General features: G+C 39.7%; 4 protein-coding genes and 1 long non-coding RNA gene across 7 annotated transcripts; 4 read left to right on the top strand and 1 right to left on the bottom strand.

The window, feature by feature from the left end:
- Positions 1-29,371: 29,371 nt before the first annotated feature.
- LOC131251217 (PH, RCC1 and FYVE domains-containing protein 1-like) lies at positions 29,372-105,582 on the bottom strand. 3 transcript variants are annotated; one of them, XM_058251814.1, is made up of 9 exons: positions 105,149-105,576; positions 86,526-86,612; positions 54,604-54,693; positions 50,726-50,806; positions 50,359-50,553; positions 48,121-50,259; positions 40,539-40,685; positions 33,252-33,637; positions 29,372-29,857 (listed from the first exon to the last, which is right to left on the bottom strand). In XM_058251814.1, the coding sequence occupies exons 1-9, from the start codon at positions 105,215-105,217 to the stop codon at positions 29,704-29,706; spliced, it is 3,348 nt and encodes a 1,115-aa protein (XP_058107797.1). In that variant the 5' UTR covers positions 105,218-105,576; the 3' UTR covers positions 29,372-29,703. The 3 variants fall into 3 exon arrangements, with proteins under 3 accessions (XP_058107797.1, XP_058107798.1, XP_058107799.1); XM_058251815.1 differs by lacking the exon at positions 29,372-29,857 and having other exon boundaries at positions 33,498-33,637; positions 40,523-40,685; positions 105,149-105,580; XM_058251816.1 differs by lacking the exons at positions 29,372-29,857; positions 33,252-33,637 and adding an exon at positions 43,190-43,311 and having other exon boundaries at positions 40,535-40,685; positions 105,149-105,582.
- LOC131251221 (uncharacterized) lies at positions 71,017-76,568 on the top strand. The gene is made up of 2 exons (XR_009173669.1): positions 71,017-71,487; positions 76,440-76,568. It is a non-coding gene; the product is annotated as an uncharacterized LOC131251221 (long non-coding RNA).
- On the top strand, positions 73,720-74,372 carry LOC131251219 (uncharacterized). Its single transcript, XM_058251818.1, has 2 exons — positions 73,720-74,062; positions 74,170-74,372. The coding sequence occupies exons 1-2, from the start codon at positions 73,771-73,773 to the stop codon at positions 74,355-74,357; spliced, it is 480 nt and encodes a 159-aa protein (XP_058107801.1). The 5' UTR covers positions 73,720-73,770; the 3' UTR covers positions 74,358-74,372.
- Positions 77,815-78,624, top strand: LOC131251218 (uncharacterized). Its single transcript, XM_058251817.1, has 2 exons — positions 77,815-78,401; positions 78,508-78,624. Exons 1-2 carry the CDS (start codon positions 77,876-77,878, stop codon positions 78,564-78,566), a joined length of 585 nt encoding a protein of 194 aa, XP_058107800.1. The 5' UTR covers positions 77,815-77,875; the 3' UTR covers positions 78,567-78,624.
- On the top strand, positions 78,740-79,433 carry LOC131251220 (uncharacterized). Its single transcript, XM_058251819.1, has 2 exons — positions 78,740-79,077; positions 79,182-79,433. The coding sequence occupies exons 1-2, from the start codon at positions 78,786-78,788 to the stop codon at positions 79,367-79,369; spliced, it is 480 nt and encodes a 159-aa protein (XP_058107802.1). The 5' UTR covers positions 78,740-78,785; the 3' UTR covers positions 79,370-79,433.
- Positions 105,583-144,179: the final 38,597 nt, after the last annotated feature.

Here is a 144,179-nt window from a genome sequence, read left to right as displayed (position 1 = left end):
TAATGAATATTACCCATTCGCATGTGAGCAACTAGCAGACTTATGAGATAGTGACCACACCATCGACCTATCAGGTCCATTTTAGAAGATACTTTGGAAGATTGTATTTTTAAGTTTCTTTCATATTTTTCTTTCCAAAGTTTTCTTTTTAACCATGCATGGTGTTTTACAAAGAAGAATTCCTGATATGATGGGAATCCCAACATAAAATCCTATTTTGAAATGCATGTTGGGTTGATATTTATTGTACAGGGATGTTGAGATCAGTGTATATCCTACTCAGTATGGTGCAACAATTTGATTTATTTTCATGTGAAGTTTACGTTTGGCTCAAGCTATGAGAAAATAAATTACAAATTTTGACATAAAAAAATGCTCAATGTCATATCATGATTTTGAGAAAATCTACTAAACGCAGGCTTTCTTTCGAGTACATAGGGCCCGACATTATCCAAGAGGTAAGTACTATAGATTTCTTGGATTTTACATGTGTGTGATAGAATGACATGTCTTTGGGACATAAAAACCATACGTAGGTTATAGCTCTAATACCCAAGATAGCCTTAGCCTGACCCATCTAACAACTTGAGGATCATACTTTGTGCTAACGAAGGTTACAACGAAACCTGCCAATTGTTCAAGAATCCAGGCCTCTTATGTGTTTGATCATAGTCTAATCATTCTCATTTATAGATATCAAGATCTAAAGTACTCTAACCATTCTCAGTCGGTGCATACGTTTACTTTTGTACATGTGGTCTAAAGAACTTACATAATAAGTATCTACAAGATCTTGACCATTAGGTGAGATATGACAACTCTAGATTATATGGGTCATGACTCACAAATCGGGTTGGTGTGGTTTCATTTTGGGCTATTCCAACTAGATAGATGCAATCGTAATTCTTAAGTAGTTTTTTAAATAAATTCAATTTCAAGATTGTTGGGATATGGAGTTTGAAAAACTATTTAAATAAAATAAATTTAAATTGAAAAAAAAACTTATTGGTTTATAGAAGTCGAGGCGTGACATGAGTCACTTGGCTTGAAATCAAATTTGCTCCCCTTGGACAGCGTCCCAAGTGCAATAGGTTTCCAGAGCAATCGACCTCCAGGATACAACGACTATGACCCCGTCCCAGTGGTGTACTCACTGTACACGGGCTCAAACCACTTGTAGCCTTAACCCGAACTAGAAAATATTTGAACACATTTTTAAGAGGAAACCTGATTTTCTAATCCATACTAAAAATCAAAAAGTAGAAGTCTATTTATAGACTTTGAGAAGACACCCTTAAGGGTGTAGAGACACCCTTTCACAAAGGGTTGTGACTATTGGGTTTAAACCCAATTGGTGTGACCCTTAGGCTTCAAAACATGCAACTTTTCAAAATAAAATATAAAATGATGCAACCTTTCAGACTTAAATGAAATGACACATCCATAGGGCACCTATGGCCACAGCCATAGCTCGTCCCAATGGATATTTTGAAACACTAAATTATTTTAAAATAATTTAAAATACAACATTGATAATCGATCTTTGCGTGATATACAACATAGTGGGACGCATGGTTTTAGTAATCCATGCAAATCTTTGAAGATAAATCAGAAGCACCAATCTTAAGACATTTTTCTAATAGAATATGGATTACTACTATTCCTTTTCAAGGATAAGAAGCACTTTAATAAAGGGAAAATTTTGATTAGAAAAACTATTTAGCACTAGTTTAACGATGCATATGACTATCACACCAACTTCCCGAAGAATATATTTGGATACAACCCATAAGCAACTAAGCTACTTTTTAAATAGAAATTAGTTTGGTAATCATATTTATAAAAGTAGCATATTTAGGGGTGTACATGAACCGAGCTAGCTCGGTTAGCTTGCTCGACTCGACTCGAAAAAGCTCGATTCAACTCAGTTCGAAGCTGAGTTTGATCCGAGTCGAGCTGATTTTTTGTTGAAAATGAGTTCGAGTAGGCCCTAGCTCGACTCGACTCAGATCGAATCCAGCTCGAATCTAGCTCGAATCAAACTCGGATCGATTCAGTTCTGTGACTCGGTTACTTTGCCATTGATGTTGCTCACCAAGTGTTTAATAAAACAACTCAGTGAAGTGTGGCTGGTGACAGTGCCATTAATATGGGCCATCAAGTACTTTCATGTATGTTGGCTAGTGACAGTGCCATCAACGAAGGTGTGGTCATTATCTCCACCTTCCTTTCATGTATGTTGCTCACCAAGTACTTTACATATGCTGACAGTGCCATCAACGAAGGTGTGGTCATATCTCCACCTTCCTTTCATGTATGTTGCTCACCAAGTACTTTACATATGCTGACAATGCCATCAATATGGGCCCTAAGAAGGTATGTGCATGAAACAAATACCATTTTTTTCTTGGTTTTTATGTTGCTTAGAAGGTGTTTGATAAAATATCTGTAAAACCATTGCTTCTGTTTCACATTAAGATGGGCTTTGAAGGTGCAGTGCAGGTGTTTGTGGAAATGCCTAAATGACGAACTCGACCCAAGCTGGCTTGAGCTGAGCCAAGCTAGCCAGTCGGGCTCAAGGACCGAGTCGAGCCGAGTTCGAGTTAAGGTCAGCCAATGGCTGAGCCGAGTCGAACAGAGGCCAGCTCGACTCGGTTTGACTCGATGTACACCCCTAAGCATATTAGCTTAAACTCAAGTTAAAAATTCTTCCTTTTTAACATTTTGTTTTAATACCTTTTTCCTCTTTCTTATCTCTTCACTTAAGAGATAGTACTTATCAAAGGTAACTTTACATGATGGGTGGTTAACATTAAAGGTGGGACCCATATGATAAATAACCCAGATCAAGGTAATCTAAAGTAATAAATGATCTACATCAAAGGCCGACACTTAATGGTGAATGACGAGGATGACCCACTTTGAAGATGGGGCAAGATGATATATAGTATGCATGAAAGATGAGCTCCACATGATCCGCAGCACCAGCTATATAGCTGGTGTAGATACGTGTCATGCCAAGACTAACTCCGATGGTCCTTGAGCTCCGAGCTGTAGGAATCGTTTAAAGGAGATCAAAGTAATTACATGGGGCCTGATGTATTTATTATATCCACACCGTTCATCCATTTTTCGAGATAATTTTAGAGCGTTAGATGAAAAATGAATCATATCCAAAGCTCAAATGGACCACACCAAAAATAGAAGCGAGGATAATGATTTTTACCGTTAAAAAATTCATAGGCCCACCATAACGTTTATTTTCCATCCAATTCGTTAATAAGGTCACAAATACATGGATGAAGAGGAAAAACAAATTTCATATTGATTTGAAACTTCATCGACCTGAAAGGATTTCAATGGTATACATTCAATCCCCCGCTGCTTTTTGCAGTGTGGTCCAATTGATTTTTAGATCTGTCTTATTTTTCAGCTCAAGCCTTAATACGAGATCACCGAATGGATGAACGGTTTAGATATAACACATACCTTATGATGGGACCCACAGTACTCGATGACGTTAATACCACTAGAGGGTGTGGCACACCAGCCAATCCGCTTCCATAGGCAGTGGACGTCGAAAGGTGGGAGTAATGATAAAAGTTACGCATCAAAATGTCAGCCCTTCAAATTGAATGAGTTTGAAATTTATTTTTTTACGAATTTCTGATTTTTCATTCCCTGTACCCCACTAATTATAGAATGAAGTAATCATATAGTCAGAAAGCAGGAGGAAACAAATATCCCTATCTGCAGACAAAGATCTGCAAAGCTCATCCGCACGCATATGTTAATTAATGCACACACGAGCACCTATGGGAGCATGGCAAACACGTGCAATATCCAAGCCATCCATCGGAAAGGTATCACTACGAAGATTCCCTGACACAAAAAGGGTTCCGTCCACTATTCAGGTGGGCCCCAATTGAATGAACAAATGTACGGTTGCAAAAAAAATCAGCTGAAGTGTTCCGGTCCGTCCAACTATTTATGATATCATGGAAAAATTACTGAGTAACCTTTATATTTTGGTATTAGCATCTACATGGTCAGATCCAAGTGATGGATGGCTTGGATATTTCACCCGTGTGGAATACTAGCACATGTTGCGGCGTGTGCATTAGCTGACTGTACATGCGTCCGAACTTAGCAAGGCGTCTCCCTTTAAATTGGCGGACAAAAAGTACACTGTCAAGAAAGCACCCATATGTACGGTGAAGATTGGGCGCATGTTTCTAGTTCAACGGATTACCGTATATGTACTTCACTGTACGGTCGGTTAAAATCATTATCTCGGTTGCTATTTGTGGTGTGATCCATTTGATCTTTGAATATGATTGATTTTTTGAATATTACTCTAAAATGATTTCAAAAAATGGATGAACTGTGTGGATATAATAAACACATCATTGTGGGGCCATGTAACTTTAATCTCCTTGGAACCGTTCGTACAACTCGGAGCGGAGGAAGCGTCAGCGCTCGTCTTCGCAGTTCGCACGTCACGTACCTGTACCAGCTATATAGCTGATGTGTAGTACACCTGCCAATCCACTTCCTGAAAAATATCGGTGTACGGTAGCCGATCCACTTCTTGATAAATATCGGTGTACGGTCGCCTCGTCAGGCACTTTAATGGCTTGACAGCGATTGCCAATATACGTGTGGCCACTTTTGGATGGACACCAGCCCAACACTTTTGGGGTGGGGAGTGGATTGGGTCTGACCGTCACCGTGGGACCCTCGCAATCCGTCCGTTTTGGCAGCTCATTTCATGGCATGGATAAAATAAATATATCCAAATCTCAAATCTCAAGTTGACCCCACAATAAAAATAATAATTAAAAAAAAACAATGGTGATCGAATGCAACCGTTAGAAACTTCTCGTCGGCACCTTATCAAGAGGTTGGATGCAAATAAATATTGTGGTGGGCCTTGAAATGTTTTTAAAGGTATGCATTCAGTTATTACTGTTCTCGTTGTGTGGTTCACCTGAGACTTAGATTTACTTTATTTTTGGTCCCATGCCTTAAAATAAGCTGAAAAAAACTAATGGAAAGAAAGGTATGGATATACAAAACGTGCATTAAGATGGTCCCATTGTCACGGCCTGATCGAATCCGCTCCCTCTAGGGCTGTTGAATGTGGACCGTTGTCCTTAATACTTTTAAACCTTAAATGAATGTATATTGTGAACTCTAATGGTGGCCCCCGCTTCTGAATCATATCATATGGAATGAAAGGTCCAGTTCACATAACCCCTCACCAATCTCAACCATGGCCACCTTAACTAAAACCAGAGAGAGAGAGAGAGAGATTCTCATCCCACTAGGCACCCGTCCGCTCAATCTCCACCATCTATGGCGGGATCCAAGCCGCTTGTTAAACAAGAACGACTGCATGGACGCTTTGCGTTGAACATAAGGCTGATATGATAATCAGATGGGCCGTATATACCCTAGTCCAACGGCTAAAGTGCCAACGTATCTCAATTGCAATACGTCGCGATGTATTCTAACGAGAAACCTCCTTTTACGAAATGCCAACGCACACTTCAACTAACTATTAGGAAATGATTCAGTGGAGTCGCCTTTACCAAGATACGATGCAATCAACGTCCCTGTACACGTGGCAGTTGGACGAGGGTTCATGATCGTAATCACAATTTGTAAAGTAAAAATGATCAGATAATCCTGGCCATCCATCGCCATTTTTTTCCCGTATGGTGTATTACGTTTTAGTTCGGGAAAATCAGAACCACTAAATCAGTGGGACCCGACCGCCCCAGGTGGCCCACGAACTTAATCTGCCCAAGGACCTTCAAAGCATGTCCAAGTCCAACCCATGAGAGACCAGGCCCACCCAAGTCCGTGATGGGTGAAGAGACCGGCTCGGGACGGGCCCACCCAATGTTAAACAAGTCAGGTCGAAGTGGGCTTACTCCAATAGCCTTGAGCTCGATGCAAAAAAACAAAAGTCAGCCCAATTAATCATCAGATCTAAACCATCCGTACAGCCATTTAAGCCTTAACGGTCAGATCAAACCCATCCAAAGTGATCTGGATTAGGGCACGCCATCCAGCCTGGCCCAGTTCCCATCCTGGGTTGGAACTGCTTGATAGACGGTCAGGATCCTCCATCACCCTGTGCGTGTACACGTTGGAGGATAGTTTATATGGGTGTCGACACTCAAGTTTCTACATGTGTCCACCACTCAGAAGGGCCCACATGCCGAGTGGTCTTGCGATCTGAACCGTCCATTTTGTAAAATCCATGCTATAGGAACGATTGTAATAAAATTACAGTAAAACAATGATCTTGACCATCATTATCTGTAGATGAATCTAAAACAATGAAATAAAAATATTCAACGACTCGCATTCAACTCTGAATATCAAAGGTTAGAATTATCATTGAGGGATAGTTATACGAAAATAGCTTATTTATGCTAGTAAGGAGAATATGGACGGCTCAAATAATCGTATCATCTCATCACGTGGGCCCCAGTGGGTGGCGACACATTCCCACAGAGGCAAAACCAACTCCTAGTAAATCACTCCGCTTCCAATTATCGTCTGCCACGTGTGCTATCCATCGCGAACGTAGGAAGGCACCTCTTCTTATCAAAGTGTTAGAATATATCTATGCATGCGGGGTCCACCAAATAAATATCGACCTCTAGGGAGGGGCAGCCCTCACCGTTTGATCATCGCAACATCATGATCTAATGGTGATCAAACCACTACACATCGGATCCGACTATGGTTCATTGAGCTAATCAAGTTGCCTGTCGTAGGGCCCACACTTGGGGATTTCAAGTGGCGGTTTGATTTTTAATTTACCTTGGTAAATACATGTACACAGGTAATGTTGCAAAATATTGATTTTAAATAAAAAATTATTATATAATATATAAAAAGTTTGAAAAAGTGCTTTTTGTGGGTTTTTGGGAATAGTCCCACATTGGAAAGAGACGAGAAAAATTGTGTATATATGAGAATCGTGGAGTAGATTTATATTTACCCACCTAGTCCAAAGAGAATCGGGCTTACCTGTTCCAGTGCTACCCTGCGTTCGAGCACGGGCTCAATGCAAGGGCATGGGCACGTGAGGCAGTATGGCGCTATAGGCGTTAGTACCGCACTTCGCACGTCCGCATCGTATTGCTCCTTCGCGATAGCATGCAGCAGCAGTAATGGCTCATGCACAACAGCTAGAAACAACCAATAACGGCTAGTTTTCTCCAACAGCTAGAAAACGATCAATGAGATTTATTTCCCTGGACAATAACCCCCCAGCCACCAATGCCTATATAAGAGAGTCTGAATGGGTTTCCAAACCATCTCAACATATTCCAGCAAAACCCATACGAACCAGAGCCACTCCTCTCCTACAGACCAAAATTTCAACAATTTCAACAATACAGCAAGGTTTATTAGAACAATTGCCTGAAGATTAGACCAGTGGTGTGGTCTAAGAATGGTTCAACTAAACCAGTAGCTGAAGAATAGATCAGTGCAGTGGTCTAATTCACAAAAATCTTCTTCTCTCTTTTTTGGGATTTCCTTTTTTTTTTTTCTTTATTTCTGCTAGATTGTGTAACAGAGTTCCATTGGTGAGCCTTCGTGTTTCCTGAACGCAGACCCACACCAAGCTCATCGTATCCTAGAAGCGATTTACCTGTAACCTTTCAGCATACTCAATTCACTTGAGTAGGGGCAAATAACGCTTTAAGGACAGCGTCCCATACGTGCTTTAGCTTGTCCTAATTTCAATATTAACTTGGATTTTTTCAGTTTTCATATTTTACAGAAAATATAATTATATAAATTTTCCAACAATCTTAAAGCATGATTAGATGGAAGCCGATAGTGTATCATCCATCAAGTTGATGAATCAGGACTTGATTTGTCTTGACCAGTTCGATGGAACTAACTTTACTAGATGACAAGACAAGCTCAAATTTCTTCTGACGAGCTGAAGATCTATTACATTTTAGATCCAACTCTGCAACTACTACCTGAAGCATCCGACAAAGACACACCTGAACAGGTGGCTACTCGCACCAAACGAGCTGAAGATGAACTATTCTGTCATGGACACATTCTGAATACGCTCTTCAATAGACTGTATGATCTGTACACATAAACTTTATCAGGAAAAGAAATCTGTACCACTCTAGAGTTCAAGTACAAGGCTGAAGAAGAAGGTACAAATAAGTTTCTGATTATCAGGTATTTCGACTTTAACATGGTAGATAACAAATTGCTGCTGCCCCAAATCTAAGAACTGCAGCTAATAGTAAACAAAATCAAAGTCATAAAGATTGATCTTCCTAAATCATTCCAAGTCGAGGCTATAATCACTAAACTGCCACCGATATGAAAAGATTATAGAAAGAAGTTGCTGCATAAGACTAAGGATTACACACTGGAACAAATTCAGAAACATCTCAGAATTGAGGAAGAATCTCGCAATCGTGATAAAAAGAATGACAATAGAAATTCCTCATCCAAGGTACATGTAATTGAAAATACTAATAACAATAATCCCGAGAAGGACGATTCCCTGAAACTCAACAAAGGAAAATTTAAGAAAAATGTCCAAAAGAATAACAGAAAGTTCAAAGGCCCATGCCATGTCTGTGGGAAAACCAAGCATTATGCTCAAGTATGCCGCTATTGCAAATCTAAAAAAGAAGCAAGTGCAGTAGAAAATAGTGATATTATGGTTATGATCAATAAGATGAATAGTATCCAAGGAAAGGTTCTTGGTTGGTGGTGTGATACTGCTGCTACCATACATGTGCTACGACAGATCAGCCTTCGAAACTTACGAGGAATTGATTAATGGTCAAAAAGTCCAAATGGGTAATGAAGTCTGATCGAAGGTTGTCAGCAAATGAACCGTTGAACTAATATTCATCTCTAGAAAGAAAGTGATTCTAACAAATATCCTGCACGTCCCAAACATGAGCCGAAACTTAGTTTCTGGGGATCTTTTGGGTAAATCAAGAATAAGGGTAGTGTATAAGTCAGGAAAACTAATTCTGTCTAAGAATGAGAACTTTGTCGGAAAGGAATATGCTTGTAATGGTATGATTAAGTTTTCTCTGACTGAAAATAGCACTTCTGCGTATATGGTTGAATCCATTGGACTGTGGCATGATAGACTAGCCCATATAGGGTATAGTACCATGAAGTTTATGGCTAAGAATGGTTTAATCTCATACATAGAAAATGAAACCGATAAGTGTGAAGTGTGCATACGATCCAAAATGACGACGAAACCTTTTTAAAGTGTTGAGAGATCGTCTCATGTATTGGATCTTATGCACAATGATATCTGTGAGTTAAACGACATTCTTACTCGTGGAGGTAAAAGGTATTTCATAACATTTATTGATAATTGCTCTAGATATGTATATGTGTACCTATTAAAGATAAAGATGAAGCATTGAACATGTTTAAAATATATAGAGCAGAAGTAGAAAATCAACTAAACAAGAAGATAAAAATTCTCCGTAGTGATAGAGGAGGAGAATGTTACGCCCCAAACCTGAAAATCGGATTCATAGAAATCTCAATCGTCGAATCCGGTACCGATAGCCTCCATAAGACCCCATTCTTGGCTCCTAGCGTCCATACGCCAGATTCCGATCCTAGGATCCTACAAGGAGGATTTTTTTTGTACATTTAACTAGTAATAAGCATAACCACAAGATTACCCAATTCACAAAGGCAACATCATCATCACCTATCCACTAATATAATCATTTGAGTATAATGCTGAAAGGAAAATATATGAATCGAAAATCAGGTTTCAGAAGACCGCTGCACGCTCCAAGCTCAACACTGCTGCAACCTAACATCACCTGCACGCAGCTATCGTGCATAAGCTTATAGAAAGCTTAGAGGGTGGTGTAAGTGTGTGCACAAGGTAAGTGCGCACTATTCAATACAATGTCATCATTATACAATACCGGAAATACTGGTAATCCATAATCGTATAATATCGAAATAAGCAGAAATGCTGACAAGATCATGAATTATACGATAATAGAGTAAGCGAAAATATAGAGAAGTTCATGAGTCAATCAATATCAGAATACGCAATATATGACAACTATGCAAATGATGAGTCATAAAGAGCTAAATATCAGATGTCGAGGATGCGATGTAATATGCAAATCCTAATGAGTTCATGAATAGCTTCAGCCGTATTTAGACCATATAAATGCAAAAACACAGTAATCCAAAATGTCATATGCCTCGGACGTAATGCAATATGTGGTGTGACTGGAATGACCATGCTGGAGTGTGAAGTCGGGATGATAGTACATAGTATCGCAGGCTATGGGGTCCATCACAAGGGACTTCTATCCAAACCAGTCCCATACCTAAATTTGGATAGTCAGACTCAATGTGGTAAACTCTTGATCTCAGGTTAGTCGCGTGTCCCAACCGAAATTCTATTGCGAAAGTACGCATAACAAATAGTTGCGCACCACCAGCCCGAGTGGATACTGAATGAATGAATGAATGAGTATGCAACTTCTGCTCAATAAGTCCACATATCAGTATTGTTCATCTCTGGGATCATTACTGGGGTTTAGTGCACTCTAAATGACATTGCCGCTCTCCTAGACGTACAGTCCAAGTGAGCGTAAGAAACCTCACTATCCGCCTGGCCAATAGTCTGTCAATACCTATTTGGCACGTCGATAGCGGACCCATTCACGAGCTGGTCAAACTCAGCTTAGTTATGCCCCCTACGCTCGGGTGGGTAAGGCTACACCCCCTCCCAACCGATTATGACACAGTGGGAGACATGACTTCCTGGTTTTCGGCACTCGGGCACTCATGTATCCACTCGGTCTCGACATTGGGGCATCCTCTGGTACCAAGAGGGTTTAGAGATTTTCACCCAGGGCCATCTATGACAGCCCGATGCTAGAATAAATTTTCGGTGTCCCGTCTGGCCAACCATGATATGCTTGTGGAGGCTACGGCCCTGATATCGCTAGGGCATAATAATAATGCAAGATGCATGAGTCATACGAACCAGCCATGCATCAATCCTGTGCATACCATGCGCTCATGTGAGATAACCTCCACCTATCAGGGAGTCTCATAATAACATACTCAATGGCATATGCAATAATTAACCACATCTCATAACAAGTATGCAGATGATGGTATGGGCATGTATCATGATGCTATGCTGTCACATACTCATAATCGATATCAATAACTGGCATAAAAAATTGACCTTGATAATGTGGACATTTAACCAACATTGCCCTCAAGGAATGACCCACATAGAGCCTAACATATAGTGGACCCATGGCCTCACAGAAGAGCCGAATATACAACACCATGGGCCTTACTCAAGAGTTTAATACACATCACGATGGGCCTTTTACATGGGCCTAACATACATCACAATGGGTTCCATCGCGTAGCCCTCAAATGCATCACAATGGGCCTCATCACATAGGCCTCGATACTCGGCCTCGACAATCAGAATTGGCCTATACAATCGGCCTTGACAAATCGGAATCAACAATTGGAATCGGCCTATACAATCGACCTCGGCAAATTGGAATCGGCCTCAATACTTGGCCTCGACAATCGGAATCGATCGATAATCAAAATCAGCAATCGGTCACAATAATCGAAATTGATTGATAATCAGAATCGGCAAATCAGTCATGTCAATCAGAATCAGCAATCGGTCACGACAATCGGGATCGATCGATAGTCAGAATCGGCAAATCGGTCACGTCAATTGACAATCAGTCATGACAATCGAAATCAATCAATAATCAGAATCAACAAATCGGTCTCATCAATCGGAATCGACAATCGGTCACGACAATCGGAATCGATCGATAATCAGAATCGATAAATTGGTCACACAATCAAAATTGACAATCAGTCACGACAATCGGGATCGATCGATAATCAAAATTGGTAAATCGGTCACGTCAATTGGAATCGCCAATCAGTCATGACAATCGGAATCGATCGATAATCAGAATTGGTAAATCGGTCACGTCAATTGGAATAGCCAATTGGTCATGACAATCGAAATCGATCGATAATTATAATTGGTAAATCAGTCACGTCAATCGGGATCGGCGATTGGTCACGACAATCGGAATCGATTGATAATCAGAATTGACAAATCAGTCACGTCAATCAGAATCGATAATCGACAACCAGAATTAGCCTCAACATTTGACTCTGTCTCGACAAATCAGCCTCGATAATCGAATTCGACGATCGAAATTGACAATCGAAATCCGCCTTGTCACTCGGCCTCACTAACGGAATCGGCCTCGTCAATCGGACTCGGCCTCGACAATCGGAATCGGCCTATAAAATCGACCTAAGGGAAGGTCACAATGAGGACTTTCAAGCATCATTAACCATCAATGTGGTCTTTTAACCAACATCGCTCCCAAGGAGTGGCCCATGCAAGGGATTCATACACAATGTAACGAGCCATACATACATCGCATTGGGCCTTAACCATGGGCCTCGTATACATCACAATGGGCCTCGCCCATGGGCCTCATATATAACACATCATGCCTTACCCATGGGCCTCGAAAACACCATAATGGATCACAACCCATGGGCTTCGAATATATAATAGGTGGGTCCCACTCAAGGGCCTAATATACATCACAGGTGGGCCTTGCACATGGGCCTCATACACATTAAGTGGGTTGCATCAATGGACGACATAGATATACAATACATTCATCATGGCGGGCCGCACAAATAGATGGTGTAGATATGCAATACATGCAGCAATGGTGGGCCCTTGGACGGTGCGAATATAGAATACATACACTAAGGTGGGCCCCATCACATGGGCCTAATTTATATAACAGGTGGGCCACGTATACGCAACGGATGGCCCCCACCAGATGGGCAACGCGGAATGAAACACATACATGGCAGGCCCACCGTCCCATGCTGGACGGTGCAGCAGATACATCACCAAGGTGGGCCCCATGTCTAGGGATGGGCGATGTGGATACATTAAATACATCAAGGTGTGGCTCACATGACACTACTGGACGGTGCCGGAGAAACACGTACATCACAGTGGTGTCCCACCGTCCCACGTCCAGATGGACGATGTGGGATCAAAACATGCATCATAGTAGGGCCCGTAGTCCAGATAAATGGACGGTGCCGATATAATACATATAACAAGGTGGTCCACCATCCTACTGGACGTTGAATTTATGCATGACAATATAGAAATCCTCAAATGGGCAATTGATTATCTTATATTACAATAAAAAAAAATCTATTTGAATAAACAACAACAAATTAATAATAACAATAACATCAATTAAATATTAACATTAATATTAATTTAACAATGTAACATTAATAATTTAACATTTAAAATCAAATAATTCATAACCAATAATAACATTATAACAATATATCAATAACAATTTAAATTCTAACATTAACATTCATGTGAGACTCGTATCCTAGCCTGTACCGTTCCATAAGCTCCCACGGTCCTCCTGGTTGAATTCCGACGACCTGCGACACGTAGATAGCATTTGTGCGCGACCTTGAGTATCATCCTGTAATTCTGAGTTGGCTTGACCTAAGACCTATGTCATTGCGACCACATCGTCGCTGTGGTTCCAACGTCGCGTCTTGTATGACAATCCGAGTTTTACATCAAAAGATGTAGCCACGCTTTATTTGGACCTTGATCGCATTTGTGGGACCCACCTATGGCATGGCACGCCACCCTATGCATACATGACATCATCATCTTCACAATTTTCTAGCCACTTATAGCTAGTCTAGACCCCTAGCCCCTCCCTTATATTCATTATGACATGCATTTATTATATCTTTTTCTCTTTCTTATCTCTCTCCCTCTCTCTTTCTTTCTTATTTCCTAGCAAGAGAGAGCTCCCAACGTCCATTAGAGCTCTCTATTTTCAACCCTTTTGTAAGCTCTCCACCCCTAAATCCAACCCTCCAAAATCAATCCCAACCATTAAATCTTGTTCCCTTGGAGCTCTAGATCACATTGGTGGAAGAAGAAGTTCAAGATCTAAGGTGGGTGATTTTCTCTCTCTCTCTCTTTTTCATTTTTGTGTGATGTGTGGCCCACTTGGATGGACCCCACCTTGATATATGTCTTATCCAAACCATTCAAGTCATGTGAACCCTACCTTATGGATGATGAGAAAACACTAGCAGACCCATTAGGTGGGCCACGTTCATGGAGAACCCACCTTGATAAAGGGTGGGCCACATACATGTGGGACCCACCATGATATTGTGTTTATCCATGCCAGGGACGTTGGACGTGAAGCTGGCTAACATGGAGTGCATGTACTGACATGGGTGTGTACTAACAAGCTAACCAAAAATATATAAATATAATATATATACATAACGTCAGCGGGATTTTAGACTTTTGGGTGGGTCACTTATACAGGCCCCACCTTGATGTATTAATTTAATCCATGCCGTCTATTCTACTCCCTAGCTTATTTTAAGCGTTGAGCCGAAAAATGAAGTAAATCCGATTATTTGGCGGGCCATAGCATAGAAAACAGTATTTTCTACCCTTGAAATCTCCCCTGATGTTTCTATACACCCAAAATATCTCGAACATTAGGCTCATTTAGCCTGTCATGGGCCCTAAAATCCAATGGCTGGGTTGGATTCTCCGGACGCAGGCCTTACCATAGAAAATCCTCAGAAATTCTTGTTTTTAAAAAAATAAATTGCAGCAGCAGGCGCTGCTGTTGTTAGCAGCGTGCGTAGCAGATGGTGAAAAGGGGCAGGGACCATGGGTCCTAGCCACGGGCTTCATCGTGATGTGTGCCGATCATCCACACCGTGCATTAAGTGGACCCCCTGCTGGCGGTGGGCCACCCCAAAGATCAGCCGTACCTAGAACTCAGGTGGCCCACATTACAGGGAATAGTGAGATTAAACGGCTGCCATTGAAACTCTTTTTGGGTATCATAGAAGTTTTGGGTTAATGCGAAATTTGTTTTTCCTCTTGATTTAAGTCTTTGTGAACTTATCAACAGATGGGATGGAAAGTAAATGTTATGGTGGGCCCCATGTGGGACCCACTTGCTATAAACAAATTGGCTTGTGTACCGCACACAGCCATATAGCTGCTGGGGATGTCAGTAATGCCCTTGGGTCTAATCTGAGAACCGTCCATTCATCGAGCACGGGGGGGCCACCATGATATACATTTCATATCCACACATGTGGAGCCCAAATTGATTTTGTGCGTTAGATCAGTACCGTCCAGAGCATCCAGGGGTCTCTGGACGATGGCTCTTCTTATGTACCCCTATAATAGTGTACAGTAATGCACATTTACACCTACAACTGTTGAAATGATTTTGTTGTGGTCCAAGCCCACTTGTGGCCCATTTAGTGAGGCCCGTGTAATGTATTTAAGGCCCATGTGCAGGGTCCACCTATTGTGTATTTATGGCCCATTTGGCGAGGCCCATCAGTATATATATTTATGGCCCATTTGATGAGGCCCACTGGTGCAGCCCATTGATGCGGCCCACTTGATGTATACGAGGCCCACCTTGGTATATTTGTAGCCCATCCATGAGGCTCACCTCGATGTATTTGTGGCCCATCCATGAGGCCCAACGTGTTGCATATGAGGCCCATGTAATGCAACCCACTTAATGTATCTGAGGCCTATGGGTCGTGGCCCATTGAGATGTATCTTCGGCCCATATGTCATAGCTCACTGGGATGTATTCGAGTCTCATAGTGATGGGTATGTAGCCCTTGTATGAGGCCCATTGTGATGTATATTAGGCCTTTGTCTAAGGCAATGGGCCCACTATATGTTTAGCCCTATGTGGGCCACTCGTTGGGAGCAATGTTGGTTAGATGTCCACATTGATGGGCAATGATGATTAGATGTCCTTATTATGACCTTCCCTTATGTCACGCCCCGAACTCGGAAACCGGGCTCACAAAATTTTTGATCACCGAACCCGGTGCCGACAGCCTCCGTAGAACCCCATTCTCGGCTCCCGGCACCCATTCACTATGTTCCGATCCTGGGATACTACAAGGAGGATTTATAATCATCAGTCTGATTCATAATGAGCATAACAAAAGTATAACCTACGAACAATAAACACAAGAACACCACCACAAAATCCACTATGATCAAAAACTTTTTAGTACAATGCGACAGAAGGAAAAATACAATGTAATGCAAAAGATAGAAACTCCAAAGCTCGACTGCACGCTCCAACTCTGACAAGGCTACAACTGCGTCCTGGCGTCACCTGCACGCATCAATCGTGCATAAGCTTATAGGAAGCTTAGAGGGTGGTGTAAGTGTGTGCACAATATAAGCGTGCTCAGAACGCAAGGTCAGAGTAATGCGGAATCATGGTGATGAGTACATGAATGCAATCAGCCGTATCAAGCCTATGCGGTGCAAGATATGAATGTCATTGGCCATAACACGGTCATGCGATGCGAGATGTAACTCAAGCATTCCAATCCTCATCATATATCAGTACAGTTCTCATTCTGGATAATCACCGGGGTTCAATACACTCCAAATGACACTGTCGCTCTCCTAGCCGCACAGTCCAAGTGAGCGTAAGAAACCTCACTATCAGCCTGGCCAATAATTTGCCAATACCTATCCGGCACGTCAATAGCAGACCCATTCACGAGCTGGTCAAACTCAGCCTAGTATTGCCCCATACCCTCGGGCGAGTAAGGCCACACCCCTTTTCAACCGACCACGACACAGTGGAAGACGCGGTCTCCTGGTATTCGGCCCTCGTGCGCTCATATATCCACTCGGTCTCGACGTTGGAGTCATCCTCTGGTACCATCGGGTTTAGGAATTTTCACCCAGGGACATCTATGGCGCCCGTATGCTAGAACCAAACATTTTCGGTATCCAACCCAGCCACCCACAATGAGTCTGTGGAGGCTATGGCCCTGATGTTGCTAGGACATACAATAATTATGATCACACAAATGCAAGTGCATGAATCACCCTACAAAACATGCAACAATCCTGCGCGTACCGAGCGCTCATGTGGGGCTACTCCGCTTATCAGGGAGCCCATAACGATCTGTCCGAAGGCATATGCTATGATCAGTCACTTCTCATATCAGGCATACATATGATGCGTATGATCATGAATCATGGATCTATGCTATACATGTTATGTAGTGATGGGCTCTGGTCAAAATGAAGATGGGCCTTAGGGAGAGTGACAATGCAGACATTTAACCAACATTGTACTTACCATGTGGACGTCAAACCAACATTATTCCCAAGGCATGGCCCACTACAACAATCAACAGATGAACCATGATAGAATCACGTTGTAATGGGCCTTATAATATGGGCCCTCTACAAATCAAGGTGGGCCTCAACAAGGACCACCAATACATCAAGATGGGCCTCCACAATGGGCCTTAAATTATCTCTAAAATGGTTGGACAGTTGGATGAAACACATGCATCATGATGGAGCCCACACTAATGGAGGGTGTGGTTTACAATACATACATATGTGGGGCCCACCATAATGCTTATTTTCCACCCAGCCTAGGGCCCAATATAATGTTTATTTTCCACCCAACTTAGGGCCCAACATAATGTTTATTTTCCACCCAACTGTTCATAAAGCCACGTGGACCCAGGTAGGGCCCACTGTGATGTTTATTTGCCATCCAAACAGTTCACGTGGACCATGGGCCACGGTAGCGTTTATTGCCATCCAATCTATTCATAAAATCATGTGGACTAGGGGAGGGCCCACTGGACTGGGGCCCACTGCCATCTAACCGTTCGTAAGGTCACGTGGACCAGGGCAGGGCCCACCGTGATTTTTATTCGTCATCCAATCTGTTGCAAGGTCCCGTGGACCAGGGCCCACGGTATTGTTTATTTGCCATTCAACCGTTGAGGAGCCCCCAAATCTAGGGCCCACCGTGATGTGGTCCACGATCCAGCCCACCCATTTTGTGTGTCCCACTGGACTAACGGTCCATACCGAATTTTAGTAACATCCAAAACTCAGGTAGGCCCCACCAAGTGATTTTATATGTTTTGGCATGTCTTCACATGATTTTAAATGGTATGGCCCACATGAGTTCCGTATAAGGCTGATTTTTGGGGTGGACGGTTGGTCCGTGGGGACCCATCAAATGCACGGTTCTGATGGTCGAAACGCATCAAAGTGGGGCCCACAGCTGGGGCCGTGAGGGCCCAGCCCGTCCGTCCGTCAGCGGCCAGCGCAGCCGCAGGCGCTGCCTGCGTCCTCTGACAGCAGCAGCGCTGCTGCTGCTGCTTTCTATTTTTTTTTAAAAAATGGATTTCCTGTGGTTTTTCACAGGTGGGGCCCACATCGAGGAAATCTACTCCGCCCATTGCATTCCCCGGCTCGATACAGTCAAACAGAGTCCAATATGCGGCCTGTTTCTGGTGAATAAAATGATCCAGGTGGTTTTCAACGGTAAACACTACTGTTTCCTATGGTATGGCCCACTAAGAAAAGGGATCGGTTTCATTTTATCGGCTCAACGCCTAAAATGATCTGGGGAACGAAATGGACGGCTTGGATTATGTATGTACATCAGGTGGGGCCTGCACGAGTGGCCCACCTCTCCCTTCTCTTTGGTTAGCTTGGTGGTACCTTCCCATGTCAGTTAACACTTCACTATTTGCCAACGTCCAGCATCCAGGGACGCTGGACGGCATACATAAACACATTGTTGTGGTGGGTCCCACATAGATGTGGCCCACCAACATATATGCATATAATATATATATTATATTATATATATAATACATATTATATTATATATATTATATAAAATATAACATATATATATATATATATTTAAAAATGCATTGGGCCATCCAAACAATGGATGGTGTGGATCATCACCTGCAATAGAGTGGGCCACACCGTCTGGTGTAGATGGACGGGGTAGATATAACATATATTGGTGGGATCCACACCATCACAACAAGAGAGAGAGAGAGAGAGAGAAATATACAGTGAGATAGAGAGGAGGGACCTCGCCACTATGGGCCCTCCATTGATACAACTCATACATCAAAATGGGTCCCACAACAAGTGGGCCTTAAAGATCTAGATTTCAACGATGGATCACTCACCTTATCTTCCTTCTTCTTGGTCCCTTAGACTCCAATGCTCCTTAGCTTGCCTTTGGATGGAGGTTGATGGGGTTTAGATGGTTGAGATGGAAGATGAGAAGGTGGACCACACTTGGGAGGGAGAGGAAAGCTTGGACGTGAGAGGCTTGAGTTGCTTGGAGATTTGAGAAATGAGAGAGAGAGAGAGAGAGGTGATATGGATGGGTGAGGTGTGATGGGTGATGGGTTGGGTTGAAAATTTTGAAAAAGGGGTATGATTGTTGTTGAAAATGGGAAAAAGAGGAGTGGTGAGGTGGAAAGAGGGTAGACTTTTGAAAAAGGAGGGAATGGGTTGTTGTACTTGAGGTAAGGCTTACATTAATGGCTGATTGATGTGACTAATTGTAGAGATTCCCTCGAAATCCGCAACGTGTGGTGTTTCTTCAAAATAAACGCAGATCGACATCTTCTAGCCTGGGTATCGGTTCGGTGTGCAAGTCACGGTGTTGAAACCGCGGCGACGACGCCGTCGCTAAGACATAGGTTTTAGATCGAGCTGACGTCGGTGTGCGGGACCTGGCTTAAGATCGCACGTAAACTTCGGATTGGTGCGAAGGTTGTCGAAATTTGACTGGAAGGACCGCAGAAGCTGATGGAATCCTACGGACTAGGACACGAGTCTTACACCTTAGGCCTTGTTAGGCCATTCTCATCAATGTCGATTGCCGATTCTGATCATTGAGGCTGATTATTGATCAATTTCAATTGCCATGACCGATTTGCCGACTCTGGTTATCGATCGATCCGATTGTCATGACCGATTTACCGACTTTGATTATTGATCAACTCCGATTGTCGTGGCCGATTGCCGATTTTGATTTACGTGACCGATTTACCGATTCTAGTTATCGATCGATTCCGATTGTACCGATTTACCGATTCTGATTATCAATCGATTCTGATTGTCGTAACCGATTACTGACTTCGATTGCCGTGACCGATTTGTCAATTCTGGTTATCGATCGATCCGATTGTCGTGACCGATTTGCCGACTCTGATTATTGATCGACCTCGATTGTCGTGGCCGATTGTCGATTCTGATTTACATGACCAATTTGCCGATTCTGGTTAACGATCGATCAGATTATCGTGACCGATTTGTCGACTCTGATTATTGATCGACCCCGATTGTTGTGGCTGATTATCGATTTTGATTTACGTGACCGATTTACCGACCCTGACTATTGATCAACCCCGATTGTCGTGGCCGATTGCCAATTCTGATTTACATGACCGATTTGTCGATTCTGATTATCGATTGATCCCGATTGTCAAGGTCAAGTATCGAGGCCGACTCCGATTGTCGAGGCCGAGTAGGAGTGTCGATTTCGATTGTCGAGGCCAATTTCAATTGTCGAGGCCGATTGTCGAGACCTATATGGTGTATATGCGACTCGTAATTGAGGCCCATTATGATGCATTTGAGGGTCAGGCGATGGAAGTCATTGTGATGTATGCTAGGCCCATGTGAAAGGTCCATCGTGATGTGTATTAAGCTCTTGAGCGAGGCCTATGGTGTTGTATATTTGGCCCTTGTGTGAGGTCATGGGTCCACTACATTTAGGATCTATGAGGGTCATTCCTCGGGGGCAATGTTGGTTAAATGTCCATATTGTCGAGGTCGATTGTCGATGCCGGTTATTAATACCGATTATGAGTATGTGACAGCATAACATCATGATACATGCCCATACGCATCATCTGCATATTTGTTATGAGATGTGGTTGACCATTGCATATGTCATTGGGTAGGTTGTTATGAGACTCCCTGATAGGCGGAGGTTATCTCACATAAGTGCACGGTATGCGCACGATTGATGCATGACTGGATTGTATGACTTATACATCTTACATTGTGTGCCCTAATGACATCAGGGCCATAGCCTCCACAGGCATATCGTGGATGATCCCAGAGATGAACTGTACTGATATGTGGATTTAGTGAGTAGGAGTTGCATACTCATTCATGAATTCATTCATTCACTATCTACTCGGGTTGGTGGTGCGTAACTATTTGCTACGTGTGCCTTTGCAATGGCCAGGATCTCGGTTGGGGCGCATGACTAACCTGAGATCAGGAGTTTACCACATTGAGTCTGACTATCCAAATTTAGGTATGGGACTGGTTTGAATAGAAGTCCATTGTGATAGACCCCATAGCCTGCGATACTATGTACTATCATCCCGACTTCACACTCCAGTATAGTCATTCCATTCGCACCGCATATTGCATGACATTCGTGGCATACGGCATTTTAGGTTACTGTGTTTCTGCATTTATATGGTCTAGATAAGGTTGACGCTATTCGTGAACTCATCAGGAATTGTATATTGCATCGCATCCTCGGCATCTGATATTTGGCTGTTTTATAACTCCTTATTTGCATAGCTGTTCTATATTGCTTACTCTGTTATCTGATAATTCATGATCTTGCCAGTCTTTCTGCTTATTCCGATAATATACGATTTATGGATTACTAGTATTTCTGGTATTGTATGATGATGGCATTGTATTGAATACTTGGCACTTACCTTGTGCACACACTTACACCACCCTCTAAGCTTTCTATAAGCTTATGCATGATAGATGCGTGCAAATGATGATAGGTTGCAACAGTGTTGAACTTGGAGCGTACAACGGTCTTTTGGAGCTTGACTTTCGATTTATATATTTCCCTTTTAGTATTGTATTCAAATGTTTATATTAGTAGACATGTGATGATGATGTTGTCTTTGTAATTTAGGTATACTTGTGATTATGCTTATTACGAGTTAAATGAACATTGAAAAAAAAAATCCTCCTTGTACGATCCCAGGATCAGAATCTAGCGTATGAACGTTAGGAGCCGAAAATGGGGTACTATGGAGGCTGACGGCACCAGATTCGACGATCAGGATTCCTATGAATCCGATTTCCGGGTTTGGGGCATGACAATTTACATATGACATAACTAACATTAGTATATATTGTTATAGGTAAAAATGGACTGACTAAAGAGAAGATGCTAGCTTGGACATCTTTGCAGGACACGAGGTCACGGCCAGAGCCGGTCATAACCAATGAGTTCGTTAATGGCCAAGGAAAAGAGGTTGGTAGGTTCATCATCTGCCCAAGGATAAGGGGAGGATTAACGTTCATCCAAATACCCAAGTCAGGTCGGCATATATACTACCTCCAGGTCAAGTCGACATACTACCTGAGCCTCGATACGTCAGCCTCGGCAGGTCAAGTCAGCCATAGACGTCAGCCCCAACCATCTACCTCAACTTTCTCAGGGTTCGACCACTTGATCTTATCTTCACCAGAGATCACGCGAAACGGTTGAGAGACGTCCGTTGAACGCACGCCTATAATTAAGGAAATGTCTCCACCTACGTACTTAACTCTCGTACTATAAATAGGGGACCTGTCTACACTGAAAGGTACATTAAAATCTCTCACTTGAAACCCCTTGACGCTACCAGACCCAAATTCCTAGCCTGACTTTGGCATCGAAAGGTCCCCTACTCTAGCTAGGGTTCCTTTGTCTTCTTCTTGTGCAAGTGTTTAAAGGTCCAACAGCTCAGTGAGGGTGAACCAGATTTTTGCATCAACATATATATATATATATATATATATATATATACACACACACACACACACACACACACACACACATATATATATATATATATATTATAGTTAATTGGGCAAGCAACCATGGACAACATTTGACTGTACACCCAAAAACCATGATTACATGAAATATGAAAAGGGGTTTGGGTTCGATTGTTTATACGATGGATGGGTAGGGTAGTTAAAGATGGGGGCGAGCAGGGCAGTGACGGATGACCGGACAAATGTGAGCAAGGCAGTGATAGACGGGCACAGACTTGTAAGTCGAGTCCGACTCTGACTAGAGGTCCAAAGGATGGGTGCTAGGACAGCCAAATGAGTGGCTCAGTTAGAGAGAGAGAGAGAGAGAGAGAGAGAGAGAGAGAGAGAGAGAGAGAGAGAGAGAGGTAGCTTGGATTGGGGTGGGAGCGCTCATTGCGGCTGAGAAGAGAAATGTGGTTGGGTTTTTTTAAGTTGATATTTATATCAACTAACCGAGCAAACCGAGTCAGACCAATTTGAGCTGAATTTGAGTTATGTACCGATCCGAGTTGCGTCAAGATTGGACTAGCTCAAAATTTTTTCGAACTTAAATATTCAGCTCAACTCAGTTCGAACTCAGTTTCAAGCTAGATCGAGTCGAGTTTTTTCAAGTCAAATAGAGAGAGTTAACCGAGTTAGCTGGATTCATGTCCAAGTATATGTTGAGTTTCTTTTACAGTTTTGTAAGAAATAAGTGAATTGCATATTTTAAGTAATTTATAGTTAAATTTTCTATCCCAAATATTACATGCACAAGTGACTTACTTTCTGAAGTATAAAACTTATTGGGATCTAAACAACCCCTTAGTGTGCCCCACCATGTGGGAATATTATCACTCTCCCGGTGTTGGGGCCCACTGAGGTGAGCCCTAAATAATCTCATAATTGTAGGTCCCATGGTTAAATTTTCCATATTGTCAAAGAGAAAATTATCACTGTAGACGCCACCTTTTATCCAGCTATTTTTACTATTTTTACTAAGCCATCCAAAACTTACCCTCCCAACTTAGACCTTTCATGTACGGACAGAGCATTTGAGGACAAAAATACTCCTGCTTAAAGGCAATGAAGGCGGAAGCGGATTGGCTTGTGTACCTCACACCATCTATATAACTGATGTATTGACGTTAGCAAGTTCTGTGGGTCTGATCATGAGGTATGTGTTATATCCAAACCGTCCATCCATTTTGGGAGCTCGTCTTAAGGCTTGAGACGAAAAATAAGACAGATATAACCATCAACTAGACCACACTGAAAAAAACAGTGGGGGATTGAACGTCTACCATTGAAATCCTTTTTGGGGTCATGGAAGTTTTGGATCAATATGAAATTTGTTTTTCCTCTTCATTTAGTTCTTTTTGACCTTATGAACAAATTGGGTAGAAAATAAACATTATGGTGGGCCCTACGAATTGTTTAACGGTGAAAATCATTATCTCTGTTGCTATTTGTGGTGTGGTCCAGATGATGTTTGGATATGATTCATTTTTTGTATAATGTTCTAAAATGATCTCTAAAAATAGATGAACGGTGTAGATATAATAAATACATCACTGTGGGCCCATGTAACTTTGATCTCCCTAGAACCGTTTATACAACATGGAGCTCGAGGAGCGTCAGTGCTCATCTTTGCACGACACATACGTACAGCAGCTACATAGCTGGTGTGAGGTGGACGCAGATTGCGTCCTATACCCATCCGGGAAGGGATCTGTTGGGCTCACCTTAATGTAAGTGTTTTATCCACTCCATTCATTAATTTTTTTTTCAGATCATTTTAAGGTATATTTAAAAAAAATAAAAAATAAGCCAGGTCGATGGCTTAAGTGGACCACATCTAAGGAAGCTGCAGTGATAATGACACCCACTGTTGAAACCTTTCTAAGTGCCACTGTGATGTTTTTTTTACCATGTAGACGTGGATGAAGTGAAAATACAGATATCAGCTTGATCCGAAACTTCGCCAGCTCCCAAGAAGTTTTTAATGGTGGACATTAAATCTTCACTTTGTGGTCCACTTAAGAACTGGACCTAACTCCTTTTTTGGCTCATCCTTTAAAATGATCTTAGAAAAACGATCAATGGCATGGATAAAACACTTACATTAATGTGGGCCCCACATATCCCTGCCCGGGTAGAAGCAAGGCAGCGAAAAGCAGGGGTATTTTCGTCCTCAAAAGCTCTGTCCGCACGTGAAAGGTCTAAGTTGGGAAAGTAAGTTTTGGAGGGCCAACGAAGAAGCTGAATAAAAGGTGGCGTCTACAGTGATAATTTTCTCGTTGTGGAATTTGGTTGGTAAACTAGCTTGTGGTGTAAATACTTTCCATTTGTGGAAAAAAAATGGGACTATAGCTTTCACTTATTTCTTCACGTTTAAGTCAATAATGGAATGACGGTGATGCATGGTTCTGATTGGCAGGGAACGGTAGTGGGAAAGAGGGCTTATTTGTACACTGGAGCATGACTCTTCATGCTCATGTATGCCTACGATGCTCACGTGGTACACACGAACCTAAATTCAAACCGTCTAAATAATGAGCCCCGTGTTGATTGGACCCAAACTAAAATTTACGGTAAATAGATGAACCTAACTGTCTTATGTGTGGCCATCAAATGGATGGTCAAGAAGAGAAGTAATCATTGGTCTAATTCTAACAAATAAACTGTCCATCAACTACATGTAAGAAGGCATATGCCTCATCTAAGGTGGGTCCACCTTTTAGACGGTCTGGATTGAGGTATGTCGATGCCATCTGTGGAGGGGTAGTGTGCATGCGCATGGATGGTCATACTCTCGGAGTATAAATGTTTCTGTCGTTTGATAAAATAACTTTTTGAGGTGGTGGGGTTTGTGCATGCCCACATTCATTCGATAGAGATTTGTCATCCTCACACGCGTGTGAAGCCCTCCCTATCCACATAAAGTAACACGTGCCAATACGGAACGTGCGTTGTAGATCCTAGCTTTCCATTTGATTGAAAACAATGTATAGGCATCTTTTTCCAAAAAAAAAGATCAGCTTATATTAATGTGGGCCACAATCGTACAAACTAAACCAACGGTTAAAAAGATTTCTTCTAGCCGCCTCTCTTTTTTTCCTTACGATGAGCCCACATGAGGCATGAAATGATCTGATGTTTTGTAGCCCACTTGATGGAGAGGTGAGATCATGGACATGTGATCCATCTTGACACGTATGGAAGGGCAAGCTACCACACGCGCGTAGAAATAGTGAAAATCTAAACTATGGTATTTTAAATAGAAGAGAGTGGAGAGATGAGATTTCCATGGCTTGTTTGGATGCGAAATCAAAGTGGATAGAGATGGAAAGTGATGGGTTTTACACCTTTTGATAGGATTCCACTTGGGATTTGTGTGGTGATGGATGACCCTTCTCCAACAACCAACTGGACCCTTTGGACCGTACGGGATTGATGTTTGCACCCGTGCATGTACATGGGCAAAACACAAGCGCCTCACACTTGCTTCTTTGGTACACTTGTGTGAGATCCATAACGTAAATCATGTGGGCCACTCCGTGAATATGCCCCCACCTAAGATTCAAGATGTCTCGGACTTCAGGTGGGCCACACGTGTACATTGATATGGACCGTTGGTTGTCATTTTTCCTAGCATCCGCTTTCCCAGCACGTGTGGTCCACCCGTTGAATGGACTACTTGTCTGGTTTTTTGTTGACTGTGGAACCCACCTTGTAAACAGACGAGATCCTGCACACGTGTGCAAGCATTGGCTTCTTGTGTCTGTCATGCATCTAGAATCTATCTTGGCTTTTGCATTGATGTTGACGTAAAGGCTAACTGAGGTGACGTTGACGTCTGGATTCCAGAGTTCGTTTTGCTTCTGTCGCGAATCACTATACAGCGTACGTCGCAGCACACTGGGACCCACTGCTGAATGATCCGATGATCTTAACTGTCCATGTTGTGGAATCTACACCATAAGGGCAACCTTAATAAACTTAGGCTGATTAGATGACTGTGACAAGAATTAAAATAAATTTTTTTTAAAAAAAAACTTATTTATGGTAGTAACATGGATGTTTCAAATCATCAGACCATCTCAATATATAAGCTTATACAAGCTGAGTGGTCCAAGAATTGGACGTGAGATACCTATGAAATCTCCCAAATTGAACGGTTCTAATCATCTCAATGCAGACCATTGGCTGTGATTGTACATTTGCCGTCCACCGAAAAGATGCTTCGATCATATCGGGTCTCTGTCATTATCACGCCCACTAAATGAACGGCCGATGTGGTGCACCATTTCTGATTAGAACAAAATAAAAAAGCTGGAGTGTCAAGCGCCATTTGTTTACAATTTACACTGCCTGATAAATGGCCCATATCACTAACACGTGCGTTATCTTATGATGTATTTCAACAAACAAGGGCCGGGTCCATCCGGGGTTAGCCCATGCCCGACCTGTTTACTAAACGGGCCAACAGTTTTGAGTCACCAGACCCAAATGAGTTTAATGGGTTCGGCTCGTAATCGATCCAGTGCAGCCCAATTCAAGTTTTGTAGCACGGATTTAAAGCTGTGCCTGGCCCACCCAGTTAATGGATTCAAACGTACATAGCATACATACTTATCTTTCTATTATTTTGTTCCAGGTCCTACGTCGGCTCATCTGATCTGGTCCATTGATAACCTATATGAGCAGGTCAGGTCCGGTGGGATTCAACCTCCCCATCCATTTACTTAAATGGGCTACATTTTCTAGCCCAAGCCCAACCAGCCACTCATTTGGCTTGCCTGAACCCACCTTAGAAGCAGGTCAAACCACATGAGCCATAGACTCCGTGAGACTAGTCAAGTGAACCTGATGGCTCGATTACAGTTGGTTGTGACTCGAACTGAGAGAATTTTAAAAATTAATACGTTGGAAGGAAGATTCAAACCCTGAACCTAACTAAAGGAGCTTCACAAGTATCAGTAGTTTGTAGCTTTGAATTACATTTTGTATTTACTTATCCTAAAATTTACAATTTTAAATATCTATTAACAACCCTAATGTTTTAATTTATAATAATTAAATATCGAGTCAATAGCCTGACCCAACTGAACATTAAGATGAGTTTTGGGGTGTTTGAACTATGGTTGATACGAACATGAGTACCCATTTGGACGTTTATCAATAGAATAGTTTTGAATGACACAGCACAATAATCTAGGAAGGGAAGAAAACTCTTTGTGCTTGTTTGTTTTGCTTTTTTTGATTGCAATCCCACTTTGGAAATCCAATTTTCCCTTCAATTTTACCATTTCAAGGAAGCCAGCACCAGATGTATATCACCACATGAATGGTTTAGATGATTGAAACACAACCCCCCGGTCCGATGGCTATAACAGTACATCTACACGTATTGCATAAAATCTTCACCATGTTGAAAAGATGGGACAAAACCTAAAACGGTTTCTTCAGCCAGGCCCCTAACTAAGGAGAATTCTATATATATATAGACTTGAAAATTTAAGGTGACAATTGGCAAGAAAAAACGAGATTTACCATGATGGAAGATATACTTCTATTTATCCTACAAGGAAAATTTGGAGATATACTTCTGAAAGAAGATTTCATCATCATCATCTAAGTCAACTCCCAACTAACATGGATCAGCTACATGAATCTTGTTCCCTAGAAGAAAATTCCATGACATCCCTAACTAAATTGCAAAAGATGAGCTGAGAAAGAGAAGGATGATTGGAAAAGGTCACCACCCAACCTCATGACAGTTTTACTTTTGGGCAGTTACTTGATACTCTGGCTGCACATAATGCTTGATACAAGAGTCACTTGGAAATGGTACAGGTGGCATCTATTAACTCCATTTAAGTCAAACTAAATTGTAGAATCGACAGTCCAAAAATCAGATTGGTTGAACAATCCTAGCTTCTGCTTTGGGGACACTTCTTGTAATAAGAGCATTGGATATTTTTCATTTTTAGCCATCCAATAAGTGTCCACCAATTGAGTAGTCAGATGATCAAATACACAAAATTCTTGGTTTATAATACATCTAAACTTGCCCACAATTTGGACAGTTTAACTTGAATGACAATATGCCACATATACAATCATCATCATGTAAGCCTTAGCCTAATTAATTGAACTTGGCCACATAAACCTTGTTCCGCCGTTCCACTCTAACAAGGACTATTACTTCAACTAGACCACATGTTAGCAAGTCCTTTCTTACTACCACCACCCATGTCCTTCTTGGCCTTTCCCTCGTCCTTTTAGAGCCTTCAACTTGTACCAATTCTTTCTAACCAGCGCAGTTCTTGATCTCAGTTGCACAAACCACATATACAACCATTAAAGTAATTTCCAAGTGCCTGTGTATCAACCATCACACTGCCAGAGTACCACAGTTTTTCTCTTTATATTTTGAGAGAGAGAGAGAGAGAGAGAGAGAGAGAGAGAGAGAGAGAGAGAGAGAGAGTCAGTCGCTTATGAAGATGCATTTCCTTATGAATTTACAAGGCAGCTACTCTGAATTAAAAGCCAGCTACCTAAGAATTTACATTCCTCATTCCCAACCCCCACTCTACTTTCATCACACAAGAAATGGGGAAAAAAAAAAAGAAAAGAAAAAGGATAAAAATCAGAATCAAGTAAAAACCACAATCACAACCCTCTCTTTTCTCATCAGCTCTTCCCTCCCTCAAGGGTTAATAAGATGAATGTCCCTCGGAAGGGCTAATAAGATGATTAGCCACATACCATTAATCAGCATGGACTTCCACATGATCGTGGCATGATCTGCAAAATGCTCGTTTGATTCACGGATTGCTTCCATGCGAATGTACTGTTGCATCGTCATTCCCAATGCCAATGCTAGACTTGTCAACCATCCGCACATTGTACTGCTCATATACCCTCGCCCGGTTCTCTGCCCACCACTGTTCTGCTTGCTTCTCGCTAAACCGCTTCCGACTGCAATCAAATCAGTGCTCAGTACATTAGAATGCAAGGCTCCATGCAGTTTATTCGGATATTAAGGCAAATGGCATTGACACAAGCAACCGATCAAAAGAGAAAAAAAGGAAAGAAAAAAAATTAATAATAATAATAAAAAGATGGCATGCATTGTGCTTTATTCATCCATTGTTTAGTGCTACTTGCTACCATCTGTTAGTTAGGGCTTAGGGTTGCAACTCGGGTCAGTCAGGTTGGGTTGGGTTGATGGTCAATCCAAGCCAACCCAAGCATAACCCAAGGTATTGAATATTCAACCCTAATGCAACATGGGTGAGATTGGATCAGGTCAGGTTGGGTCAGGTTAATCCTGCAAATAGTAAAACTAACACATAAAATTAAACTTCTAAACATTTGATGGTGTAATGCACCAGTATTCTTATTGCTACCATAAATATGTTGTTGTTTGTGATTCATTGATCTCCTTTGATTTTTAGAGTTGAATGCAAGCCACTAAAAAATTTCTTTTTAAAGTTCAAAATTCATCTAAAGATTGTGATAGTCAAAAAAATCCGCTTGCCAATTGTCTCAGTCAGTGACATAGGTGGCGCCCAAAACATGGACATTTACAATCATTAGACCACTTGGCAAATTGGGTTGGGCTCCATGGCTCAGTGGTAGAAAGACTCTGTTTTAACACTGGGATCATGGGATCAAGTGCCCACGTGGTGTGGGCGTGTGTGTGGGGTGGGTGAGTGTTTAAAAAAAAAAAAAAACAAAAAAAGACTGGCAACTGGGCCCCAGGTCAGCTCTGATCATGAACCCTGTTTTCCGTGCATGGATGATTCATGAACCCTATTTTCTAAGCAGACCATGATTTTAACATAAAGAGTCTACGGCATGGATGCTTCTAATTATGAAACCTATTTTCCATTCAGGCCATGATTTTACATTTGTACCACATATGTTGGTCATAGCCAATGTGCATATGTGCTGCATATAAGGTCGGGCAAAGGTTGCCCAATCCAACTTGCGGTCGGGTCGAGAATTTTCAGCCCAAGCCCAAGCCAACTCCAATCTGACCTAACCTAACCTAACCAGTAAGTTCCATTTGGACAATGATCTAAGACCAATCTCCATAACCAATGAGATATACAAAATTATACCAGAATCATCATGGTCAACCGAATGAAGGTGATTATGCCTAAAATTATCAATCACTCTCAATCCGCCTTTATACTTGGTCGCAACATTTCTAACAACATCCTTCTTAGCCACGATCTTATTCATGGCATTCATCTTGATGGGGGTCCGTCTAAAATGTGTGTCAAGGTTGACCTTAAGAAGGCTTTTGACTCCGTTTGTTGGAACTCCTCCTTAAGGCCATTCGTGTCCTTAATTTTCCATACACGTGGATTTCATGGATTCATGCATGTATGTCCTCTCTAACCTTCTCATTAATTATTAATGGTGAGGTTTGTGGGTTTTTTAAGAGCAATAGAGGCCTGCGTCAACGGGATCGCTTACTTCCTTTCTGATTTGCCGTTGTTATGGAAATGTTCTTAGCCCTTCTTTTGAAATGCTGTGAAAACGGTTTAATTAGGACCCCTTTTTTGTCGGGAATTGTCACCGTCTCTCATCTCCTTTTTGCCGATGACCTCGTGATCTTTGCTAGTGCAGATCCTTTATCTGCAATTAAGGAACTTCTACACTAATTTTCTAATCACAGTGGCCTTGAAGTTAATATCCAAAAGAGAGTTTTACTAATCTCTAGTTATTGTCAATGTAAAGATACAATTAAAGCCATTTTAAATATGAATGAGGGTGAGCTTCCCATTAGGTTTTTCGGGGTACCTCTTCTACCAGGCTTCATACTAGGGACTATCAAGCTTGACAGCCTTAATGGAAAGCTCAGTGGTTGGAAAGCATCCCTCCTATTCTTCACTTGTAAGTTTATTCATTGGATTTGGGAACAGCTTCACTCAAAACTCTCTATCCATTTTTGCTTCTTTTCCCTTTATTCTCCAATCGGTTAACTATATTGTGAATAACTCTACAAATCAAGTTTCTGAAATCCTTAGTAGGCTTACTTTCCCGACCTTGCATGGCATGTTTTGGGAGCATATCCTAACAACGGCACACCGTCCATCATTTTTAGACATAATTTCAGACTCGAGAGCTAAATTCTTTTTTTTATTATTACTTTTGACCCAGCTATTGCGGCCCAAGTCTCCAGTTCTCTTACTGCGGCTTCGGACCTCCCTACATGATATCCTATAATTGGTCCCTCAGCTCCTTTGAATTGCCATTCCGTTGTAGCTGAGTTGTGTTGGACTCTCGCTTGTGCTGAAATTAGTCTCTCTAGAATTGGCCTCCTTTGTTTTCCTTATTCCTCTAGAGCCTTCTAGGGAATAATAAATGCCTCCAAACTCTTTTTCTTGGCACTTCTAAGCTTAATTTTGCCCATATTGCAGGTGCTAGAATCCAAGTCCACAATGGAGGGAGCCTATCCACTTTATCTGACCTTTCCTCTTCATCCTGGTAGATGCACCTATATGCCTGTGGAGTGTGCACTTTCATCTCCCGCTTCAGGTGTCAGGCCAATGTTGCTGTTTCAAGGCATCGTAAAGGCCTTCTTTTGAAGCTATCCCATTGAGCTCTTCTTCTCGCCTCATCCCTACAAGCGAGTTAGCTTCTCTCCTTTGATTCCTAGCCCAGGATGTTGGCTTCTTTCTCTAGCCCAGAGTATGGGCGTTTTCCTTTTCCTTTTTATTTTCCTTTTAGTTTCCTAGGCCTGACATGTGGGCTCTTCTTTTCTTTTCTTGTCCCTAGGGGCTTACTCACCTTTTTCTGTTGTATTCCTTTCGGGCTTTGCCCTGGATAAGTAATAAGAAAGACACACACACACACACACACACACACACACAAAAAGGGTGACCCAGCCCAAGTTGGACCCCTTGCAAATGTCGCCTGAGCTAACGTTGTATGCCCAAGCAATATCAGAGCCATTTAACAGATGGGCACCAATGACTGTGTGCCCCAGCCTAAAAAGAAAAGGCAGGTCCACACATTAAGTGGGCACAAATGCATGTGAATGTGGACAGTTGGTTATCCCTTTGTGAGCATTTCCAATTCTTGAACATCTCTGAACCAACAGAATACAGGACTGGCCTATTTTTTGAGCTATGGCATAGTCACCATGAGGCCCACCTGATAAGTGGACCAAAATGCACATATGTGGAACATTTGCATTCCTCAACTGCTTGTGTTTGGCAGATGGACAAAAGTAAGAATGCATTCCTTGTTGGCAGTTACTATGGGCTGGTCTGGTTTCACATTGACCTAGCTTACCAAATAAATAAATAAATAAATAAAACAGAGAGAGAAGTGACCTGAAGAAGATTAAACATACCTGAAGCGGACTCGCTTGAGATCTTTGACACCTCCAGGTAAAGACGTAAGTGTAATGTACACCCCAGGCTCATCTTGCTCAACCCATTCAGCCTCATGATTGGGTTCTGTTTCTGTCGTTTTGCTAGCATTCCTTGTCGTAACTTCCGAATGGCCCGATCTGTTATGATTTGAACTCCGGTTGCTAGTGGTAGTTGACCCATTTGCAAGTGGCACACCGTTCAACCCATTTGCATCTAGCTCGTGTGAAGTCATTGGACTGCTCAGGCGGTCAAGAGATGGAGCAGAAACATCACTCGCAACAGGACTAGCACTAAGAGATGCAACAGGAGGAGTCCTGATGTTTCGTGCAGCTCCCACCGGTAGTCTTTCAGCCATTTCCTTTAACTATTACAAGTCAAACAGTAACAAACAATGTCAGGGGCAAGAAATGAATATGCAAAGACATAATGAAATAAAGGTGACAATAATTGAAACATTCAAATAATCAGACTAGTGTGGTTACCAAGCTATGTCACTTGCAGAAGGCACACATCAGTCTCAGACAGATATTAGATGTCAGATACAGTGGCTTTTAAAAGTCAGATTCACTAACACACCCATACAGATTTAAAATAAAAGCTTGACATATAGCGCACACACACCCTTTGGTCCAAAGACAAATAAAGCTCACTTGTGTGATTTCCAAAACAACACCTTCCGTTATGGTCAAAAACCACCTCGCCATTAGTTTTTTGGATGGAAAAACTGACAAGGGTTAGGTTAGCTAAATCTTTTTGAAAATTACATTTTTACCCCCCTACCAAATCCCCGAAAACACAACCCTAAACCTTACCTCTCTTCTCGCTCCTCCCAAACCCTAAGCCTAACCCCACTCTCTCCCAACTCAAGGGGAAAAAGGTCTTCTCCCATGGTCAACAAACAGCTATAATGGTGATGATAGTTTCATCACATTTTGTAACAATGTTAACCACAGGGTGGTTTTTTTTTTTTTTTAACACCAAAAATGGAAACAGAATGGGTTATTTGGGAAAATGAACAAGGGAGGGTGTTATTTGTTGTTAGGCCAAAAGGGAGGGTGTTGTATGTCAAAATTCCTTAAAATATTTTATTATATTTTAATAGTACTTTGAAATTGTTTAGACGAAAAGGTCTACCAAGATTAATAACAAAAATATTTATACATAAAAGTGAGTTCTTGTATGAGCCTCACCCACAACTGTCCTTAACAGACGATGATACATGTCGACTGAACACAGCTTTTTCAAGTGTAGTGTCCTTGTGACATAGGCCCCAATGATATTCTAGCACTTTCTATCACAATAAGATTACTACTTGGAATTGGTATAGAGATGTCTTATTATATACATGGTTGGATACTTACATAATGCATGTAATATATGGAAAACAGTCACATGGTACCACGAAGTCACTTGCAGGGCGCTCGTGGGTGAATCAGATCCACCACACCCATTTGGGTTGCCCTTCGATATTTAGGCCATGCAAGCAAAAATTATCTGAACAAAAACTCAGGTGGGCCAGGGGACATTTGGGAGGGGACGCCCAACCAATAAAACTTCTCTAGAGGTTTGTGAGGATCACCATGTTACACATGTCATCCAAACCATTCATCAGACAACCCACTAGTATTAAGGGACAAAAATATCAGGCCACTCCAAAACTCAGATGGGCCACGCCACTTGAATTTAGAGATTTTAGGCATGATTTGACATTGTTCCCTATGTTTTGCCCCCACCTAAGTCTTGGATCAGCCTGATTATCGGGCTCCACGGTGAGTATGAGGGGCCTAAAAAGATGGACGGTGCAGATTAGATGCATGCCCCACATGGCCCCACACTAGACCAGTACCACCACAATGTGGCTGAGCCAAATTAGTTGGGATAGGGCTTACATGATGATGATGGCGCACACACAAGACTGGCAGCGTTGAACATGCTCCGTATGCTAATATAGGTTTTATGGGTTTTCATTCCTGTGCACTATATTTATATACAGATATCAAGGCAGTGATTGTCATTGTATGTAACATAAGCTGGAAGTAAACATAGTATTTTGGTGCGCGAGTGCGCGCACACACACACACACAATCGACTGGCAGTACCTAACATGCTGCTTATGTTAACATCAGGTTTTATGTGTTTTTGTTCTTGTGCACTATAATCATATACAGATATCAAGGCGGTTTCTGTCATTGTATGCAGCATAAGCTGGAAGTAAACATAGTATTTTGGCTGAATTATTTGCAACATATCAATACAATTCGAGCAACTTGGCCCAATGATAATATGGAAGCAGAACCCACCTAACTTTTACACACTCATCAATAGTATCATGCATTTAAGCTACACTTCTTTATGAATTTCTTATTGGTTGTTTATGTTATAAATGATATTAGTTACAAGCACTGTTTTAAATAGCGACGATATCAGCCGACATATCCCACGATATATCTTGTATCTCACCTGTGCGATACGAAACGCATAGGTAGTGCCGATATATCCCACCTATTCGATCCAATGAGCATTTTCAATTTTCGATCAATGTTTTTGTTGTAAGTCATGTTAAACCAGAGTCAAATGGTTACAAATCTATGATTCTTCATGTTTTCCATGAAAATTTATGGCTTTGGAACTTTGATTTCGAGATTTGGGGGAGATGGGTCAAGTTGTGGAAAATTGTGAAAAATCAAAATTTCTCAATTTCTCACAAATCAGTTGCAATCTTTGTATCCAAATACAAAATTAAACATGTATGTAACCTAATCTAGTGATTCTTCTTTTGCTTTTAAATGTATTGCTTGTGTTTCCATACATGTCTAACGTTTATAAATTATATGAATAGACTTTGAATATACTTGCATTAGTTTAGTTGGAAAGCACATATATTAGGACCCTATACAAAGGAAACCCCTATTTTGTGCACTTTTTTTGTGATGTTTTGATTTCTTAAGCATGTATTGATGTCTTTTTTAACAATCCCTGAAGTTTCATTGAAAAACTCAACCAATTTCCCAATGTTCCCATGTTTCCCAACAGTGTTCAAGATATCGGTATCGTGTTACGTATCGCATCCTTGGGATACAAATACGTATCAGTTATCGCACGGGATATATCATTTGTATCGGGTAATTTATCGCACTTGTTGGGAAACATTAGGAAAATGGTTGAATTTTTCAATGAGAATTCAAGGATTGTTAGAAAAGACCTTAATATACACTTTTAAATCATAACATCTTAAAAAAGAAGTGCACATAATAGGTTTCCTTTATATAGGGTCCCAAGTTGTTCGTTGTTTGACTGAACTAATGTAACTATATTCAAATTGAATGCATAACATTTAAAGTGTGTGTGATGATCATTTCATCAAACACTCCTAAATACTTCAAAATTAGTCCCAAATGACAACAGCTAGTTGAAGGGAAATTTCAAAAAATATATATTTTTTTTAAAATTAAAAATGATTTTTATTTTCCAAAAATTGACAAGGACTTAACGAATCAGGAGATGAGCCCTCATACATGCTTGATTTCATGTTTGGAGTGCAACATTACAAGCAATTTGGGAGGAAATTTTGAATTTTCCCTAATTTTCCCCAAATCGGACTACCTACACTCAAATTTCAAAATTAGAATGTATGTGATGATCATTTCATCAAATACTTCGAAATTAGTCTCAATTGACAGCTGGTTGAAGGAAAATTTCGAGAAAAAACAAATGGAGAACATGAAGAACCAATGGATATCGAAATCAAAGCCCCACTCCATTATTTTTCATGCAAAACATGAAGAACTAATGGATTTATAACCATTTGACACTGATTTAACATAATTTCAACAAAAAAAAAAACAAAAAAAAAACAAAAAAAAGATTGGAAACTGAAAATGCTCACTGGATTGAATGTGTGGGATATATCGGCACTACCTGTGCTTTTCATATCGCATAGGTGGTATACAAGATATATTGTGGGATATATTGGCCAATATCGTCAATATTCATTGTCCCAACAATAAAGATACATTACGCGATACAACCGATATATCCCATGTGATAACCGATATTTATCCATATCCCAAGGGTGTGATACATTACTTGATAACCGTATTTAAAAATTGGTTACAAGATTATCAGCAGGGATTGTAGGGTTATTCTATAGCTCAAGTTTCCTATAAATGGCAAAAGATGGTTTTAGATTGTGTGACTGTGTAAAATTGGATTCACAAGGCCTGTTGTTATGGAAGACTAACAAAGTTGAATAGTAGCTCTCTAAGAGGGTCTCAAATATCTTATGATTCCCTTCTCTGGCCCTCTGCTCAAGAAAGCAAACCCTCCCACCCTCACTGATTAGTGATTTCCTTCTCTTCTCTAACTATGAAAGCTTACACTCCATCCTTATTATTACAAATTACTAAATTTCATTGAAAAGTCTAGAAATCAAGGTAATGAGAATACATGCTCCCTATTACGTGCACTTCTTTTTTGAGATGTTATGATTTAAAAGTGTGTATTAAAGTCTGTTTTTAACAATCCCTAAAGTTTCATTGAAAAATTCAACCATTTTCCCAATGTTTCCGCATGTTTCCCAAAAAGTACGATAAATTACCTGATACAGACAATATATCCCATGCGATAACCAATAAGTATCTGTATCCCAAGGATGCGATACGTAATGCGATACCGATATTTCAAACTCTGGGCACAACCAAAGAAGGTGGCGTGCATGCAATCGCCACTGGGGGAAGAGCAAACCATAGAAAGATGGAACGAAGATGACTTCTTAATCTCCAAATCAACAAGTCCACAATCAAAGAAGAAGGAGAGATGTGTACAAACCTAGAAGATAAGGCAACAAATTCTTCCTCCCCCTCTATAAGGTTTCTTTTGCAAGGAGTACACACCACACCACTACCCGTTCCTGTGAAGCAGCTTGCAACAGAGATGTCTGACATGGGGAAGAGACTAGCAATCTTTTGATAATCGTTGCGAAGGGCCTTATCACCCATCCAAACATCAACCCAAAATTCGATCCCCTTCTCGTCCCCTAGAGAGAACCCCATCCCTTCCTTGAACTGATTCCTGAGCCTGTAAATTCCTTTCCACGAAGTCAACAACTTATATAATGAAAAATCCCTTGTCCACCAAGCCCCTTCTCCTAAGCCATAACTTCCTAGACACAACTTCTGCAAACTGCCTGCTTTCATAGTAAAACGCTATTGCCATTTTTTTAGGAAAGTTTCATTCATCACCTCCATCTTCCAAACACATGCTTCAGCTTTCATTAAAGGCTCCCGTCTCATCAAGTAGAACTTTTTTTTTCCTCAGTCCCCTACCACAAAAAGTCACACCCCAAACACTCCAGCTTGTCTAAGACCATCCTTCAAGCATCTGAACAGGGAGAATAAGTACAATAGGAGATTAGCAAATGCCGCCTTAATGAGCATCAATCTTCCACCAAGCGACAAGTGTTGCCACTTCAAAGTAAATGATTTCTTCTCCACTTTCTCAATGGCCTCATCCCACAGATGTTTAGCGAGCTTGCCAACGCAAAGGGGAAGGCCCATATATGATGACGGAAAAGTTCCCACCTCACACCTGAACACCTCTGCCAGCTCCCTAACCTCTTCTCTAGGGGCACCAATGCCTAACATTTCACATTTGGATATATTCACCTTAAGGCCTGACACTACTTCAAAGCAACAAACCTTTCTTAAATTGTCCACCTCAGTAGTTTCAGCATTGCAAAATAGGAGTGTATCATCAGCAAACTAAAGGTGTGAAGTTTGGAATTCTCCTCTATCCACCTTGAATCTACTCAAGAGGCCCACCTCTAAGCTCTTGGATAACATTATGCTCAACGCATTCGCTACCACCACAATCAAGAATGATGACAACAGGTCCCATGTCTAAAAGGCCACGCAAGGATTTAAAGAACCCTTTTGGTTCACTGTTGACAAAGACCAAGAACCTAGTTGAACTTATGCAGACTTGGATCTACTTTCCACCTCAAGCCAAACCCGAACTGCCTCAGCATATAGTCCAAAACAACCCCACTTGACATGGTTGTATGCGTTTTCAACATCAAGCTTGCAAACCATATCTCTTTTTTTTCCCTTCCTTACGTTGCGTGCCAATGCACTCATGAGCAATCAAGGTGCTATCCAGAATTTGCCCCCCTTCAGCGAAGGCACCTTATTCCTTGAATATGATATGGCCAAGAAATGGCAGAGCCTATAAGTCAATATCTTTGCCAAGATTTTGTGAGGGGTGCCTATCAAGCTTATGAGTCTAAGGTCTTTAGGCTATCTGCAGCTTCTTCCTTCGTGATTGGAGCTATGAACGATGCTCCCATCTCAATCAGGAGTCAACTGCTGTTGAAGAAGTCTTCTACAAGGATGATCACATCTGATTTCACCAACTCCTATAATATCTTTTAAAAAATTGGGGGATTACCATACAGCCCGGTGCTTTATCCTTCCCAATGCATCCACTGCCACCTTAATCTCCTCTTCGAATGCTGTCTTTTCAATGGCTTTTGTCTCAATAGCCGGGATCAATGGGAACTCCAGATTATCCAGCCTCAGTCTAGTCCACCCCTCCTCTGTAAGGTCTTTGTAGAACTTGATAATGGCATCGCAAACTTTGATCTCTTTGATTGAAGATGTCTGGAAGAGTTTTGTGACCTTTCATGGCGTTCAATATTTCAATTATGTCCATGGGAGGGACAACAATATTGCAGATTTATTGTCAAAGGGAAGCAATATGAGACTGTCTTTGAAGATTCGGCCCTCCACCCGGTCCAATACTTCTTTTCACAACCTCTTTCTAGCATCTTTTATTATTATTATTATTATTATAGCCTTTTCACCCCTCTAATCAATAAATTATTATCAGTATTCAGGGGAATAAAGGGAATTATAACTGGCCTCCACACTGACTGATAAAGTTGTACCATTGCATAACAAAGATTGAAATGATGAGTGTATTTCTCAATCAGAGTGGGTGAAAATAGTAGCTGTCTACATAGATATTTCTTTTGCAGATTAACCATACGCTTACCGTAGCAGATATATTATTGCTGTTTGCTCAAAAAGCAGATTTCAAACTCCCAATAAACAAATTTTCAACAGTTAGAAGGCATGACATTAAGAAAATATGATCCTATCCAACAATGCGTTGTCAACAATAAATCCATACAAACTAGATTAATTTCCAGATCGCTCAAAATCAGAAACATTTTATAATAGTGGCTGCTTACTATAGAATCATCTTACTTGTGCTGTAAGCGATTTGATCACTTCCTTTGCTGCTTTGCATTTTGCTGTCTCTTCCCCTGCAATCGCAATTGCCTCTTTCAGATTTTTAGCTGTTCTTTCCAACTCAACTTCCTGAAGTTGGGCTTTGCGAGTAAGATTTTCCACCTATAAATAAGGTTCATTAGCCATGACTTACCAAAATGCCAGTAGATGCCAGTAGAATCCAATTTACGTTTTCAGATTTGAAAAGCATGGCAAGCTCAGTTAATGAAACAACTTAAGTTTCCTACTCAGATAATGAAATATAATGAGTTCCAACCAACGTTACCAAGACAAGGGCAATAATAGCTCCTCCACATCCCTTGTGGAGAATGTATGTCTAGACACCATACAAAGTGTTCAACGCATAGCACTTTTTCATGACATCACCAAGACACTTTGTTCATACAAATTTCAAAGATCCATCTAGATTCAAGGAGTGTCCAAGTGCCCTTAAGTGTCAGCACAGGAAAATCCCAAACTAGTAGTGGTCAAGTAACACAGACAAGCATAGAACTTGCTCAGAAGACAGGTAGGCTGAAACATATACAGGCCTGACGAATTGGCCAAGCACCCAAGTCCATCCCCAGCCCAGCCCAGCCGACAAGCTGAGGAATCAATCTCAGACCAAGCTGGGGTCTACTACACAAACATTAAAGAGTGTTAAAGTCATGATGGGCTAATCTAGCCCATCAGGCATTAAATAGAGTGTAAGCCAGGGCCCATCCCAATTAGTTATCATGCCTGCAAAGTCAATACGGCCCAACTGACGGGCCACTAGGCTCAAGCCCAAACCTGGCAAACGGAGGGCTGCACTTCAGATGGGCCAAGGCCAGCCCAGTCAGACTGCAACACTGCTTGAGCTTAGAAAAAAAATGAGTGCTTTTTTGGGTTAGGATAATTATCTGCATCTTCTTGGCTGCCAAGATTGTATACCATTAAAGGACACACCATTGATATTTGAGGTTCAAATTTTGCATCAGATGAACCCTTTATTTTCAGGTATGGCAACAAGTGTCCAGTGTGGATGTTGATCTAGATGTCAGACTTGCATGACCCTCTTTCTTTTTTCTTTCTTTTTCTTTTTCTTTTTCTTTTTCTTTTTCTTTCCTTCTTTTTTTTTTTCAAAGACAAATGTGTTTTATTCAGAGAAGACAGGCGAAGAATAGAAATTGATGCCCAAAAGGAACAACCACAAAAGGAAAACAAAAGCCTCAAAAGGAGGTCAAGGGAAAAGGCTTAAGATCCCGAATCCACTTGATTACATCCAATTTGTCCATCCTAAACAGCTAGCTATTCTGGCCTCCAATCACAATTTTGAAAGCACCTATGATACCCTTCGGCCAAAATTGACCAAAGACAGGCAAGAACAGAGAATGTCCACAAGGTTGTCCCTTAGGTGATTCAAGGTGAACCCCATGCCATGACCCTCGAGTTGGCCATTCATAAAAATCATTTATATATATATATATGAAATGAATAAAAATCGTTAATGTTTTTACCGCTAATCTCTTTATTATAGTATTATTAAGTGGTTTTTAAAATCTCTTAACACATATTCAGGTCTAGCTGAGCCATATGTGACGCAAACCCCAAAGCCACACCCATGTCGTATCATATCCAATGTGGATACTACCAGGGATTTGAAAGATCCAGGTATCATAACCGTAATATTATTCAGTAACTAAGATATATAATAAGATTTATTATTAATAAATATCTGGAATAAACTTCACACCAGAATCTACAGTTTAGTCCATATTGAAATGATAAACTTTCCATGCATGGAAAAATTAATCACATGAAATGCCATCTTTTATTTTGGAAGTTGGGTTCATGCCCAAGACAGCATGGTTGCAGAACTAAGATATGGCTTCATCCCCAAAATCCCATCCAGGGTACCTAACAGTACTACCCAGCTCAAGAATATAAGCTGTGGTCATCCACCCAGACAGATCATATCATGGTTTGATAGAAGCATCAAAATCACAGCCAGAAGACATTTTCAATGGAAAATTTTCAGAATGTACAAGGAATGAAGGTTAACAACATAATAGGAACAAAGATTAAATCAGAGATGCATTCCAGCTAGTCAGACTGGTGCAACTGCATAATTTGTAGCCTCAAGACAGTTCTAGACACGCATACCTACATCAGACTATGCTTAGAACTCACCAATACAACAGCAAACATGATTTAAATGATTAGTAGTTAATCCTAACAGGCAACACATGTTGGAGTCTTCACTGTCCTGATCTGGACTTCTTAATGGCCATTAAATATTTCCCTCATGGCTCAAATTTCAAATGTGCACTGTCTTCAAAGTTTTTCTAAATAATAATAGGGTAACTGATCTTTACTGCATTCCACACCAAAATTCCTCAGAATGAACCACTCTAGCAACCTTGGGCACCCAGATTATTAGAATCAGGAATCAACAGCCATTTCACAATTTCAGCGAGAACTGTTTAAATTACTATCCCTAACTAGTAGGCAATTCATGTACCACAAGATAAATTGTTTGTCGCCAACCATTATCCATATAACTTTGGCTATAATATGCTCATTATAAAAATTAAAAATAAATAAATAAATAGGTTATTAGTTTGCCTGATTAACTGATAACTTACTGTGAGACACTGCTCATTCACAGACCGCTTGACTTTCTTTATTCATTTTAAATGGATAATACTTGCATGATTACCAACTGAAGATCAAACTTGGTATCTAATTCTTCTGCTTCAAGAAAAATCTGAAAAGTAGAAACATTACCATTAGAATATATTGTCCTATCAGCCGCAGAAAGGTGGGGACTTTTTTTAATGGCACATAAATTTATTAATAGTTTTTTTTTTTGAAAGGTAACAAAATATATTAAAATACTCAAAAAAGCGAGGAAAGAATACAGTCCTAACCAGCTATCCTACGCATGAGAAGACAGAAGGATAGCTTTAAGCCCAACTTGAAACTAAAAAAATTACTCTCCTAATAGCCTCTTCCACATCCACTCCATTTCTAAAACAACCACCATTCCTAATACCCCAATGAACTCAACAATCTCATCATCCCTCATATTCCTACAGCAAGGAGGATTCCAAATGATGCATCCGCCACAAAACGAAAAGCAATCCGCCACCATTATGAAGTGATCAGGAGCAAGACCAACACTTCTAGGGAAGATGTCTTGAAGCGCAGTGCTGCCAAACCACACATCCCCCCAAAATCGGATCCGACTCCCATCACCAAGACAAAAGGCAACTCCACTACGAACCCAATGCTTGGTTGCTGCGATCGCTTTCCAAAAACTCGAAGCTCTATGCAAGGAAGATCCCTTCACAAACCAATCGCCCACTGAAACACCATACTTATTTGCGATCACCCCTCTCGAAAACCTTTGTAGTTCCAAGGCAAACCTCCATATCCATTTTCCGAGAAGAGCAAAATTTATGTCTTTCAAACTTCTTGAACCTGCACCTCCCTCCGCAATCGGCTTGCACACCTCTTTCCAAGTAAGAAGGTGGAATTTCCTACCATCGATCGTACCCTTCCGGAAAAAGTCTCTTCCCAATTTCTCAAGCCTATCTAGTACCGACTTAGGACATTTGAATAGAGACATGAAATAAATGAGCATATTAGAAAATGCAACCTTAATGAGCATCAGTCAGCCACCTAATGAGACGTATCAACATCTCCAACTAGCTAATTTCCTCCCAATCCTTTAAATCACCTTATCCCACAGGTGTTTTGTCAACCTACTAATACATAGAAGCAAACCAAGGTAAGTCAAAGGAAAAGCTCCCACCCTGCACTTGCTAATGCCCGTATGTCCTCATTACCAACATGAATACCCAACCAACTCCGATTTAGCAATATTGATATGTAATCTTGACACGGTTTCGAAGCAAACGGTGATCTTTCTAAGACTATCCACAGATGTTGCATCCGCATCACAACAAAGCAATGTATCATCCGCAAATTGGAGGTGACTTATCTTAGGTCCGATTGCTAAAGGCAGGAACCCATTGAATAGACCATTTTCATACCCTTTTTGAAGCATCATGCTGAGTGCCTCCTCAACCACCACAAATAAATAAGCCGATAAGGGATCCCCCTGATGCAACCCTCTAGCCAACCTTTAAAATAATAAATAAATAAATAAATAAATAATTAAAAAAAAAAAACACAACAACAACAACAACTTTTGGAGATCCATTAACAAGAATGGAAAAGTAAGCTGACTGAATACAGGCTTGAATCGACCCTCTCCATTTCGGACTGCATCCCAGCCTGCAAAGCATATAATCAAGAAAGTTGCAGTCAACGTGATTGTAGACCTTCTCAATGTCCAACTTTCTTTTCTCGATATCTAGTCTCTATGCATTTGTGGGCTATGAGCGTGCTACCCAAAATCTATCTAACCACAATGAAGGCACCCTAATTCTTTGAGACAACTTCCAAAAGCACTTTATTAAATCTAGCAGCAAGAATCTTAGCCAAGATCTTATAAGGGCCCCCAATAAGACTAATTGGCCTGAAGTCTTTCAAGCTTTCCACACCTTCCACTTTAGGAATCAAGACAATGAAGGAAGCCCTAAGTTCGGAAGACAATCGACTACGCTTGAAAAATTCTAACATGAACTCCATCACATCCGATGTTTCAAGTATCGACAATATCAGTCGATATATCCTACGATATATCTTGTATCCCACTTGTGCAATACGAAACACACAAGTAGTGGGATATATATCCACATGTCGATCCAATGAACATTTTCGATTTTCGATCCTTTTTTCTTCTTCTATAAATCATGTTAAATCATGTTAAATTGTTACAAATCCATAATGTGTCATGTTTCACATGAAAAATCAGGGATTGGGGGCTTCGATTTCAAGCTTTGGAGGAGATTGGCCGAGTTGCGGAAAATTGAAAAAAAAAAAATCAAAATCAAAATCAAAATTTCCCAATCTCTCGCAAATCAGTTGCAACCTGTGTCCAAACATATAAAATCAAACATGTATGTAATCTAATCTAGTGATTCTTCTTTTGTTTTTGAATGTATTGCTTCTGTTTCCACACGTCTTCTTACATTTATAAATTATATGAATAGACTTTGAATATACTTGCTTCAATTCAGTTAGACAGCGAATAGATTGGGACCCCATACAAAGAAAACCTATTATGTGCGCTTGGTATTTTGGTAATGTTTTGATTTATAACTGTGTATTGATGTCTTTTTTAACAATCACTGAAGTTTCATTGAAAAATTTGACCAATTTCCCAATGTTTCCCCATGTTTCAAACAACAACAATACATTATGCGACACAACCGATATATCCCATGCGACAACCGATACATATCCATATCCTAAGGGTGCAATACATAACACGATACCGATATTTCAAACACTGATCACATCTTTCTTCACCACTAGCCAAAACTTCTAAAAAAATAACATGGGATACCCATCTAGCCCAGGAGCCTTGTCCCCACACATCAAACATACCGCAGCCTAGACCTCCTCTGAGAAAGGTGCCTCTAACAGAGAAGCATTCTCATTGAATAGCGTTTGGAAGTGAAGATTATCCAATCATGGTCTAACCCAATGCTCCCCATTCAACATATTCCTGTAAAATCGAACGATAGCCTCACAAATCTTCCCTTTATCCGATGTCAATTCGCCATCCACAATCAAACTAGATATGTGATTGAAACGAGCCCATGCACCTGCAAAACTATGAAAACTGGGGACTGAAATCGGTACAGGAATTGATTTCGGTCTATTTTGCAGTCCAAAGAAAGCATAAGATCACTTCATCCTCCATGACCAGCCTCTCCAACCAACCAACCTTCTCAGTAGATTTGCTTTGAAAAGAAACTCCATCTGTAAAAGGTCTTGAAACTTCCTTATGGAGTATAACCTCCTAAAAGGCTTCACAGCGGAGACTTCTATCTCCTCGCCATCCTCGACGGATGAACAAGTCAACCTGAGGAATGAAATAAAACTTCTTGATGCACATTCCGCCTTCAGCATTCACCAGCTTAATTCTCTCCACCACCATTTAGATCAGCCCATCCACAGAATTGAAGATTCAATTGTTGCGCTCATTCTAAATTCCCCGAAACACTCTTCCTCTTTCTTGAAAATGAGACCTCCCCGCATCTTTAATGAGGAATCCTGAAACCTAATAAGATTAAGAATGCCAAAATTCAACTAGCTGCACTATAATGAACGATAGATGAAACTGTTCTTCTAGACAGAAAACACTTGTTAGGAAGTCCATGCTTCCTATTCTGAAGATAATTAAGGGCATGAGGCCTCATCAGCTGTGGCTGTCCATGCAAAGCCTTCCACCCCAAGAAGCAACATCAAATCCAGCAAGAGCACATGGCAGGAATCCACTAACTTTATCAAGGCTTCAAGATATTATATAAATGTTAAAAGAAAATGACCCATTCAGCTTCCATCTTTCCTTTTTGTGATATAAAACTCATTCAAGTAAGCAAAAAGATTTGCATAAGCTTCCACTTTCTCAAATTGCACATAACTCTCCGCCAATCTTCATGGCTAAATTTTCCATCGATCCATTCAGGGGTAACCATAGCTAAATTCTCCACATCACCCAATAAAGCTAGGAAATTAAATCACAAAGGACACCACTTCCATTCATAGCTACTCCCTAAACCTCAACCTCTTTCTGGACTTTAACCTAATGCCACAGCAAAAGAATTTGGATGTCCCAGACATAGGAAAATTTCCCCACACCCCGATCGCATTACCCATCACAACCCCACCACGACGCCACTCTATTCAAGATACCATATCTGTTGAAGATAACCTTCCTCCATAATGCATTTGACTTCTATGCAAATCTCCACCACTACTTGAGCGCTCCAATTCCACTCCTAATATCCCACTATAGCCCTTCTCTTTATTTACTTATGGACATCTTCCCAATTGATTAGGTGATATTTATGATTCTTGTCATTTCCTTCCAAAAGGAAAACTCTTTGAAGTCTTCCAACTTCTCAACGGCACTTTGCAAGCGACATATAGCAGTCCAGGAGAATAGAAGGGTGCTTTAATCACCGTAAAGTGGCCTCTAAGAGAGCTTCTCTTTGACCAACATTGAATATTGCTAGGACATGCTAAAAACTAGCAAACAAGGTTCAGGCACAACTTTGTAGCTGATAGAGCAGGGACCAATTTCTGGAGCACCAACTGGTGGCATCCCAAGAAAACAAATTAATGTTGCACTCCACCCTAAATCCCACATCATGAAAAATTTTCATTTTGCTTTAAGTATCTTTCATAGATGTTTAAAGACTAGGCATAAGACTGGTCATAATCTTTATGACTGCATGTTTAGCCCTTGTTTATCCAGCACAAGTTAGATTCTTATATCAAACAGAAAGAGAACCAGAAGACATGTTTACATTGTTTTACCAGAGATCAAATCAAATATAAACATAGTAAATGGAAATAAGAGAAGCAACTATCATGCTAACTAAATGAAATTCCAAGCATCGATGCTCAATAACAAGCAGATAAAAAAGTACACCTGTGCTCTTAATTGAAGAACCTCTTGACTTAAGCTATCGTTTGTCCTTTTAGCTTCATCGACAATGATCTTTGGAGAAGTCAGTCCACCCAGAGTTGGTGTTGGTGTTGTGGAACGAGGTGGGCTGGGTCGTCTTGATATGGGTGATGTTGCCCGAGAAACAATTCTTGACCCAGGAACTGAAGCCGAGAAGAACTTCTTTGATGACACAAATACTGGATTGAAAGATTTTGAAATATTAAGGGCACCCCATTGGGAGCTTCCATTTGGTATAGGCGACACACGGCTGCTGTTAAATTCTAATTTCTTATTTCTTTTGGAAGATCTGCTTTCCACCTGCTTGAAGGATTCCAGCGTAGAAAACCTAGAAAGTTGCACATTTGATCTAGTATCTAACTTATCATCCTTCTCAACCAGCTCACTGAAACCCTGGTTCATACTTCCTCTTCTATTAGCTGCAGACTGAGAAGTTGAATCAGTCTCAATGGCTTTCCGGAGTTTGCTAAAACAGTTATCACAGACACGATAAGGCTTATTGGGGTTTGGTGCCATAGAAGCCTTAAGAGACTTTTTACTGCTGCAGGAATGGCAGAAAACTAGCCCACAGTTATAACAATTATGGCGTTTTCTTTTGAAATTGAATGGCAGGCGGCAGCCTGAGCACATAGACTGATCGATACCAGACACCCACTTGTGAAGACATATAACTGCAGTAAAATTAGTGCCACAAGCAATACTTTTGACTTGTTTGTCTTTCAAGGATTCAACTAATGTCGGGGAATTTTTATCATCAATATCCCCATGACCTAATCGGCCATTTGCTCCCTTCCCCCAAGTGTAAACTTCGGTTCTTGATGTTAAAACTGCAACATGATAAGCGCCACAGGCTATCTCCTCCACAAAATTCTTCTGGAGTTTTCCTTCGACACGGACGGGAAGCTTCCCATCTGCTTGAGGATTTCCTAGCTGACCATAAACAGTACTTCCCATAGTATAGACGTGGCCTTGGGTTGTGAGAGCAACTGTCAGGCTGTGCCCACAAGCAACTTGACAAAAGTTAGGATCAACCAGAGCAGCTACACAAGTTGGAACAAGTCTTGGTTCCCTATCACCATGCCCTAGTCGACCTTTATCTCCATCTCCCCATGTAAACAGCTTCCCTGAGGAACAGTTGCTGGAGCTTGACGTTCCAACCATGACTTCCACAACTGCTGCAGTGTGCCAAACGCCACAAGCTGCTCTCACGGTCCGGAGCCCCTTTAGAGATTCCACCTCCCTAGGTACTGACACACTTCTGCGGTCTCCATGGCCAAGAACACCAAAAATTCCATCACCAAAAGTGAACAACTGCCCTGCAGAGGTTACGACAGCTGTATGCCAAGGTCCACAGGAAATTGATGAAACATGTATTCCCTCCAAAGGCCCATTTACCCTCTTTGGCACCCAGTGACTAACTTCATTTCCATGTCCAAGGAGCCCAAAATTGTACGTGCCATCACCCCATGTGTACAGATCTCCAGACAATGTCACGGCACATGTGTGGTGCTCCCCACATGCTACAAGCTCAATGTTCATATTGCCAAGAGCATCAATAAGCTTGGGGTGCAGCACATCAGAGTCTACTCCATGTCCAAGCCTGCCTCCCGCTTCCTCTCCCCAAGAGAAAATCTCCCCTTGCTTGGTGACTAAAGCAGCATGTCTTCCACCACAAGCTATGTTCTGAACATCAAGAACTACAGCAGATTCTAAGGCTTTGGGTACAAGTGAATCCATTTTAACACCAGAAGAACTTCCAACTCTATGAGTACCACCACCAAGAACCCCATCTCCAGTACCTTCCCCCCAAATAAAAACATCCCCCAAAGCATCACCATCATCTTGGCCAGAACCTTGACTTGATGAACTAACAGCACTAGATAAACTTACCCTGAAGGCATCCATCCCAAAGCCCTTCATGTTCCCATTTACACTATCTGAGCCTCCTGATGACAAAGAATGGACAGAGCCACCAGCAGAATCTGAGGGAAAGAAACCCTTTGGTGGCACAGTATATAATACCACATCAGAAAATGCTTTATCTAAACCATTTTTAGGGGGGCTTTCATATGGACTGTGGCCACGAACAGAATCTCCTCCATCCTGAAAAAACACACATACAATTTCTCATACTTATGATACTTATGATGCTTAAACGCAAGCATATAAGAAAGAATAATAGAATAAGTTTTTGTAGCGCACCTTTTGTAAACTGTCCACACTACCAAATGGAGAACTCAACGGAGAACTTCTACGGGTGTATGTTCTAGGACTATTTGCTTCAGATGAAACTCCATCACTTCTTGATTCTGTTCTCCATTTCCGGTGATGACCACGTGAAATCAATGCTTTTAGACCAACAAACCAGACTTCAGCCTCATCTTTATCCTTGCAGATCTAATATGGGAGAAGGGACACCAGATTATGGAAGATCTTAGAACTTCAAGAAATCTACATACTCTGAAGTGGTGGGGATAGGTGTATCAAAACAAAAATAACCTTAAATATCTGATGAATCAGCAATAAAATACAAACAGATGATAACCGATAAAAATACAGGAATACTTGCCAGGTCGAGTGACCTATCATTATATATGAGAGAAAATGACTGGTATTCCTTCTCAGGACGTGGATACCTCTGAAAAATTACCTAGAAGAAAGAAACATATGTCGATCAGTCTATGCATCACTTCTGAAAACTAAGCAGGAAAACTGAAATATTTAATACGAGCTAAATTGGAAATAGGGACCAGCAACATCTGTACATTAAAAATCAGAAAACTACATATATAAAACATATAATGGTATTTGATAAGATCTAGAACAACTTAATGGAAGAGAAGCTCATATATGAAATGCAAAGATTTTGATGCTCATGGACAATTACTTGTGAAGCCACAACTCCACGGTGGACACTTACAGTTGTATTGAACTGTAAGCAAGACAATCTAGTAGCAGAATGTATTTTAAATACCAAAGTAATGAACAACTGCACATATTTTGTGAATGACAATGCGGCACATGAGAGAACAGAAGCGAATAAGCATTTATTGTACACTAGAAAAGGATAAGCATCATTTAACCAGGTTATGGTAGGAAGTGTTGATTCAAGTACATCAGACTTCAGAGGCTTCATCAGGAACTCTTTTAAGACATTATTACTTTTTGTTGAACCAATGCTTTAAAAGTTGAACCAGACCACCAAGTTCAACCCAATTGGACCAGAACTGGCAGGTCATGTAATTCACTTTACCACAGTGAAAACAGTCGTACAAATTGTTAGCAATGAACCCAAGAATACCCCAGCTCCGATTAGAACCAGCTGGTACATTTCCTTTACCTTGGTGTTTCAGAAGCACATATATATATATTTTTTTTGGTGACTTCTGAGGTTTGCATGTCATAATATTATTCTAGGAAATTCTTCATGTCATTTCACATATTTAAGGAGAAGATACACAATGTCTGATCAAGTACTTGCTTAGTAAACGGTACACCTGGGACCCACCTTTTGGTCATCCAAACTGTTCATTTGGTGGATGGGATGCACCCAATAAATGTCCACTAGGATGACACTAACCATGCAATTGGTCCACAGCTAAATATGGTATTTTTATTTTTTTATCAAATTGCTAGGATCATCAGATAGTGGAGATATTAGGTCATGCATGTCAGGTGATGAGTCCCATCAGATGAACAGATTAGATTATCAAAAGGTAGGCCCAATCTCTAACGTTGTTATATCAAGAAGAAATCACTGTTTCTTTCTATCGAATCTGCTTCACCCACATGCACATATAAGAGAGAGACCATCTACATGCAAACCCCCATGCCAACATAGCACACGTGTGAGATTCAATCCATCCATCAGGGGGGTCCCAACATGCAGACGATGTTGCCCAAATATCAGGCCAGCCCATTTCATCGAAGAGGCACGGTGTTAGGGACAAAAGGACGGCTCCAAAAATCTTAGCTAGGGTTTTTAGCCATCCATTCATTTCATAATCTGTAGCTTAACTGATCAGTATAAAGACCCTTTTTATGTCAAGGGTATCTACAGCCTACAGGTAGGCTCCATCTAATGGATGGCTTCGATCTTGTACACCTGTGTCACTTTGACATATGGGGTCGCTTGTAGATGGATTCCCCTGTACAAGCATGTGGGCTTGGCAAAGCTGTATATATATATATAGACACACACTCAAGCCTGGCCCAAACAGTCCCAACTCCCGAAAAGGATAGAGGGTTGAATTCAAGGGGCAGCCAGTTGTCAAACTTATGCCAAGCAAGTTATAAAAGCCAACCCCATATAGTTGGGACAAGGCTCTCAGATCTCATAGACCTGTGCCACTTTGACAATTGGAGTGCCTAGTAGATGGGTTTCCTTGTACAAGCATGTGGTCTTAGCAAAGCTCTGTCTGTATGTACACTCAGCCTGGCAGCGATGCGGCAGCCAGTCCCAAACAGGAAAAAAGGAGGGTAAAAATCAAGTGGGCACAGCAAGTTGTCAAACTTATGCCAAGCAAGTTAGGAAAGCGAACCCCAAATAGTTAGACAAATCTACGATGATGATGATGATGATATATGTTCAAAATCCTACAACGAATTCAGTTGCTACAGATTGATTTTTCACTATTTATAACCATAAAAAGTGAATACCGAGTTGGAGTCTGTCAGTGTGCTATAGTTACTAAAGATGCTGCTGCCAAACATAACCACAGGAAATAGCGGGAAATTGTGCACTCTGGAGTGCTTAACATTCAAAAGACCACTAGGAAAACAGCAGCAGAAACCACATCAGAAAATAAAATTATGTCCCATGGACATGGATGAGTGCCAAAATCTGATACTATTGTGCAGGATCAGATTTGCCCAACCTTGAGATGGATTCATGGGTCAGCACAATATTCTAATTAATTTTAAAATATAAATACTTCAAAATTAATTAGAATATAAATAATTTAATTTCACAATACAAAATTCTATATATCTATAAAAAATTATATAAATATTTTATAGAAAAATAAAGAAAGAAAGAAAGGGAAAAGACTACAAACAAGAATAAACATTCATTAAAACTCAGACAGAAAGAGAGCCAAAATGAAACCTAATAATTTCATATTTGTAGTACTTTTATTTTAAGAGTCGCCATCATCATTTAAGCCTTATCCCAATTAATTGGGTCAGCTAAATGAATCCTATTCTACCATTCCACTCTATCAAAGGTCAGACCTTCAGTTAGAATCATAGGTCGGTCTTTTCTTACTACCACCATCACGTCCTTTTGGGCCTTCTCCTTGCCCTTTTAGAGCCTTCAACTTGTATGAACTCACTCCTACCAGTGCAGTTCCTAGTCTTCATTACCTATTGGTACTAGTCTAAAGTTCCCTCGAATGCATTCATTTCTAATTCTAACCTTTCTTGTCTTCCCACTCATCCATCTCAACATCCTCATTTCAGCTACACTCATCCTATCATCATACTGCTCTTTAACTGCTCAATATTCTATCCCATAAAGCATGACTGGTTTTATAGCTATCCTCAAAAATTCCCTTTCAGTTTGTGGTACATGATGACCACATAAAACTCCAAAGGCATATCCATTTCTTCCACCCAGCTTGAATTTTACAGGCAACATCCTTTTCAATCTCACCACTCTCACAAATTATTGACCCAAGGTATTGAAAGTGGTCCTTTTGGGAAACTTTTTTTTTTTGGTGGGGGGTAGTCTTAACTAATTCCTATTCCTCGTTTTCACTAATTAGTTATTACTAAAATTACTAAAATAGTCTAACTGATTTTGAATACTTTAGATTCTAAAGCATCCCCTCCATAAATCTAGCTTTATAATTACACCCTCCCTCATCTTGTCAATCAAAAAGTATGTCTTATGCAAACAACATACACCATGGGATCTCTTCCTGCAAATTCCTCATCAAACTCGTCCATGACTGCTAGTGAAAGCCTACAATAATTAGGAACTCACATTTACTTTTTAAGAGTGATTAATGGTCGGATTCAACAAGATTCAGCTAGGAGAAGAATCCAGCTGTATAACCCAAGAACCCATACTCATGCTGTCGCAGGGCATTTCTGAACTCAATCAATCTCTTAAAAGAATCCATGTAAAATAGGTTGCAACCACTCTGAAGTGACAACAAGACCAACTCAACCTTACTTTCTTAAACATGCTTTGGAAAGTCAACATATTTAAGACATCCAGGCCCAACATTTTAGTGGGAGAGAGCATTCCCTTTCAAATCACTAGGCAATCAAGATTGCAGGCCTCGCGTGCAGCCAAGAGTGTTTACCACCATATTTACCATCTCGGATCCAATATCCTTAACTTTCATAACAACAGACCCTGATTTCCATTCTCTTAAACTTCACAAATTATAAGAGGATTTGTTTATGCAAAAGACAAGAGCTTGAAATATGGGAACTTACAGTACGCTGTCCAGGAATAATTCTAGAAACATGGCTCAATTTAAGGTGCTTTTCCTCTTTGCCGGAGAACCATATCAAGACGGATTCATCCTGAACAAGAAAACACATTCAGCAGCTGCCTAGAGGGCTAGTTTAAAGATTACAGTATACAAGTAACAAAAAGTAATTTCCTATTGTGAACAATCATACGTAAAATTGGCAGCAAACAAAAGAGGGCTAGTTTAAAGAAGTAGCCTAGTCTGCCTAGATCTTATGCTCTAATGCATCGAAGAATTGAATAAGCATGACTGAACTCTCAAGACATTGTCAGTCAAGCTCAGTACTAAAGGGAAAGTTGAGAACAAAATAAATAAAGGAATTGCAACTATAATGGCATCTTCTTGGATATTCTTGGATATTAAAATGTGCAGAATAAGGAAAAGAAATTAGAGATGAGAACAGGGATTTGAAAGGGGCCTGCATGTTCAATGAAGCACCTGTATCGCATATAAGAAATATATTTATTCCTCTTTCAAACAATCGAATGTATAAATGGCACACACACTTATATAGAAAGAGAGGTCTCAAGCAGTGTTTTAAGTATCGACGATATCGGCCAATATATCCCACAATATATCTTGTATCCCACCTGTGCGATACGAAATGCACAAGTAGTGCGATATATCCCACATGCTCGAACCACTGAGCATTTTTTATTTTCGATCATTTTTTTTTTCTGTAAATCATGTTAAATTAGTGTCAAATTGCATGAAAATCATGGATTTAGAGCTTCAATTTCGAGATTTGGAGGAGATGGGCTGAGTTGCAGAAAATTGAAAAAAAGAAAAAAAAAAAAATTCCAATTTCTCCCAAATTGGTTGCAATCTTTTTGTCCAAACATAAAATCAAACATGTATGTAACCTAATCTAGTGATTCTTCTTTTGCTTTTGAATGTATTGCATGTGTTTACACACATCTTCTTACATTTATAAATTATATGAATAGACTTTAAATATATTTGCATCAATTCAGTTAGACAACGCATAGATTAGGACCCCATACAAAGAAAACCTATTATGTGCACTTGTTTTTTGTAATGTTTTGATATCTAAGTGTATATCGATATCTTTTTCAACAATCACTGAAGTTTCATTGAAATTTTTAAATAATTTCCCAATGTTTCCCAATGTTTCAAACAACAACGATACATTACACGATACAACCAATATATCACATGTGATAACCTATATGTATCTGTATTCCAAGGGTGCGATACATAACACGATACTATATTTCGAACACTGGTCTTAAGTCCAACCGATTAGACGATAAGTCCACCTGGTGGATAATTAGAGGTGGGCATCGAGTCGAGTCGGACCGGATTGGGTCCAACTCGACTCGATCCGATTTTTCCAAGAACCTGATCCAAACTCGATCCGATCCGAGACCGAGTCCAGCAGGGCTGACTCGATCCGATCCGAATCCTTGCTGGCCTGACCCGAACCGAGTCCGACTCGGTCAGGGAAACCAAACCGAGTCGGATCGAGTTGAGTCTGTCTGTCGATTTGGACTGTGGGTTGAATCAAGCCGAGCCAAATACTCTCGTGCAAGGGAGATCAGGGGAGAGTGGGAGAGAAAGGAGGAGAGAAAGAAGGAGAGGTGGGAAATCGGGAGAGAATGAGAGAGAAGGACAGGAGGGAAATGGGGAGAGAGGAGGAGAGCCAGGGAGGGACGCTGCAGCCAAGCCAGCACCTCGTGCGGTCCACCAACGAGCCAGGGCGGGCCACCACTCGAAAATAAACAAAAAAATAAATAAATAAATAAAATGGAACCTACCTGATCAATGGAGGAAGATGAACGGTGAAGATGGGTAGAGTTGGGCATCGGACCAAGTCGGATCGGATTTGGTCCAACTCGACCAGGTTCGAAATTTGTAGGTCCCGACCCGAACCCGATCCGATTAGAGACCGGATCCGTGTCATTTAACTCGAACAGACCCGAACTCCTGCCAGCTTGAATCGATCCGAGTCCGACTCGGTTAGAAAAACCGAGTCGGATCGGATTAAGTAAGGTTCGGATAAAAACTAATGAACGGTGTGGATAAACCAAAAGAGATCCAAGATGAGTCCGCATAATTTACTCGGTATGAAAAAATCGGACGGTTAGCTTCCTGCAGAAGCTTGGTAGATAGCTTCTTGAAGAAGCTTTACACCACAGCAATAGCTTCTTGAAGAAGCTTTGTATGGCTAGTGGTCGGTGTTCTGTGGGGCCCACCATGATGTATGTGTGTCATCCATGCCGTCCATCTATTTTTATATATCATTTTATGATATGAAAAAAAGAATTTAGTATATCTCAATCTTAAGTGGACCACATTACAAGAAACAGTGTCGAATTAATTTTGACCATTAAAAACGTTTCGGGGGCAATAAAAGTTTTGGATCAAGCTGATATTAATTATTTCCCGTCATATGGGTCTTTATGACCAAATCAACCGATTGGATTTCAAATAAACAGTACAATGGGCCTTCTGAGGATTTTAATGGTGAATATCCATTCATTACTGTTTTTCTATGGTGTGGCCCACCTAAGATTTATATCCCTATAATTTTTTTTATCAAGCCCTATAATGATCTGTAAAAATGGATGAACGGAATGGATGAAACACGTACATCATAATGGGGCCCACAGAGCACCGACCATCAGCCAGGTGTCATTATTGTTGTCTTGTTGTCTGTAGCTACAGCCTAACACCAGCTATAGGGTACGTGTCATGCGAAGACGAGCACCGACGCTCCTCGAGCTCCGAGTTGTACGAGCGGTTCAAAGGAGATCCGCATTACATGGCCACACAGTGACGTATTTACTATATCTACACCGTTCATCTATTTTTAGATATCATTTTAGAGCATTGTTCAAAAAATGAATCATATCCAAAGATCATCTGGACCACACCATAAATAGCAACGGAGATAATGATTTTCACCGTTAAAAAATTTGCAAGGTCCATCGTAATGTTTATTTTACATCCAATCTGTCCATAAGGTTACAAGTACCTGGAAAAAACATATTTCATAAGGTTAGAGGAAAAACAAATTTCATATTGATCCAAAACTTCTGTTACCCTAAAAAGGGTTTCAATGGTAGACGTTCAATCTCCCTCTTAGTTTTTGCAGTGTGGTCCAGTTGATGGTTAGATCTGTCTTATTTTTTGTCTCAAGCCTTAAAATGAGCTCACCAACTGGATGGACGGTTTGGATATAACACATACCTTATGATCATACCCACAAAATATGCTAACGGTACCTGAGTCCATCCGCTTCGTACCCGATCAAAGCAGGGTCTCTCTTTCCCTCCTTCTCTGTAAATCTCTCTCCAGCAGGTAAATCCAAGCTCCAGAACCTTCTTCTCACCTTCTTCTTCAATAGTAATAGAGTAGCAGATATGGAGAGAGAATCACAAATATAGAAAGAAGGAGAGAGATAGAGCGATAGGGACGGGCCAAAGTGTTAATTGGGCGGGATTTTTTGGCGCTCGAACGTAAAGGTAAAAGTAAAAAGAAATATATATATATATATATATATATATATATACACACACACACACACACACACACAAAAATATATGCGGTCCAGATCGGGTCGGGTCGGGTCGGAACAGGGCCTATCCGGATTCGACCCGAAAATAATTCGGATTTGGATTACGCTGCCCGATCCTGACCATCGGTTCTGTTCGAATCGAGCCGGATCGGGTCTGATCGGGCCGGATTCACCGGTTCGAGTATGAAATGCCCAGCTCTAAAGATGGGTGCCGAGCTGCTGGGTGGCTAGATCGAGATGGGTGGGTGGGGCGACACTCGTTTGAGGTAGAGAAAGAGAAGGGATTAGGGCTTCGTTCGGGTGAGGATAGTAAAAAGTAGAAAAAAAAAATTTAAAAAGCAAAAATATCTTATATAGGTACCCGACCGGATCGGATCGGATCGGTCCAGACTGACCACTGATTCGAACTCAACTCGATGTACGTTCGGATCTGAGTCGGCCTACTTGATCCGACCTGATCCTAGCCTTCGGTTCGAATCGAATCGGATCCGCTGGATCGGGTCGGATTCTGCCCAGCTCTATGGATAACTTCCAACTTGTCTCAAGTATGAAATCCAACCCATCCAACTGGTTGGCCTTAATATATGGATCAACTTTTACTGAAATCAGCCCAATCCACTCATTAGGTCAGGCACATCATAGAAAATAATGTATAGCCACTCATAAATAACAAAATACAAGTGTCATCCAACTGATGAGTGGATCAGGCTGATTTTTGTACAGGATGATCCTCATTCTAGGGCATAGTATATACATAAGTATATACGTTCATGCCAACCTGTGTGTACTGTGTACAAACCCACACATCAGACAATGGTAAAAATGCAGGAGCATCACACATGGACATAGATGTATATATGCATGAACCAGCACAAAAACTAAGAAAAATGCAATGCATCGCACATGGGAACATCTACATTGCTATTTCAGACAATTTTCTTCTTAGAAGTCCTTCAATGAACTTGAATGATAGTTCGGATCATTTTTTCAGTGAAATTTATGGGCTAGGCTAGGCTTCATTCATGGTGGTGAACAATGGTCTTAGGATCATACATAAAAAATAAATTTTAAAATAAAAAATAAATAAATAAATAAAACCTCCATTAATAAGTTGGGATCATCCAATTTATCTGATTTTAGGCCTAAACCCCATCCCCAATAGGTCACAATATTTTGATGGTTTAGATTTGTGGTAGATGCATCATCATGTATGCCACATGAACATTGCAATGTGCACGCCTATGGTTCTCATACTCTACTATTGTATCAAATAACCCCTATATAATGGAAAAGGTGACCTTTTACAACCTTCAGCTTGAACCAGCTCACTTCTTGACCTCTGCAATCTTGGTCTCAATACCCGTTGGGTCTACTCCTAAGTTACTTCGGATGCGTTTACTTCTAATTCTATCCTTCCCCATTTTGTTACTCATCCATGTGTTTACTTGTAATTCTATCCTTCCCTATCTTGTCACTCATCCATCTCAACATCCTCATTTCAGCTACAACCATTCTACGAACATGTTGTTCCTTGATTGCCCAACATCCTGTCCCATAAAGCATGGTTGGTCTTATAGATATCCTATAAAAGTCATCCAGTCAGTTTGATTGGTATGCGGCGATCACATAAAATGCTAGAGGCACACAGCCGCTTCATCCAACTAGCTCTAATTCTATGAGAAACATCATTCCCAATCTATCTGATCTAATGATTTTTTTTAGAGATAACGATAATTTATTAAGAAGCGCCAAAGTGAAAAGAATACAAGCCCAAAACCACAAAGCACTAAAAAAGGAAAGGCAGCTGAAGCCGCCTTAACATACGCCGCCCATTCAGTCACTAGCCTTTTAATCCAACTAGCTCTAATTCTATGAGAAACATCATTCCCAATCTATCTGATCTAATGATTTTTTTTAGAGATAACGATGATTTATTAAGAAGCGCCAAAGTGAAAAGAATACAAGCCCAAAACCACAAAGCACTAAAAAAGGAAAGGCAGCTGAAGCCGCCTTAACATACGCCACCCATTCAGTCACTAGCCTTTTAATCCTTGAAATAACTTTGTTCTCCCCTTCAATGATATTGTGAAAACATCGGCCATTCCTAGATCCCCCAAATGATTCAAAATATTGTCGTGAAAAGGAGCCTCCATATAGCTTTTTGCACCTTCCCTCCACCCTCCACCCTCACCATGACAAGCCCATAGAAGCTCTTCCATTGACTTGGGCATAACCCCCATGCTCAAGCACGAAAGGAAGTAATCCCAAATTCTAGTGGCAAAAGGACAATGGATAAAAAGATGGTCGATCAATTCCTCGTTACCCATACACATAAGGTAATAGTAGGGCAAAACGGGCACTCTTCTCCAAAGATTGTCAATATTTAGGATTCTCTTCTGAGCAACCAATCAAACGAAGGCCACAACTCTAGGGGGAGCTCCGTAGAACCAATGAAAGGGGTGACCCAGAAACGCATTAGAGGACATCATAGAGATGAATCTGTAGAAAGACTTGACTGAAAATTCGTCGGATTTGCATCATAGAGATGAATCTGTAGAAAGACTTGACTGAAAATTCGTCGGATTTGCTCCTCGCCCTCACAATATTGTCTTCTTGGAGAGGGTATGGAGCAACCAACTTAAGAAGCTCCAACAATGATATAAACTCGTCAAAGTCAGCATCCAAGATATTCCTACAATAGGGAGAGAACCAAACGATCTTCCTCCCAACCGTTAAGTAGCAATCCACCACACAGATAAGCTTATCCGACGCAAGCCTAGCAAGTCTTGGAAACATGCCCCGGAGTGCTTGCGAACCGCACCAAATATCCACCCAGAATCTGATCCGAGAACCCATTCTGACTTTAAAGGAAACACTCCGTCTCACCAAATGTTGCGTGCCCAAAATTGCTAGCCAAGCGCCCGATGCTCTGTAAGAGGATGAATCTTCAACAAACCATCCGCCCTCCTATACCCCATACTTGGCCACAATCAACTTTCTCCGTAACCACCCCTCCTCAACGTTGAATCTCCAAACCCACCCCCCCAAAAAAAAAAAAAAAAAATCTGTTATAGGCGTACACACAACGTCCCATTTGAGGAGATGAAACTTTCTCCCTTCACTGTCCCCTTTCCAAAGAAAATGTCTCCTCATCTTCTCAAGCTTGTCCAACACTGATTTTGGGCATTTAAATAAAGACAAAAAAATATAGCGGCATATTAGAAAAGGTCGATTCAATCAATGTGAGGCAGGCCTCCAAAGACATATTTGTGTTTCCACATAAAAAGCTTCCATTCGATTCTTTCAATCACCTTGTCCCAAAGATACTGTCGATTTCCCCAAACATAGAGGCAACCCCATATATTTAGTCGGGAAGGAACCAATTTGGCAACCAAATGCAATAGCCATCCCAGACAAATCCTCTTAATCTACATGCACCATGGTGTGCCGTAAAGGTCGTTATGGGGCCGTAAAGGCCGTTATGTAAAGGTAACGGTGGCAACCATTACACATTACGAGGTCGTAACAGTCGTTATGGGAAAAAATGACATGTAATTGTCGTTAACGACACATCCCTATAAAGGCCATTATAGCCCCGTAATGGTATATTATGGGACATATATAGGTTTTTCATACTTTTTAATCAAACATTACGGGGCAGATACAGGTTTTTCGGGAGTTTTTCCAGTGAAACTTCAGATATATGACATGTCTAAAAGTACATATTTGTATATTCATGAATGAAAAATTGCAAAACAAATGCATTAAATAATAAGTTTTCATTTAATGGGGTCCAAAAAAGCATGTGCAGGCGTAAGAAATCACTCCAACATTAACCAAAATGAGTTTATATATTACAAATGCAACTAGCTTACAATAATTATGACTATACATTTCCAGCGATATTTCATCCCCACATGGAGTGACAAAGTGGATTGTAGTAATCATCTGGATCCCGTTGCAGTTCGGCATAGTATTGTTGCCCAAAATGTTGGCAGTACTGTTCATAGGTCATCCTTTGCTGGTACCAATTAAGGAACCCCCTAATATATTTCTGATAGTTGTCCTCTCTGAATTATACGAATACACCCAGACATGGGTACTGCGTGACATACATCGACGGCAATTGCTAAGTAGGGTCTTGAGGGAACAGATCAAGTCCAACCCCAACTCCCTGATAGTATTGCTGTCAGTCATACGAGTACCCCAAATATCCTCCTATCAAAGGGTTATGACTTGAAAAACTATCTATCGGTTGCCCATATCTATGGGTAAACGAATGTGACTGAATGTCCAAGCTGTCGTGTCTATACCCGTGATATCCCCCATGCTCATAAGGTTAGATGGAAGTGGAGCTCTCGCGCTCTGAATTAATGTCCACTGATGATAAGCTGCATGAGAGAGCATAAGCCGCGATGCGTCCAACTTTCTTCAAATGATGCTCGAACATATATGTGGGCTCTGATGCTCTCACCCTGGATAGTGGACGAGATCCATGGTCATCATATTGAGTGGCATGGTCAAAGTATTGCTCCTCAGTGAACTGCCCAACAGATTGCTGGCTCTGACCTGTTGTGTACCCCCCACCACTGCCACCTCCAACCCACTAGTACCACCTACATTAGTGTCAATGCCTCTATCCCCTCCCTCATCACCACTATTGTCATCATCGTCGTCCCCATGACCAGTGTCAAGTGGGGGTTGAGTCTCATTATCATCACTCACTACGACTTGATGATGGGCACGGGGCCGTGAAGATGCTTCCTCACTCTCATTGGAACATGCCGAACTCCTCACCAAAGGATTCTGTATCTGGTCTCTGTTGGCTTATGACCTGATCGACATCGATACCAAGAGACGTTGCTCCATCGGCTACCTGTGGAGTAGGGCCTCCCTCCGCGTCATCTAAATCAGTTGATTTGACCCACTCATAAAGTGGGTCCTCATCATCGTCAACTATCTGTGCCATGGTACCTATAGACAACAGGTCGAGCGGGTCCAGATTTTTCCTCCATGTCTCAGTCTGCCCGCAATTACATCTCTCTTAACTTCATATTGTAGTGGCAGTAAACGAGCTTCTGCAGCTTCTAATATGTCAACTTGTTCCTCTTACTAGTGTGTATGAGTGACCATGTGCTCCAATTCCTCTCACACGGTGAAGAGGATATAGTCTGTGCGAGAACACGGAATGCTAATAACTGCAGTGCGGGCATGTTGACTCCGTACATCACCCACTACTCACCTATATATCCATGAGGAGTTTGTTTTAGTTTGAAGTTTAAACGAAAAATGCAGTTACCTAATTATGTTACCATGTTACTGTACTCACACGGCAACATTGTTTCTACCGATGCTTTTGCTAGAACGGATAAGAACATACTCCTAACATCCCTAAACTGCAACAACTGTAAACACGGATTCACAGGTCATTATTTTTAATCACCCATATTTCTAAAGGCTATAAGGAAGAAAATTTATTTTATCAATTACCATTGGCGAATTTTGCTTAAATTGCATTATCTGGTTATCAAATTCTACTTGCACCGTCAATTCTAGGAACAATCATTCAAACACCTCGTGGACGGCCATCGTCAAATCATTATTCTCATGAAGCCGGCGTTTGTGATGGAATTTGGAATTCAAGTATTATGCTGAAACCCAAATATCATTTACTCAGTTGCATTAACATGCAAACAGAAATGATGCTTAAAGTGCAAGTGCAAGTGCAAGTGATAAAAAAATACAAGTAAACGTAACAAACTTACCATCTTAGTGGAGTGGATGCTCGAGAGTCCCGATCCATCATTCATCGATGATATTGATCACCCACTAATGCGAATTGAGGATTGCAGTCTTTATCCCCTCTCTCATAATTCTCATAAACTCATACATTAACCCCATCGAAGGCCACATCTCATTATCTACAGCTCGTAGGACCTTATAGATTAAATGCATGATGGAAATGGTGTAAACTCTATCCCAGAAGGAATCGGAAAGCACTATATTCGAAACTTTCTTTGCACCGTCTTTCTCTAATTCCACTCCAAGTATATTTCAAATCTGAACAAATTCCTAAGACCCACGCGGTGCCTATATAAGTTCTCGAGTGCAATGAAGTTTGTGGTGAACCGTGTCACACCTGGTCAAACGATGTCCCCTTCACAACACTCACGCATTGTAGCCAACAGCCATGAGTAATTGTATATAAAGTTCGTCACTCTCATCGCATCCTGGATGGTCTTCCTGACAAAATCCCTCTGGCCTATCCCCTCGAGCATTAAATCAATGCAGTGTGCCGCACACGGAGTCTAATAAAGATTGTACCTCCTCATCAATTTCTTCCCCGCCTTAACGAATGCACTGCCATTGTCCGTCACAACTTGGACAACATTATGGGACCCAACATCTTTAATCACTCCTTTTATGAGGTCATATATGTATTTGTGATCTTTTATTTTGGCTGATGCATCAATAGATTTGAAGAAAACGGGCTGCCCTCTACAGTAAACCACGAAATTGATAATGGACAATTTTGTAGGTCCCGTCCGCCCATCACACATGAACGTCATCCCGTGCTGCTTCCAGTTCAGCTTTAGTCCACGTACCCAAGCGTACATCTCCTCATACTCCCGATCAAGGTAGACCCCAAGAATCTCCTGTGGCGTCGGATGCTTCACACCGGGCCTGGCACGCTGCACCTCCAAAATCATATTTTCGAAGTGAGGACTGGCTGCTGCATTTGCTAGTACATGACTTGAGATGAACCACCTAGATTTAACGTCCCCCCACTTTCTCCCTAAGCCCCTTGTTCCACATACTTTTAAATCTCTTTTGATTAATACCTACAATGGGTGCATCTGTGACACGAGCGCTTTGTGTGTGTTGTAGGCCATGCCCGCCAGAACCACTGCCACCCATATTGCCTCCCTCAAACCGTCTGATGCTCCCACCAACCTCATGTCGGGACATCCCAAACGACGGCCTACTCTCATCAAACCGTATTCTTTACTCCCCCTCCCACTGATGCTTGAGACTCATGAATCACTTGTCTGAACTCCCTCTTATCCCGAGCCGCAACACAGTCATCGAGATATGCGATCCCCTCGTTGTCATCGTCATCTTGCTCTCGATAGCACCTAGGCCTCGTCCAGTACCTCGTAGCTCCTCCCTCAGATCTCTCTCCCAATCTTTCTGTTGCAACTTGTGTGACTTCGCTTCAGCCAACACTCTTCTCGTCTCCTCTCTCACCAACGTTGTTACACTTGAGCAGTCTTTCACATTCTTGTATCCCCCTGCCAAATGTTCCTTCAACCTAGACACTCCCCCCACTCCATATCACTTGGCCACAGTAGTTGTATATGGCTCCATATTTATTCCCCTCCACTGGCCGTCCATGTTTCCACCCAATGTCCCTTGCTCCTCCTTTTCCCGACCCGGACGACATTTTGCTCCCGATTGATATTATATACAGATACAACGAAACAAATTGCATATAACTCCATAATGAAGGACGGATCGGATCATCAAAATATTTTGTCCCCAATTGACCAATCCATTCAGTCTCTAAAATGGACGGATCAAATCGTCAAAATATTTTTATATGTGGGACCAGTTTGGTGATGCATGATGGTAATCATAAATCTCCAAACAGAATGAAGCATATACAAAATTTAGGTGGACCACACCACATGATATTTATTTTTTTTCCTTTCATCCAATTTCCACTGTTTACTATGGGATGGTACACCCGATAACTGGATCTGCTTCATTTTTAGGATCATTTTATGATATGATCCCAAAAATGGGGTAGATTAAAATCTCAAGTGGACTGCATCAAAGAAAACTTTGTTGGGCCCACCATGAATGTATGTGCTTTATCCACACCATCCATCTGTTTTACAACTCATTTTAGGGGTTGAACCCAACATTAAAGCATAAACAAAGTTCCAGTGGACCACACCAAAGAAAACATTGGGAATAATGATTTCCACCAATGAAACCTTCCTAGGGCCCACTTGAGCTTTGGATATACTTCATTTTTTAGCTCAAGCCCTAAAAGTATCCGCTAAAATGGATGAACGGAGTGGATAAAATAAATAAATCACCATGGGCCCCACAGAATTTACTCAGTACAGAGTGGGTGGATAAAATGTCGGTGTACCACACACCACCGATCTTACTGGTGTGGGTATGTGTCGTGCAAAGACGAGCATTACCACTCAAGACCTCCAAGTTGTATGAATGGTTCAAAGGATATCAAAGTTACATGGCCCCTAAAATGATGTATTTATTATATCCACACCATTCATCCATTTTGCGAGATCATTTTAGAGCTCCCAAAAATTATTCATATCCAAAACTTAAGTGAACCACACCACAAATAGTAGTGGGACAATGATTGGGACCGTTAAAACATTCATAGGGCTCACTATAATGTTTATTTTCCACCCAATCTGTTCATTAGATCACACAAACAAAGAGGAAAAACAAATATCATACTGATCCAAAGCTTCTATGACCACAAAAAAGGGTTTCAATGGTAGATGTTCAATCCCCTACTGCTTTCTGCAGTGTGGTCCACTTAATCTCTAGATCTGTCTTATTTTTCAGTTCAAGCCTTAGGACAGGCTCGCCAAATGGGAGGACGGTTGGGATATTACACATACCTCATGATGGGACCCACAAAACTTGGTGACGTAAACACACCAACCAGGTCAGTGGTGTGTGGTACACCAGCTAATCCACTTCCTTCCATTTCTGGGTAACACGAGACATGGGGAATTTCCTAAGCTTGGATGCTAGGTGGGGCCCACCATGATATTTCCAAAAAATCCACCCCATCCATCCATTTTTCCAGATCATTTTAAGACTTGAGACCAAGCATCAGGTGGATCCAAAACTCAAGTGGCCCATACAAGAAGGAAAACTGGTGAAAGAGTTTCCTACCCTTCAAACCTTCCTAGGCTCCACCTTGATGTTTATATGCCATCCAAATCGTTTATAAGTTCATTCCCATTGGGATGAAGTGAAAACACAAAATGATTAGCCTAATATGAAACTTTTGTGAGCATATGAATGTTTAAACAGCAGTCACTGAATCTCCATTATTTCCTCTCTAGTGGCCCACTTGAGTTTTGGATCCACCTGGTTTTTGGCTCACGTCCTGAAATGATCTAGAAAAACGGATGGACTGGGTGTATTTTTCAAAAACATCATGGTGGACCCCACCTAGCATCCCAACACGCGAACTTCCTTCCTTTAGCAGGGATTGGGTGAGAGCGGATTAGGTGACACCCCAGATTCACCGAGTTGGGTGGGACCCATGACTATAGGGCTCATAGGATGGACAGTATGGATGTATGTGGCTTATCTACACCGTCCATCCATTTTTTTTTTCCACTTATTTTTAAGGGTTCGGCCCAAAATTTAAGCATAGAAAAAGCTTAAATGGACCACACCACAGGAAACAGTCTGGTTAATGATGTCTCCCATTGAAACATTCCTAGGGCCCACATTGATGTTTAATTGTCATCCAACCCGTTCATAAGGTTACGAAGATATGGATGAAGGGAAAACATAAATATCAGCTTCATCCAAAACTTGTGGACCCCAAAAAAATTTCAACAGTATACGTTCAATTCACACTGTTTCCTGTAGTTTGTTCCATATCGTAGTGGATATTCTTAAATTTTGGGACCACGCCTAAAATGATATGGAAAAATGGATGGACAGCGTGGATATGACACATACATCACGGTGGGCCCCACAAAGTCTACTCAGTACACTAATAGTACTGCGCTCACGCAATATTTGTAATCGCGAGGATTTCATGCGAAAGCCTTTGGCACTAAGTTCTTGCACTAGAAACCTAGGTGGGGCCAGTGTTCATGTTGTCGGCGATATTATCGAAATATCGCCGATAATATCGGTATTGCTAGTCTAGCGATACCGAAACCCCATTATTTCGTTTCTCTTCAGATTATCGGCGAAATATCACAGATATCGGTGAAAAATCGGAGATATCGGCGAAAATCTTGGATTATCATACTGTAACTACCAACCACGATCCCTATCATCGAAAAACTGTAGCCAACAACCCATATATCCAATAAATAGGTAAGAAAACCCCTCTTTCAAAAAATCGGAAAAAATATCGGAGCTAAGAAAACCCTTCTTTCGGAAAAAATATCGGAATCGAGAAGATCGCCTACTTGTTGATTGCAAGTCGGAGCTCGAAAGAACGGCGGAGATCAACAGCGGCAGGTGCCATTCCGTTCGGATTTTCAGGTATGAAAATCCCCTTTCTGCATCAACCCTCCTCTTTCAAAAATCCCATTTCTTCGGTAGAGATCTCTCTTCCACGAAATTTTAGGGGTTTCTTTTTTTTTGTTTTCGTAAAGAAAAACTAGCGCGTAATAGATACAGGGATTTTTTTTTCTTTTCTTTTCTTAAAGAAATACCAACCTGATGAGTCATGCTCACCTACGCACCTGCGCACATGCACACTGTTGTACACGTGTCATCGGAGTGTAATCCGGATGGTCCATGTGATGCGGAATCACATGAAACCTTGTAGAGACAAATTTCATACTGATCTAAAACTCTGGTGGCCTATAGAAAAGACAAATGCAAATCAAGAGAAGAAACATTTTTCTTCTTTCATGGCTCACCAAAGTTTTAGATCAAAGTAAAAGTTGGGCCTTACAGGTTTCAAGGGGTGCTGCATAACATGGACCGTTCAGATTTTGGACTCCCATCATGTATGATGGCCTACCAAAAAGTTCGCACCAGTTACGTACAAACTGGTTCGCAGTGAGCGTATAAACGGATTACGCGAAAAACAATCCGCGAGTGTATAAAGGCAGCCCGGCCACCGCATGTAAGGCCCACCATGATTTATTTATTTTATCCACTCCGTTCATACATGTTAACAGATAATTTTAGGCCTTTATAAAAAATAAAATATTTAAAAAATAATAATAATAAAAATTTTGAGGCATATCCAATGTTCAAATGGACCACATTATAAGAAACAGTTGAATTGAATGTCTACCGTTGAAAAATATTTGGAGGGCCACAGAAGTTTTGGATCAATCTTATATTTGTGTTTTCCCTTCATCCACGTTTGTATGATCTTATGAACAGGTTGGAGGAAAAATAAACATCACTGTGGGGCCTATAAAGGTTTCAACGATGGAAATCATTATCCCCATTGTTTACAATGGTATGATCTACTTAATATTTGGATATAAATCAATTTTGGGCTCAACCCCTTAAATTAGATGGAAAAACGGATGGACGGCGTGGATATACCACATACATTCAAGGTGGGCCCAAATGAGTGGTTAATTATGTTTAAACGGTGGTCACTGAATCTCCACTATTTCCTCTCGTGCGGATGTCCTGAGTTTTGGATCCACATGATTTTTTGTCTGATGTCCTGAAATGATCTTAAAAAACGAATGAACAGGGTGGATTTTTTAGAAACATTATGGTGGGCCCCACATAGCATCCCAGTGCAAGAAAGAACGCCCCGACGCGGATTCTGGCGTAGGGACACTTGCTACCAAGGTGACGTCCCCAAGTTCTGTAGGCCCCACCATGATGTATGTGTTGTATCAACATTGTCCATCTATTTTTCTAGACCATTTTTGGGTATGAGACCAAAAATGAGGTATATCTAAATGCCACGATAGTGGGACAGTGACGCCCACCATTAAAAACTTCTAAATGCCACGAAAGTTTTAGATCAAGCTGATATTCGTGTTTTCCCTTCTTTCGTGTCATTTTTAACTTTTGAACGTGTTGGATTTCAAATAACATTATGGCAGGCCTTAGGATAGTTTCAACTATGGGAATCACTCTTCAACTGTTTTCTGTGGTGGGGTCCACTACAGATTTTTATCTACCTCATCCTTTGGCTCATGCCCTAAAATGATATCTCAAAATGGATGGATGGTGTTGATACAACACATATCGTAGAGGGGCCTACAGAACATGGTGACGTCACTTCAGTAGCCGACCGCTACTCAACCTGTCAGTATCTAAGCCGTGTTCGCGCGGATCGGAAATGGATTGGCAATTCCCCTGCCACCAGCCATTGCTTTGTGGGCCCCACCATGGTGTATATGTTTCATCCATGGAGAATGCATGGCCAGAAATGTGTATTTTTTTCAATGCATTTACTTTTGCATGTCTTAATTGTTGTCAGCTTGCATTTGTATTATATAAACTAATTTTGGTTACTATTTGAGTGATTTCTTACGACAACACATACTTTTTGGCCCTCATTAAATGGAAACTTCTAATTTAATGCATTCTTTCCATTTTAACCCTGCTTGCAATTATGTTGGAAGGTTTATAGGAAAGGAATAGGAGAATATTTGAAGCAGTGTATCAAATAGCGTACGCTACGTAGCGTAGCGTAGCGATTTCGCTACGTAGCGCTGAAAATAGCGTTTTTCCCCTGTAGCGTGCGCTACAGGGCTCGTAGCGTACGCTACATATATGTAGCGTGTAGCGCAGGTAGCGTACGCTACCTGTTTATTTTTTTTTTTACTTTTTCAGTGCAGGAAACAGTGGTGAACTCACACCACAAGCTACAGTTAAGTTAAAAAAAAACCAAAAACCTAATTCTAAAGGGTTTCCGATCTCAAACAGCAGCAGCCGACGCAGAAACTCTCCCTTCCGATCCATTTGGAGACGCAAAATCATCTCAGAGAGGCCCTTCGACGCTGCTGCTCTTCCTTCCGATTCGTTTGGAAACCCAAAATCGTCTCAGAGAGGCCATCCGACGCCGCTGCTCTCCCTTCCGATCCATTTGAAGACCTAAAATCATCTCAGAGAGGCCATCCGACGCTGCTGCTCTCCCTTCCGATCCATTTGGAGACCTAAAATCGTCTCAGAGAGGCCATCCGACGCTGCTGCTCTCCTTTCTGATCCACTTGGAGACCCAAAATCGTCTCAGAGAGGCCATCCGACGCTGCCGACGCTGCTTCTCTCCCCACCCTTCAGTGCTTTGGTCAAAGGTTAGCTGCCAGGCGCAAACCGACCTCATCTCGAGACAAAAACAGGTACGCTCCTTCATTTTTTTTGAATTTTTTCGATGTACATTGAAAATAACTTGGTATTTTCAATTTTTTCCTCATTTTTTTCCCTTTTAAAACACTAGTTACCGTCGGTTTATTATTCTTTATACCTTTTTTTTTTTTTCTGTGGTATGGCCCACGTGGGCCCCACTGAGGTGCGTGAAGGGGTGGGATGTGCATTATTTTCTATGGTGTGGCCCACGTGGGGCCCACTGAGGTGCGTGAAGGGGTGGATTTGCATTATTTTCTATGGTGGGCCCACTGTGGTGTCCGTATAAGTGTAAGTGGTGTGTGTTTGTTTATTTTTGTGACTCACTGATTTACCTGTGATGTTTTTTTTTTTTTTTGGTCAAGTAGTGAACTAAAGAGAGAAGAATGTTTGAAGAAAAAGAGAGAGAGAGAGAGAGAGATTTTGCATGGAAATATGTGGCTGATAATCCACTTGGACAATCTCATAGAAATTATGTGCTATGCAAATTTTGCGGTCAAAGATGTACGGGAGGCGTGACTCGCCTAAAGCATCATTTGGCCGGAACCCACAATGGGATAAAGCCGTGCCCAAAAGTGACGGAAGAAGCCAAGGAGGAGTGTAGAAAGGCTTTAAAGGAATATCATGATGGAAAAAATAAAAGAAATGAGGTGTTTCGAGATATTGGGAGAGGGGGATCGACATATCTTTCTGGTTCTGGCTCTGGAAGTGATAGCGCTAGTGTGGGTAATGATGCTTTTATTGGCAACCAACTTGGTAGTGGATCTTCTGGTAATCAACCAATGAGAGCAAGGGGTCCTATGGATCAATTTGTTAGTAGTGAGCAACGTCAATCCACATTGAATTCAAGGTGGAAGAAGGAAGAAAGAAAAGAAGTATGCAGGGTGATTGGAAGATTTTTTTTTGGGAATGCTTTGTCATTCAACCTATGTAATAGCCCATACTTTTCAGCAATGTGTGAGGCTATTGGCAAGTTTGGACCGGGATTGAAGCCACCATCCATGCATGAGATGAGAACATGGATACTAAAAGAGGAGGTTGCTAATATTGATAGTTTAATGAAAGCATACAAAGCTTCCTGGAAAACTTATGGATGTTCAATCATGTCTGATGGTTGGACGGATGGAAAGAATAGAAGCATCATTAATTTTTTGTTTAATTCTCCGATCGGAACAATGTTTTACAAGTCTATTGATGCTTCAGATTCAATAAAAGATGGGAATTTGTTATTTGAATATCTTGATGAAATTGTGGAAGAAATTGGGGAAGAAAATGTGGTCCAGGTTATCACGGATAACCATTCAAGCTATGTGAGTGCTGGGAAGAAGTTGATGGATAAGAGGAAAAGGATATATTGGACTCCGTGTGCTGCACATTGCATAGATCTGATGTTGGAGGATATTGGAAAAATAAAAATATATTCTGAAACGCTTGAAAAGGCAAGGACAGTGACGAAGTTTATTTATGGGCATGGAATTGTATTGAGCATGATGAGAAGCTTCACGAATAACCATGAGCTTCTACGGCCAGCAGTAACACGCTTTGCAACATCATACCTTACCCTTAGAAGTATTTACAAGCAAAAGAATGGTCTTATAGCCATGTTTGCATCGGAACAATGGTGCTCATGTTCATGGGCTAAAAAACCTGAAGGAATAAAGGTACGGGCTATTATAATGTTTGATCCGAAGTTTTGGCCTCATGTTGCTTTATGTGTTAAGAGCACCATGCCATTGGTAAGCGTTTTAAGAGAAGTAGATTCGGAAGAGAGGCCAGCAATGGGGTTCATTTATGAATTGATGGACTCAGCGAAGGAGAAAATTGCATTTAATTGCAATGATGTAAAAAAGAGATATGTTCCAATTTGGAACAAAATAGATGATAGATGGACTCCTCAGCTTCATCGTCCTCTACATGCAGCTGGGTACTATCTGAATCCTCAAATACGGTACTCAGATAAGTTCTCTACACACCCTGAGATAAAAAGGGGGTTGTTTGAGTGCATGGATAGGATGATCCCCCGTGAAGAGCATGCTGATGCTGATATTCAGTTGGATGAATATGACAAGAGAAGAGGGGATTTTGGCTCTCGCCTTGCACTCGAAACCATGACAAAGCGTTCCCCAGGTAATTTATAATTTTATATTTTGATATTTTCATTGTTATGTAAATTATATTTTTATAATTGGTGAAAGTATTTAATTAATTTATAAATTACAACTAATTTATGTAGCTGATTGGTGGGAACGCTTTGGAGATAGAACTCCACAGCTTACGAAGTTTGCAGTACGAGTTTTAAGCCTCACATGCAGTGCTTCTGGCTGTGAGAGAAATTGGAGTACTTTTGAGCAGGTGACATTTGTACCATTCAATATTCTAAATTGGCTAATTTTTATTTACTAGCTTAGCAAGTCTTTGATAATTGACTGACATAGATCATCACATGATCAGATTCACACAAAGAAGAGAAATCGGCTAGAGCAACAAAAACTCAACTCTCTAGTGTATGTGATGTATAATATGAAATTGAGAGAAAGAAGCATGAAGAGAAGGGCGGCAATGGATCCAATATTGGTGGACCACATTGAATCAGATGATGAATGGATTGCTGAGAAAGAAGGCCCTGTTCTCCCAACTGATCCATCGTGGCTCGAAGATCAAAATATGGCCTTTGATATTAGTGCCATTACAACTATTCCGGAGTCTGATGATCCAGTTGACAGCAATGCACCATCAACATCTAATATTTCTGAAGGAGATTGCCCCCCACCTTCCTCAAGGAAAAGGAAGGCAACTACTTTAAGTAAGTGTTTATAGTTATAGACTAAGTTACATGAACATTTTTAACAAAGAAAGTAAAAGACCCATGAATCTCTTTTTTTTTTTCTTTTTTTTTTTTTAAATGTGTAGGTGGTCCCATGGGAAGATTTCTTACTCCTATAAGAGAGGAAGGAGATATAAGAACGAGTGTTCATGGTGTGGATGATGTACATGCAGATGTAGATGCTGATGCTGATGATGAAAGGCCTAGACCTGGTGACGAAGTGAATGAGGATGATGACAACGACGATGACCTATTAGATATAGATGACCTTTAAAGTTCAGACACCAGAGTCTAGAGACTAATTATTGAGAATTTGAGATGTTGATTTTGAGGAATATGACATTTGTACTGTACTTAATGCTCTTAACTTTGGGATTTTTATTTTGAAGAATGTGACATTTATATATTTTGCTCTTTTTTTTTATACTATTTAATATTTATCATATATATATAATATAATATATATATATATATATATATTAAAAAATAGAAGTATCGTGTAGCTTACGCTACACGCTACGCTTTTTCGCTACACGCTATGGAGGGTTGAACGCTACGCAACACGCTACCGCTATTTAAAACACTGATTTGAAGAGGTAGCTTCTTTCCATGCAAACTGACATTTAGTGGTTGCTCATTTAGTAAGGGAGGTGGAGAGGGCCCCTCAACAAAGATTTTGTCATGGAATGTGATGGGGTTAAGCTGGCCTCAAAGAGGGTGTATGTGTTGTATCAACATTGTCCATCTGTTTTTCTAAACCATTTTTTGGGTATGAGACCAAAAATGAGGTATATCTAAATGCCACGATAGTGGGACAGTGACGCCCACCATTAAAAACTTCTAAATGCCACGAAAGTTTTAGATCAAGCTGATATTCGTGTTTTCCCTTCTTTCGTGTCATTTTTAACTTTTGAACGTGTTGGATTTCAAATAACATTATGGCAGGCCTTAGGATAGTTTCAACTATGGGAATCACTCTTCAACTGTTTTCTGTGGTGGGGTCCACTACAGATTTTTATCTACCTCATCCTTTGGCTCATGCCCTAAAATGATATCTCAAAATGGATGGATGGTGTTGATACAACACATATCGTAGAGGGGCCTACAGAACATGGTGACGTCACTTCAGTAGCCGACCGCTACTCAACCTGTCAGTATCTAAGCCGTGTTCGCGCGGATCGGAAACGGATTGGCCATTCCCCTGCCACCAGCCATTGCTTTGTGGGCCCCACCATGGTGTATATGTTTCATCCATGGGGAATGCATGGCCAGAAATGTGTATTTTTTTCAATGCATTTACTTTTGCATGTCTTAATTGTTGTCAGCTTGCATTTGTATTATATAAACTAATTTTGGTTACTATTTGAGTGATTTCTTACGACAACACATACTTTTTGGCCCTCATTAAATGGAAACTTCTAATTTAATGCATTCTTTCCATTTTAACCCTGCTTGCAATTATGTTGGAAGGTTTATAGGAAAGGAATAGGAGAATATTTGAAGCAGTGTATCAAATAGCGTACGCTACGTAGCGTAGCGTAGCGATTTCGCTACGTAGCGCTGAAAATAGCGTTTTTCCCCTGTAGCGTGCGCTACAGGGCTCGTAGCGTACGCTACATATATGTAGCGTGTAGCGCAGGTAGCGTACGCTACCTGTTTATTTTTTTTTTTACTTTTTCAGTGCAGGAAACAGTGGTGAACTCACACCACAAGCTACAGTTAAGTTAAAAAAAAACCAAAAACCTAATTCTAAAGGGTTTCCGATCTCAAACAGCAGCAGCCGACGCAGAAACTCTCCCTTCCGATCCATTTGGAGACGCAAAATCATCTCAGAGAGGCCCTTCGACGCTGCTGCTCTCCCTTCCGATTCGTTTGGAAACCCAAAATCGTCTCAGAGAGGCCATCCGACGCTGCTGCTCTCCCTTCCGATCCATTTGAAGACCTAAAATCATCTCAGAGAGGCCATCCGACGCTGCTGCTCTCCCTTCCGATCCATTTGGAGACCTAAAATCGTCTCAGAGAGGCCATCCGACGCTGCTGCTCTCCTTTCTGATCCACTTGGAGACCCAAAATCGTCTCAGAGAGGCCATCCGACGCTGCCGACGCTGCTTCTCTCCCCACCCTTCAGTGCTTTGGTCAAAGGTTAGCTGCCAGGCGCAAACCGACCTCATCTCGAGACAAAAACAGGTACGCTCCTTCATTTTTTTTGAATTTTTTCGATGTACATTGAAAATAACTTGGTATTTTCAATTTTTTCCTCAATTTTTTCCCTTTTAAAACACTAGTTACCGTCGGTTTATTATTCTTTATACCTTTTTTTTTTTTCTGTGGTATGGCCCACGTGGGCCCCACTGAGGTGCGTGAAGGGGTGGGATGTGCATTATTTTCTATGGTGTGGCCCACGTGGGGCCCACTGAGGTGCGTGAAGGGGTGGATTTGCATTATTTTCTATGGTGGGCCCACTGTGGTGTCCGTATGAGTGTAAGTGGTGTGTGTTTGTTTATTTTTGTGACTCACTGATTTACCTGTGATGTTTTTTTTTTTTTTTGGTCAAGTAGTGAACTAAAGAGAGAAGAATGTTTGAAGAAAAAGAGAGAGAGAGAGAGATTTTGCATGGAAATATGTGGCTGATAATCCACTTGGACAATCTCATAGAAATTATGTGCTATGCAAATTTTGCGGTCAAAGATGTACGGGAGGCGTGACTCGCCTAAAGCATCATTTGGCCGGAACCCACAATGGGATAAAGCCGTGCCCAAAAGTGACGGAAGAAGCCAAGGAGGAGTGTAGAAAGGCTTTAAAGGAATATCATGATGGAAAAAATAAAAGAAATGAGGTGTTTCGAGATATTGGGAGAGGGGGATCGACATATCTTTCTGGTTCTGGCTCTGGAAGTGATAGCGCTAGTGTGGGTAATGATGCTTTTATTGGCAACCAACTTGGTAGTGGATCTTCTGGTAATCAACCAATGAGAGCAAGGGGTCCTATGGATCAATTTGTTAGTAGTGAGCAACGTCAATCCACATTGAATTCAAGGTGGAAGAAGGAAGAAAGAAAAGAAGTATGCAGGGTGATTGGAAGATTTTTTTGTGGGGGGAATGCTTTGTCATTCAACCTATGTAATAGCCCATACTTTTCAGCATTGTGTGAGGCTATTGGCAAGTTTGGACCGGGATTGAAGCCACCATCCATGCATGAGATGAGAACATGGATACTAAAAGAGGAGGTTGCTAATATTGATAGTTTAATGAAAGCATACAAAGCTTCCTGGAAAACTTATGGATGTTCAATCATGTCTGATGGTTGGACGGATGGAAAGAATAGAAGCATCATTAATTTTTTGATTAATTCTCCGATCGGAACAATGTTTTACAAGTCTATTGATGCTTCAGATTCAATAAAAGATGGGAATTTGTTATTTGAATATCTTGATGAAATTGTGGAAGAAATTGGGGAAGAAAATGTGGTCCAGGTTATCACGGATAACCATTCAAGCTATGTGAGTGCTGGGAAGAAGTTGATGGATAAGAGGAAAAGGATATATTGGACTCCGTGTGCTGCACATTGCATAGATCTGATGTTGGAGGATATTGGAAAAATGAAAATATATTCTGAAACGCTTGAAAAGGCAAGGACAGTGACGAAGTTTATTTATGGGCATGGAATTGTATTGAGCATGATGAGAAGCTTCACGAATAACCATGAGCTTCTACGGCCAGTAGAGTAACACGCTTTGCAACATCATACCTTACCCTTAGAAGTATTTACAAGCAAAAGAATGGTCTTATAGCCATGTTTGCATCGGAACAATGGTGCTCATGTTCATGGGCTAAAAAACCTGAAGGAATAAAGGTACGGGCTATTATAATGTTTGATCCGAAGTTTTGGCCTCATGTTGCTTTATGTGTTAAGAGCACCATGCCATTGGTAAGCGTTTTAAGAGAAGTAGATTCGGAAGAGAGGCCAGCAATGGGCTTCATTTATGAATTGATGGACTCAGCGAAGGAGAAAATTGCATTTAATTGCAATGATGTAAAAAAGAGATATGTTCCAATTTGGAACAAAATAGATGATAGATGGACTCCTCAGCTTCATCGTCCTCTACATGCAGCTGGGTACTATCTGAATCCTCAAATACGGTACTCAGATAAGTTTTCTACACACCCTGAGATAAAAAAGGGGTTGTTTGAGTGCATGGATAGGATGATCCCCCGTGAAGAGCATGCTGATGCTGATATTCAGTTGGATGAATATGACAAGAGAAGAGGGGATTTTGGCTCTCGCCTTGCACTCGAAACCATGACAAAGCGTTCCCCAGGTAATTTATAATTTTATATTTTGATATTTTCATTGTTATGTAAATTATATTTTTATAATTGGTGAAAGTATTTAATTAATTTATAAATTACAACTAATTTATGTAGCTGATTGGTGGGAACGCTTTGGAGATAGAACTCCACAGCTTACAAAGTTTGCAGTATGAGTTTTAAGCCTCACATGCAGTGCTTCTGGCTGTGAGAGAAATTGGAGTACTTTTGAGCAGGTGACATTTGTACCATTCAATATTCTAAATTGGCTAATTTTTATTTACTAGCTTAGCAAGTCTTTGATAATTGACTGACATAGATCATCACATGATCAGATTCACACAAAGAAGAGAAATCGGCTAGAGCAACAAAAACTCAACTCTCTAGTGTATGTGATGTATAATATGAAATTGAGAGAAAGAAGCATGAAGAGAAGGGCGGCAATGGATCCAATATTGGTGGACCACATTGAATCAGATGATGAATGGATTGCTGAGAAAGAAGGCCCTGTTCTCCCAACTAATCCATCGTGGCTCGAAGATCAAAATATGGCCTTTGATATTAGTGCCATTACAACTATTCCGAAGTTTGATGATCCAATTGATAGCAATGCGCCATCAACATCTAATATTTCTGAAGGAGATTGCCCCCCACCTTCCTCAAGGAAAAGGAAGGCAACTACTTTAAGTAAGTGTTTATAGTTATAGACTAAGTTACATAAACATTTTTAACAAAGAAAGTAAAAGACCCATGAATCTCTTTTTTTTCTTTTTTCTTTTTTAAATGTGTAGGTGGTCCCATGGGAAGATTTCTTACTCCTATAAGAGAGGAAGGAGATATAAGAACGAGTGTTCATGGTGTGGATGATGTACATGCAGATGTAGATGCTGATGCTGATGATGAAAGGCCTAGACCTGGTGACGAAGTGAATGAGGATGATGACAACGACGATGACCTATTAGATATAGATGACCTTTAAAGTTCAGACACCAGAGTCTAGAGACTAATTATTGAGAATTTGAGATGTTGATTTTGAGGAATATGACATTTGTACTGTACTTAATGCTCTTAACTTTGGGATTTTTATTTTGAAGAATGTGACATTTATATATTTTGCTCTTTTTTTTTATACTATTTAATATTTATCATATATATATAATATAATATATATATATATATATATATTAAAAAATAGAAGTATCGTGTAGCTTACGCTACACGCTACGCTTTTTCGCTACACGCTATGGAGGGTTGAACGCTACGCAACACGCTACCGCTATTTAAAACACTGATTTGAAGAGGTAGCTTCTTTCCATGCAAACTGACATTTAGTGGTTGCTCATTTAGTAAGGGAGGTGGAGAGGGCCCCTCAACAAAGATTTTGTCATGGAATGTGATGGGGTTAAGCTGGCCTCAAAGAGGGCGCAAGAAAAGCAGGTTTGTTTAACTCAAAGCAAGTGGTGGAGTTAGAGACAGAAAGTTCTAATGAGGACATCCGAGCACCATACCAGAGGAGGGCTGATCCAATCTCCTTATGGCTAGACGACCATTACATAGGGCCCACTTGGCCCAATTCACATTTCTAACCACGTTGAAGACCCCACGTGCATGTTTATGCATCTTTGAAGACCCTACACTGGAAATATATACGTGGGTTGCATATAGGAGCTTGATGGACACATCGGACCATTGGATCATCATCATCGGACATATTGATCTTGGATTCCCATGGGCCACGAAATAGTTTAGTTGTTTAAATTGTTTACATGCTTGTTATTTTTGGTATATCTTATATTTTTGCTGAGATTAGGGAATTAGGAATAACTTTTAATTTATTAAGTATCTTTATGTTGAGAATCTTATCTGAGAGCGTCTTTTTGTAAAAGGTCTTTTCTGACACTATAAAAGAGAAATATGGGAGTGTGAAGCCCTAATACCATTATTTTGAAGAAAAAAAAATAAAGAGTTGTGTTATCCCTTCTTCATGTGATTTGAAGAATACTCCATGTGATTTGGAGCTTGGGTGTGGTGTGATTCCATTCTCCATTCAATGGAGGTGCGAGGCTTCCATCTATCATCTTCATTTTCTCTTCCTTTCTATCCAAAAGAGGTATTTTTCCAAAAACTTCATCTATCTTCTTCCCTTCCTATCCAAGACCATTCAAATCATCTTTTTCTTCAATTGCTCATCATCCAACTTCAACCCCAACCGAAATCAACTATTGAGGGTCCCAAAACCCTAGCCAATGACCCACACGTGCGAGCCCTTAGGCTAACTACACGGACAACCGCTCATTCCGTTGATTTCCCCTTGCTTAGCCCATTAAAACATCTTGATTCCCCATCTATAACCCTACCCTAAACCCTAGATCCTCAATTTGCTATTTTTCCCAATTTCTAAAAAAACCATAATTCCAAAATCCTCAATTCCCATTAACCCTAATTTTCCAAATTTCAGATTTTCCACTTCCTAACCCTAATCATAAAACCTATAAGTTGGTCCCTTGAGTGTGGAAGGTGCGTATGCTACATTGGAAGTTTTATCCTTTTATCGATCCTAATTTTAATCAGTGTTTTAAATAGCGGTAGCGTGTTGCGTTGCGTTCAACCCTCCGTAGCGTGTAGCGAAATAGCGTAGCATGTAGCGTAAGCTACACAATACTTCTATTTTTAAATTTTTTTTAAATATATATATATGATAAATATTATATAGTGGGCCCACCATAGAAAATAATGCAAATCCACCCCTTCACGCACCTCAGTGGGCCCCACGTGGGCCACACCATAGAAAATAATGCACATCCCACCCCTTCACGCACCTCAGTGGGCCCCGCGTGTGCCACGCCATAGAAAATAACGCACATCCCACCCCTTCACGCCCCTCAGCGGGACCCACGTGGGCCATACCACAGGAAAAAAAATAAAAAAGTATAAAGAACACCAAACCGACACTAACTAGCATTTTAAAAGGGAAAAAAATGAGGAAAAAATTGAAAATACCAAGTTATTTTCATTGTACATTGAAAAAATTCAAAAAAAAGGAAGGAGCATACCTATTTTTGTCTCAAGATGAGATTGAATCGCTGAAAACTGTAAATATTGAAGCTACACAGCGATCTGTTTGCCTTTGGAAGTAGTTTTTCCAACTCACGATTGAAAAGTGGGGAGACGAGCAATGTCAGCAGCGTCGGTTTGCGCCTGGCAGCTGACTTTCGACCACAACATTGAAGGGTGGGGAGAGAAGCAGCGTCGGCAACGTCGGATTGGCCCTGTGAGAAGATTTTGGGTCTCCAAATGGAAGGGTGGGGAGAGCAGCTGCATCGGCTGCTGCGGTTTGGGGGTGAAAGCCCTTTAGAATTAGGTTTTTTGTTTTTTAACTTAAGTTTAGCTTGTGGTGTGAGTTCATCACTGTTTCCTGCACTGAAAAAAAAAAAAAAAAACCAAACAGGTAACGTATGCTACCTGCACTACACGCTACATATCCGTAGCGTATGCGCTACAGGGGAAAAACGCTATTTCGAACGCTAGGGGAAAAACGCTATTTCGAACGCTACGTAGTGAAATCGCTACACTACGCTACGTAGCGTACGCTACGAACGCTATTTGATACACTGGTTTTAATTGATTTATGTGATTTCTTAGCATGCGGGCATGTAATTTAGGTTAAATCAGATTTTATTTCCTATTGTTTACTCTTAATTACTCAGTGGGTTAACATCTTTTGTTAATTAAATTACTTTATAGACTCTTTCATAATCTCCATGTTGCATGCTAGCATTAAATCATGTGTCATGTATCAAGTTCATTCCATGGATGTAAGGATGGTTCATACAGATTGGGGTGACACAACAAATGAGTGGTGGCTTTAGATGCGATTGCCACATTCGATTGAATTGTTGTTTTCTAGAATACTTATGCTTTATCAAAGAGTGAAAGCATTATCGGATTATTTTCTGTTTCCATTTTGTTGAGAGAGATGGACAGGCAATTGTTGACTTCTTATTGCTGTCTATGGGAATCAAAGCTTGAGGCAGAATTTCGGGCAGAATTGGACTCTATTTGGTGTAAATGGAATGACCATTGTGTGTGGGTGGGGACTTTAATGTCATTCAAGTTTTTCATGTTTTTTTTTCAATAAAAAGTAGACTGTAACAGCTGCTAAGGCCATATTGCAAAGGTAACGGTGGTGACCATTATGGCCACCATTACCGTTACAAAATACGTTGTTAGCAGTCCAACAAGATATTGGCAAAAATATTGGTAACAAGGATGAGGGAGGTGTTACATTGGTGTCAAGGGGTATTCATGCACAAAAAACATTCTGGATGGAGCTCTTATTGCTCCCAAAAGTATCAATTAAAGATATAGAGAAGGCCAGGCATTTTATGCAAAATCGATGTGGAAAAGGGTGATGACCATGTAGGTTGGGAGTTTTAAATTGTATGCTAGGAAAACAACATTTTGTGTTAGATGGAGGAAACGAATGCAGGCTCCAAAAAAGGCTCCCCAAAAGGCTTCTTCAAGAGCTCAAGGAGTCTTCTTCAAGGGCATCTATTACCTCATTTCCCATTCCTATTTGTGGTGGTAATGAAAGTGCTTCACAGCATCCCGATGAAAGCTACTTTTGAAGGGCTTGTAAACGGGTTCACGGTGGAGAATGCCAATTTTTGTATTCCATACCTTCAATTTCTAACGGCGGTTTATCTTACAAAAGAAAATTATAATGCCATTTTTTTCTTTTCCAATGCAAATAAAAGGGAAGTTGATAATATGCATAAAATGGTCAGAGATGTTTTGAACCAATCTCCAGCCTTAAAATTAATACTGAAATGAGTGAGATCATGAGGATTAAAACTTCATATGAGAACATGGTGGATCTGGGTAGAAGATTTGGGTGCGAAGGCAAAACCCAAAAGACTCCCATTGAAACACCTAGATCTTCCCATTGTGTTGGAAACACCCAATGCATTTGTGGGATGAGGTCGTGAGAAGGATGGAAAGGAAACTCTCAAACTAGAAGTAGAGATACCAGTTGCCACTGTCTCAAAGGTTGCAGTACTCTCACTAAATCAGCTCTTTTGAACTTGCCAGTCTGTTTCATGTCTTTGTTTCCCTGCCCAACAAAGATCAATCAGATATTGGAAAATCTGAAGAGACTTCCTTTGGAAAGGTGGGGAGATGAGCACAAGTTCCACTTGATTGAATGGGATAAAGTGCACAAGCTGAAAAGGCCAAGTTGGCGCAGGGGTGAGATCTTTGAAACGAATCAAAATGGCATTGCTTGGAAATGGCTTTGGAGATTTGGATCAAAGGAAGATAGCTTGTGGAAGCATGTGATTTCTTGTAATTATAGATACATACCAAAGGGATGGTATACATAGACTCTTATCTCTTAATAACATTGTGACAAATATTTGCTAAGAATTTTAAAATCCCACAATAATCGAAAATTAAAATTAAAATTAAAATTAAAAATTTTAAAAAAAAAAAAAAAACACGATAGTATCGTGATAATATTTCGAGATATTATTGTTCAAAAAAAATATTTTGAGATATTCAAAATCTCAGCAGAAATTATTTTTTTGAGATTTTATCATGAAATTATTGCAATTTTAACACAAATTATTTAAAAGTTAAAGTAACTCATATTATACCGCTATATTTAAATTTTTTTAATTATTGATTAATTTATAATAACTATATTTAAAAATTTTGTTTTCAACAAGATTTTCCCAATGATATCGGGAGATAAACAATAAAAACCAAAAATCTCTCAAGATACTCCAATGCCGAGAAATTGCCGAGAATGAGCTATGCTTAATAGAGATTCATGAGTGTGTAAGGATGCATGTAGCTTGCAACCAGACTTCTCGAAGGCTATTATTGCAAGGAGAATAATGGGTCTCATTTATTTATTTATTTTTGTTTTGGAAGGATGTGTGATGTGATAATAGCGTGTTTTGCAACATATTCCCAATACTCTACCAGGTGACTGTTGTTAGTGAAATAATGGTTGCCCAACAGTATTGTTGTATCGGAGGCCAAGACTGTGTACCAGGTGACTGTTGTTAGTGAGATAATGGTTGCCCAACACTATTGTTGTATCAGAGGCCAAGTGGTTTGGAATTCGGCCTTCGGAAGCAATTTGACAACAGAGGAATTCGGTCTGGTCGGCAGGATGGAAGGTCTTAATAGACAAAATTCTTTAGTTGGGGAGAAGTACAAGTGGTGGTCTACTCTTGAGTGAAATTCCTTACTCTTGCTCAGGTGGTAGACTCTCAGGAGTTTCAACTCCCGGTCAAGGGTTCGAGTACCCATAGGTGGTGAAATTCCAATAGCGTGAGTGTGTGGGGTGTGTGTGCGTGTGTTAAAAAAAAAAAAGAAAAAAGTGGCTCCTCTATCAAATCTTTTTATCCAATGCAATCAGGTCATATGGCATTCAGATGACTTGACTGATCACATTTGGAGGACTCCCAAGGCCGCCTTGGAGGGTGCGAGGTGTTCCATAATGGTGGCCATAGCCTTTTTTGCTTTTTTGAAAAAAAGAAAAAACCATTTTGGGACAATTATGGGACCGTTGCAGGCCATAACGGACCATTATGGGGCAGTTACAGTCGTTTTGTCTGTGACGGCCGTTTTGGCCCTGTAATGTGTAACAGTTACCACTGTTACAGTTGTTACAGAACCATTTTGGCATACCATCTGATGGTGGTTTTTGGATGGTTGGTGAAGAGGAGCAAGATCCTCACCATTGACCATCTCAGAAGTAGAATGACAGTCATTCATAATGTGTCAAATCTTTCTCACAACTCACAAGGATGCTGAGACAATGGATCATCTTTTTTCTCTATTTTAAGTTTGCATTGGAGGTCTGGTGGAGGATATTTAGACTCTTCAGACCTGGATAGTTTATACCAGGAACAATTCAACATCTCTTTCAAGCAAGGAATCCCTAAGGGAAGAAGTAGAAGAACCCTTTGGCAGCTTTCTTTGTTAGCAGGTTTCCGTATGGAAGGAATGCAACAACAGGCCTTTCTATAACAAAGTCCGTCCATATGAAGTGGTGTTTAATAAGATTACAGATACAACCATGAGTTGGGCTTTTGGTATTCAATATGTATTCAATGGGTAGAATAGGGTTTCCATTGATGTATGCAAGGTAGGAATTTCTAACTTGTGCCATGCAGATGATCTCTCATCATTTGTCATGACTGTAGGCTGGTTAACCCTTTAGGCTCTTTAGCTTCTATAAATTTATTGTTGCCTTTCAGAGAGAAAAAACCAGGCCAGGGACTAATGGGAAGAGTGAAAAGGTTGAGATAAAATAGGTTTACTCCAGGAATATTGGAGCAAATTTTGAATCGGTTGGAAAATAGGGTGTTTCTTCAAGGCCATATGATTGCTTGGTCTTTTTTACAATTTCAAATTAACAGGGGAGGATGACTCTTCTAGTACAATCTCTTGGGCACTGAAGAAGAGCGAATTGCCCATGGCACTTGTTGAACCTTCCTGAAGAATTCTGGGATATTGTTAATGTTGCTGACTTATCTTTCACACACCCACTAGGTGGCTAATGATTTGGAGTACAAGTTTCATGGAGGATGGAGTTTCTTTTTACTTTTTCATTTTATTTTTCTGTTGGGCCCTGGCCACACTTAGATGATAGATGGAGATGAGGTGAGGATTTTATACACTTGGGAACATCACCACCAGGGCAATGGCTCAACCTCATCGGTTGCATGTTTCATATTGTTGGTTTAATGAATACAATGAGAAAGCAATGAAAATTGCATGATGTGGCTTTGTCCTGACAAAGCATTCTTCCTAGATTTCCTCAATTATGCTCAAGTTTTATTTACTGTTTATCACTTCATGAATACCTCTGACAATCATCATAGTTCTAAATGGCATCAGCATTCAGCAGTGGAAATTGAACGGTGTCAATCTAGGATGAAGCATCAAATCTGATATCTAGTAAATGCTTGGTATGCACATTACATCACTGACGGAGTTCAAATTAAGAGACTCAAAAAGATGAAATGAAGAAAACCATATTTACTATAATAAAAGTTGATATAACTTATATAATATGAGTTAGTAATCCTGCAAGAAAAAACTAAGTCAATCCAACTTACATTTGCAAGCCTGAAGGGGCAAAATTTGGGCTTCCCTCTGCGCCCATACTTAAGTAAATAGGCTCCTTTCTTGAGAGCAGTAATGGCCTGTGGCGCATAAAATGGGAAGAACAGGTTAGAAAATTCTCAGCATACATGTAACTCACAATAAAGAAGGTATAGGAGGGACACCAAACATGAAAGGCAAATAAGCTGCAAACGAACATAAATTCATGAATGTGAGATGATGTCGACTTTTAATGAATAACAAAGCAAAATCTGGTAAACAAGGAAAAGACGAAAACTCAGAAAAACAAGAAGCCATCAAGGTAATGGCCAAGATTCCCAATAAATAAATATGCCTTGAGGCACCTTCCTTGACAGCACATCCAGTTGGAATATGCCTTCCTCAACACTTGTTTGACATAGAAAATCTCGGATGAGAATGGCAGGCTAAAAGAAGATGACAAAAGCTAACTAGTTCAGTAGCTTAATACTTGAGAATAGTGGCATAGATGCAAAGCAATTATAAAGCACTTACTACTACAACAATTGTTACAAAGATATAAGAACAAGATAAGAGATTGAAACTTCATGGAAGTTGACAAAGGAAAGGAAATAGATGAGCAATGGAAAAAAAAAAAGAAAGACGAGGAAAATAATTATAACAATATAAATAGAGAAGAAAGATAGTAAGAGTATGTCCAAGCATAGTAAATCCACACTAGATATCGTAAAACAGATGCTACAATAAGATGACCACACCAATGCAAAGCAAATTCACATTTTGGGCACAAACTACAAGCTTTACACGATCGCATGTTCATAGTACAGTGTGGATATGTAGCATTGCTGTTATATAGGCATCAATTAGCGCCTCAGTTGCACGAAGCATGAAGGGAAGCATGAGTGCACTCAGGTGTTAAAGCAGGGAAGCATTTGTTTCAAATGTTTGCAAGGGAATGCAAGTCTGGGGATGGGTTTGAAGTGGAAGGTCACACCTAGGTTGAAGAATCCTGCAACTAAGGTTTGCGCCAACTCACGCAACCCATGTGTCATTATACTTTTAGGGCTAGAATTTGACCACAGCTTTAGCCATATGGCATTTACACGGGGGGGGTGGGTTCGGGGTGTGGAGGGGTGAAGGGCAAGTCATGGTCCATAAAAGGTCCTTATAACAGACGAGTAGACAGAGCAAGAATTGTAGGAGACTAGTTTACCAAGAGAAATTCTCACCGAATCAAAACAAATTTCAAATAAAGAGTAATGCAAAACTGGGAGTACAATTGAGTTCTGCTTCATCTTTGAAACTTCTGTTGAGATTGGTATTGAACGGGTTTTAGAGCAAGTCCTGGTCCATAAAATTCTGGAGGCTCATTGGTAGTTCTTACATAGAGGGGGAAAAGGCAAGTCTTGGTCCATTAAAGATCCTTATAACAGGCAATCAGAAAGGGGGCAACAGAACGTAGGAGAAGTTCAGGAGGAGAGGTGCAGAATGAAACAAAGTTGATCAATCAGACAAAATGGTGTACAAAATATCAGAGGTAAATTTTAGTCAGTTCTGCTCCCTCTTTGAAACATTGTGCTCAGATTGCTATTTAACAGGCTTTAGATAATGGAGGCTGATCTCAAGCAGACTCAATTTTCTAACACCGTATTCGAGAATTTCAGATTACAACATCACTTGAAGAGTCAATCTAAGGTGATACTTCAAGCTCCTCCCACACAATGGGGGAAGAGATGATTTACCTGACACAAGAATCTTTGGTGGGGGAGTTTGGGATCCCAACCCCCTAGCCTCTTCTAAGTCTGCTCCGAGTCCAAAACCTCCTTCCTTGCGCTCAGGTAGTGAGGCTTTTTGGGAAGGCAATCCTGCATTCAGAGTGGTCACATATGGGTCTGATACACTTTACATTATAGAGGTATGATTAATGAAAATTATTTGTTCTCATCGTAATTCAGTAAGTTCAAACTGAATCTGCCGGATTCAAAATTTTATGCATTAGAACAGTTTAGGGAAAGAATAACAACAGCTCCTAATCCCCAAAATGGACAGGGAGCTTATGTTATGGTTCTACCTAGCAAAGGACACGTGCAATCTGATTTAGAGAAAAAGAAGCAAAATCTGTGAGGCCAAATCTGATGTCCAATGTTTGGGACATATTACCAACATCAAACATTTACAAGAATGCACTCCTTGATGGAACACAAATAAGTAAAAAGACATTACTCATGCTAAGTTGACTACACTGTCCTAGGGAACTGCACATAGACTAGGGGTTGTTTGGATGCCCAGAAGTTGGGTTCCTGCAGGTTTGGGTTCCACCAAAATTTCTGATTTCATGTGTTTGGATCATTTCGTTCAGATGTAAGAGGTTATCCGAGCAAACTCAAACTTCTCCAAATACAGGAAACCTTAGCCCCACTATTAAGATGTCGTGTGCTTAAATGTATTCTCAAAGGGAGCCACACACCCGTTTCCTCTCACTTTCTGTTTGCACAGATCCTCTACAACGTTTGCAAGAATAAGCTTATTCTACAAATGTTGTGGGTGGGGACCAACACGGTGTATGTATGACACTGAATCCATCCACAAGGGTTAACCAACCATGAAAAGGGGACTCTCCAAAAATTAGACCAATCCAACCATTAAGGTCATCACGTGAATTTGGAGGTTCTTGGGTGGTTTTCCATTGTTTTGTATGGTGTGGCCCACTTGGCGATTGTATAGACCTGATTTTTTGGAAATCCCATCATCATGGTAGGGTTTACTTGATAAGGAGGTTTGGATCTCTTAGAAATAACAGGGTACGTCACACAAATTACACCATAGAAAACAGTGGAGAACTCCCGAAAACCTGACTCACATGGTGGCCCACACGGAACTTGGATCAGCCTTTTGACCCCACACATAAGCTTATTCTACAAAGGTCACAAAGAATCCAGCCTCACTTTCCTTTGTATATGATCCATGAGGAATAAATACAAAGAAATGTTTTGAAGGTGTTGGGCCCACTTTCAGGCCCTTTCAATGTCTTATGATGTTTCCTTTGTAATGCCAATTCCCTCAGCTACATATTAGGTCCATTTCTATTGGCCCACCCATGATGGCCCCATGGCTCCATGATTTGATGATCTGGAATCTGCTGGCCCTATCTAGATTGGTGGTGTGCTAGCATCAAACTGATGCAACAATACTATTTGTCATTGTTTCGTCATTGGATCATTGCCAACTTTTCTATATATGGCCTACCTGGAATTTGGAAACTACAAGTATGATATCTGGAATGATGCAATTTTGTATTGTTGCCCACCGACACAAGGTGCGCTATGAGATGAACTGTCGTCTAGATTGTGAAGTATCCAGCCATATGGGCTTGGTGTGTTTCCCACCCACAATAGAGACAATGAAATGGATGTCTGGATTAATGGAGCTCTGAGCCACATGGGCCTGCTCAAGTGATGGACAAAGTAATGATAAAGGTGGTTGAGACAGAAGACCTATTCTTTTTGGTCTCTTTTGTTTGGTCAGATTCTAAAATGCCAAGGGAATTCAGGAGATGAGGTCACGCACATCACACATGCTGTTACAACATATTGTGCTAGATCTGGAATATTCATCAGGCATGGCCCGTAGGTAAAATACCTAAATAAAAAATTGCATGATTTACTCATCAAGTGGCTCACACATATACTCTTCAATAAAAAATAAAAAATAAAAAGAAGTGGCTCACACTTATGCCAAATATAGACCAACAGTCGCTTTTCTTCGATCCGCCACGTGTGACACATCTTTCATGTACGCAAACCAATCTTCTATAAGTTACAAGAAACAAAGATCCAAAAGCAAAATCTCAGGTTCCATTTAATTGCAAAGTTATCATCCAAACAACCTTGACTTCCTAGAAGTTTCAGGGATCTAGGCTTCATCATGCAACCACACTTACAGGGCATCCACCCCTAAAATACCATGATGACACTCCCCCTCAAGCTGTTATATAGATGTTACTCATGCCCAGCATAGAAAGTATGTTGCAGAGAATCCTATAGAGCCTTTTTGCAAATTAACTGGTTGGTCTCTAGATTTCACATGCAAAATAGATCCTTCACAACACTCTTCTCTTTGTTCAGATATCTGTCCACTGTGCTTTCTACATTAAGGAAACACTAGGCTTGATGAGATATGGATGGCTGCTTGACTTCACAGTTGGAAGATAAATCTAAACCTCAGTCTCCATTTGTAGTGATTGGCAGAGCCCTATATTCAATATTTCAGTAAAAGCACCAGATCTCACTGTTACAAACTTCCACGCGATTAACCTGCCACCAACGCTATGACACAGGTCGCCTATCAACAGGTGAGCCAGCACATCAGCATCTAAATAAGCTGGACTTTGGAGATGGCCATTTGGAATTCGTGTCATATGAGGTTTATCAATATAGGATAACTTTTATCTTGAGATCCCACAAACAGAACCCATGCAGCATGCATAATTTTTTATGCAACACTAAAACTTTGTTTTTTAAGGTAAAATTTTTTATTAAAAACCTGCTAGCAATCACTAAACAGGAGAAAAACAACAAGGGGAGACACCGACGCCAGGGGGGGGGATCCCTTTGTAAAGTCCAATCGAACAACAAATGATTAACCCCCAACAAAACAGCTTGAGAAAAAAAAAAAAAAAACCGCTCACCCGTTCCTCTCCCCCCCAAATGGACCACCAGATCACAGGCAACATCAAGTGCCATCTCGACCGAGATTTTTTTCTCCCGCCAAGCCTAAAAAAGATCCCGCACCGGGGGGGGAACCTCTGTAAAGTCCAATTGAACAACAAATGATTAACCCCCAACACAATAGCTTGAAAAAAACCGCTCACCCGTTCCTCTCTCCCCAATGGACCACCAGATCGCAGGCAACATCAAGTGCCATCTCGACCGAGATTGTTTTCTCCCACCAACCCCATGCCAAGCCTAAAAAAGATCTCACACTGACTTAGGCACCACCCAAGCAGCACCAAATGCAGCTAAAAAATGGTTTCAAACCTTACGGGTGAACGGGCAAGAAATGGAAAAAAATGGTCCATGGTTTCAACATCTTGGTTGCCCATGCAACACATATTTGGAATCACCAAAGACCTCTTCTGAAGATATCAATTATGAGAACCTTTTTTTCTCCCCACAGCCACATGAAAGTGGCAACTTTGGGAGGCGCTCCATAAAACCACGAGTGGAAGGCATGCCACTCCTAAAGATTAGTGTCACCGAACTAAATCATTTTGTAAAATGACTCAACCGAGAAGCAGCATGAGCCTTACATCCGCCACACCAAGGAATTCAGACCTCCCGCCAAACAAATGAATTGCAAGCGGCGAAGCAATGCGGCATAATCAATTGCCTCATCATCCAACAAATTCCTCCTACAAGAAGCCCAAATAATTGACAAACCATGACGAGAGAAGCAATCCACCACTACCAAGTCCACCGAAGGTGCAAAGCCAGTAACGCAAGGGCATTTTCACACCGGGCTCGAGCGAGGCAGTGTTAGTAATATCGATATTATTGGCCGATATTATCGGTATCGCGGTCCAGCGATACAAAACCCTTTGGAAGAGACTAAGAAATCAAAAAATAAAAATAAAAAATGGAATCCTAGATATTGATCAATATATCGCACAATATCGCTAAATATTGTGCAATATTGACGATATTATCACATTTATTGGGATTTTAATATGATTTTTTGCAATATTTCGATGTATGACACCTACCCGATCAGGAGACTACTGTAGCCAACCACCAAATTCATGGATAAAAGGGCCAGAGATGTCGGGAGACTCGGGACAGCATAAATATCCAAAAATTTTGAGGAAAAAAAAGGGGGGGGGGGGGGGGGGAGAGAAAAAATTTCAATAGGGTGGATTTTGATACCTAAAGAAGAGATTGCCCTGATCAGAAGCTGCATTTGGCAGGCCATTCGAATCGAAGAGGTGCGCCATTCGTAGGTTAGTGCAAACAAAATCTTCGATTCCCTTTTTTTTCTTTCTTCGAATAGATTATTGTGGGGAAAGGAGTGATTTTGATAGATAATCTGAAAAAATCCAAAGAAACGCGAATAAATCTGGAGATTTGGGAGAGATCTTGGGGTTTTAGGGTTCCAAAAGGCTTCTAAGATCTTTGGGTCCAAAAAATAGCTTTCAAGCCCTTTTTACGAGTGTGGATTGGAGACGTTGGAGATGGACAGTCCTGTCAAGGGCTATGTAGGGCCCACCATGATGTATGTGTTTATCCACACCGTCTAACCCTTTTGATAGGTCATTTTAGGGCATGAACCCAAAAAGTAGGCAAATATAAGGCTCAAGTGGACCACACCACAGGAAGTCGTGGTGGCAATGATGTCCACCGTTGAAGCTTTCCTAGGGCCCACCGTGATGGTTATTTGCCATCCAAACTGTTCATAAGGTCTAACAAGCCTAGATGAAGGGAAAACATAAATATTAGCTTGATCCAAAACTTTTGTAGCCTCTAAGGAATTTTTAATGGTGGCCATTCAATGATCACGGTTTCGTGTGGGTTGGTCCACCTCAGATTTGGATCTGCCTCATTTTCCGGCCCATGCCCTAAAATGATTTGTCAAAATGAATTGACGATGTAGATACGCCATATTGCATTGAGGTGGCCCCACAATCATGGTCCCACCCAATCCAGTGGTCAGCCAAGCGGAGTGAAATGTGAGCAGATTGGGTACTACCCCCACCAGGACCTAGCTAGAGACGAACAGTCCTGTTAGGAGCTATGTAGGGCCCACTGTTATGTATTTGTTTAATCCAAGCCGTCCGTCCATTTTGAAATATCATTTTAGGGAATGATCCCAAAAAGGAGGCAGTTCGAAGGCTCGAGTGGACCACACCACAAGACGTAGTGGTGACAATGGCCTCCACCATTTAAACCTTCCTAGGGCCCACCGTGATGTTTATTTTCCATCCAACTTGTTCATAAGGTCACACGGACCTGGATGAAGGGAAAACATAAGTATCAACTTGATCCAAAACTTATGTGGCCCCTAAGAAGTTTTCAGCAGTAGGCATTCAATCCCCACTGTTTCCTGTCGCATGGTCCACTCGAGGCTTCAATTTTTCTCCTTTTTAGTGTCATTACCTAAACATGGTATTTTAAAATGGATGGACAGCTTGGATTAAACACACATCACGGCAGGCCTCACAGAGCCCTTGACAAGAATGTCCGTCTCAAGATGGGTCTAGTGGAGGTTGTACCTAATTCGCGCCTGCGTGGATTTGGGCAAGCGGATTGCGTACGTGAGTAAACTCTTTGAGGCCCACCTCAATGTATGTACTTCATATCCACACCGTCTATCTGTTTGGACTACTTATTTTATGGCATGGCCCCAAAAATGAAGCAGATACAAGTTTCAAGTGGACCATAGTACAAGAAACAGTGGTCATTGATCTCCCACCATTAAAAACTTCCTAGGGTCCACCGTAATGGTTATTGACCATCCAACCTGTTGGTAAGTTCACACAAAATTGGATGAAAGGAAAAAACAAATATCAGCTTGATACAAAAAGTTTGTGGCCCACAAAAGGTTTTTAATGGTCAATAACCATTGTTTTGTGTGGAGTGGTCCATGTCCACCTGAAATTTGTATCTACGTCATTTTTAGGACCAACCCCTAAAATCATGTGGCAAAACAGATGGACGGTGTGGATATACCGTGCATGCATCAAGGTGGGCCCTACTGCCAGTGTCCCACCCACATTGTCAGTTCCGCGTCGCACGCGAGTCCTAGACGCACGGTTGAGCAAGACTTCGCTGCAACCCCACAACCAGCAATGTGGGTGGGACTCTGGCCGTAGGGCCCACCTCTATAAGTGCATTTGCATATCCACGCCGTTTATCTATTTTCTAGCTCATATTAGGCCATGGTCTCAAAAATGAAGCAGATACAAATTTTAGGTGGACCACACCAACGAAAGCACTAGTTATCCACTATTAAAACCCTTTTGGGGCCAACAAAAGTTTTCGATCAAGCTGATATTTGTTTCTTCATTTCATCAAGGTCTGTGTCACCTTATCAACAAGTTGGATGGTCAGGACCCTAGGAAGTTTTTAATGGTGACCGTTAAATAACCACTGTTTCTTGTGATGGGGTCCACTATGATGTATACGCCTTACATCCACATGGTCCATCTATTTTAACAGTTCATTTTAGGGCATGATGTAAAAAATGAAGCAGATCCAAATCTTAGGTGGACCATACCACACAAAATAGTCATGATTGAATCCCCACCATTGAAAACCTCATAGGGGCCACCTAAATGTTTATTTGTCATTCGACCTGTTTATAAGATCAGAAAGACCTGGATGAAGAGACCACAAAAATATCAACTTGATCCAAAACTTGTGGTCTTCGAGAAGCTTTTAATGGTCGATTGTCACTGTTTCATGTATTATGGTCCACCTAAGATTGAATCTGCTTCATTTTTGCACTCCAAAATTAAACATTTGTGGTGGGTTTTTGTCAATTTTAGTAATAAAAAATTACTTTTTATTTAAAAACTTATTTTTTTATTTTTATTCAAAACTTGTTAATGATATTGTATCTAGCCTTATTAAAAGAATGTTGTTTTTCGGGTAAAATATGTCACGAGGAAGAGGAGGGAGACAGGCTGATATAGTATGGAAATACGGACAACCCACTCCCGATAATCAATTCGAGAGGATCTGCAATTTTTGTGGTCATGTGTCGAAGAGTGGGAGGGGTAACTTGCTTGAAAGAACAATTAGCAGGAGGGCATCGCAACGTTATGGACTGCCCTAAGTGTTCACGGGATGTGCGAGTTGAGATGAGAGATTTATTGAAAAAAAGCATGAAGATCAAAGAGCAACGACATGTACAAGAGAAGGAGACTAGGGAGGAGTTGGGGTGGCTTCCATGTGTAGGGGGCGAGGATATAGTGGATACCGGTGACGTTGATGATCCTGATCTTAGACATGCAATTCAGGAGTCCCTACGGGATGAGTGGGAAAGGGATCAGTTGAGGTGGCAAGAGAGTAGGCTTAGATTTGAGGGTCTACCCATGAGCGTGGTGGAGGGAGATTAGGGAGGAGTTAAGATGAAAGATTTATTGAAAAAAGCGTGAAGATTGTGCTCTCTGTTTGAAAGCACAAACTCGAACTCAGCTCGAGTTGGCCCGAGCTGTTGATCAAACCGAGCCAAGCTGGACAGTCAGGGTCAAGGATTGAGCCAAGCCAAGTTCGAGCTAAGGTTGGCTGCTGGTCGAGCCAAGCTATGCCAAGCTCAACTCGGTGTCCAACTCCACCCAAATGCATATAAGTGGGTGCATGCAATAATAGACGACTATTGGGAGGGGACACTTTTCCGCCCACTACAGAAGGTTGGTAGCTACTCATATGAATTTTATTTTTTTTGTTTTTTTTTGTTTTTTTTTTGTCTACATGCTTCAGTACTTGTGATGCAGGGAGTATTGACCAACGCATTAAAAGCTCCAAAGCTATTGGGCAAGCACCGGAACCTAGGTGTGCCAAAACAGTTACGTATCGGCCGTAACGGTAACGGTGGGAACCGTTACGCGTTTCGGGGTCGTATCGGCCGTTACGCGATTTTGTACCCGTATCGGGCCCATAATGGTAACCTTTTTTTTTTCATTTTAAGCTCTATTTTTGCTGTTTTTTTGAAACCTATTGCTTCCAAACTGTTTTTCACTCCCTCTACTACTAATTTCGACCAACTTTGGCTAGGTATTTGAGATAAAAACACATTATATTACAGATTTTTTTGAATCAAACTCAATGGGCCATTTTTCAGAAATTCATCAAAAATGTATTTATACTTTTTTTAATATGTTTTGCTGTTTTAATCATGTCATATGATGTGTTAATCATAGTAAAACATGTTAATGTGCATTTTACAGATTTAGGGTGCCATTTAATAATTTTTTTATATTTTTTTCTATTTACGCATGAATTTTGGCCCCTTTTTTTAAAATTCGAAAAATCAATTTTTAATAGTTGTTTTGCTGTTTTAATCATGCCATTTGATTTGTTAATCATAGTAGAACATGTTAATGTGCATTTTACAGATTTGGGGTGCCATTTTATATTTTTTAAATATTTTTTTCTATTTACGCATTTATTTTGGCCCTTTTTTTGAAAATTCGAAAAATCATTTTTTAATGATTCTTTTGTTGTTTTAATGATGCCATATGATGTGTTAATCATAGTAGAACATGTTAATGTGCATTTTACAGATTTGGGGTGCCATTTTATATATTTTTTATATTTTTTTCTATTTACGCATTTATTTTGGCCCTTTTTTTGAAAATTCGAAAAATCATTTTTTAATGATTCTTTTGTTGTTTTAATGATGTCATATGATGTGTTAATCATAGTAGAACATGTTAATATGCATTTTACAGATTTGGGGTGCCATTTTATATTTTTTTTATATTTTTTTCTATTTACGCATTTATTTCGGCCCTTTTTTTGAAAATTCGAAAAATCATTTTTTAATGATTCCTTTGCTGTTTTAATGATGCCATATGATGTGTTAATCATAGTAGAAAATGTTAATGTGCATTTTACATATTTGGGGTGCCATTTTATATTTTTTTATATTTTTTTCTATTTACGCATTTATTTCGGCCCTTTTTTTGAAAATTCGAAAAATCATTTTTTAATGATTCTTTTGCTGTTTTAATGATGTCATATGATGTGTTAATCATAGTAGAACATGTTAATGTGCATTTTACATATTTGGGGTGCCATTTTATATTTTTTTTTATATTTTTTTTCTATTTACGCATGAATTTTGGTCCTAAAAAATAATTGCAAACACCTAAATGTAAGATATTTTCATATTACATTCATTCTAATATATCTATCATTGATAGTAGATAGTTAGAAAATTAAATATATGAATTTTGTAGTCAAATTCAAGTTATCTGGTTCATAAATTCATCAGACAGTCCGATACAACTTCTCACCAAAGAGTGGACCGTTACACCACCATAAACATGTTCCAATTTATAAATGAATGCATATTTGGAATGCTTAGAATATTCCGGATTTAATCCATATTTTTTCATATTTTTTTAGCAAAAAAAAATGTGCCGTTACGGGCCGTTACGCCCCCGTATCACTGTTACGCCCCCGTATCCGTATCGGTTGTGGAGGTCACCGTTACGCCAACCGATACCGATACGGGACACCTTGACCGGAACATCCCCGTGGACTACCCCGCATCTCACAGATCCCACAATGAGACCCACCCCATGGCTATTTTGCATCTCACAGACCCCACCTTGTGGGCCAACCCACCCCGATGTGGAGATGCACTTGCATCATCCACCCACACCGGTAAGGAGACTCGAACGCTAGTCTTCTGCTCTAATACCACTCGATGCAAGGAGTACCAAACAACGCACCAAAAGTTCTAGAGATGTTGGGGAAGCACTGGAATATCCCTTTATCTATGCCCTCCCAGGTAAACCAACCGAGACCTCCCCGTGGGCTACCCCGCATCTCACGGGTCCCATTGTGGGACCCACCCCATGGCCATTCTACATCTCACAGACCTCACCTCATGAGCCACCCCACCCCAGTGTGGAGATGCACCTGCATCAACTTTGCTATTAATAGAGAAATATTTGAATTATGTTGGTTTTCGGCTTATTTCCTAAATCCAAAATACCACTACAGCAAGAAACTCTACACTAACAATGATCTGAAGATGGTTGTATAGGAAGTGTACAAGCACTTACTCCCCAACTTTGAGGGGAAAGGCACATTTGGTTCTGAGGTAAATATATTATGCACTTACATTCTCCATATCTGCATCTTAATGATTTCATACTTATCATTGGTTGTTATGTGCTATCAACCAATGCAACTGGAATGTTCGAGCACCAGGCTGCGAAGATGTCAAGGAACACCATGATGTCATGTGAGTTACTACATTTAAATTTAGTTTTCATATTATTTTATAAAATTTGAAAGTAATCAAATAACTGTAAAATATGCAATCGAATGGTAGGCCATGTACAGGACTGACTATGAGGTTTTACAACGGTTGGTTATCTGTGCACTCGCGCAGACGATCTCCTCCTCACCATGTGAAACTAGAGCACATTCTCCCTCATTCACACAAATAAGCGCAACAGACTGAGGTATGAATGGCTTCAAAAGCTAGTGTATTACCACTACAATATGAAGCTACAGGAGAGGTTGCTCTAATCCAAAGGAAGAAGAAAAGCACGAGAGGACCCATTGGACCTAATGACGATCGGACAGCATTCATTTATTCAGGACGAGGACGAGGACCTAATTTATCAGTGGGTTAGGTCGGATGACTTGGATACTTCAAATGGGCGACCAGAGCTGCATGTTGCGGAGGAGGCAGCAAAACAAGGGATCAATGTTGATGCACATGTGGAACAGCAAAGATCTCTTAATGAAGCATTTGACCCATTGACAAGGATTTCAATGGGTAGTCTGCAGTAGTCACTATCATGCGGGACACGTGGCGGGGAGACATCCGACACCAAGAAAGACTGATGTGGCAAGTGGATCCGATGATGGTGATAAGTCTAATATCAGTGATTGGGGTGATGGTGACTTTGGTGGCAGTAACAGTTATGGTGATAATGGCGATGGGGATGGTGGCGACAAGGGTGTGAGTCAACCTCAGAGGCCTCTTTAGCCCTTTCGCTAGGGAAGGGATTTCAATCATGCCACACAGGACCCTAACTATGATTCTCATTCAAGAGGACCATGGCCTCATCATATCTACAATAAGACATACGAGCGTCAGAGGTTACAGAAGGAAAAAACAAACACAAGAGCTTTCTGATTTTGAGGAGCTACTAACAAAATGCACAAGGGGCACAAGCGTTTGTGGGAAGTGAGGTGTATCTAGTTCCAGTACACGGACGAGGGAGGAGTGCTCGAGTTACAAGCCACAATATGGATATGGATCACAAACACAAGAAAGTAGCTCCAGTTTTGTGACACGGTATGGGTATGGGTATGGGTATGAAGCTAATGGATATGTGGGGAGCGACTCCAGCAATTACGGATCATCATTTTTCGACTATGGTCAGGACTTCACTTCCGCATACGGGCAAGTATATAAACAGCAGAATGGATATAGAGGCCAGTATGGATACCCAGTAGCTCCATTTATGCCCATCCTAGATCCATATCAACTACAGATTGGGACTATTACACGGTACCCACGGATGGGCGTATTAGTACAGTTTAGAGAGGAAGAGTACCAACGTTATGTCAGGGAGTATCTTAATTGGTATCATTCTACTATGACCTGGACACAGTACTATTGATTTGTGGAGGAGCAATATTCTTCTCAGCCCCGTCAAGATGGAGATGATGATTACGAGCCACCGCGTAACTCTACATGGGTCTAGGCTATAGCCAGTCGCATCATTGCTAGGTATGTTTTTTAATTTCTATTATATCTTTTGCTTTTGAATGCATTGGTTGTGTTTTCATACATGTCTTCATACATTTATAAATGTTATGCATCATATTTGATGAATATAATTGCCTTAGTTCAATCAGACAGCACATAGCTTAGGACCCTATACAAAGGAAACCTATTATGTGCACTTCTTTTCTGAGATTTTATGATTTAAAAGTGTGTATTAAGGTCTTTTTTAATAATCCTTGAAGTTTCATTGAAAAATTCAACTATTTTCTCAATGCTTCCCCATGTTTCCCAAAAAGTGCGATAAATTATGCAATACAAACGATATAATCCTGTGCGATAACTGATACATATCTATATCCCACGGTTGCGATACATTACGTGATACAGATATTTTGAATATTGGAGTGGAGTGGCCCGTGTGAAGCAGGGGCACACTTGGGGTGGGCAGCCCATGTGAGGTGGATGGCTCATGTGAGGCAGGACCCATGTGAAGTGGGGCTCACAAGAGGGGTTCGGCTGAGGGCCTGACCTGGGCTATGAAATAAAGGGATTGATTCGCCACGCTCTATCAGTTCAAGCTTTTAGAGCAAGTGGCTAGCTGTCTTACGTCAAAAGTAGTATCAGAGCCGGAGGTCTCGTGTCCAAAACTCCTCGCCAGAGGTGATTAATGCAGGGGCATTTTCGCACCGGGCTTAAGTAGGGTGGCCTGTGTGAAGTGAGGACACACTCAGGGTGGGCGGCCCGTCAAAAGTGGGTGGCCGTGTGAGGCAGGACCCATGTGAAGTGGGGCCCACGAGGGGGGTTCGGCAAAGGGGTTTGACTTGGGCTATGAGATAAAGGGATTGATTTGCCACGCTCTATCAGTTCGAGCTTTTAAAGTAAGTGGTTAGTTGTCCTGCATCAACTAGCCAAAGAAGGAAAGTCTCGATACAATGGGGCTTCGCTGCACTAGCAGTCCTCCCAAAACCAAACTCAGGCACCATCCCCCACAGAAAACAACAAAGCTTTCTAGAAAACATCTCTAAGCATCATAACCAATTTCCAAATATGAGAGGCTCTATAGAGGTAAGACCTTTTAGTTTCCCACCCCCTACAATGAGTACCATACTTGTAAGAAATGATTTCCCTTCAAAGGCAACCTTGTTTCGAGCTGAAATGCCATAACCATTTTTTGAGGAGGGTTGAACTGACAACTCACAAACCCGCTCCACCCTGAGTGACCAGCCTACACACCTCCTCCCATTTTAATAAATGAACTCGAAGCCTTCCTCAAAACCCCTCCAGGGAAATCTCACTTAAGCTTTTCCAATCTAACTAGGATGGCTTGCGAGCATATAAAGAGGGACATGAAATGGAGTGGCATGTTCGAAAAAGTTGCCTTTATCAAAGTAAGACAACCACCAAGAGAAAGATAACAGCTTCTCCACTTGGATAATTTTCTCTTGATTCTTTCTATCGCCCTGTCCCACAGGTGAATCACCGATTTCCCAATACAAAGCAAGGGACTCAAATACGAGGTGGGAAAGGAACCTGCCTTGCATCCAAAAGAAGATGCCAAACGAAGGGTTTCATCTTTTGACAAGAGAATTCCCAACAATTCACTCTTCCCCATGTTAAACTTCAAACCAAAAATTGCTTCAAAACAAAGCACCACTTTCCTCATATCTTCCACCATAACCGAGTCAACTTCACAAAAAATAACGTGTCGTTTGCAAACTGGAGATGAGAGTCGGGTGTACCGTCCTACCCACCCGGAAACTACTAAAGAGGCTGACTTCTTGGCGTTTAGCAAGCATGCGACAGAAAGCTTCTGCAATAAACATGAAGAGATAAAGGGACAAGGAATCCCCTTGCCTAAGGCCCCTAAAGGATTTGAAAACTCCTTTTGGGGATCCATTTATGAGCACCGAGAAAGGAAACTCAACGCAAATTTAAATCCACTTCTTCCAATTGGCCTTGCAACCCAACCTTCCCAACATATAATCGAGGAATTACCACTCACATGATCATATATGCCTTATCCACATCCAACTTGCATGCCACCCCTAGCTTCATTTGCTTAAAACAAGCATCAATACACTCATGTGCTATCAAAGTTGTATCCAAAATCTGCCTAACCTCAACAAAGGCCCCTCAACGATAGAACTTTTTCTTTTCTTTGTTTTTTAAACAAAAAAAGAAACAGCATCTGATAAGATGGTGGACAACATGCTTACAAAGGGACCCACTATAATCTAAAAGTCAAGGACTTGATCAACAATAGGAAGAACTCAAGAAACGAATGAAACACCTCCACCCCTAATAAATCCAAATTCATTAGCTACAAGGCCCCACTCCTTTAGCAATAGTTTTCAATATTTCCACGTTGAAAACTTTTTGCCGTCAAACATTACTCCAGTTACATTCCTTATAAAAGGAGTAAAATTCAAAGGATCTAACCCTAAACGTTAAAGGGACCTGCCATCCACCCTTTGTAAAGCGCAGCTATCGATAAGGAGACACAAGTCATTCCAAAGGTCTGGGCTGTCCTCACCATTCCATAATGCAAGAAAAGGTCCAGTAGTTGTTAGAAATAAATTTACTGTTGAACCATGTGGGATAAACTCCTTCACGTCTGATGGTGATTAAAAATGCCAGCTTGCCCACCTGATACATGTTGGGATCACGTTCTTTTTTTCAATCAGTATGTTTGGAATCACTTACAGACTTGCCTTCAGCCATTCCGAGACAATGATTATTGCACAAGGGAAACTGGCTTTGCTCCTAGATTCCCGGTCCTCTTTTTAAAGGATTCCCAAAATGCAAGTTGGGTGTATTTTTTTTAACCCTCTTTTCCCTTCTCTAAGAGAGACAGATTGGTGTTTCTAGATTCTCAGTCACATATTTCCTTTGAGAAATCAAGTTGCCCTTCTCGAAGGAAGTAATATTTGTCCAAGTGTTTTAGTCATCCACGTCCTTAATATCGATGACATGCTTAAGCGACCTTTCACTTTGCAAGGGTAACAACATCATCTCCAGTGAGAACTATGTTACCAATGTAAGTGCCAAAATTGTGATGCCTTCTTCACTTTATTACGAATGATCAATTCCTTCTTCTTCTTTTTATCTTTCTTTTTCTTTTCTTTTTTTCTTTTTCAGGGTTGGAAGCATAAGAATGAACTATTAAAATTATAAATTTAATATCCAAGAAAGACTACTACACATCTCGAAGTACACTCTAGCTGATTGATTCGTCCCATAAGCCTTCTTCAATCACTAGACCATTCCTTCTACCTCCTTAATGGTTGAGCTAGATGATACAGTATGGATGCCTCCTCCCCAAGGTCTCCATGCGAGAATTATTTTCTTACATCTACATAATTCAGAGGCTAGCATCAATTTGCAGCAACTGAGTGTACTGACAAATGGTAAATAAGCTTCGTAATTTGGATAGGCATCGCTAAACAGGCAACACAAGTCTGTTAGTGTCCTTTGGCAATTAGCCAGGCCTAGAGAGCTGTCCGATCAAAACATCATGCCAAAATTTCAATATAATCAAAGCCCCTGGTCTCGAGAGCTTCCACCTCAACCATCAATCTTCTTCATATCAATATGATCCAAAGCTCTTAGTCTCTTAGGCATGCTTGTGGACGAAAGAGTTGAAAATCAAAATACCCCATATGAATAATAATGACCTTCCTATGAAAAGGAATGACTAATGAAACAAGATGTGCAAGGTCATTTTCCATACCTTAAGGTGAAAAGTGCATTGCATCTAACTAAACGAGGAAGATGGCATAAGTATTGTGGTGCACTGCTAATCTTTTCAGGAGATAGTGACTTCCCTAAGCCAAACTCTGCCCTGTAGCAATCTATCAACAGGTCACCAGGCCATGTAAAGGCAGATGGTTTATGTCACGTAGGCAGCTGTTGATTTAACTTTTAACAAAGCCAACTTCAAATATATGGGACAAGGCTATAATGATGATGGTGGTCATGGTGATGTGGCTTATCAAATCCATGGGTAGTTTCAGAAACAAGGGTACAAATCAAAGTTCCAAAAGGTTGGCCAATGGTGGTTCCTTCATCTTAGCTCAGCAATATCCAGAAATCTGTCAACCTCAATTGCTTGTACAAGGGACATCACAACCTTTGCCTGTCTTGCAATCTAAACTCAAAATCAAAAGACATTGAACAGGGGCTAGATTACCACTGCAAATGAATAAGCTGCGTTGCTTGAGAAATTGCGCCACTTAGAATCATAAAGTTAAACCAACAGTGTTTCCTGAGCTTTTTGGTGGCATATTTACCACTTCTGGTATCTATCAGCACCTTAGTTCTGTTGAATATGTTTTCAACCAGATGAAAATGCCCTTCCAGGCAAAATGAACTCATATAAGTCCTATAAGAATGGCAGGTATGAAAAGAGCACTTGAAATGAAAAAAGGAAAGAAAAAAAAAATAATAATAATAATAATAATAATAATACGGCCTTTCCATCTACTATCACCATACTCCCAATATTGAACACTCAATAAATACAGCAATCATGAGTGAAAATACAGACCAGCAAATTCAGACGGATGAGATAATCCACAATTCATTCAAGCCCAACCAAACAAACGCAAACTATGCTGGTTACACAAGCTAACAAAATACAGTTCCGAAGGCCATTAAAATAATATATCAAATCACCAAATTAGCTACAAAAGCAGTAAATGAGGAACAACGTCCGGCAACCCCAAGCGTGTGTGTATAGCCCAGACCACATACATGCCATTGCATTCAGCAATGGGACACCTGTGGAACATCCAAGCCGTTGATCAGGTGCCCTGGTCCAAAAACCAGGTGAAACACACTCGTGAAGTGGGCCGCAGGGTATCTAACAAACAAATGGATAAAAAGGCTCACTCCAGCCATCCACTTTGTTTCACAGAGTGTGGCCCACCACTCGATGAGCCAACCGGCCTGATTTTCAATTCGGCACATCCACACGGTGGGGGCCACCTGAACGACGTCTCAGATGTTCAACACGCATGCCACGCTTGGCAAAACTCAAGAAAAGCCGCCAAATCCGAACCTTGGTCAGCAGCAAAGACTAATAACGAAAGAAATCATTCCCAAAATTAGAAAACAAAATAAAAATTAGACCGATATCTTGAGTATCAGTGCCACCATTTACCTGCTCGATGTCCCTCTCAACAGGGCCGGTCCGTGCAAGATCCGCCGCCATACTCTCCGTCCGCAGCATCAAGAATCGACATTCCCGAATCCCAACGCATCATCCATTACCAAAATCCTGCCGCGATCTCGCCAAAAAGCGACGGAATTCGAAACAAGGACTGCAGAAATCACTTCCAGAATCCGGCACGAGTACTACGATCGATCGGATTTTCAGTCCGATTTCTTCAGCTAATGTTTTGCAGACGACTTCTTAGGCGCTGAGACGGAACTGAAACGGATCGAATCATCCGTCCGACGCGACTGATTGTGATAGGAATCGAAGGGAGAAGATCGAAAAGGAGAGATAGAGAAAGAGAGAGAGAAATGAGAAACTGTTTTTGAAGATTTCTGGGGTTTTTGAGAGAGAGAGAGAGAGAGAGAGAGAGAGGGGGTGTTGAGCTGGTCGATCCAAGGGAGAAATGAGCGAGAAATGCAGGAGGAGAGAAAAACGAAGAGTAAAGGCAGATTTTATAAATGGCCCTGTTTTTTATATTAATTACGAGAATGCCACGAGTCGCGATGGCATGACTTGTGCAGCTGGACTCGCGACTTCGACAGTTGGACTCGGAGAGTGATCCTGTGCGGAAATTACAATGCGTTTTTTTTTCTCTTTTTACTGTTCGGAGATTACCATGCTACGCAGGATTTCACACCAAATTCTCATTTGTGCGAGAGATCCGAACCGTTGAAATTGTGGGATCCACAATTGCTCTCCTGGAGAAAAATACAACTGCTTTTTCTTTGTATGGCCCATATTTCTGAAATCTAGGGAAATCAGACGATCCAAGAGGACAAATTTTTAGAGCATTTTAAGTGCATTGGATTGATTTTGTATGAGATGTGATCTTTTCTGTGGGCCTTACACTTTTCTTGGATCAGATGTCCTGCACATTGGACAGATTGGCGGGGGTAAGCTTAGAATGCAATGGTCGTACTCGAGTACTCCGCAAGCATACGTTGATTTGTTGCAAACGGGTAAGATGCATTCAACTCAATTTTGGGAAAGTAGAGAGTTTAGCCATTGGACTGCAGTTATTTTTAATAACTCCTACCTTTTATGAAATGGTCCCACATTAGAGTCAAGAAAATTTTCATATTCAAATATTTTAGACCTTTGATCATCCAATGGATGAGAAAACCATCCATGTCCAGAGAAAACAGTTATATGATAAAAATGTTCAAATAGTATGGCCCAAGAGCTTTGATTTTATATTTTTTATTTTTTGTTATCACCATTGAAGAGCAACCCATCATATCAATAATTTAGATTATTGAAATGTGACTAAATACCCAAAATAAATACACTGAGGTACCTTCTAGCAATAGGTCAGAATGGATACTCATTCTCAAGTCATTTCAATGAGGCTCATTTTTGAGCAATACATTGTAGACCAATAGTCCTTGTGACTAGATGAGGATTGAGTCTTGCCTAGCATGGATCAAGCTGCCTCCACCCTTGACATGGCAAGATTTGATTGGATAGCACGTTGTTATTAGAGATGCAGCCATGCAAAGCATATTTCAAAGTTATTCAACTAATTAACTACTCAACCTGCTCCATCTTTAATAGTGACCTACTGTACAATTAAATCCCATCACGTTAAGGATAGAGAGAGCTCGGTCTATGCAGACGTAGATTAGATACGGTCTATACCTTTATTAAAGTCAGTGCAAGCATAATGTGGGGGGATTTGATTGAACAATAGGGCACTATTAGAGATGAGCCCATTGAGTTCGTATTCGACCGAACAACTTTCAAATATGCTTTGTGTGGGGCTCCACCTCTGATAGCAGCTCGTCGTCCAGTCAAATATCATCACGTTAATACTCAATCCGTGTCCTTGTGAATCACTGTGGATGAACTAAATGAGAATCTTCAATTGAAATAGGTCTATGAAAAACTTTTCACTCTAGTTGTATTTTGATTCTTTCTCACCACATTACATGTTTAAACCATCCATTAGGTCCAATTCACTTTATAACCTATCTCGAGAAATCTTACTGATATGATGATTGAATCTTGAAGTCTATATCTGTAGACACCTTCCCTAGAACAAGAAAAACTACTCTCGATGGTTCAGCTAAACTATGATAAACAATCTTTGATTAACCTAAAAAAGCATCGAAAATCCAAACTAGTCGAATAAGAAGGGCCCTCAACACTTCCCAAGAATAACTAACAGACTCGATTGACATATCGGGAACCTGACAAAATCAAATCCTAATCGATTGTTTGAACTCTAAAGAAACCTTGATTATCCCCTACTTTGATAAATGATTCTTGAGCAACCCTAAATAGCATTAAAAATCCAAACAAGGTTAGAAGGAAAGGTTCATTAGCACTTCTTGTGAATAACCAACTGACCCAATCAACAGATCCAATGCTTAACAAATCAGATGTCAACCAATCATCAGGCCCCTACAGAGCACTGTACACTCTCAAACATGGCAAATCATGTGCAGGAAAGAATAAAACATACCATCAGTCATAGTATTACTGACGGTCTAATGAAACATTTCTAACTTTTTTACTTGTGCTTAACACCTATCCCATTGCAAAATCACAAAAGTAAATCCTGACAATTGACAATCAATCATAAAGAGAGGTCTATAAAAATAACACTACTGATGTTATCCTGAATAGGGGATTTAGGTGGAGAAAGATGGAGCATTTAGAATGTATAATGATAGGCAGAGTGTACATAGTTCAGGCACCAAAGGAGTTTGAGGGTCCGTAGTTCGAAAAATACCCAACAGCATCGATAAGCTACCCAAAAGGTAACAAAGATGTGAAAAGGTTTCCTTAAAGCAGACAAAGATTGGGCCTCGAGTGCAAATATAAAAGGGAGTTTGGTTGTAAGACTCACCTACCAGTAGAAGAAGCCATTGAAGAGAGGAGCAAGGTTAGAAACAGGAATATCTAACCATCCCTTCTGAAGAAAATGATATCTAATCTCATATTTTCCTAATCACATCTTAGTATAGATCACATTCCACTCCACACATTCTATACGCTCGCAATACTAACTTCTCTTCATCCTTATTTTTGCAAGCTTGCCTTGAGCCACCAACTATATAAAGAAAGGTTAGATTATTTTTCTCTTTTTGCCTACTTTAAGCGGTCAATTTTGTGAAGTCAAGCTAGGTTATTTTTTCCTTTTTATTTACCCTAAGCCATCGACTCTACGAAGCAAGGCTAAGTTCTCTCTATATTGCCTATCTTAACTCTCCATGGGTTCTGTGAAGCTAGTCCAGAGGTAGTAAAGTTGTAATTCTACCGAATCTCCAAAAAAATTCCTAAAATCTATTAAAATAGAGATTGCAGATCGTGCAGGCAAAAAGAGCGCATGGCCGCTTCATTTTTTTTTTAATCACTGAGGCCTTTCCTAGAAACTATGGTCGTAAACCAACTACAAGAGTCATTTGAATTGGAAAGTTTTACGATTCCCCAACCCTTTAGCAATTATATGGTTTATAGTTGGTTGTAAATTCTATGCTTCATTCGGCTAGTGGCGACTCCAAAGTTGTACGCACCTTTATATTTAAATCAGTATCATACCCCAACTGCAGCCTTACAGATGAAAGAAGAGCCAAAGTAGGTGAAAGGCCAGCCTCTCTTGCAGAGGAAATTCACAATATCATGCAAACATGGATAGACAAGAACATTTGTAGAAAATGGGTCTAACCACGGATGTTTGAGTTGGTCGGTTGATGTAATTTTTGCATAACAATGAAAGAATAGTGAATTAAGCCTAATGGACGGACCATACAGGTCATATGGATGACAACTAATCAAAATGCAGCTAAGTGCATGAGAAGATTACATACTTTAGGCCCACCGGTTCAAATCATTGTTTGAAACAACTTTTAGGAATGGCTTGTCATAATGAGACTACGCATAGTGATTGCTTAAATTATCAAAATACGATATCCAATTGTTAAAATTGAAAAGGTAAATATATTGTCTGTTCATATCCTTCCATATCAAGAAATTCCAGAGCTAACAGACAATCCTTTGGTGGTACTCACTGTGTTAAGATATGGAGCCACATCCGAGGGCCGCATGACTAGTCGTGACCCTTGCTCAACCGGTCGTGCAACCCACACGACTAGTCGTGGACTGTCTCGACTCAAAGTCCAGCGAGCATCAATTTTGGGTTTCGAGGTACTCGACCGATCGTGGCCCATGCTCGACCGGTCGAGGGGTCCTCTTGACCAGTCGTGTAGCATGCTCGACCAGTCGAGTTTACGCAATTTCATTTCCGAATTTGATGCGGATTGCGGATTTTTAAGTCGGCTTTCGCAAGGGTGGGAAAAGAAAGTTGCCTAAACTATATATAGGTGTCCCTAGGGCTTTTCTAGGGTATGGGAAATAATTCTAAGGTGTCGACAAAGTGTTTTCTATATACTTCCAAAGGAGAGGTTAGTATATTATGCCTTGTAATTTTCGTTTTTCTTCATAATGGAAGTTTGCATTCATGGTTTTTCTTACCCTTGTTGGGGTTTTTCCACGTATATCTTATTTTGTGGTTTGTTTGAAATGCTTTGATTCTTTTTTTAGTTTATATTTCTTCTTGTTTATCGTTTGTGGGTGAGACTTGAGATTGGATCTCGGTTCACTGCCTTGTTGGTATGTTGTGCAACAAATGGTATCAGAGCTATTGCTTTAGTTCTATTGGGAGCGATGACGGAAGAATGGAAGACTAGAATTGAGAAGTTTGATAGTTCAAACTTTGCCTTCAAGAAGATGCAGATGGAGGATTATCTGTATCAGAAGGACCTCTATATTCCTTTAGGAGGAAAAGAGAAGAAATAAGAGAATATGACAGATGATGAATGATTTTTATTGGATCAGAAGGCTTTAGGAATGATCCAACTCTCTTTGTCTAAGAGCATCGTCTTCAATATATCCAAGATGAAAACCACAAAAGAATTAATAGAAGCCCTAGCCACCATGTATGAAAAACCCTTAGTGTCCAACAAGGTTCATCTTATGAAACAACTATTTAACATGAAGATGTCAGATGGTGGGAGCGTGGCTGAACATCTAAACGAGTTCAATATAGTCACGCGAGAGTTGGAATCCGTTGGCATTATTTTTGAGGATGAGGTCAGGGCATTATTGATCTTGTCCAGTCTGTCAGACAGTTAGGATGGTTTGGTGATTACTTTGAGCAATTCCTCATAGTTGACAAAGCTGAAATTTGATGATGTGGCCAGTCTAATTCTCAGTGAAGAATCTAGAAGAAAGGCATCAGAAGTTTCAAGGGATTCAGGGAATGTTCTAAACGTTGAAGGAAGAGGAAGGTTGCTAAATAAAGGAGGCAATAAACATGGGCGTTCTAAATCGAGGAAGAAGTCCAAGGGACCGAAAGACAAAGATGGGTGTTAGTATTGCGGCAAGAAGGGGCACATGAAACGTGATTGCAGGGCACTCAAGGTGAGAAGGATTCAGTGAATCTATCTGAGGAGAGTGATGCAGAGCCGTTGATCTTATCTCTTGATGCGAAGAATAAGTCTTGAGTTATAGACTCGGGTGCTTCGTTGCATGCCACTTCATATAAGAAAATTCTGCGTAATTATGTATCAGGTGACTTCAGGAGAGTCTACCTGGGTGATGATGAGTCGTGTAGTATTGTTAGAAAGGGGGACGTTCATGTAAATCAGACAGACGGAACGGTTTTGAAATTGAAGGATGTCAGACATGTACCGAGCTTGAAACGTAACTTGATCTCAGTGGTGCAGTTAGCCAATACCGATTATGTGATGACATTCACCAGTGATTCCTGGAAGATCATAAAAGGTGCCTTGGTGATATCTCGAGGCAAGAAGGAAGGTACTTTGTATGTGACTTCAAGATCGTATAGTTCACTTGCAGTCGCATCAACTGGAGTGAATGGGCAGTTATGGCATCAGAGGTTGGGACATATGAGTAAGAAAAGGATGAAAGTGTTATTTTCAAAAGGGAAGCTACCAGGGCTGAAGTCTATTGACTTGAAATTCTGCGAGGACTGCGTGTATGGCAAGCAGAAGAGGGTAAGCTTCAAGAAGATGGGACGCACTCCAAAGATGCATCTATTAGAGCTTGTATACACTGATCTATGGGGACCGACACAGGTATTATCTCTTGGTGGCTCACGTTATTTTATTTTCTTTATTGATGATACTAGTATAAAACTGTGGATCTATTTCTTAAAACATAAATCTGATGTATTTGATGTATTTAAGAAGTGGAAAGTTATGCTAGAAAACGAGATAAGTAAAACAGTAAAATGTTTCAGATCTGATAATAGGGGAGAGTACTGTGATAAGAGATTTGAGGAGTATTGTGTAATAAATGGAATTAAACATCAGAAAATGATTCCAAGGACACCGCAGCAGAATGGTGTGGCTGAGCACATTAACAGGACTATTCTTGAGCGCGCCAGGAGCATGAGGTTACATGCAAGGTTGCACAAGACCTTTTGGGCAGATGCTGTGAATACTGCCGCATATCTCATCAATAGAAGTCCCTCAGCACCATTAGATAAAGAAAAGTGGACTGGAAAAGAAGTGAACATTGCACATCTCAAAGTGTTCGGTTGCACTTCATATGTTCACATTGATGCAGAGCACAGAAACAAGATGGATGTGAAGTCCAGGAGGTGCACGTTTATAGGCTACGGGCAGCATAATTTTGGCTATAGGTTTTGGGATGCAGAAAACAGGAAAATCATCAGAAGTAAGGATGTAGTCTTCAATGAAAAAGTGATGCATAAAGACAGTGTGTAGGAAAATAAGGCCGAGAAAAAGGAATTCATAGAGTTGGAAGAGTTACCAGACACGGGTGTTACAGCACCATAGGATGATCATGCACAGGAGCATTATGAGGCAGATCTGCATACACCGGTTATGAGGAGGGCTACTCAGGAGAGGAGACCCACGGTCTGATACTCACTCTCCTTACATTATCTACTGCTGACAAATAATAGTGAACCCGAATGTTTTGAAGAGGCATTATAGTCGGATACACGGGTTAAGTGGGAGCAGGCGATGGATGATGAGATGGACTCTTTTGAGTCTAATCTTACATAGGAGCTAGTCACTTTACCTAAGGGTATGAAAGCTCTTCATAACAAGTGGGTTAACAGACTGAAGGAGGAGCACGATGGTTCAAAACGGTATAAGGCTAGATTAGTTGTGAAAGGATTTTAACAAAAGGTAGGTATCGATTTTACTGAAATATTTTCATTTGCGATGAAAATGTCTACGATTCGTATGATCTTGAGTATAGTGGCCACAGAGGACTTACATCTAGAGTAGCTAGATATTAAGACAGTCTTTCTTCATGGGGACCTTGAAGAAGAAATATATATGCATCAGCTGATAGGATACGTGACACCAGAAAAGGAGAACAAGGTGTGTAGACTGAAAAAGAGTCTATATGGCCTGAAGTAGGCCCCGAGGCAGTGGTACAAGAAGTTCGACAGTTTCAGGTCGAGAAATATTTTTAGGAAATGTCATGCAGACTACTATTGCTATTTGAAGAAGTTTGATACATCGTATATCATCCTTCTTCTGTACGTTGATAATATGCTTGTGGCCGGTTCAAGCATGAAGGACATCTCAGATCTCAAAAGAGAACTGTCTAGAGAATTTGCCATGAAGGATTTAGGAGTAACAAAACAAATCCTGAGCATGAGGAGAAAGCGTGACAGGGAAAACAAGAAACTGGATTTGTCACAGGTAGAATATATAGCCAAGGTACTTAATCGATTTAATATGGGAGGTGCTAAGCCGGTTAGCACTCCATTAGCCAACCACTTCAAGCTATCTAAGGAGTAAGGTACAGAGATGTAGGAGGAACGAGACTACATGACTAAAGTCCCATACGCATCAGCTATAGGGAGTCTCATGTATGTTATGGTGAGCACGAGACCAGACATTGCTTAAGCAGTGGGAGTTGTTAGCAGGTTCATGAACAACCCCGGGAAGGAACATTGGGAAGTTGTGAAGTGGATCCTTAAATACCTGGTAGCTACTAAGGAAGTAGGGTTGTGTTATGGTGGATTGAAAATCAAGTTACAAAGCTACGTGGATTTAGATTTGGCAAGAGATATTAACAACAAAAGAAGTACTACAGGTTATGTTTTTTCTCCGGGTAGTGCTGCAGTCAGTTGAGTCTCTTAGTTACAGAAGATAGTATCTATCAGTACGACAGAAGCAGAATGTGTTGCGGCTATAGAAGCGTGCAAGGAGATGGTGTGGATGTAAGGTTTCATAAAAGAGTTGGGTAAGAAGCAAGCAGATTGTAAGCTGTATAGTGATAGCCAGAGTACAATACACTTGGCTAAGAATTCAGCCTTTCATTCAAGGACCAAGCATATTACCATCAGATATCACTTCATACGTTCGTTACTGGAAGATGAATCGATTGCTCTAGAGAAGATTCATACAAGTGAGAATCCTGCGGATATGCTGACCAAGGCAGTCACACGGGAGAAGCTGAAGCTCTGTTCAACTTTGATTGGTCTTCAAGCTTGAAGACGGGGAGGTGGTGCACTCCGGATGTAGAAAATGAAGGTTTATAGCGATGTGTCTCCAAGTTAGAGATTGTTGAGATGTGAAGCCACATCTAGGAGCCGCACGACCGGTCGTGGCCCCTACTCGACCGGTCGTGCAGCCCACATGACCGGTCATGGACTGTCTTGAATCAAAGTCTAGCGAGCATCAATTTTGGGTTCCGAGGTGCTCGACCGATCGTGGCCTGTGGGTCCTCTTGACTGGTCATGCAGCCTACTCGACCAGTCGAGGTTACGCAGTTTCGTTTTCGGATTTGATGCAGACTGCGGATTTTTGAGTCGGCTTTTGCAAGGGTGCAAAAGGGAAGTTGCCTAAACTATATATAGGTGTCCCTAGGACTTTTTTAGGGTATGGAAAATAATTCTAAGGTGTGGGTAAAGGGTTTTCTATATACTTCCAAAGGAGAGGTTAGTATATTGCCTTGTAATCTTCGTTTTTCTTTATAATGGAAGTTTGCATCCGTGGTTTTTTTATCCTTGCTGGGATTTTTTCACGTATATCTTGTCTTGTGGTTTGTTTGAAATACTTTGATTCTTTTTCTAGTTTATATTTCTTCTTGTTTATCGTTTGTGGGTGAGACTTGAGATTGGATCTCGGTTTACAGCGTTGTTGGCATGCTGCGCAACACACTGTTCACATGTGCTAGCTATATACATGTGCAAAATCCAAACCATTCATTAAGAAGAGCCCAACTTGTAAAAACGTTAGCTTGGATTTTAGGCCGGTGTGCTCAGCTTGCATTATAATTTTGTATAAAAGAAATGGAAAACTAAGGGCTTGTTTATTTTCCTTAATTCATCGATAATTACAAGTAAATAGCTTATAATAACCAATTGATGTCGTTAAGTAACCAAGGCACTTCAAATGTCATCTCAAGCCAACTTACATTAACAACATGTTAGTGTAACTGATTGGATTTTCAATCCAATTACAAGATAAGAGATGATCTTGTGAGATGACCATTCAAAAATAACATGGTTTGACGGTACATCTATTTTCATACAACCACAACTACCCCTTATTTTAAGTCATTGCCTCCACAAACTCTTACTCTATTACACTTTATAACATCCTATATTTCAACATACTCGAGTATTGAAAGTCCTTGGGCATTACTATCGGGACTTAAAATAAATATGAATGCATATGCTCGTCCACAGTCGAAATTTATAAAAACTTACATATGAAAATATGTTTCTAAGTATTGGACCACAACAAAACTTTTAAAAAAAGCCTTTAGATATAAATTGAACCATAGAAATTCGATTAAATACCCTTAGGAAGCTATCAAATCTACTCGATCACTTAAACCTCGGGTCTAGTCTGATGATTTGACCATCTAAGGCACCGATCTAGTTAACCTATCACTAACTAATCAAGATAAATATAACTAAATAAAGACCTACCTAAAATCATGAAAGCTATGGGTCGAATCTTGATTAAGAAGTCAAATTGACCTAGTTACTCTCTTGGCCTAAGAACTCGTAGTTTCGGGTGATTATGACTGAATCACAATTTCCACTACTTGTGAATAGGGCGCGTTATGAACTTAGCTAATCCATACCTTAATCCTCATGCACAAGAAATTCACTACCTAATTTATTCTAGAAATATCTAGATTAAACAAATAAGCTCTAAACTGCTTATCATTGGACCGCCAAAACTCAAAACTATAGAAAAATGTCCATCTTAACAGGCTTGACATTCATTGTGAGACATTGAGACAAGACTATACATGAATCGTTCAACTTGGAGTTGTGAGATGAACACATGAGATGTATGAATCTCCCTAGGAACTGACAGAAAGTTTAAGTTAATGTGTATATCCGAACTTTGTTGAAGTTATGGTTTTCAGACCGGTAGGTTGTAATCAAATTAAGGACCCTCACCTAAATTAATATCCTACAATTATCCTTATAGCAGTGATCCTGATCGATAATCAATAACCGCTAATTTATTTTTTTTTAAGTTTGTTAGTACACACCCACTGTCAGTACACACTGCACTGTTAGCCACCCCCACTAGGGATCGATACCAAGACCTTAAGTGTTGAAGTAACCATCAAATTGACCCATATCCATCGATCATCGCATTCAAATGGCAAATCGATTGAAGCCCTAAGTAGATCACCACTTGGGATAATTATCCTATGACTTGGATCGACCTGTACACTCCTTATTGGACCCTAAATGCTATAATCAATCTCCCATAGGGTTAACTAATACATAACCTCACTCTTAAGGCCATTTAAACTCTGACTGGCATTATAAATATCCATGCATAAGTAGCACCTCCTTTCCACACGAATTTTCCTTAAAAATGAAGAAAATGAGAAATGGAGAAAGAGAGAAAGAAGAAATTGAGAATTTTCTTACCGATTTTCCTTCAATTGAAACCCTAGCTACTCCACGAGCCTCCGTCAAATTCACCTACACATGCGATCGAAAGTAAGAAACACACCCTATCTTCTTATCTAAACTCCTAAGTGTTAGATTATATGAATCTTACATGATTTCGTTGCATTTGGTTAAGAAATCGAAGTTTTTCTAAAAAAAAAAAAAACCTAACCCTGGGTGTTTGAAGATTGAGAAATTCATTTCTAAGGTACCAACTATTCTTCTAGATTTCCTTTTATCAACTCTTGATAGTATTAGATAATGACTTTTAGTTGTTATTAGAATTTTGTATGCTATTTGTGTTTAAATTACTTTATTATTGCATCCATAATATTACTTGATGTTGGTAGCCAATATGTTTGATGAAATGTTTGATCAATATGAAATTCATACTATTAGAACTCTTTTATGTCAATTAATAAATGATATTGATATACGTTGGATTGCATTAATGTGCATTAGATTATATTGATTCGTACATGTGTTTTATTGATATACCTCAATGTTGTATAAATTTGTGTTATTGATATATGTTGTATTGCATTGAAATACATTGGGTTGCATTAATTCATACAAATGTTCTATTGATATGCTCTTGCGTGGTATGAATTTTCTTTAAAATTTTAATTTCGTATTTGATAATCTAAATTATTATTATAGTAGATCAAACATTGCAAAATGTATAAGTAAGTGGATGACACACTTTGGGTTGGCTATCTCACGCTTATATGATCAACCGATGTTAAATATGGATAACTAACAGTAGTTGAAACTACGCAGGATGCTTTGTACCCAATGCTAGTTTCATTGGGATTATCCATACTCAATTGGATCAATCTAATGCAGGACTAATCGGTGGTATGTTATTATTGAATCACACTCTATGGAATCTGGAATACCTCCAATACTATTAAATTGAGTCCATTTATAACCATTAGTGAGTTATGATCATATAAAGCATATGTTGGGGGACGAGCCTCCTAGAGTGACCTTTGAGCACCAACGGAGGTGACAGGCCTATAATTTTGGAGAAAAAATTCAGGTGACGAGCCCCTTCATGTTTGATACTTGAGTCTGGTCTACCATCTTGGAAACAAAATTGCGTTACAAGCCTTATCAACATTTAACACTTGGTTGACAAGCCCTTATCCTTTTGAAATTATTTGTGGTGAAGATGACGAGCTCTTACCATGGGAATTATTATATACATTAGACATTTGGTTGACGAATCCTAAATTGGATAGAGGGTTACTGGTGAGGAGCTGCTACATGCTGCAACGAGTCACGTGATCCAGTTAATGACTCATTATATAATGGCAGTAACTAAGACTCGCCAATACTGTTGTATATAAATAAGATCAATAAAGGGCATACTAAGTATGCATTCATCCTATGCACATTATTAGGGTGCCTAGTTTATTGTTTTAAGTTAGAACGACCTTTATTTGATATTAGCCGATTGTTCCGAGCCAAAGCGACCTTTATTTGATACTACCCAATTGTTCCAAGCTAGAGCAACTTTTATTTGACATTGGCTGACTCTCTTGAGGTAAAACGACCACTATTTGATACTGGTTGATTGTTCCAAGCTAGAGTGTCATTCAAACAACCTTTAACTAATTTTGGTTTATTGTTCCAAGATAAAGTAAATAACTTGCATATACATATCATGCCATATATGCGTTTAAATCAACTAGTTTAGGAAACCGATTGTTTTGTTATGTTATTATTAACTACGTTTGATTGTGTTGATAACATGTGGATCGTATGAAAATAATACCACTGAGTTGATTACTCAATCTCACTTGGGATGGTCTTTTAAAACATCAACCAGACAACTTCATCAATGCAAGTACCACAGAGGAGGTGTTTTACTTCCAAATCTCCAATAGGCAGGAATAGGTAACGTACTCTGCCACAGTCTCATTGTTGATTTTTTTTATTTTTTTATTTTTTTACATATTTTTAGATGTATATATTTAAGTCCCCAACTGAGTGGACTCCGTTATTTAGATTGCCTATATGTATTTTATGATTAATAGGATTCCACTTTACTTCTACATTTATATACACCATTTAACTTAGCTTTTATAATTGTTTTTTATATTGTTATAACTACAATATGATATCACACTTTTGCAAAAAAAAAAAGTTCACAGCTCAAATATCGAGGATCGAATGTTTGATCGACTCCTGAAATTTGAGCTATGAAACACTTGCTCTCTCCTTTCTTCCTTGAGGTCGTCAACCCATTCCGCTATAATTGACATCCATCTCCTCTGTCCCTTTTTCTTCTACACTATCTCTTTAATTTATCATGGTTGATAGCTCGTCCACGTTATTCTAAACCCCGATCACAGGCTATCTATTGTATCTTTTTATTTTAGTTGTTGCACATGGTGCATGGACGTCAATAAGACCTAAGCATCAGAAAGACATTCATAACACTAACTCAAAAGAGAAAAGCAAATTTCATAATAAAATCCTCATGCGAATCTCCTTGTATCTAATCAAGCACTATTTAAGACCACTTCACTCAAAGATGGTAGAATAATATGGGACCATACTTCTTAGTTTTCAAATGTTCTTTGAGATGAGACACAACCCCCCATTCTCTATGATACATCATATGCATGAGTTCTCGGTTTCGCTCTTAGAAGTTTTTCTTTCTTTTGTTAGGTACAAATGATGTTAGCTTCCAAAAATGATGTACCAACAAGGTCTACTTAGAGTGCATGTAGACATACACGATATCATGTATGTCTCTCCATTACTTCTTTTAATATAAATATTAAGAATACGATTCTCATGTCTGTACTAATGCTCTAATAGACCTTTATGAAAGTATTGGGATATATAATTTATGTATGAAAGTCATTTGCATATGTGTATGAAGCGAATGCCATCGCCCGCTACCTCATATATCACACCGATATCTTACACTTCATTCATACTCTATACCCCAGTATATGTATGATATGTAGATTATTGGAAATAAGAATTTATATACAGCTAATGGTAATGAACAATTTATAAGTATATAAGATATGTTATTTTAGATTTCTATTAGTTTTCACACTTTTGTAACATTTGATATGCTTTGCACACACCTATTTATATATCATATAGCTTTGCTGAACACATCATATATGAATTCTGTCACCGTATATTTTATACCATAATTTCTCTAACATGCACTATGTATTGGAATTTAATGCATATATTTTATTTCACATCGTATACCTGTATATGATACCTTACTGTCAGTTTCTATTTTCGTAATTAGTAAGCACCCACTGATGTATTTTTTTCCATGGCCATACATGGCATATAAGTATTTTATCACCGTCTAACTTATACTATGATTTCTCAACCATACGCTATTTATTTTGTCGAAGTCTAACTTATATTATAATTTCTCAAATATGAACTATCTATTAGATCATTATGTCAACTTTTGTTGTACACAGTTTACATGTATATAATATTATTATATGTTTCTCTTTTCTTGTATTGCATGCACCCATTGATATATTTTTTCAAGACCATATAATCATATACATATTTTGTCACTATATAAAATATACTATGATTTATTAAACATAAACTATGTATTAGAACGTAATACACAACTTTGTTCTTCATCTACGTATACATGATATCATCGTATTTACATTTATTTACCTTTCATGCACTTATATTTTTTTCATGACTGAATATGGAGGCGAATCTCATCCTATACCATCACACTTATAGCATGAATTGTTGTTAAACATTTATCTACCGGACTTCATTGCAAATATTTTTTCTCTCACCTATGACTACACACATTATGATTTTATATTATGTTTAACACTTGTGCTTTGTATGAACCTATGTGGCATCTTCTATTGCAATTATGAAGAAATCATAATATATAAACTGCGATCATCTTACTTATGCCATTATTTTTATTTAATTTTTATGGACCATAATGCAAATATTAATATTACCATATATCTCTGTTAAATTTAGTAGTTCATGAGTGTACTGTCATTGGTAAACAAATTACTTTCAAATATCCTGACTATTAAATACGAATGTGTCTTATTATCTAATTTTAGTAAATTTTTAAACCAAAATAATTACATTTTACAAATTACAATGTTAGTATATTTACTTAAATTTGTTCAATATTTACTTATATATCAACTTATAATTCATTTACATTCATCGTCTAGATCTTCAGCTTCCCTTTATAAAGTTTGAGGGATTAATTGTCTATATTGAGCAGTCTTTTATAGCAAGTATACATTACTTTTGTCTTTTAAGTGTAAAATAAAAAAATTTAAAAATAAAAATAACCTATTTAACTTCCATTTAACATACCCTAAGACCATCTTGAGTTCGCTGTTATTGTTAGAAAAAATTGAAAAATAATAATTTTAGATACTAAAAAATAAAATTAAAATTGATCATAATCAGGCTGAAAAACGTATAAGATAAATTATCCTCAAAAGCGTGATTCGTCCCCTCCTATGAGATTAGGAATTGCTAGCGGATTATTTGTTAACTATTTATAGGATACATTAAGATATGTTTGGTCTTACGTGCAACAATCACAAAGGGACTACCTTGGGAACTCGGTTGACATAATCATTGCCTTTAGAAGACTCAATGAGTTTTCAAACTCAGAACTCAGTGAGTTCAAGAACTTAGTTTGTTACAAAACAAAGAACAAAAGAGAGAATTATTATTATTATTTTCTTAGTCAAGATTATTGTTTCTGAGTTACTATTCTTTTGGACCTGGAGGGGTCCGATATATATAGATGGAGGGAATGAACTATTGCACTTGAGGCCATCAAAGATCAAAACATTGTAAAAATATTTCTGACCATTAGCTTATTAATCTACATGTTTCAGACTGTTGGATCCTTAATCTAACTGTTGGAATCATTAAATGGCTAGCCATTTTCGAACCATTGACATTAACCAACGTCAATTTCTAGCTGTTCCATGCAACGGACGGATAAAACTGTTTTCATAAACTAATATAAGTTGGTCTCTCTTACACCATCTCGTGATACGATGCGTACGTGCAAAATGTAAACTGCGATACTAGTCTTTAAAGTCACTTAGCCACATTACCTCAATGCCCACGACCTTATCAATGCGAGCGTGTGTTCCACACTAGAATACACAAACCAAGTTCTCTCTCTCCACGACCTTATCAATTTGAACGTGTATTCCACACTAGAATACATAACCCAAGTTCTCTCTCTCTCTCTCTCTCTATCTCTCCAAGTAAGTAATTTATTCATTGGATCATTTATAAAACTAAATAATTTCCTATCTATAAGTGATGTGGGACAAATAAAAATCAATAATTTCATAATTTTTTCAAAAGGTCTTATAGGAAATTTTTTTTTTTAACTTTTGATTTTAAATTTAAAAAAATTAAAGAAATTATTTATTTTAACCAAACAAGAAGAATTCTCAACAATCCCCCACTTGGTTAAATTAAATAATGAAAACATCTACCAGATATTAGATATAGTTCTTATGTATAAAGAAATATATCTTTCGATTTAAATATTTCTTTAGTTTAAGTATTTCAAAGTTGTATCAAAATTCATGGTAGTCGCAATGTTAAACCAGTTATTCTTTAATGACAGAATCAGAGATACCACGTATATAATGTAAGTGCTATTATGTTTAAAATACATTTTACACCTGGTTTGTCAAATTTTGTCTTGTCAAAATAACTTAGCAAAGTGATCTTCAAGTTAAGCTCATGTTCAAGTTGAAATCAAGTTCATGTTCAAGCTCAAGTTCAAACTCAAGCTGAAGTTGAAGACCAAGCTAGATCTACTAAAAGTTCTAGTAGAAGATCAAGTTCCTTCAAGACCTAGCTCGATCTACTGAAAGTTCTAGTAGAAGATCAAGCTCCTGTGTGAAGTTCTAGTCCTATGAAATTTATTCCTTACAGGTATTATAAACCCTAGAAAGACATTAGGTTTAGGTGCTTTTAAAACTGATTTAAATTTGGGCTTTTATACTTATTGTAGGTTGACATTCGACTAGCCTAAGTTCTGCCTTAACCAATTTAAAAATTTCTTGACTAGTCCAACTAACAGCCGAAGTATAACAGAATTTCTGTTGCATCTTCGACCAGTCGAGTGGACTCCTCGACCAGTCGATGGTTCCTCGACTCAAAGTCCAGCAACCAAAATTAGTTCGGATTCAGCTTGTTCGACCAATCGAAGAGGCTGTTCGACCAGTCAAAGATCATTTTCGACCAGTCGAACAGGTCCTTTGACCAGTTGAAGATTTGTTAGATCTTATCTCGCTTGAATTTGAAAATTTGTTGGAACTGAATCCGGTGCTTGGACCAGTTGAATACTACCTTAGACCAGTCGAAGGAACAAACTTTCGCCTATAAATAGAGGTTCTTTCTCAATCCGAAAATAGAATTCAAGTCTATCAAAGTCCTTATTCAAGAGAGAGAAAAGCCTCATTTATTGTCAAGCTAATAAGCGGTATTTATAATCTTTTTATAGCTTTTTCATTAATTCCTTCATCTCAAAATTCTGTTGTTCTGATTCTAAAAAGAGTGTTTACACTTATTGAGATTTAAGGGAATTAATGCAAGTAGCCCGTGGTTTAAACTTAATTAAAATCAAATAGAACCCTGGACCTTTTCTATTGGAATGATTATTAAACATTCGTTATTCAAGAAAAGCGTTCTACTACTACAACATTTTCTATGGTGAAGATAAGTATCAATTTACCTTTTATATTTAGTTTTTTATGAGATAACTAGAAAATTTTCATTATAGGTTTTGTCTGAGATAGCCTGAAAATATTAGAGAGGGGTTTCTTTGTTTGTGATAGTCCGTTAAAATCATAACTGTATCAGGTTTTTAACGTGACCATGTGAAAACCTTATTTATAGTGAAATTTGAGATTATGTGGTTAGTAATATTGAGAGTGGAGTAGGTGTGGCTGTTTGAGAACAGTTGTTGACACACTAAACCACTATAATTCTTGGAGTTGTGGTGAATGTTTTTATTGCTTTTATGGTTAATGGTTGTAATTTCTTTTATGCAAAAGTAGTGTATGTTTGTAATTGATAATTTTATTTACTCTTGCTCAGTTTGAGATTTTGATTCTTATCAAATTCATGAAATAAGTTTGTCCTACCTAAACTTAATTGGGTGAAGGTTGTCTTACAAATTAGTTTGAATCAATGTTTCAATACTAGTGCGATTGAGATCTTCGATTTATTTATTATTCAACAATTTATTTGATTATTTGGCATAGTCCTATTCATTCCCCCCCCCCGAAGGACTTCTTAAGCTCGCCTTTTCATATAATCGCATGTGTTATATGAGTTTGCTTATATTACCCCCTTAGTATTTTAATAGTCATGTAGCCACCCTATTTCATGAATGATCCTAAGAGAAACTCTAAATTTCATGAGAGGCACGACACCACCTCTAAGTTCACATAAGTGAAATCTTTTCAATGCCCCCATTACTATTAAAATACTTATCCTTTAGACTGGATTTCATTAAGAGTTCTTAAACTCAACCCTTTATCTGTAACAGCCAGAACTACTTATCCTGGAGGAGGCCATTTTATTATTTTTAATGCTAAAATTTTTCACTTATCAGTTACTTATTCTTACCCATTGAACTTGAACTTAGAGATTTTTTTAATATTGGGTTGGTTTTCCATCAGTAGTGAAACTTTGAGTGGAGATTTTTAACTCCATTCATTTATATTGATGTACTTACTACCTCTCTTATTAGAGGTTTAGTGAAAGGATCAGTTAAGTTATTACTTAACTTTACATATAAGATTGTAATGATTCCACCTTGAATCAGCTGCCTTATATAGTTATGTCTTAGATTTATATATTTGGAGTTTCCAATATATGTATCGTTGTAAGCTCTTGCTAAAGCAGCTTCACTATCACAATGAAGTAAAATAGATAGTATATACTTTGCATGGAATGATATTTCTAGTAGAAGATCACTTAGCCACTCAGTCTCTTTACTTATTGCAGCTAGAGATATAAACTTAGATTAAATCATTGAGTGTGTTGTTCATGTCTATTTATTGACTCCCCAAGAGATAGTTGCACCTCCTAAGGTGAATACCGACTTTATTGTGGACTTATTGTCCCTTGCACTCAATATCCAACTTGCATCGGTATATCCTTCTAATACAGTTAATTTTTTTTTAATAAAATAGCCTTAGTTCTTTGGTTGCTTTGGGGTATCCAAGAACCCTACAATAGCCTTCCAATGCTCTGTACTAGGATTACTAATAAGCTTACTTAGTTTATTCATGGGGTATGCTATATCAAATCTTGTGCATTGCATAACATACATAAGATTGCTTATAACATTAGCATACTTAAGCTGTACAACTACTTTTTTATCATTTTATTTCACATTAATACTTGGATTAAATGAGGTATTTCCCTCTTTGATTTTCAAGTGGTTAAACGTGTTCAATATCACAATGTAATGAGACTGACACAGTGCACAACTCCTATTATATTTTTTTAAAAACTTTGATACCTAATATAATATCTACTTGTTTAAAATCCTTCATTTTGAAAATGGAAGAGAGATTTTTTTTTTAATTTTAGTTACAATTTTTATTGTATTACTAATAATTATCATGTCATCAACGTATAAACATATAATAATAATGCAATCATACACACCTTAGGGTAAATATACTTATTAGCTACATTATGCATAAAACCATGAGATAACACATTTGAATCAAAATTTTCATTCCACTATTTGGGTGTTTGTTTTAATTCATGCAAAGACTTAATGAGCATACATACCTTTTTATATTTCCCGACAAAATAAACCCTTGTAGTTGCTTCATGCATACCTCATTGATGTCGCTATTTAGGAATGTTGTCTTTACATTTATTTGATGGATGAAAAAATGATATATGGATGTTAATGTGAATAAAATCCTGATCGATATTATTCTAGCCACATGTGAATACTTGTTAAAGTAATCAAGTCATTTTTTCTGACAAAATCCTTTTACTACTAGTCAATCCTTAAAGATTTGGATAGTACCATTAGTATGATATTTCTTCCTGAATACCCACTTGCACCTTATAGGTTTGGAACCTAGAGGTAGATTTACTAGTTCTCATGTTTGGTTTGATACAATTGAGTCCATTTTATCATTAATATTCTCCTTCTAAAAAGCAGAATCTTTCAAATACATTGCCTCATTAAAAGTTTTAGGGTCATCTTCTACAGTTAAAACTATAGGAATATTCCTATTAACCTTTTTTCTAACACCCTCGATAAGATAAAATGTGATACGTTGAGAGTATATTTGATCATGATCAAGACTCTTTTCTATCATTTCCCTCTAACTTCTATGAGGTTCATTAGGAGTTTCAACCTCTTGTTGAGTTCCCTCTATATGAACAATAATAAGAGTTTGGATCTCAACATCCTTTATCTCCATAGATAGTATGTTCTCAAAGAACTCTACATATTTAGATTTTATAATTACATTAGATTCTAAGTCCAAGAATTTATTGGCTTTATTGCTTTATGCATACTACAAAGGTACATTTAACACCCTTAGGTCCAACATGGTTCTCCTAGGATCAGGTGTTCTATAATACGTGAGACGCTCCCATTCTCTAAAATATCCTAAATTTAGTTTTCTTCCTTTTCATATCTTATACGGAGAGGTTTTGGTCTTCTTAGATGGAATTCTATTTAGGACATGGCATGTTGTTAGTAGCACTTCTCCCCACAAACTAAATAACATTTTTTCTCGTAGTAGCATTGAGTTCACCGTTTCTACTAAGGTTTTGTTTTTGTTCTTGACTACACCATTTTGCTATGGTGTGTATGGTGTTGTGTATTGATGAATTATGCAATATTCTTCATAATAAGTAGAAAATTCATTAGATAAGTATTCTCCTTCTCTTTCACTACGGAGAATCTTAAATTTCCTATCCAATTGATTTTTTACTTCAAATTTGTAGATCTTAAATGCATTAAACATCGCATATTTTGATTTTAATAGATACACATAAACATATCTAGAATAATCATCTATGAATATTATGAAATACCCAATGTTGTTGAATCTCATATGCGATCATGTGCGATCGCATATGCTTATGCGCATAAAGCAACCAACTTGTATTCTTTTTTTAGTTCTTTCTTATAGGTAGTGTATTGAGGGTCAAATATTGCATATTGGACCCCATTTATATCTAGTTTTATGAACATAATACTACTTAATGTTCTATTTTACTCTTGTTTGTGTTGTAAGGTGAATTTAAGAGCTTAGATTGGAAAAAGTGCTAAAAGCATGGATTTGACACATAAAGATCACCAATGCAAAGATTGGATCATAGGGGACAAAGATTGAAGATTTCATGGTCTCAAGATTCAAGAAAACCAAGTGGAGAAGGAACGAAGCCGAAAGAATAAGTGCAGAATACATATTGACTATATCATCGAGTACCGTTCGATGACATCGAGGATACATTCGATGACATCGAACACAGGTCGATAACATTGAATTTATGAAAAAAAAATTGAGTTGGTCACTGGACAAATTAAAGACATTTTTTGATGACTCGAGAACTTGTTCGATGACTCGAAGCTCTCCTCGATGACATCGAAGACCTGCTCAATGATATCGAATTTTCTCTGAAATTTCGGCAAAACTCGTTGGACACATTGGGCACCATTTTTGATTACTCGAAGCACTCCTTGATGAAATCAAAGATTTGCTCGATGACATCGAATTTAATGAAAAAATTAGAATAACTCTCTAGACTGTTTTGGACATATCATCGATTCCTCAAACAATGCTCGATGACATCGAAGGCCTTGTCGATGACATCGAAGGTAGGTTTAATGACATCAAAGGTTACAAAGTCTAGATGAAGCTATAAAAGTGCAGAAAAAGCACGTATAAAAGATACCTTCAATGACATTGAAGCATGTTCAATTTGCACGAAGTTACGCAGAGTACGTAAATTTGAGGCAGTTTCTGGATTTTTCCAAAGAGGTGCGAAAGGAGGTGTTGCACAACTATAAATAGCAGTCCCTAGGGCATCCTTGGAGATATATCTAATCAATCTAGGGTTTGAGGAGTAAAGCATAAGGGCGAAAAGCTGTCGCCAGACATTTTTCTTCTTCATTCCTTAGTTTTTCATGATTTCTTCTAGGGTTTTAGTTCCAATCATGTCTATAGTGCTAAACCTCTTAGTTAGGACTAAGCGGTGACACTTGTAGCGTAATGGGATGTTTTCTATTGCTTTGATTCATGTTTATGTTGAACTCTCTTTGATTTTAGTTTGATTCTTAAGAAATACTTTCAGTTTTTAACGGTTTATTATGACTCAAAGTACAATAGATCTGTGATAGCTTTGAGTACGTTCTTTTCATGTATTGAGATTATGAAATTAGGAAATCTTATTATTCACCATTGTCCATTGGGCATGATTGGATGATAGAATCTGTCACGCCCCAAACCCAGAAATCGGATTCACAGGAATCCTAATCATCGAATTCAGCACCAACAGCTTCCGTAGTATCCCATTCTCGGCTCCCAAGGAGTGGCCTATATAGAGCCAAACATATAATGGACCCATGGCCTCATACAAGGGCCTCATACACAACATAGTGGGCCACATACAATCTCAATGGGCCTCATTATGGTGGGCCATATATAATCTCAATGGGCCACATTATGGTGGGCCATATATAATCTCAATGGGCCACATCCCATGGGCCATATAAACATCATATTGGGTCTGATATCTGGGCCTCAAATACATCTCAATGAGCTTCATGCCCGAGCCTCAAATATAACACATCGGGCCTCATCATATGGGCCTCATCACATCACATCGGACCTTACCAAATGGGCCTCAAATACATCATGAAGTGGCCCAACCACAGGCCTCGAATACATCTCAACGGGGCCACATCACATGGGCCTAGGGGCAACCCATGATCCAGAAAATGGATGAGCGGAGTGGATGTGAAACAGATGAACGACGTGGATGTAAAATACGTACATCATAATAGGCCGCATGGGTGGCGGTGTGGTTGCAATGCACACAACAAGTGGGGTGCATGTCAGCGTGGATGGTGGAAATAAAATACTTACATCATGTGGCCCCACCCTGCACCTGTCCAGAAATGGACGGTACATAAAAAACACATACATTAAAGTGGTTTCCATGTGTGGGGCCCACGCTGTTAAGCATCAGGGATAAAACATTTACATCACGGATTCACGGTGGATACCAGGTCAGCACGGATGGAACACTTGCATTATGGTAGGGTCCACATCCAGTAGACTGGATGGACGACTGGGGTGTAATACATATATATCAATGGTAGGCCCCACGTGGCACCATCCAAAATGGATTGTGCAGATAAATACATGCATAAGAGGTGGGTTCCACAGGTCCAGCGATCAGACGGTGGGGATGAAACCCACAGAACTTGTAACGTCAATGGGTGTGAGGTATACAAGCCAACCCACACCCCACACATGTGAAGTATACTAGCCAATCCTCACCCCACACGTGTGAAGTATACAAGCCTATCCTCACCCACACATGTGAGGATATGAAATACATACATTTGGTGGGTCCCCGGTGAATGGATGGACGGTCATCATGCTGTACCCATAGTACTTGCTAGAGGTGGGCATATTGGACCCGATCCGGTGGATCCGACCCAATCCGACCCGACTCGGTACCGTTCCGAACAGAACCGACGGCCTAGATCGGCCCTGATCGAGTATGTCCATCCAGATCCGATCATTTTTCGGGTCGAATTCGGATAGTGGTGTATCCGGACAGAACCGATCCGAAAATCCAGACCGAAATGATCCGACCCGACCCGACCCGACCCGACCCGGAATGTCAATAGCCCTCTATTTTACAAAATATCTCCGTATCTTTGGCTTTTCATTTGGCGCAAAAAAAAAACCCGCTCAATATACACTTGAGCCCCAAACTCTATCTTTCTCTATCTCGCTTTATCTCTGTTTATCTCTCTCTCTCCCTTTCTCTTGAAGATTAAGGCAAGAAAAAAACTACTTACATATCCTACGGTAGATTAAATACCTTTTTTTCTGCAGTTGAGTTTCAGAGAATTCTCTGTCGAAGAGATATACACTGCTATACGGTGGATAGCTGTTTACGGAAGAGAGAGAGAAAGAACAACGCAGCAGAGATTGATCGAAGAAGAAGAAGATTTGCATACGGTGTTTACAAGCGTGACGGTCAGATTCAGAGACGCGTGACGGTCAGATTTAGAGACGAAAGCGGGCGTTAGCAAGTTCCGTGGGTCTAATCACGAGGTATGTGCTATATCCAAACCGTCCATCCATTTAGCAATATTTTATTAAGGCTTAAGACAAAAATAAGATAGATGAACTATTAAGTGGACCACACTACGGAAAGCCGCAGGGGTTTGAACGTCTACCACTGAAACCCTTGTTGGGTTCACAGAAGTTCTGGATCAACATGAAATTTGTTTTTCCACTTCATTCAGGTCTTTGTGACCTTATGAATAGATTGGATGGAAAATAAACATTATGGTGGGCCTACAAATTGTTTAACGGTGAAAATCATCATCTCTGCTGCTATTTATGGTGTGGTCCAGATGATCTTTGGATCTGATTCATTTTTTTGGATAATGCCCTAAAATGATCTCTAAAAATAGATGAACGGTATAGATATAATAAATACATCACTGTGGGGCCATGTAACTTTGATCTCCTTTGAACCGTTCGTACAACACGGAGCTCAATGACCGTCAGTGCTCGTCTTCGCACAACACGTACCCAAAGCTATTATATAGCTGGCGTGAGCTAAGAACATAGGCAGTACTTGCGTACTGAGTTACTCGTACACTCTTATCGTACTGAGTAAACTCGGTTGGGCCCACCGCGAATGCATGTAGTTCATCCACGCCGTCCATTCGTTTTTCCAGATTATTTTATGGGTTCAACCCAAAATTGATGTATATACAAAGCTCAAGTGCACCATACCACTAGAAAAAGTGGAAGTATTGATTTCAACCGTTGGAAATTTTTTAAGGCCCTCAATGATGTTTATTTGTCATCCAACCTGTTCATAAGATCACAAAGACATGGATGAAGGGAAAACACATATATCAGCTTGATCTAAACCCTATATTGTCCCCAAGAATTTTTCAACGGTCGATGTTCAATTCACACTGTTTCTGGTGGTGTGGTCCATTTGAGGTTTGTACTTTGGGATAATGCCCTCAAATTACGTTTCAAAAGAGATAGACGGAGTGGATACAATGCATGAATGTCACTAGGGCCCACTGAGTTTACTCAGTACGCTTACTGTACAGACTACTAGACTAGGCAATCTGCTTGCCGTCATGAAGTAAAGCTTCTTCAGGAAGCTTTTGCGGTGAGATTTTTTATTCCATTTGGTAAACTACTTGGGACCGTTTTAAATCTTTTTTTAGTTTATCCACACCGTCCATCAGTTTTTTCAGATCATTTGAGTGGTTGACGCTAAATTTCCACACCATTGAAAAAATGGACGATCGAACCTCGCCCAATCGGATCCGACTAAGTTTTTCTGACCGAGTCGGAATCGGATTGGTTCAGACTACTAGGGATTCGGATCTGTTTGAGTTAGATGACTCAAATCCGGTACCGGATCTGTTCGAGTTCGGGTCAAGCTATGCAGACTTCGATTAGGGTCGGGTTGGACCGAATCCGATCCGACTCGGTCCGATGCCCAGCTCTAGTACTTGCTGACGTCAGTCAGTAGGTGAGACCCACCATCCCTATCAATGGTCGGTGTGGATCATGTAACACATACATCATAGTGGGGATCCACGTCCCACGTGGAAGGCCACACATGTGGCTGTCCTCACATCAGCCTTGGACGGATGGCCAAGCTATAAGGCACATACATCACTTGGGTCTCACCGTCCAGACCACTGGATGGTGTGGCTGGACGGTGTGGATCCTGCACATGCAAGGTGGGTCCACACATGTGGCCCACCAGATAATATATATATATATATAAACCAACTTCCAAGCCTATGGCCTTCTCAATCTGGACGGACAGTGAGGATTACCCACATAGGGTCCATGTGATGGATGGCAGGGATGTAATGCACGTACATTAGGTGGGTCCCATCCCACACGTGCAGCACGTGTGGGGTGGGTCCACGCCTCCATATGGATGGTCGGTGGAGGACACATACATCTTTGGTGGGGTCCATGTCCTCAAGACGGACGGTATAGATGTACAACACGTACATCAAATCTGGCCCACCACACATACATCATGGTGGGACCCACCGTCCATGTTCTGGATGTGTGGAAAAATAGATGAGATACATATGGTAGGTCCCACGTGGGGCCACCACAACATATCTTACATTATATATATAATGTCATATTATTATTATATTATTATTAATTTTCTTTTATTTGCTAGTGCTGGTTAAGACGCCCTCCAGTCAGTTCACCTTCGCTATAACAATGTCCAGCGTCCTTGGACGCTGGATGGTATGGATACAACACATGCATTTAAGGTGGGTCCCATGTGTGGGGCCCACGGCTGATGGGTCCCACGTGGAAGGACGGTGTGGCTCATAATACTTACATCACGTGGGCCACTTAGATGGACGGTTTTGGATATAACACATACCTCTTGAGGCCCACATAACTTGCTGACTTCGATGCAGCAGCAGCTGCTGCTGCGTGGAGCCCACCATCTGGATGGACGGTGTGGGTGTATTGCACATACACTAAGGTGGAGTCCATATGGCTTTGCATGACGTGGATCAAATGGGTCACACCCATCACAAGAGAGAGAGAGAGAGAGAGAGAGAGAGAGAGAGACCATGATGGAGGGGAGGGACCCCACCACTATAGGCCCTCCTTATACAATGCATACATCAAGATGGTTCCCACAATATGTGGGCCCTCAAATCATCAAATCGACATATAAACTCACCCATGTATGATCTTCTCCTCCTTCTTCCACTAAAGCATGTTACAGCTCCAAAGGAACCATTCCAACGATTGAGATGAAACTTGGATGGTAGAGATGGGAGGTAGGAAGTGGGCCACACAAAGCTCTCTCATGGAGCTCTCATGGATGTTGGGTTGCTTGCTTGAAAATGAAGAAATGAGAGAGAGAGGATGGGATGTAGAGAGAGAGAGAGAGAGAGAGAGAGAGAGAGATGGGTGATGGAGTAATGGGTGATGTATACTTGACATGTGAGGGTGTGTAAGAGAGAGTTGACTTTGGGGATGGTGTTGTACTTGACATGATGTGGTGATTGATGGAATTGATTTGATTAGAGATTCTCTCGGTATTTGCAATACGCGGCGTTTCTTCAGAATGAACGCGAGCCCACATCTCCAAGCCTGGGTATCAGATCGGTGTGCGAGTCGCGGCGTTGGAACCGCAGCGACGGTGCGGTCGCAGGGGTATAGGTTTCGAGTCGAGTTGACTCTAATATGCGGGACTTGGTTTAGGATTGTGCACAAATGTCGAATATAGGTCGAGGGCTGCCGGAATTTAACCGGAAAGGCTACGGAAGCCTACAGAACAGTACAGGCTAGGACACGAGTCTTACAGAATCCCTCCTAATCTTCATGATTCTCTTATATTTGTTTATGAGATTGGTATATCCTATTATGAGCCATTATCTCATGGGCATGGTTTTGTGATGGAATCACTTCCAGTTCTCACAACTCTCATCCATTGAGAATTAGGTCAAAGGAAGTTCAAATTTAGTTTTACTGAGATATCTTCCAACTGGATAAGATGTGACTCTGATTCCAATTGTGTCCTTGAATTAAGCATAGATCTCCCTGATCTCTACAAGTGGATTCTTGGAAAGCCTAGTTCGCACCTTTAAATTTCTTAAGTTTTTAATTAATCCTCTCACAATTACTCCCTTTATTTCCAGATTTAGGTTTACATCTTCTTCTAGTTCTACTTCTAGTTGTTTTCATAATGCTCACGAGATTAGTCCCTGTGGATTCAACCTCGGTCTCACTGAGATTATTATTGCATTGCGACCCTACACTTGGGGTTGTGAACATAGTGTTGTTAGGCCCATCATCTCCCTTAGATTCTTCTAAGTCCTTAGGCTTCTTTTTGTGAATCATTTTTCCACTTCTAAGAGTGGTGATAGACTTTGCTTGCTCCACATGCTAAGTCAAAGAGTTAAAGTCACTTATCTCGCATTGTCGTTTTAGGTTAGTAAAGGTTGGGCTGGATTAATAGTCTCATTATCCCTAATAGTAAATTATAAATCCAATCTTTGAATAGATGACGCAAACACTCCCAGTGATGTTTTAATACCTGAAATGCTTACAAATTATTCTGATTGAACTGCTCTTGATCATGCATGAATTTTTGAATCGGATCCTCTTGGGTTCTTTTCCGAGTTAGTAGTGGAATGGAGATCAAAGAAAGAAACCCTTGAATATTTTTGTCTACATTAGCCGATGGTCCATTCCTCCAACTGAGGTTGGGGTGGTTCCACCAACTAGAATTGTATGTGTTTGATATGGGAGCACTGGATGGCCTTTGATAATTGTTTACAATATTGTATTGCTCAATAACAACTCTTGGAATGCAAGAATTGTAGGACACTCCTACACCAAGTGTATGTTACTTGCATAAATACCATAAACAACTTCAATGGTCTCCTTGGGTTTAACCATTTTTACTTTCGTCAATTCCATGGAGAAAGGTTGGCCACCTTAGCATTGACATCCTAAGACGTATATTCATCCATTCTCTTTAGATTGAGTCGACTTGGGATTGGTTGGCTTCGGTGAAGTATCCCATAATTGCACTTTTTTTTACTAGTATATCAAAATAGTCTCAAGCATCATTGGGATCTTTGTTAATGAATTCCCCATTAGACATCATCTCTATGAATTGGTGCATGGGCGAAGTTAGTCTATAATTGAAAAAGCTGATGACCCACCAAACTTTATAGCCATGATGTGAGGAAGCACTTGAGAGATTCTTGAACCTCTCCTAGCAGTGGAAGAATGTTTCTTCCTCTTTCTATAAGAAACTCATAATGGCCCTTCTAATATTAGTCTTATGAACTGAGAAGGACTTTTTATAGAACTCATGGGTCATATTAGCCCATGTCCTAATCAATCTCAGTCTAAAGGAGTGAAGCCAAGACTTGGTCTTCTCCTTCAATGAGAAAAGGAACAATTTTAGTCTAAGGGTGTCATCCAACACATTGTTGAAGTGTAAGGTCGCTACAATCTCATCAAACTCTTTGAGATGTATATATGGACTCTCATAATTTAGTTCATAGAGTTTTGAAAGTAGTTGGACCACTCCCAGCTTAAAATCCACATTTTCTGCATTATGTAGAAAGATTATGCAGGAAGGTGTGCTCGTCCTATCTGGTTGTAAATAATCATGTAGAGTTCTAGCTGGAAGGACATTTGGCACTTCATTTTTATCTTATTGCTTAATGGCACGGTGTTGAGGTTTATTCTCAGCCATATTTTTGACCAATCCATCAACTAATCATCCTTCACTTAAGAGATGGAGAGTGTTGTCATGAACCCACTTGGGCATGAATCACTCTCAAACCTCATTATAAAACCTACTTCTACTAAAAAAAACTATAATAAAATAAGAAATTTAAAATAACTAGAGAAATAGTGCTGGAAGGATAGTACCCAATTAGTGATTATAGGTTAGATTCTACAAAACAAGATTAGAAATGTTATTATCTAAAAAATAGAAAAAATTATTCTATAAACACAGTGAAAACCAATCTTAATCCCACACCAAATCTAACACTAAGGCATTTCAGAAAGATGCGGTCGAAGTCTTAGGAAACGACGTAAAAAACTTGAATGGAACAAACCCCAACTGCAGGGTTGCAATATAGTTTTACTCGGTGAGACCGAGGTCGAGCCCATATGGACTTAGATTTGTGCAATTTTTGGAACACTTTGGAACTAGAACTAGAACTAGAACTAACTTATGAAATTTGATTTAAGAAGTAATGATGTAATTAATTACACTAAAGAGGAAAATCAATAGAGATAAGGCACTAGAGTGCTAATGATCCACTTATAGCCACTCTTAATGTTTAATTCACTTGATTCAATTGTATAGCTTAATTGGAATTGAAGCCCTATCCTATCAAGCCAGATAAAAGAGTGGTTAAATCATCATTCATAAATCAAAACAGATTTGAACTTCAATTGAATTAATTCCCGCAAAAAGCATCAATGTATTAATTGTAGGGAATTCAAAGTACATATCATGCCCTTAGTTTATGATAGATCAATCAATTTTATAGATCAATCCCTTGCAAAATAGATAAGTAATTACTCTTTTAGCTTTCCTAAGCATCCAATGTGACCAGAGTCAATAATAAATCAAAGTTTATCTTTATTCAAACTAAATATCAATAAATTGTCCAATAATAAAACCAAATACTTGAGTCAAAGTAAACTAAGACATTGAAAACCACTACAAGGTTCACCTCTTAGCCCTAGCTAAGAGATTTAGCCAATCATAGACATGATTGAAATAAAATTCAAAAGAAAATATAAAAATTGAAAAAAAGTTGAAGGATTTAAGAAGGATTACGTAGAAGCTATACAACTCCTTGCTCTTTCTCTTCTACGTTAATTTGTGTCTAGGAACTGACTTTAAATTACTCACTTATGTTATGCTTCGGTCTAACCGAATCTAACCAAAGATACCTTTGATTGAAGCCAAATTTTGCCCAAAAAGATCTGAAGTCCTTATCTCCCTTATGTAGCACCAAACTTCCTTTCGGTGGTACCAAAGGTGGCTTCGGTTGCACCTAAGTGTCAAGCCAAATTAATTATGAAAATCATAATTTCTTATTGGACTATTTTATGCACATTTGGTCGGAACGAACCAACCCCACATGGGATTAAACAGTCTATTATTTCTCTTAATGTACTTTGTGATTTTTTAGTCTTTTTTCTCTTTTTTGCACTTGGCTTTCTTGAATATTTGACACTTAAAATCTTCATTAATTACCTCAAAATTTCCAAATCTTCACTTGGTCATTCATTGAGCATTAAATCTTATCTTTAATCGTTTTTTTCATTTTAACTCTTCAAATCATCTTATACAGCAAAATATATATAATTAGATCCATTAAACACATCTATGCTTATAAAACCAATGCATAATAAGGGAAAAATATATAATATTCCACGCTCAGCAGTTTCATGCATGGAGAAGAATGCCGCTCCCACTTGATTAGTTTCTCTAGCATGTAGTGTAAATCTGTAATCTAGTAATGAGTAGTCCATTATGGAGTTGACTAGATTCCTTCCCTAGCTTGGGCTGTAGTCTTGGAAGGAGGACCTTTTTTTTTTACACACGCACACACACCCCCACACACTCACGCTAGTGGAATTTCACCACCTATGGGTACTCGAACCCTTGACTGGGTTGTGAAACTCTTGAGAGTCTACCACCCGAGCAAGAGTAAGGACCCTTGGAAGGAGGACCTATTATTACAAACTCAGGTTCCAGTTGGGAACTCTGCCCGAGAATTTAAGGGACATTTATCTCTTAGTTGTCTGGTGTTCATTATCAACATCATATCTCAGATAATGACATATATCACAAAAGTATTTTAAATCATAAGATTCATGAATGCATACTGGAAAAACCATTATGGTGGAGTGTTACTTACCAAAAAGTTTTATTCAATTTGATTTTCCTGAATACAGTCCTCTTTAATTAGTCGACTGGTTTTCAGTTTCCCCTCATGTTGGGTTACCTTTTAAGTATTATACCAATAGGGTTATTTTCATACTTAATCTCATGATTTAATCAACTATTATTTGTTAAAATATAAATTTGACATTTGATTTGAAAATTAGATAATCAATTCATTTATTTATACCTTTGGTTTAACCATATTACACATTTGGTTCATGATTTACCAATCTTAATAATTTAGTTTGGGTTTATCCTGATATAGGCCTAAGATCCTCCCAATCCGACTATTAAACTTTGATTAGAATAGTTGATTCAGGGTATGGTCGGTTAGATTTAGGCGTTTATATACTTAATCTTCCATTTTGATCCATTTGACCCCCTGATGGACGGTTTTGATTAGTTGGATTGCTAATCCAAGGGTTTAGATGATTCCATTATATGTTTTGACCTATTTTCTATAGTTTGGATCGATCTAGTTCATAATCTTATGGTCAAGATCAAGGTTAGATCATAGTGGGTTTAAAATAGTACACTTGAGATCTTGAATGAACAATTGGGTCCATTCACTAATCACAATGCACCTAGGTCTTAGGAGCCCTTAGTTTTGATCATGAATCAAGTGAGTCTGAGGCCGGGATTAAATTCTATGGTTTATATGTGTTTAGAAACCAATGGCCTACTTGGATTATGATTTAAAGTTGGATCATCAAATCTAATTATTTAATCGTAAATCAATCACATATGGTTTAATATTGACATCAAGATCAACATCACATAGAGTGATCCACCTATTATTAACTTGGATCAAGATGGTGCATTTTTTCTCGGTTCATGATGGATGGCGTGTAGTGTCTATAACCAGATTTAGATGGATAGTGTGAAACATCCACACTTGATTATACATAAGAAGCCACTCAGGGTCCACACAATATTCTTATCAGGGTCTGTATGATCTTGGACTATCTACATTGTCCATTATTTTCATCATTTAATTTTTGTCTCAAAATAGTGAAATTTGGTATATATGGGTAGCAGATTGTGAACAGTCATCACAGCGGTGTGGATTTACCACTCGTGATGTGGACCTACTTGTGCATTGGGTTCAACGTCCCCACACCTGGGAGCACGTCTGGACGTGTGAATGCCCAAACATACACTTCCCTTTCCTATTTTAGTTAAAACAAATCTCCCCCAAGATCTCTCTCGAATTTTGCATGAGTAAACTCACGCTATCCAAGTTTTATCTCAAAGTGGGGTCATACATGGTGTTATGTAAATTTGATCCGCTCATTGTATTTCTCACCCTCTGGTGTACAACACATAAGTTGTTCTCAAATGTTAGGTAAGGTGTCACTTATGAATCTTGAAAGGTCATTCCTGTTAGAAAATATAATGTTTCTTGTACACAACGGAGCATAGAAGAAAAAGATAACGAGACGATCAGATCTATCAAGTTCAAGGCTCGATTTGAATAGTTAATTTCTCAAGATAGATTTGTGCCCTATTCTGGAAGTTCCAGCAAGTGTAAATGAAGGAAATCTGCAAATTGTCTTTAGGATACAATGAACTCTCAATCCGAATTTCAACACGAAAATTTGCACATTTAAGTGTTGAACAGATCTCTAGTTTTGACACCAATATACCTTTAAGATGTTTAAAAAAAGCTTAGCAAGAGGTCAGATCGAGAGTAATTGCAAAGAAGATGATATAATCTTAAGAATTGAGAGTATTAACTTCTGTATTATATTATCCAGGATTTATATCAATTGAAAGGTTATTGATTTCTTCCTGAAGAGATGCTAATGTGCCTCTTCAAGAAATTCATACCCATTCACGGCAGACAATAGTCTTTCATGAAAGGACACGACTCTTTGTCCTATGGAGGTTATTTCTATACCTATTCAGACAGAAACAGTTATTCAATAATAAAAATTGTATCCACATGAGTGACACGTGGCATAGGTGCCACATGTACAATAATGTCACAGTTACTCTCAATTAACACAAAGGTAATAAAACATCAGGGTAGACCCTAGTTCAATTCCAGTTGTACCTGGACCAAAAAGTTTGAATTTTGTGCTAAAGAGACTAAGGCTCTTATTGCTCCTTGCGATGATATGCATAAAGTACTAAGTGCGCCTAATAAAGCGCCCAAGCAGCCCATGCCATGCGCGCATAATGTCCTCGAGGAGATTTAAACCCTGGTTGCATAAGCAAAAACCCCTTCTCTTATCGACTGGCTATACACACTATTTATGAAAAGTTTAAATAATTAATATATTTATTTACTTTCTAAAAATAACTTTTATTTTTGAAATTTATTTTTATTCTAAAAAACACAACAATTCCTTCTGGTACTGTCTTTGAATTACAGTTGATATATGAGTTTAAAAGTTATGAAAACTGACCTAGAGAGAGTTTATGGTATAGTGTACTCATAAGCCCTGGGGGTGCTGGCATGCACACCCATGCGCCAGGCATCCTCTCTCTTCTTCTTCTTCTTCTCTCTCTCTCTCTCTCTTAGTTTTTAGAAAAATATCCTCTCTCTCTCTCTCTCTCTCTTTCTTAATATTTAGAAAAATATCTTCCCTGACTTAATTTTTAGAAAAATAGCCTCCCTTATTCAGGGTGGATTTTATGGTATAGTGTACTCATAGGCATATCTCTATACTACACTCGTGCCATATCCAAATTGGAGGCCACATGCCTGGATCAATGATCCAACCCACCTATCTTTCTTAATGAACATAATAACATTAAGAAAAATATTTTTATATTTAAAACATTTCTAGATCTAAGGAATGATGAGTCTTTATGGTGGGACCCTTGATCCATCATTCTTATCTTGATCTAGGTTAGATCTATCTGATCTTGGGTCCACCACAATAGTTTCCATCAACACTGGACCTTATGCCAGATACACATACACTAATTTCATATAGAATTGATGTTTAATGTCAATGTTCATAATGTAATCAATCTGTGATAATCAAGGCCCACTAGATTTGATGATTTGGGTCCCTAATCCTTATGCCCGATACACATACACTAATTTCATATAAAATTGATGTTTAATATCAATGTTCATAATTTAATCAATCTGTGATCATCAAGGCCCACCAAATTTGATGATTTGGGTCCCTGATCATAGATTCTTTTTACTATCTATAGTTTCAGATAAATAAGATACAAGACTTACATCATATAGACCGTGAAATTTTATATACATATATATATATATAAAGAAATAGTGTTTTTTATAGTTGTGGGGCCCATCACTGATAGTGATCTACATCCGATGGTCCATGCTACTCTAATGTTTCAGTGGGACAAATCTGTCTACTCCACATCAGACTATGTGGCTCACTTGGTCAGATTTGGGGGAGGTGTGGACGTTCATATGTACCACATGTGTAAACATGGGATGCCCACATCTCTATCCTAGGGATGGGGTATAATAGATCTCTCCTATTCATGTGTAGGGTCCAGTAATGTAGGCCATGTACTCAATCTCTAACCTTGATCAGATGGATACCTGGCCCACCGTTAGTGTATGGTTCACTATTTTTATTAATATTATGATTATACTACTTTCTAAAAAATTCAAGAATTTGAGACATATTACTACTAGATGGAAAGAAAGTAATTGGATGACCTAGATATTGGGTCAAGATGTGGGGTCCACTTATATTTAAGTTTGTTTGCAAAGAGACAGTTGGTACAGGCTAATGGAGGTGCGTCTCAAATTTTTTTAAAAGATTTTTAATTTTGAATCACATTTTTGGTTTCCTTTTTCATCCATTACCACAATTAATGAGAGAAAATATATCTCTATTGTGGTGCTTTCTTGGATGTGAACATGCACTACTAACGTGGGCCCTACATTCACAGATCACACAATCCTTTTTGTTTAATCTCTTCAAATGATAGTTTTTATATTCCTAAATTAGTTTCTCCATTAAGGAATGACTAGATTACATTAGATTAATCTCGACCCTTCAGGATAAGGGTGCACACATGTGTGTAAATGTGACATGTATATATGTTACAAATGGCTATGAACTACTAAATTCTAACCATATAGAATCATAAACCATGATGTGCATATATAGGAAAAAATAGTGTCAATATTCAAATATACATGATAAATGAGATAATGGATGGTCAAGATGATGTCTTATACACATGTGTATGATCTAACAAGATCTATGCATATATGATATGGCAAAATCAGATAACATGATAGATCTACTAAAAATGAATCATATGAAAGTAGTTTGATATAAATCATATTTCTAAATTGGTTAATATCTTTAATAAATCATGGTCATCCATTTATTTGGCCTTATATAAAATTCTACTCACGTAAAAAATATTATACTTATACCATTTGAAGGTTATAACATAATTAACAAGATGATCGGCATGCATTGGGTGGATCATTTACTAAGATGATTGATTTGATGTATTTAAGCCACACTTCATCATTCAAGCCAATTATAGCATTTGAACTAGCAATCTGAAGGTAGGTTTACATTTAATATGCCATGGACATATGATCCCTGGTTTGGATCGATATTTCGTCTATCCATAGTCAAGAGTCATATGATCCACTCAATGGTCAACTTTTATTTCAATTTGGAACAAAATTGTACCCCTAAAATTTGTTCAGAGTAATATAACATACATAGACTATGGCAGTTGTATTGTACCACCAATTGTAGACTTTTCATTGAACCATGTTCACTTCAGTGATCATTGCGACTATATCATCTTCCACTTCACTATGCTCTTTCTTAGGCCTCTTGTGGTCCCTACAAACTCGAACGAAATGCCCAGTCTTTCCACAGACACAGCGAGACCCTTTGAGTTTTTCATTCTTATTCTTTAGAGACTTTTTAAAATTTTCATTATCTTTATTGAGTTTTAGATATTCATTCTTCTTAGGATTATTATTGCTTTGGGATGACCTTTTTATTACATTCATCTTCGATGAGGACGCATCATTGGCATCAATTTTTTTGTCTCATTTGCAAGATTCTTCTTCAATTCAAAGATATTTTTGAATTTGTTCCAAGGTGAATTCTTTGAATTTATGCAATAGTTTCTTCATTTAATCTTTCCAACTTGGAGGCTGTTTAGCTATTATGGCTCTAACTTGTAAAGATTCAGGGATGTCGATTTTTAAGCTTTTATTTTATTGATGATAAATTGCAATTCCTAGATAGGTGATTTTAGAGGCTTATTGTTTACCATTATTAAGTCATAGTATCTGACGATTAGGAATTTGTTTGTTCCTTCTTATGCAACCTTGTATTTAAATTCCAACTCTTTACATATTTCTTCGGCCAAGGTTGTTCCTGTGTACAAGTCATACAAACGATTGGACAGGGCATTCAAGATGTGATCGCAACAAAGTAATTCATCTTCTTGTCACTTAGATCCTGCAGTGATCTATTCTGCTGAATCTTTATTAGTTGCTTATGGAAGTGGTGACAGGTTCGGGTCTAGGATGTGATAGATCTTCAGGGCACTGAGAATGAACTTTAGCTTGTCTAGCCACTTGGTGAAGTTGGTGCCATCAAATCGATCAAGCCTTTTTAGGTCCTAGTTCATCAGCTTGATCGATTGAATGCTTTCAGTATCCATGTTTAATCATGCTTTAAGATTGTTTGAAAAAAAAATTTAAAAATAATATTTTTAGATACTAAGAAATAAAATTAAAATTGATTAGAATTAGGCTAAAGCATGTATTAGATACATTGTCCTGCGTGCAGTAATCACGAAGGGACCACCTTGGGAACTTGCCTAACACAGTCACTATCTCTGGCAGCCTCAGTAACTCAGTGAGTTAAAGAACTCAGTTTGTTACAAAACAAAGAGGAAAAGAGAAGAGTTTTTATTATTTTCTTAGTCGAGATCACTCTTTTTTTATTGCTTGTGCTCTAAACCTAAAAGGTTCCGGTATATATAGACAAAAGGAATAGACCTTTGCACCTGAGGCAATCAAATATCAAAATGTTGTGAAAAGTGCACCACTAACACCTCTACATCCACACTGCCTCATTGCCCACAGCTTTGCCAATGCATGCACACGTGTTCCAGTGTGGAGCATTTGAACATGCAACCCAAGTTCTCTCTCCCTCATTTCTCTAAGTAACCTATTTATAGGATCATTTATAAAGCCAAACAAAATTTCATCTTTAAGCAATGTGGGACAAATGAAAATCCACATTTTTACAAAATTTTTAAAAGGTTTTTGAGGAAAACTATTTTTTTTGAACTTTTGATTTTAAAAATTTTAAAAACAAAGCAATTATTTATTTTAACAGAAAAAAAAAGAAGAAGAATTCTCAATAGTTATTGCATATTCGAGAACTTAATTTAACAAGGATACAAGGTTAGGAATACTTTCTATAATATCTGCCAACCTGTAACGTATGAATTAACCACATGTAATTAGGACGCCATCCCTATAAGCTTGATTTTGTAGTCTTCTGCACCTTACACCTTTCAGAGATGCATCGTGATTGGATGAAAAGCTTCAACCGTATGTAGGCTTGGGGACCCAACCCTGCTTATACAGTTTAGAGGGTTGAGGAGTTTAGAACCCATCAAAACTCCTCTTGAGGCTCCACACGAATTTGTGTATCCTAGTTCAACTAGAACACTATAGGTGTGACAAAGTTGTGGCGCACCACCCCTTAGATAAATCACAACTGAGTGGGGTCCACTGGTACTCCTGATCAGACTATCCAACCCTTAGGGCAATCCAGACCATTAATCAATAACGCCCACCGTATAGAATTCTTACATTTCAAACATGCTTTACATGGGCCATCTCAAATGGTAGTAGATGGCCGAATCAAACATCGCCACGTTAAGGCCTTACTATATTAAGGTTATCTATAGGTGTATAAAGAAATGAATAACAATAAGAAATTGATAGATCGAAATCTGAAGTTAATGTGTGGCTTGGCTAAGTAGTTGTTAGTCGAGATCTTTGGATCAAATTAGTACAAGTTGGGCCTCACCTAAGAGTGGCTTGGATCATGGATGTATACCCATTTTCATAGACAAAGCAAGTCCATATGGAAATGTAAATGTGTGGGTCTCTTTCACATCTATTTCAAATATAGAGTTTGACCAATTTTACCGTGCAATTAACCATATTGGGGCATTAGTGAGTTAGGTTTTGGGAGGTAGCCTTTACCCTATTCATCTTAAGGT

This window comes from Magnolia sinica, chromosome 7, assembly GCF_029962835.1.
Source record: "Magnolia sinica isolate HGM2019 chromosome 7, MsV1, whole genome shotgun sequence".
Lineage (NCBI taxonomy): Eukaryota > Viridiplantae > Streptophyta > Magnoliopsida > Magnoliales > Magnoliaceae > Magnolia > Magnolia sinica.
Note: the sequence above shows the minus strand (reverse complement) of the source record. Positions and strands in the feature narration are given on the sequence as shown.

Coding starts and splice junctions, on each gene's coding strand:
- LOC131251218 (XM_058251817.1), top strand. CDS start 77,876: ATGTTTGCATCGGAACAATGGTGCTCATGTTCATGGGCTAAAAAACCT. Junction 78,402..78,507: donor CATGACAAAGCGTTCCCCAG/GTAATTTATAAT, acceptor TAATTTATGTAG/CTGATTGGTGGGAACGCTTT.
- LOC131251220 (XM_058251819.1), top strand. CDS start 78,786: ATGTATAATATGAAATTGAGAGAAAGAAGCATGAAGAGAAGGGCGGCA. Junction 79,078..79,181: donor AAGGAAGGCAACTACTTTAA/GTAAGTGTTTAT, acceptor TTAAATGTGTAG/GTGGTCCCATGGGAAGATTT.
- LOC131251219 (XM_058251818.1), top strand. CDS start 73,771: ATGTATAATATGAAATTGAGAGAAAGAAGCATGAAGAGAAGGGCGGCA. Junction 74,063..74,169: donor AAGGAAGGCAACTACTTTAA/GTAAGTGTTTAT, acceptor TTAAATGTGTAG/GTGGTCCCATGGGAAGATTT.
- LOC131251217 (XM_058251814.1), bottom strand. CDS start 105,217: ATGCTGCGGACGGAGAGTATGGCGGCGGATCTTGCACGGACCGGCCCT. Junction 40,686..48,120: donor TTCTTCAATTAAGAGCACAG/GTGTACTTTTTT, acceptor CCTTATTTATAG/GTGGAAAATCTTACTCGCAA. Junction 29,858..33,251: donor CTCAAGCGAGTCCGCTTCAG/GTATGTTTAATC, acceptor ATTTGATTGCAG/TCGGAAGCGGTTTAGCGAGA.